We start from the raw sequence: 144,179 nt of genomic DNA on the forward strand, positions 1-144,179 counted from the left end.
CTTTCATGTTTTTTTGTTTTTTGTTTTTTTGTGGGGGAATATTTCGTTATGTATTGATAGGGGTAGTGTCTATCTGTCTGTCTGTCTGTCTGTCTGTCTGTCTGTCTGTCTGTCTGTCTGTCTGTCTGTCTGTCTGTCTGTTTGTTTTTGTGTGTATGATAATAATTCCACTTCATACAGACAATAATATAGCTTATACAGATGAGAAATAATTAAAAATAATAATAATAACACACAGGTAATTGATGTAAAAGTTAAAAGTAAATCACCACAAAAAAAAACATAATAAATAACATATCATTTAAACCCAATACGTTATTAATTCCATACGAAATATTATAACTCAAATGGTTGTATGTGTGTTAGTTGTTATGGTTGTGTTAATGACTTATAGTCCATCTAGCACTGACATAAGGAAACTCAGGAGACTAGATGTTGTGATGCTTTCATTCGTGGGGTTTTAATTGCTACCTTTCCTCGCCACCTCCATACTCCTCTTCCATCCCCTCCCACTCCTGCCCCATCCCTTCCCACCCCTCTCTAAACCATCTCATCTCTCTCTCTCTCTCTCTCTCTCTCTCTCTCTCTTTCCTTGTACTAGTGTTTGGTATTTACGTGAATATAATCAAATACCTTCATTTCCTCCTTCCTACCTCTTCCTCCTGCCTCTCTCTCCTCCTATCCTCCCTTCTATCCCTCTCCTTCCATCAATCTCTCCTCTCCCTGGACCTCCTCTCTAAAGTTACCAGAGAGCAGGACAAAGTTCCTAAAATTAACAATCCTGGGTAGTAATTAGGATCCAGGTCCATGTGAAAGGATCTTGATCTTTTTTGTTATTTGGATCTGAAATAGGTGACGGGTTGGACTGAGAGTTTAGGACTGTTGAGGCAATGTAACTCTCTCTCTCTCTCTCTCTCTCTCTCTCTCTCTCTCTCTCATTTGTTTCATATTGAGAACTTAATCGTTTCCAACGCATCTTTTATAGGAAATCAATTGTCTACTCGTGTATGTAATGTAATGTATGTATGTATGTATGTATGCATGTAATGTATGTATGTGTGTGGGATATAAACATACAGTTCCCTCGTGTTTTGTTTGTGTCAAAGGCGATTAATAAACTATCATCCCACAGGCTCAGGCTTAATCCTACATCAAAATCCCGTATGGTAAAACCTCTCAACAAAATACAAATACGAACATAAATAACAGAAATAAAATAACAAAAACCTAATGTATTTGTTTAAGATTTATTCCCAATTTTTTCCAGAGTATAAATCCTTGAAACATATCACAGTAAATAGATCTATGTAAAGTCATTAAATACCCAATATATTTCAATTATTATTACTAAATTCTAACGTAAATAAAACCACATTAGAAAAATTTTTATATTTCAATTATTATTTCAGAAGTAGAGTTAAAATACCAATGTTTTCTATACATTGGGTCAGATACTCAGGTGACTCGTGCAAACAAGGTAGATTCATTACCTGTATTGTGTACCTGTAAACAGACTTGGTTGTTTACAATACTGGACCACGGTTAATTTTTTTTAGGGGTTAGTTGAAGAATTGGTTTAAGGTATGGTTTATTGTTTATATTTATGGAGAACGTTTTAGGGATTTTTCTTAAGGGTTTAATTTATTTGTTATTTAAGGGGTAACATTTTAGGGGATAATTATATATGTCTTATTATAGGATATAATATACAAAAGCTATAATTTACTATAACACTTCACACCTCAAGACAATATCAATACCATTCCAGCCAGGTGCCCCTTAATTAAATCTCCAGGTACCTGTATTCACCTGTGTGTCCTTAATTACCCCACGTGAAGTCTGATGGTGATTTATCTTTCATTATTCCTCACTGGTGCAAACGAGGGAAAGGAGGAGATTTATCGACGAATTTTTGGGGGAAACTTTGGCCCAGCTAAGAATTTTGCTTTTCTGGGTCGAGATTCCTAAAAGCTCGTGAGTTTGATGTTTTATCTCTCTCGCCACTCCTTCTCATACTTCTTCTTCTCTCCCTTCCCTCCCCCCCTCCCTCCCATCCATTGTCCTCACCAACCCACAACAAATGAAAAAGGAAGGAAATTCTCTCTTTCCATCAAATTGAAATGTTCCCAGAGCCATCTATCACAACCTAACTAAGTCCATCACAAGTTCTGACGGCGAGGATGAAGAAGGCAAGAGTTTACTCCGGCCAAATGTTAATCTGTCTTGATAAAATGCTGGGAGACCTTTACCTAGGTGAGGGGTCAGGGAGGGGAGGGGGAGGAGGGTCAGGGAGAGAGGAGAGATGGAGGGTCAGGGAGGGAGGGAGGGAGGGAGGAGAGAAGGATGGGGAAAAGGAGAGATAAAGGTGGATAAGAGAGGATGTATGAGGGAGGAGGTTGGAGGGAGAGAGAGAGAGAGAGAGAGAGAGAGAGAGAGAGAGAGAGAGAGAGAGAGAGAGAGAGAGAGAGAGAGAGAGAGAGAGAGAGAGAGAGATGTCACTAATATGATAACAGAAAGTGACAAAGACAGCAAAGTGAATATAGTGGATTAAAACTATGTATGTATGTATGTATGTATGTATGTATGTATAATCCACTCATAGACATACAAACATTATACCTTCCCTAAAAAAAAACAAAAATTAAAAAAAATATATATCTAGGGAATTTTTTTTAGTTGAGGGAATTTTTTTTACAGATTCTCGGGAAAATTTTATTACATTCCTGTGTGCTTTGACCAGTTGCTACCACCTAACCTAACCTTACCTAACCTAACCTAACCTAACCTAACCTAACCTTACCTAAATACTGTATAGGTTGTGGATCTCTGCTGCCTCCTTGTTAATTCGTAATGTATATTTAGTTTTCTCTCGTCTGACTTTCATTTGTTTTTCTGCTTAATTTTGTTTGTTGTTATTGTTGTTATTATTATTATTATTATTATTATTATTATTATTATTATTATTATTATTATTATTATTATTATTATTATTATGCAAAATTGACACTAGAATAAAATATGGATGATAGAAACATTCTCTTCTGTCTCATAACAATAGACTAAATATAACAAACAATAAAAACACTGAAACAAAAGACTGTCTACCGCAGCGGCCTTATCAGACAACGTACTAAAAATAAACCTTTTTTTTTTTACCACACAAAAACTATATACATATAAAAACATTTGACAAAGACTTTCCCGGGAACCTTTAGACAAACATACCGACACAACACCATCACCACACCACACCACACCACACCACACCACCACACCACACCACACCACACCACTACCACACCACACCACCACACCACATCACCACCACAACACAGTTACACCATCACAACACGACACGACAAACTAACACAATACCTCTACCAACACAACCACCCAACCACCCAATCACCCAGAGCCCACCAACACAACCACCCAACCACCCAACCACCCAATCACCCAGAGGCCCACCAACACAACCACCCAACCATCCAACCACCCAATCACCCAGAGGCCCACCAACACAACCACCCAACCACCCAACCACCCAGAGGCCCACCAACACAACCAACCCAACCACCCAACCACCCAAACTACCCAGAGGCCCACCAACACAACCACCAACCACCCAACCACCCAACCACCCAGAGGCCCACCAACACAACCACTCAATCCACCCAACCACCCAACCACCCAGAGAGCTTCACCAACACAAAAGAGTTTCAGCAAATACGTGTTGGTTAAAAAAAATAGAACCTTTTCCCTTGGGGCCACTCCAGAAAGGTGTCGTGAGGGCCAACTGATACACACACCTGTTAGTAACTCTTGCTGTAATTGTGTGTATCCAGGAGGAGCACCCCCTTAATGGGAGGGGGGAAGGTAGGAGGCATTTAGGAACTGACGGGGGTGGAGAGGCACAAGGGAGGTGAGGGGCGTTGAGAGAGGTAAGGGAGGTCACGGGGGAGGAAGGGAAGTCGTCAAGGGAACCACTGAGGGGAAAGAAGAGGTATTCAATGGCCCTCAGGGGGAGAAAGGAAGGGATGAAAACGTCGATGGGCGAGAGAGAGAGAGAGGAAGAGGGTGGAAGAGAGAGAGAGATGGGAGGAAGGGTTTATGGAAGAGAGAGAAAGAGAGAAGGTGAGAGAAATGGAAGAGAAATAAAGAGAATATATTGACCTAAAAAGAAACAAAAGGAACAGAAGGTATACAGATATTGACACCGTGGAAAAGATATATAGAACAATAAATCTGGGAAAATTTGATGGAAAAGAGAAAGAGAGATAGAGGAGAGATTTAATAGAAGTAAAAGGTGAATAGGAGGACTACAGAGAAGGTAAGTATCGAACGAATGAGTGAGAGGCACCAACAGGAATAGATTGGAAAAGGGAAAGTGGCAATAGAGAGAGGGTGAAGAATTTCCACAAAAACATAACAGGGAAGGATGATGGTGAATGGGAAATGCTTTATTGGTGTGTGGAGAAAGAAAGAAAGAAAGAAAGAAAGAAAGAAAGAAAGAAAGAAAGAAAGAAAGAGGGAGAGTGAGAGAGAACGGATCATTATGAGGGAGAACTTCTTTGTTTACATCTCACAGTGTCAACAAACGTCGTCAACATGTGTTTCATCCATTCTGTTAAACGTTTTTACGTCCTTTACCCGGGGAAACGTTTGTATTTCCGTGTCACGTGGTCTTGTTTAACGTGTGTGTGTGTGTGTGTGTGTGTGTGTGTCAAAGAACGAAAATTCTCACTTAAGCAAATTCAACCACAACGCTTTCTGGACGGTCTCAAATTTCACCTAACCTAACTTAACCTAAACTATATAATAAAAGCGATCGAAAAAAAAAAGTTTCCCGCATTTTCCGCCAAAAAATATTAAAAGCGACCATTTAAACCAGTCGCAGCGGCCTTTCCCACCAAAAATGCGTTGAGGGAAAATGTTTTGCTCGTCAGCTGATCAGAGCGTGAGTTGCCAGCTCAAGTTTTCGCATATTCAAAACTTTACTGGATCCTGAGATAACGCCTAGCCAACTTCTTCCCTGTCTTTGTTTTTATTTTAGAGCTTATAGTGAAATATTTCTTGAAGGAAGCTCGTGCATTAATCTGAATAAATTATGGATTTTATCAGTTAGGCCTAAGACGAACTTCACCACCACACGGGGGGAATTTGTCAACATTGTAAAATTATTATATGAGTAATTATGATATATAGTAATAACAATAATTCTATCCTGTAATAATATAAGACTTTCCTTAACAACAGACAGTCAAGAGAAGAGAGACATTTTTAACAACATACTTACCTTAAAGACATTCCTAATAAAAGACATACATTAAAACAGAAATTCTTAACAACAGACAGACATAACAACAGACAAAACAACATTATAAAACAGAATCACTACAAACGCCAAATTTTTTCCTCCTGCATTTTTTTTTTTTAGGGGAAACTGAAGAAATTATCACGAGTCGAACCTTTATTTTTTCAGGTAACTTTTTTTTTGGTGGGGGAGAGAAGTTGGAGAGAGAGATATTTGGGTGTAAATGCCGTGAAGACGATAATTAAGACGAAGACTTGGATAACTAGTTTTTTTTTCTTTTTCTTCGGGAGATGAGTTTGTTTCTGTGAGGGGCTGGTGGGGGGAGGAGGGGTAGGGAGAAGGGGAAGGAAGGAGAGGAATTGGTGAAGAAAGGAAGGAATGGTTCAGAGAGAGAGAGAGAGGGGGGAGGGGCGGGGAGGGGGTCCTGAAAGATCACGTTGCCGGCAAAGACTCTGGGGAGAAGATGACATTGGGTGGGGAGGGGAGAAGTGGGGAGGAGACATGTGGGATGGTTGGGAAGGGTGACAAGGGTAGGTGGTCTCCTGTTTCTGTCATCTTTTGTTTCTGTCCATTTGATATTTGTTTTCCCCCCTTCATTGTGATTCTGTTTCTGTCGTCTTATTTCTGTCACTTTCCGTTCTTCTGTTTCTGTCACATATTTAGTTTCTGTCCATCTTTTGGTATTTCTTTTTTAATTAATGTTTATTTGTGTTTTTACCGTAGTCGCCCTTATTATTTTTTCGTTTTCTATGAGTTATCAATTTCTTCGTTTTCTATGTCAGTTAATTCTTTACGTCGTCTAATTTCTGTCAATCCTTTCTTATTGTATATTGTCTGTCTCTGTCTGTCTGTCTGTCTGTCTCGTTTCCTTTGTATTTTCTGTTCTCTTATTTCATCTAGTTTTATTCCTTCTCTTTCTCTCTATCTTTATCTTTGTCTCTTATCTTCTGTAGTTTATCTCTTTATCATTCTTTCTTTAGTATTATTCTTGTGATGTTTTTATTGCCATTCTCTCTGTCTCCATCAGTCAGGAAACTCTCTCTCTCTCTCTCTCTCTCGATGAACATATCCATAAACATCTTTCTCCTTCCCTCCCCTCACCTTCCCTACCTCCCTCCCCTCCCCTCACCTTCCCTACCTCCCTCCCCTCCCCTCACCTTCCCTACCTCCCTCCCCCTCCCTCACCTTCCTCTCACCTTCCTCTTCCCCCTCCCTCTCCCTCTCCATCCTAGGTTTTAGTAGGTTTCTTATCAAAAGTTCTCGAGTGAGTGGAGTTTATCAAAGGTTTCCATGAGGCAGAGAATACAGTTATATCTATGACGTAACCAGCGAGGGTGGCAAGCAGATGAGCCAAATGGGTGGTATGATGGGTGGCATGGTGGGTGGCATGGTGGGTGGTGGTGGTGGGTGGCATGGAGGGTGGCATGGAGGGTGGTATGATGGGTGGCATGGTGGTGGCGAGGAGGGTGATGATGAGGTGGCTAGCAAAGTGACAACTAGAATGAGTAAACACACACACACACACAGACAAACACACACACACACACAGACAAACACACACACACACAGACAAACACACACACACACAGACAAACACACACACACACAGACAAACACACACACACACAAATCATCCAATAACTCAACAAAATCTCACTTCACAGTTCTCATTAAAACAAAAAAACAAAACAAAAACAAAAAAAGGTAAATTAAGCTTCGATTTCTGGAACCAAACCTTTCATCTCAAAACTTATTAAGCTGAGGATTTATTTGATACGAATAAACTCTTCTCAAACTTTTTCCCACCAAGGGGGTCAATTAGTCTTCATTTAAATGCCTTTCTTCCTCTCTCCTACCCCATCCTCTCGCCTCCCCTCCCTCTCTACCTTCCCCTCCTCCTCCCTACCCCCCTCCCTACCCCTCCCTCACACACCCCCGCCGAGAGGAAGTGGATTAAACAATAAAATTAGAACTTTTAAAATATACAGTTTAGTTATTTACTCCAGCCGTCACGAGTTTGCCATTCCTGGAAAGTGGGGGATATTTTTTTTTTCCTTTGGTAGAAGATCAGGAGTTAGTGTTGGAGAAGGTGATAGTGTTGGAGAGGGTGATAGTGTTGGGGAGGGTGATAGTGTTGGAGAGGGTGATAGTGTTGGAGAGGGTGATAGTGTTGGAGAGGGTGATAGTGTTGGAGAGGTGATAGTGTGTGGAGAGGTGATAGTGTTGGAGAGGGTGATAGTGTTGGAGAGGGTGATAGTGTTGGAGAGGGTGATAGTGTTGGAGGGGTGATAGTGTTGGAGAGGGTGATAGGTTGAGAGGGTGATAGTGTTGGAGAGGGTGATAGTGTTGGAGGGGTGATAGTGTTGGAGAGGGTGATAGTGTTGAGAGGGTGATAGTTTTGGAGATAGTGTTGGAGGGTGATAGTGTTGGAGGGTGATAGTGTTGGTGTTGGAGAGGGGTGATTGTGGATGGTGTTGGGTGATAGAGGGGTGATTGTGATGGTGGGGTGATAGTGTTGGAGAGGGTGATAGTGGTGGAGGGGTGATAGTGTTGGAGAGGGTAGTGTCTTTACATTATCCTAAAGGGTCTTCCTACGCCACCTTTTGGATGTGTTCCCAGCTGGTGGAAGAACGCTTTAACAGGTGGTGTAGGTTGAGGTGTAGGTGAAGGTGTAGGTGTGGGTGGGGGCCAACGTAATTACCTGCCAGGAGCCAAGTGTTCCCTGGCGGGCTGTTTGTAGCACCGGCAGGAGAAAAGGTTCGAGGAACACAACTTTGGTGCTGCCTGTTCTCAAGTGTACCTCAGGCAGCGTCCACTCGTTGTGACCTTCGGGACAATGTGTCGATAATGGTGCAGGTTATGTTGATATATAATGGCGCTCAAAGAACATGCAAGTGACGCGTGCATTATTTTGACCTTATGCTATAGTAAAATTCTTCTTGCCTTCAATGAAAGCAAAAACATTATGTGTATAACCTAACCTAACCTATCTGTCTACTTTGATTTTGTCTAATTATCTACTTCTAAAATTACTGAACCGAGTGTAGATAATTTGAGGTGTCATCTCAGGTGTGGGCTCGTTTCCCCCTCCTGGCAATACTCACTCCTGATTGGTCATTTAGCCTCGGCCACCTGGCGGCTTCTGGGTAAAGTCATCTTCACAATCTATCCTCATTGGTTTCATCCCCCGGGCCAAGTGAGGGAGCCAAGATTCTCTCTGGCCCTCATATATTTTCCTGTACCCTGAAAAGTCTAAATTCTCAAAGTTTCGTAAATTAATCCTCGTAAAATCTTAAAATCTCAAAGTCCCAAAATTCTCGTAAAAAAAATAAGTCTCCTCTTTCTCTCATCAAAGAAAACGTAATCACAGGAACTATCTTAAATAACTATATCTAAGGGCCCATCCGTCTCTTCCAGCCCCACTGAACTAACTCAATGGTCTAAGCACAGTGAGTTGGCTTGGGTAGTACCAGTTACTAAGACTCTCTCTCTCTCTCTCTCTCTCTCTCTCCCTTTCGTTGTAATATATGATATAAAAAATGTATTGTATAGAATTTCAAAATTAATTAATTTCTGTATTTATTGTTTTAAAAATTAATGTGTGTGTGTGTGTGTGTGTGTGTGTGTGTGTGTGTGTGTGTGTGTGTGTGTGTGTGTGTGTACAGTATCGTAAAGGTGTTTGTTGGTTTATCCTGAATAAATAAAAAAATAATTGCATCCTAAAACGAATTCACCTGATCACAAGGTTATTAATTTCAGGTCAATTACAGGTAAATTTATAACACCTCCAGGTAAACAGTAACACAAAATCATAACATTACCAAAATTCAATCAATTACAACCAGAAAATATCTCATTGGTGTTTGGGGAAACTGACAGACTCTGAGACGCAACTGACAGGTAAACAGAATTAGAGTTGAGACGTACCGAAGCACCTGTCCCCTGTCTATTACCTGTCACCTGATTACACCAGTCACACGTTTGGTTCACTACGAATCATCAGTGACCTGTGACCTTTAATAGTGTGTTACCTGGCTGGTCACGTATAAGTGGTTATTTGACGACTCAGAAGATCATTGAGCTGGGAGAGAAAGAAAGAAAGAAAGAACGTAAACACCATCACCTCTACCTTCTAATGATGTCCGCCAGGGGGAAGGGGGGGAGGGGTGTCAGGGGGAAGGGGGGGAGGGGTGTCAGGGTGAAGGGGGGGAGGGGGGTCAGTTCCATGTGAAAAATGACCAGAATTATCGACAGGATTCAGGGGAGTATAAATGTGAATCTAGGATCAAGATTCTTTCATTGGTAGATCAATATGGATGTACCGCTTGTGATTCTGGTAGAGTGTTGGAACCATTACCTCTTCTTCTTCTTCCTCCTCCTCCTGCTCCTCCTCTTCCTCCTCCTCCCATCATCCTCTTCCTCCTCCTCCTCCTCCTCCTCATTCGACGAGTTTGTCCGGGAAAATATGGTAGTTGTCTTTTTTTGGTGTTTTTTATGGAAATTGGCTTTGGGGATTTTATTGTTTGATATAACATTTGTCCTCAGTGTGTCAGATTGAAGTGTGATTAATTGTAGATGGGAAACTAACCTCTGTATTGGTTCATGGTGTTGTGTTGTGTTGTTGTGTTGTGTCGTGTTTTTTGTGTGTTGTGCTCTCTCTCTCACTACTCACATATTCCTTCACACCGTCACCATCTCGCTGCCTCCCAGGAGAACTCACGTGACTAGCCATCCAATACCTTAGCTTCTTCACCTCATTATCACCCTGATATAACCTCTCCCCCCCCCCTTGAGAAGCTGCCGTGAAGCCCCAGGTTACGTGAGGCAAAGGTGAAGCTTGATGGTGAATGAGGCAAATTACTCGTGAAGCCTTGTGGTGATTGAGACGAATGATACGTGAAGCCTCATTGGCGGTGTGAGGACGGCCATTGTCCAGTCCACCTGTGCAAGACGTGAGTCACATACCTTAGTTCGTACTGTAAACACTCGTAAGATTTTTCTCTCCTTTTAGCCACAACAGAGATAATCCTCTCTTGTACCCATATCTTGTTTTCTATACCGTAAAAAACTCTATTTAACGAACATGAATATAACGAATATTGTCCGTTATATGAAGGGAATTTTCTTTCTTTACATATAATAAACCTCGATATAAGAGATAAAAATGAATATAACAATATAATATCCCCATAAATTTTGTACCTCAATCTTGCAAAAAATTTAACCTCGAACCTAACAAAAAAATTTCACACTTGTCAGCAGGTCGACCGAGAGAATCGTGTCATCAACGTTTGTTCCAGCTACTGGTTGTAAGTCCAGTCGTGTCCTGTATACGAAGAGGGAGAAGACCAGTGTTTTGTGTAGGAGGTGTATGAGGGGGTGAGGGGGAAGTCTGGGAGGGAGGGTAGGTGGGGGGGTGAGAGGGGGAAAGTTGCAGGTATTGCTCAGGAAACAGAAGATGATGTCAAGCTTTTATAAATGTTATCTTTTGTTTATTATTATTATTATTATTATTATTATTATTATTATTAGTATTATTATTATTATTATTATTATTATTTTAAAACCCCATTGACGATGACGTGACATCTTGAGGAAAATGACTACAGTAAGATGACACTGTGTTCAAAGATTTAAGTCATCGTACTCAGAGGTTAAGTCATCGTACTCAGGGGGTTAATTCGTCGTACTCAGGGGTTAAGTCATCGTACTCAGGTCATCGTACTCAGTTAATTGTCGTACTGGGTTAAGTATCGTACTAGGGGGTTATCATAGTACTCATACTCAGTCAATCCGAGTATAGTTAGACTAAACGTAACACCTGCCGGACGAAGGAGGCGGTGACGGAGGCGTAAATACCTTTGAGAAACACTGCCCAACGTAGTGTATAACCCATATGTATAAATGAACACGCGTTGAATATGAAAGATTTCCTATCTAACTATCGTCACGTCGTTAATGTTAAAGATTCACTCATTATAGCGATAGTTAGAGGTTAGGTTAGGTTAGGTTCTGGTGGTAATTAACAAATAGTCTGACAGTCGGTCCTTATTCATCACGTAGTCATATATAAAGAGCATCTCGTTGTATAAGTGATGGTAGATTTGACTGCCATACTTGCCAAGGGTGTGTAACAGAGGGTCAGTTCATGTCCACAGTGCCAACAGTGCCTAACAGAGACGTAATCGACCTCCCAAGTGGCTAACAGACTGACTGGTGGCAAAGAGGATAAAATTAAATAAAGTACACTTAGGTAAAATAATTTATATATCTCACAGCAATAATAAAAAATAAAAGAAGTTCCCCCATACAGTAGATCCATTTTCTTTTATTGCAACAGAGAAAACGGACATAAACCGTTTCATGAATGAGTTTAAATGGACAACTTAAATAACTTTGAATGAGATTAAATGTTGTAATTAAATGACTTTGAATGAGTTTAAAAGTGTTACAGTAATAGTAAAGAGACCAACTGATTATCACTTCAATTAAATGGCTAATAATAACAATAACAACAATAGGTAAATTAGGAAGACGCACCGAGCACTGATTTTTATTTCGGCAATGTATTTTCCCGGTATTATGTTTAGTTAGGAATCGATTTCCTGCTTTGGTATTTCCCGCGCAAATGACCTATTATGAAGATATCCCCCCCCCCCTCCCTCCCCACCTCCGCCCCATTTACCAACGCTGTTAGCTGTTCAAAGACGCAAAGTGGACAGAACTTTGAAGTAGAGGGAAAATGTGGGGTAAAATAATAAAAATAACAACAAACAAACTCTTGAAAACTTTACCTAATCTTTCTTAACTTGTAAAAAGGTTAAGAATTGCTTTCGAATTTATGGTTCCTTCTTATTTGAACACCGAAAATAACACCACAATCACATACTAAACAGCGAAAATATGAATAATGTAAACTTTTTTATATTTTAAGGATTTTTATAGATTAGGTTAGGTTTTGAAAGGTTTGTTTGGTGTTGTTTTTAGTATTTTACCCCACAGTTTCCCTCTGCTTTAAAGCCCTGTCCACTTTGACCAACCATGATGAATTATCGACGAATTTCGTGTTTAGTCGAGTAATGTTTATTTCTTGAAACTATTGTATTATAATGAATCTAGTGTTGGGACCTTTTGACACAGTTATATTCACCTTATGATGTGACTTTACGACACACGAAACCCTCAAGTGACATAATAAAAGTCCCTTCTTATCATTATATGACACATGAACTTCTTCTTAAGTGTTTGGTCCTTGCGTCACACCACACTCCTCTTGTTGTGCTCTGAGCTTACGACACACCCCAGAGGCTTGGATGGCACAGTATGCTTTATGCCTCGCTGACAAGGTGACAAGGTTCCATTTTGACACATTGCTTTTGATTGTGAGTAAAGTGAATTCTGTTTAATGTGCCGTTGACTGCTACAAAAGACCCCTCCCCTCTCATCCCACTTCTTCCCTCTCCTCCCACTCCACCCACTTCTTCCTCTCCTCCCACTCCTCCCTACTCCACCCTCTTCTCCCACTTCTTCCCACTCCACCCTCTCTTCCCACTTCTTCCCTCTCCTCCCACTCCACCCACTCCTCCCACTCCACCCACTCCTCCCACTCCACCTACTCCTCCCACTCCACCCTCCTATCTAACACGTCCTTGAATTTAACGTGAATATTTACTGTCAACCTAATAACGCCTGACATTCTCAACCTAAATTTCCACCAAGATATATATTCCTTTGTGAAAATTGAAATTGGACTTTGAATTTTTTGCGGGGGTAAAGTACAGAAGTCTACTAGTACCAAAAATTACGTTCCCGGATGAAGGAACGTGGCGCAACAGCTGATGCAATACCCGACACATTTCATATCTGACAATAAGAAGAACATAAGAACATAAGAACATAAGGAGTCTGCAATAGGCCGGTTGGCCTGTGCATGGCAGCTCCTGTCGAGAGTTACTACCACTCTCTATCATCCATGAATCTATCCAGCCTCCTTTTAAAACTTTCCAGCGTTCCAGCACTTACTACAATGACATGAACACCGCTGTATTGATCTCAAATGACATGGAAATTGTACTGTCATTATGTCTCCTCTCATCCGTGTCTCTGTCTGTTTGTTTGTCTGTCTGTCTGTTTGTCTGTCTGTCTGTCTGTTTGTCTGTCTGTCTGTCTGTCTGTTTGTCTGTCTGTCTGTCTGTCTGTCTGTTTGTCTGTCTGTCTGTCTGTCTGTCTGTTTGTCTGTCTGCTCGTCTGTCTGTTTGTCTGTCTGTCTGCTCCTTTCTGTTTGTCTGTCTGTCTGTCTGTCTGCTTGTCTGTTAGTCTGTCTGTCTGTCATTGTCAATACGATAACTCCAACAAAACTGCTATTGGTTCCTCAAAGGCAAGAATTGTTGTGTGTGTGTGTGTGTGTGTGTGTGTGTGTGTGTGTGTGTGTGTGTGTGTGTGTGTGTGTGTGTGTGTGTGTGTGTGTGTGTGTGTGTGTGTGTGTGTGTGTGTGTGTGTGTGTGTGTGTGTGTGTGTGTGTGTGTGTGTGTGTGTGTGTGTGTGTGTGTGTGTGTGTGTGTGTGTGTGTGTGTGTGTGTTTGACAATAAGATCTCAAGTTACCTTAATAGTGTAGTTGTCCAGTGTGGTGCAGTGGAAGAATTTGGAACATACATACATACATACATACATACATACATACATACATACATACATACATACATAGAGAAAAGGACAAGTAAGTAGATAAGCAAATAACCAATATTTTATGATTCATTATACATTCTTTACTTACTTATTTATCATTATAAGTATTTGCTTACCTGTTGGCTTGTTTATTGTCGTTGTTTATCTACCTATTTATTTATTTATGTATTTTATATTAACCCAAAGTACTACAGGAGAAGATGCAGCTGGAGCCTTAAAGAAGATGTATTTAGTTTATGAGAAAAGTGGCCTTGTATGAGAGAGAGAGGGGGGGGAGGAAGGTGACGCTGCTAAAATAACATAATGTTTGTTTGTTTCTTCATGTGTGTTTGTGTGTGTGTGTGTGTGTGTGTGTGTGTGTGTGTGTTGTATACTTTTTTGTATTTGAAGGTAATGTATGACACTGTGAGGTTTGTGGTCTTGTATAATTACTGTGTTTAGATGTCGATATTCGTTTCCTTCTCTTCTTCTCTCTCTCTCTCTCTCTCTCTCACACACAGAACCAGCTGGACTCACAAGGAGGGAAATCCCAGAATGTAGGAGAAAATGGCTTTCTTTTCCTAAAACGTCACCTTGGCTACATCGCTGTTGGCTGGCATATCCTTGACATAGGGTAATATATTTATGTTAATCAAGGTGTTGCTATTGTGTGACTTGTTTCCTGATGAGTATTATCCAGGTTAATGAGTGTTAGTTTAATACACCTGAGGTCTGTCTGTCTGTGTGTCTGTCTATTCAATTATACTGTGGTTACTGTTATATATCTACAGACAGACAGACAGACAGATAGATAGATAGATAGATAGATAGATAGATAGATAGATAGATAGATAGATAGATAAATAGATAGATAGATACGTGGAGTACTTGGGTGTACATCAGAGAATGGTGTTATGAGGTTAGCCAGTGTTAAGTTCCCTTGGTCTCTCATCTTCCCCTGGCCATACATACTATTAATTATCTCAAGGTGGTGGTGGTTGTTTTGGTTGTGGTGGTGGTGGTGGTGGTGGTGGTTGTTCTGGTTGTGGTGGTGGTGGTGGTGGTGGTTGTTCTGGTTGTAGTAGTGGTGGTGGTGGTGGTGGTGGTGGTGGTGGTGGTGGTGGTGGTGGTATGTTCTGGTTGTAGTGGTGGCAAGTGTTGTTGGTAGGTTGTTCTGGTTGTGGTAGTGGTGGTGGTGGTGGTGGTGGTGGTGGTTGCTGTGGTGGTAGTGGTTGTTGTTGTTTTGGTGATGATGGTAGTAGTTATTGCTTTGGTAATAGTGGTTGTTGTTGTGGTGGTGGTGGCGGGTGGTGGGGGGGGTAAGACAGTGTTAACCCTCTCTGTGGTTTCAGAATACCACACACGATCATCTTGTGTAAGTTCTCATCACCACACACTACATAGCACCTCATTTTAGGTTAAGGTTACTCTGAGCGTGTCGCCGTCACCTGGCATCTTCGTGGTGTACATTAATTTAACCTTTTTCTATTTTGTAATTCTTGCTATTCTTATTTTTTCGCCCCTTAGGCCCCGTTGTGGGTCGATGACTTGTGCACGGGTGGGTTTTCTCCCGTAAAAAACAAAAAAACAAAACAAAAACCTGCCTTTACCTGACTCATGTTCCTACACACACACACACACTCTCTCTCTCTCTCTCTCCTCACGTGTCAACACCGCACCAAGTATAGTGTCGAGACCCAAATATAGACGCTGTTTTGTCTAAGAGATGCGGCGGTCACCCACTGTGCGTGTGTGTGTGTGTGTGTGTGTCTGTGTCTGAGGTGGTCATGTCGTGTTTTGTAACAGAGAAAGAAAGAGAAAGCATAAAAAAAATTATTAATCCTCAAGAGACGAGACAAACACTGGGCGGAAGAAGATATCTTCTTCTTGAACTCTCGCATAAATGACCACATGTTAAAAGTATAAATAATATTAAGTAATTCGTATGTCATTCTTCTTACCACTACACTTATAATCTTAAGTAGTAATGAACGAGTGAATGGGGTCATAACCTTTTTTTTTTTAATTGACATCATTGTAGTTGTGAGTTTTTTTTTATGTATTTCCTGTTTGCTTTATCCGGTAGGTTACTGCACGTGTCATAGTGCTTGTTTCCTGTATACTCTACTGGATTTGTTGATTCATTTATTTGTTATTGTTGTTGTTAGTATTATTAATCATTTATTTTCTTTATTTTCAATTTTTTCTATTATTTGATCATTACGGATTTTGTTATTAATTTGATCATTACCAACGAGCCAACGACAAGGAAGAGTCGCGGTATAATATTGGAACTCTTTTGGAACACTATTTCGGTGCTTTAACTTACGTCAATCAATCAGCTCCAGTTATGAGGAGAATTTAATATACAAGAACGTGTTGTCCATTGGGAGGTGAGTGGGAGAGGGAGAGGGAGGAGGGTGAGGGGTGGGGAGGGGTGGGTGAGGGGTGAGGGGTGGGTGGAGGGGTGGGGTGAGGGTGAGTGGGTGGGTGAGGGGTGAGAGGGGTGGGGTGAGGGGTGGGAGGGGTGGGTGGGAGGTGGGTGAGGGTGAGAGGGGTGGGGTGAGGGGGTGGGTAGGGGTGGAGGGGTGGGTGGAGGGGTGAGAGGGGTGGGTGAGGGTGGGGAGGGGTGGGGTGAGGGTGAGAGGGTGGGGTGAGGTGAAGGGGTGAGGGAGGTGGGTAAAGAAGGAATTCAACCCTCAAGGGATTTTCATCAAGATGGTAATGGCGTTGTATGAGGAAGGAAAAAACATCTCTTTATAATGAGGGTGGAGAGAGATCTGGGAATGTGAGGTCCTCCCCTAGACACGTGTCATGGACTCTCCCTAGGCAGGTTATAGTGTTTGTGTGTGTGTGTGTGTGTGTGTGTGTGTGTGTGTGTGTGTGTGTGTGGGGTCTGTCTCCAGCAAAAGTAACCTATGAAATAGATCTCTGTCCACTTTCACTTCTAGCGTGGGTCTAGGAGCACTACCAAGCCATTGGCAACCCACATCGCATTACGACCCACGTCAACACAACCCACGTCAAAAACAACCCACGTCAACACAATCCACGTCAACATAACCCACATCAACACTACCCACGTCAACACGAACCCACGTCACACAACCCACGTCAACACAACCCACGTCAACATAACCCGCGTCAACACAACCCGCGTCTACAATAACCCACGTCAACGTAACCTACATCAACACTACCCACGTCAACACAACCCACGTCACACAACCCGCGTCAACACAACCCGCGTCAACATAACCTGCGTCAACACAACCTGCGTCTACACAACCTGCGTCAACGTAACCCACATCAATACTCACCACGTCAACACAAACTCCACGTCGCACAACCCGCGCCAACCCGCGTCAATGACAACCCACATCAACACACAACCCGCGTCACCAACCCGCGTCAACACAACCCACATCAACACAACCCGCGTCAACACAACCCGCATCAACACAAACCACGTCAACACAACCCACATCAACACAACCCACATCAACACAACCCACATCAACACAACCCACATCAACACAAACCACATCAACACAACCCACATCAACACAACCCACATAAATCATAGGTCATACAGCTAACCCTATTACTAACCATCTCAAAATTAAAAAAAAAATCACACAATTCAAATATTATTTATTCCCTTTCGAGTTCCATTTCTTCAATAGATTTTTTCCCCTTGTGGTATTTAGATATATTTCAATAATTTAACATAGAAATATATCCACGAATGTATAAGCTAACATAACCTAATTTTACTCATTAAGATAACTTGTATAATCTTTCTTCATCTCTATTTACGTAAGAAAGTTCAGGGAATTGGTTCACTGAGCAAATTGTTTTAGTGTGGTGAAGTAGGTTCTTGTGTGCGTGTGTTCTACGCTAGCATCTTCTGGGAATGTTTAAGGGAGTTCATCTTCATCAATGCCTTGTGTAAGTAATGTACCCTAGTGTATTTTCCTAGTATAGTGTCAACGTCCTTTTGAGAGAGAGAGAGGGCGTATATTTTACCATAGTTTAGGAATTAATAGTCCCGTTTTCTTTCTATGGTTGCACGGAAGAGGAAGGAAGCACTCAAAAATTATTATTCTTTGTTTTAAGTATTTCCGTAATGTCTCTCTCTCTGTTCTTGTAATAAATAAGTGTTCAGACATTTCTTCTTCCGTTTTTCTTTTCATATCTTGTGATTCGTGTCATAACCGCTCCAAACAAATGTCTCGTGTTATTGTTTTCCTCTTATTTTTTTACGGTAATTACAGTAATGGTGTCTAATCCTTAATGGAGCCTCATCTTAAATGGATCCTAGTTGTAAATGGAGTCTATTACTTGAGGGAGCCTATTACTTGAGGGAGCCTATTTCTTAATGAAGCCTAGTAATAATGGAACAAGGCCTTAATGAAAGCTAGGGATAACATAAAGATTAGACACCCAGCTTATTGCACCTAAAAATTAATTACCCAAATGTTAACCTAACCCAATCCCCAGATAGCATTAGTTTAATCATCAGGTAAAATAAACTAGCGGTGTTTATCTTCAGCTGTTACGAAACTAATCCTGGTAGACCCCAATTCTAATAGGCCCCAGTCTTAATAGGCCCCAGTCTTAATAGGCCTCAGTCTTAATAGGCCCCAGTCTTAATAGGCCCCAGTCTTAATAGGCCCCAGTCTTAATAGGCCCCAGTCTTAATAGGCCCCAGTCTTACTAGGCCCCCTAACTCAGCCTAACCAACTCATAAGGATGAGGGCTTCTTTCTAATAGACCTTAAAACTATGATTATCTTAGAGCAAATATTTATAATGCCTTTTCTTTTAAATTCAGTAAACTTTTGAACTGCCTTTTTACAGGATAATTTTACTTATCTAATCCACAGAAAAAAAAAGTTTCCTTGAAGCCTGTTGTGTATATGAACCATTGCATCTTGAGGGAACATTGCAACATGGTAGAAGTATAGCACTAGGATAAGTAGGTGTTGCAATATGGACCTAATCCGAATTATTCCAGGTAATATTGTAATTTTTTTTATTCTGGACTCTTGGGAAGGAATATGTTAAAGAGAGTAGAGTCTATATGAAGTTTGATGCTGCTGGTGATGTTCTGTAAAATAAATCGTTGGTTATGTGTATTATGTCGTCACTTGGCAACTGTGTCCGAGGCGTCAACAGCTGAGGAGGAGGAGGATGAAGGAAGGTCGTGGGGTGTGTGTGTGAGTGTGTGGGCCGGGTGGGTTGGTGTGACCGGTCGGTGTACAGTCTTGAATCCGTCAGTGTGTGTTGCACTCTTGTGGTGAGTGGTAGGCTGTTGCTCCCGCACCCGCCACTGTTCTCCTTCACCACTCTTAAGTGTGTGAGCTTTGAGTAAGTGTTAATGGCTGTTGCTACTACTATAATCATTCTCACTGGCTGTTGTTGTGTGAGTTTGTGTAATAGACGTTATCAAAGTTATTTATTAGAAATATCTCAGTTTTACAGATTCTAATTTACTAGATTTAGTTAAGAGTTGAATTAAATACCCGATTGTTTTTTTTTCATAATTAGACGTTAAAACAAGCTGTTGGCAATTTATTAATTTTCACGGAGCGCTGAGTTGACTTGAACTGACGAGCTCACGATAGGTCAGGTCCTTATACGGTATAAGTTATACCAGTTGGTCAGTGGAAGGTGTCAGAGGCTGGTGTTGGTTATGTCAGTGTTACCAAGTTCTACAGAGGTCAGCGGGACAGGGGTGTAGCCAGAATAGCCTGAAGGGTCAGTAGTGGAGATTATATAATAGTTTTTTTCACAGAATTTCGTATTTTGCAGCGCATGAGCTGTATACAGTGGTGTAACAGTGGGAAATTTGCCGATCTGTGTGTGTGTGTTATGTCGCAGTCCTTACGTTTGCATCAATCTCTCTTTCTCTTTAAAATTTCTGAACCCCACGTTACATAGCAGTGAGAGAAGAGTTAAAGTAACAGATAGAAAGCAATATCGACAAACTTTCTTAATGTTTATTTTTATTTCGTGTTATCGCCGCTAAAGGTACAAAAAACATCGTGTTAACTGAAATATTAAATGCGTTATCACCTACCCACAACTCTCTCTCTTCTCGTTCATTGCTTATCAACATCACGTGTTTTGTACCGTGTGTTCCTGTGTGGCGCCGCTGCTCACACCTGTAGGGTCACCGCCGGCAGCCCGTGGATACACAACCCGTCCTGGAGACAAGTGTACCATGCTGAAATGCTGCCGTGAACACGACCACTGAGCTATTTTTTTATTATAAAAAGAAGACGATAAAAAGTAAACAAACCTGACTTAACATTATCAACACTAACTTGAAACTTTTTATACCAAATTTAATTAACTGATCCTTCCCGATCGCCCAAGCGGCTAACGAGCCGATCAGTGGTGAAGAGGATAAAACTAAAGTAAATCTAACTTTATGAAGCGTAACTTAACTTAAACTTGAAAGATTTTGCCATATAGAACCTAATCTTATTCAACCTTACCTGAACTTTACAGAAATATTCATATTACCTCATCGTGGGTAATAGAGACAGTAACGTTAGCATTACTAGACAAAGAGAAATGCCTGGCGATGTTGATCGCTCGTGCTGGCGCATTGCAATTATTATATGGTGTACCACATCCATTGTGCTCCCTTCATTGCGCCATTCAGTACGTGTTTTGAATGCCATTATGTTGTGGCGTTTAATTTACACTGTCGTCTCTTGTCACTTGGGAACATAGACACGTGTTTGGCGCCATTGGAACGCAAGTATTCCTCCGCTCCACAATAAACAGAATACTGATTAATGATTTCATGTGAGGTTGGACTTACGAACGGACCGAAGAAAAACAATCCCATGTCTCCATCAAAACACGTTAAGGACACGATTAAATGAAAATTCTTGACATATATAGCGATTACTCCCCTCACCTGAAGCATATGTGTGAGGAATACTGTGTTACTGCTATTACTATTGTTATCTGTGGCTGGTGTGGTTGTTGTTGTTTGAAGTAGCCATGAACAAGGTGAGGCAGGCGAGGTAACTAAGGGAAGCCAAGTCAGGTGAGCTTCAGATTGACGTCATTGCCACAGGTATTTCCATCAGAAGATTAAGGCCGTTTTCTCTATAGTTTATTTTTGTGTATTTTATTTAACTCTCTCTCTCTCTCTCTCTCTCTCTCTCTCTCTCTCTCTCTCTCTCTCTCTCTCTCTGTCTGGGGGGGGGCATTTTTATGGTAGGAAATATTTGGCGAGAGACGGTCGGACAATCAAACGCTGAGATGACGTAACCAAGTGATCATTGTTGACGTTGTATATGTGTTTATCTTATGTGTACGTACAGTTGTGTGTGTATCTTTACGTACAGGTGGTTGTTTATCTTTACGTACATGTGTTTGTGTATCTTTACGTACAGGTTTGTGTCTTTACGTACAGCTGTGTGTGTTTGCGTGTCTTTACGTACAGTTGTGTGTGTGTGTGTGTGTGTGTGTACAGGTGCATATGTACGTATATAATATGTTCGTACTGTTGTGTGTGTATCTGTATCATTAGACACGGGAGTTGTGCCAGACTTGTGGAAACAGGCAAATGTAGTACCCATATTCAAGAAGGGAGACAGAGCATCAGCGTCAAATTACCGGCCGATCAGTTTGACGTCAGTAGTGGGGAAATTTCTTGAATCAATTATAGCAGATAGCATCCGATCTCATTTAGAGAAAAGCAAATTAATCTACGACTCTCAACATGGGTTTAAAAAGGGAAAATCTTGTCTAACAAATCTGCTGACGTTTTTTAGGAAAGTCTTCGAGGTAGTAGATAATGACGAAAATTACGATGTTATTTACTAAGACTTTGGCAAAGCGTTTGACAGAGTACCGCATCAGTGGCTTCTGAGAAAAGTTAAGGCTCATGGTATCGAGGGGGAAGTTTTGAATTGGATAAAATCATGGCTCACCGATAGAACACAGAGGGTCAGCGTAGATGGTGTTAAATCTGAGTGGGGTTGTGTAACCAGTGGGGTTCCCCATGGGTCAGTACTGGGCCCACTCTTGTTCATAATCTACATAAACGATCTAGATACTGGGATCAGCAGTGATATAAGCAAGTTTGCGGATGATACCAAAATAGGGCGGCAGATTAATTCATGGCAGGATGCAAATGCACTACAGGAGAATTTAAATAAACTGCAGGAGTGGTCAGAAAAATGACAATTGAAATTCAACACCAGCAAGTGCAGCGTACTTAATATTGGAAGAACAAACACTGTCAATGATTACAGCCTTAACAACATCAACCTAGAGAAGTCGACTTGTGAAAGAGACTTAGGGGTACTTGTAAGCCCGGACCTACGACCTAGAAAACAGTGCGTTAATGTTTGAAATAAGGCAAACAGAGTATTTGGTTTATGTCTAGAAATGTAAGTAATAAGAGTGCAGAGGTCTTATTGCAACTATATCTTGCGCTAGTCAGGCCGCACCTCGATTGTGCGGCTCAGTTCTGGTGCCCCTATTATAGAATGGATATCAATTCACTGGAGTCGGTGCAGCGAAGAATGACGAAAATGATTCCGGGACTTAGAAACCTTCCATATCAAGATAGGTTAAAGAAACTAAACTTGCATTCCCTAGAAAGACGAAGAGTGCGGGGAGATATGATAGAAGTATTTAAGTGGGTGAAAGGAATCAATAAAGGAGATATAGATAAAGTTCTTATAATATCCGAGCAGGACAGGACTCGGAGCAACGGATTTAAGTTGGATAAGTTTAGGTTTAGGAGGGAGATAGGAAGAAACTGGTTCACAAATAGGGTGGTGGACGAGTGGAACAAGCTTAGCAACTTTGTAGTAAGTGCTGAAACGCTGGAAAGTTTTAAGAGGAGGCTAGATAGATTCATGGATGATAGAGAGTGGTAGTAACTCTCGACAGGAGCTGCCATGCACAGGCCAACCGGCCTATTGCAGACTCCTTATGTTCTTATGTATAGGTATGTAGGAGCGAACTCGTAACAATGGTTTTATATTAGACAAATTTAGATTTAGGCGCGAAATAGGTAAACATTGGTTTGGAAATAGAGTAGTGGACGAGTGGAACAAGTTACCAAACATCATCATTAACTCGAATACGCTGGGTAGTTTCAAACATAGGTTGGACGGATATATGAGCGATAAGGGGTTGGGTGTAAATGGGACTGTCCTGTATGGGCCAAGAGGCCCGCTGCAGTTTCCTCCATTCGTATGTTCTTATGTTATGCTCGCGAGTGGTTTATATAGGTGTGTATGGGTATATGGATGAGTGTATGCATGAGTATGTAGAAGTATACACGAGTGTATGAGAGAGTATGTATGTCAGAGATCAAGGTGAAGACGTGAACTCCGCCATACACAACCTTCATCAACATCCATAACGTCATGGACAAGGTCACGTAGCTGATACAGTGCCGTGTGTGTACTGTAGGTTCTTGTAACTATGAGAGAGCTGCTATCGATATGAACTGACACAGAATGGTATAGTAATTGTATGTATGTTACATGGTGGGAGAATGGGTGAGAGAAAGAGATTGAGTGAGAGAGAGAGAGAGAGAGAGAGAGAGAGAGAGAGAGAGAGAGAGAGAGAGAGCAATCAAAAACACTTCCTGTAAAAGAATAATATGCCATTGTTTTATTCTTACCTTTGTGTTGTAATTTATATCATTTATTTTGAATGACCTAATTTTAAACGTTAATTACAGTAAGGTGTTGTGAAGGTAATTGTTGTGTTATTAGGAACTTTCTCTGTGTAATTTACCTGTAAATTATCTGTTATTACTATTGTTGTTATTATTATTATCATTATTCTTGCTGTATTATTATTATTATTATTATTATTATTATTATTATCTTGCGTTTCTAGCTCTTAACCAGTCAATTAACCTCACTTTTAACTTAATAATAAGCTTTAAAATATAGGAAAAGATGATTGAATATAGAAAACCTAACCTAACCAGCACTCAGTCTCTCATATTTGATAACAAGGTGTGGTATAGGGAGAAATCATTATATATATATATATAATGATTTTTAAATTTGTTGTTGTTGATATTTTAGGATAAATAAATCACTAACTACATAAATCACGTAATTTTTAGCCTACAGTTATCTTCTAATTTATTAAATCAAGATAAATTTAATGAAGTGAAAACTTAACCTCATCTGACACCCAAACTCACTTAAGTATTGTAGTTTAACTTATGATTATTGATGGTTCAACAAGGGGTTAGGTTAGGTTAGCAATCGGGTGTTTAATTAGCAGGTAAAATAAGGTGGGGTGCCTAATCATCCAAACACCTTTACCTGTACCCGGGATAATTTGGCACCCAGTAAGGACGGGGAAATCCCTAATCTTTAAACCTACTCAGCAGTCACTAAAGGTTACTCGGGTTGACCTAGTTACTGGGCACGGTAGACATCATCGTAAACACAGCCTAGTTATTGCCTATGTCGGGGCAGAGCTGTGTGTTCCTCCTTAATGATGTCGGATATAACCTGAAGACTACTCTCCTCCGTCTCCTTATTCCACTTCATAATTAACCACCCTAATACTAACCTAATCTAACCACATCCCAAGTTTGGTTAGGGTCCCGTCTTTCTTTGGTTGGTTTACATAGCTACCAATTCCCCGGAAGGACGGACGCACCGAGAGAATGTGTCTTTGTGTCTCCTTACTCCCTGGATGATGGGGGAACTATACAGGGTAATCGTGGTTTATTTTTAAGGGGTGATTCTGCGTAGTTTAGGTCAACGTCAGGTAGTTATGTTGGGATGCATGTGCGTGTAGAGGGGGGGGGGCGTGTAGGGCGTTGTTCGTGCCGCTGTACTTCTGCTGTTAATTACAAAGACCCAATTCTGTCATTAGTGTCGACTTTCACTTCTGCAAATTCTTCCTTGAAGTTGATTCGTGATTTGCAAAGTTTGTTTTTTTGTTGTTCACCTGAGATATTGACGAAGCAATGGGTGGTGTAAAACTGTGGTTTATTTTACGCTTGAGTGATCCCAGGTGCGAGTGTATTTAGATCACCTGAAGGATGGGCACCCTAACCTATTTCACGTGATGATTGAACACCCTAACCTAACCTATACAGGGCCCGAGAATATTCAGATGAGAGGTCTTATTACGGCGTACATTGTGGCTAATTGACCATACTGTGAGAGTTACCTGTACGTGTCGAGTGAAATGGCCCCTGGAAATAATTATTGGATTGTTGAGTTCATTCCTAACCAGTTCACTAAGACGCGGCTAACAAGCTTAAGTTGCATCACCTGATTATCTCATTTCACTCGGAGTTTAAACAAACCTAACCTAACCTCTACTATCCTAACCTAACCCAAATTGTACTTTTTATGACCTTGTTGTCCCCAGGTCACTAAGTCATTATCGAACCACAATATCATTACACTCGGACACACTCACATCACCCCCACCCCCTCCCCACACCTGTACTGTTGGCAAGATGTAACTAGGTCAGTGAAAGCATTCCTCTACCTGCTGGGTAATATTAGCTGTTTCTGACCCTTCTTACCTGGGCACACCTGGGTATCACTGGCATCATCATCGTCATCATCATCATCATCATCATCATCATCATCATCATAATAATAATAATAATAATAATAATGATCAAATATAATTACAGTAATAATATATGAAATTAACCTAACCTTCATGTGACTCCCGTTGATTAGGTTAGGTTAAGTTAGATCGGTAATAACACCTGGTTAATTACTCTCAATATTAACTAGAATCATGACCAAATTCTTCATATTTTTTGGTTGTGTTTTGGTTAATATATTGAGTCACTCTGTTTACCTGTTGACGAGGACCTACCTGAAGTATACCTGTGGGGGAATTGATCTTACCTGAGCTCTGTTTACTTCTTCAGTGATTAAGGTGTCTGAGTGTATCTTCGTCTTTATCTTATTCTTCTTTCTTCTTGGTGTTTGTTTTCTTAGTCTTCATTGTATTTTTTTTTATTTCCTGTTTTTTTTTCTTTAGTTTTCTTCTTTTCTTCTACACACACACACAGAGTAAATCACGTGTTTTTGTGAAGTAGGTGAATCCCGGGTTTAGCTTAATAATAAAACACACTCGCTTACACTCGCTAACACACCCATAACACTCGCTTACACTCGCTAACACACCCATAACACTCGCTTACACTCGCTAACACACCCATAACACTCGCTAACACACCCATAACACTCGCTTACACTCGCTAACACACCCTTAACACTCGCTTACACTCGCTAACACACCCATAACACTCGCTTACACTCGCTAACACACCTGGTGATATAAACAATGATGCAACACCTTCCACTGACAATGCTAGGCGGTGGTGTTGCTGTTATTGCAAATCTCCGTAAGGTGTGTTGCAGAAGCTTATGGTAACTGTAACAAGAAAAAAGAAATATTCCGTCAATTGCCACCCAACAGATACAAATAATAATGTTTCTTGGTCATAACTTTATGGGGGTTACGTGACAGACAGACAGAATGTTACTACCACACCTAAATTAATCCAGTCATAAATCTGACATAACAAACGTAATCAAAAACAATTCTAACCTTACCTAATTTAGTTTAGAGATAGTTCAGGTTTTTTTTATCATTATCGTCCTTGGATTAAACAAAATAATGACAGTGATGTTCGTGTTAATATTGCAACATTGTACACGTCTGTTGGTTGACGAGAAGGGGGGGGGTGGGGGAGGGGCTCATCTCCAAGGCTACCATCTTTCACCATCATTATTGTACTGGCTGCGAGGGAAGAATTCGTTATATCTTACTCCTGTACGAATTATTATCATATTTCAAGATCGGAGAAGTATATTAGCGTCCTACTACATGAAATATTGTCTTTGTTTTAGGGTTGAGTTGAGTTTTATTTTACGTATAAGAGTCAAGAGCAGTTGGTAGCCCTGGTAGAATGTTACTACCACCCAACTCGGTAACGTCGATTTTAGAAAGAATATAGAAGCAATATTGAAATAAATCTTGAATTAATTATTATCTTAAAAGTCATTGAAGGTTTTGAAGTGAATTGAACGAAGGAATTAACAGAGAAACTGAGGGAGAAGTGACAGCGATCAACCAGTTTAACTCGTGAAGGACCCGGCATTTAAGGTAACAGACTGGTTAATTAAGGTAAATATTATTCATTTCAAGGACTATACAGTGAAAGTAGATGGTGGTGATACTAGGTGGTAACGATAGTGATAATAAAAGTAATTTGGTGATAGTATTAATGGTAGTGATAGCGACAAACAGAGAGATTCCCACCATGACGTGTCCTGATAAGGGTTACAATCACAGCCACGTTATCAACACTGCAATAATCCCTATCACAAAATTAAGACACCTGAATCACCTCTAACTTAACACCTGAACCTAACCTAACCTTGAAACTAACATAACCTAATAATCTCTCTAATATAAAAAAACCAGTACTGAAATAAATATCAACATTCAATAAATAAACACTTCGATATATTTTTTTTTCACCGATAATAAGAAGTTGGAGAGAAAGAGAGAAATAAACAGGTAAATAGTTAGATAAGACCGCCACGTGAAGCTATACTTAAGACACTTTGGTGGATGGTTCGACCTTAGTGTTGACTCAGCAGTTTGTTGCAAGGTAGTGCTGATGTATGTGTGTGTGTGTGTGTGTGTGTGTGTGTGTGTGTGTGTGTGTGTATCAAGTCTTAGGAGGAATATTTACTAAAATGTGTTATAACGTGACCTGAATAACTAACTCCTGCTGTAAACACAAGAGTGGCACTAAATAGCGTCACGTCTTCTCTCGTAACGACACACCCACACAGAAGGTTATAACACGATCCCTCATTCATAAAACAGATAAGATAATCGCTAAATCCTTTCTCACGGTCACAGGACTTTATGGTGTCAATATTCTTCCATCTATACATTTTCGTTGTTGTTACTAGATTCTCTTTTGTTTGGTGTCACATTTTATCATTATGATCCCTTGGTATTTTGTAAACAAGACTCATGGATTATATTGTGTTTGATTCAGTCTGCAAACAACCAACCATCTTCGTCTGGCCAGCGTGTCTCACAATGGTTGTCAAGCATCAGTAATTACACAGGTTTTTTATGTTTACCCCAAGTCTCTAGGGAAGGGTGTTTGGAATATGGCCCATGGGAGATAATTTGGAGTATGACCATGGGAGACAAGTACTTGGGTCAAGGAGAGGATAGAGGGAAGTTGGGTAAGTTAGGTTAGCGTTAGGGTGTTTCATCATCAGGTGTGAAATAAGCTGGGGTGTCTGATCTTCATGTAAATCATTTGGAAATATTTATAGAACGAAATATCTACTCTTTAATATATATATATAAAGAACATAAGAACATAAGGAGTCTGCAATAGGCTGGTTGGCCTGTGCATTGCAGCCCCTGTCGAGAGTTACTACCACTCTCTATCATCCATGAATCTATCCAGCCTCCTTTTGAAACTTTCCAGCGTTCCAGCACTTACTACAAAGTTGCTAAGCTTGTTCCACTCGTCCACCACCCTATTTGTAAACCAGTTCCTTCCTATCTCCCTCCCTATATATATATATATATATATATATATATATATATATATATATATATATATATATATATATATATATATATATATATATATATATATATATATATATGTGTGTGTGTGTGTGTGTGTGTGTGTTATTATTTATATCTTATGGGTGGATAATATTCATCTTGAGACAACCTGCCAGTGGCGTGTTAAAGTACAAGGTCTTAGTTACAATAGTTAACAAGGCAGAAGGACGGGGAGGCTCGGGGCTAATGTATATTCTTGAGGAGATACGAACCTAAGTATACTTTTTTTAGTTTCTTTTCAATTCTAATCAAATATTTTCGTGTTTTTTTATTCCTGTGTTACGTAATTTGTTATTTCTATTTTGTTATTATTTACCTTCTTTGATATTGAGATAAATATTAAAACCCGATAATAGTAAGTAATAGTAGGATTAAACTGTTGGCGTTTAACTCTGTTGCAAAACAAAATGGGACTGGAGGAAAATATAGAAACTTTGATTAAATTATCAAGTTATTAAAATGTCTAATTTGTTAGTCTGGTGTTAAGATGTGATTATTTCCACACCTTGAGTTTACTTCCTGCTAATGATATCTGGCTACGTGGGAGATTAGATTTTGCTGTGGTTTAAAGTATCATCATCATCATCATCATCACCATCATCATCATCACCATCATCATCATCATCATCATCATCATCATCATCATCATCATCACCACCATCATCGTCATCACCATCATCATCATCATCATCATCATCATCATCATCATCATCATCATCATCACCATCATCATCACTCATCATCTTCATCATCATCATCATCATCACCACCATCATCACCATCATCATCATCACCGTCATCATCACCATCATCATCATCATCACCATCATCATCATCATCATCATCACCATCATCATCATCATCATCATCATCATCATCACCATCATCATCATCATCACCACCATCAATCATCATCATCATCACCATCATCATCATCATCACCATCATCATCATCATCATCATCATCACCACCACCATCATCATCATCATCATCATCATCATCATCCATCATCATCACCATCATCACCATCATCATCATCATCATCACCACCATCATCATCATCACCATCATCACCATCATCACCATCACCATCATCATCATCACCATCACCATCATCACCATCATCATCATCATCATCATCATCAGCTAATTTACACCTCACTCAGTAAAACACAACAACAATAAAATCTCCTCTGGCAGTAAACGTGTTCTGTCTTTTTTACATCTTGGCGCTGAGAATTGCCCAGTGAGCGAGCCTCCAGTTCTCACCTCAATAAATAAACACACATAAGGTTAGATATATTATTCAGCATCCTGTAGGAGTTTAAAGGAAGGATTATGATAATGGTAGGAGTTGAGTAATTAGTTCTGTGGCGTATAAATGCAAGTACAGCTACGGACAAGATTCACTGGGTGTTTTAGCAATATCTGGCATCTACTTGGTGTGTGTGTGTGTGTGTGTGTGTGTGTGTGTGTTTGTTTGTTTGTTTTATGTCTAATGCTGTTTTATTTTGTCTGAACCACACGTTGTAATATTAATTTCTCATACATCTAATATCCCATAGCTTTTTATCTAACTTAACTCTAATCTACCCTAACTTAATCTAACCTGCCAAGTGTCCAGGGAATTATATTCACAACTGTACCTGTATATCTCTCCTAGCCAAAGTTTTAATCAAAGGTTACCTGTTGTTGTAAGTTTTTTTGCATATATTAAAAGACAGGTGGAGTGTATAGTCCTTGGCTCAGCGCCCAGGTAAAGGTATGATGGCATCTTTCGTGAAGCTGTAGGAACTATGACGTCAATGGATCTATGACGTCAATGGATCTATGACGTCAATGGATCTATGATGTCAATGGATCTATGACGTCAATGGATCTATGACGTCAATGGATCTATGACGTCAATGGATCTATGACGTCAATGGATCTATGACGTCAATGGATCTATGACGTCAATGGATCTATGACGTCAATGGATCTATGACGTCAATGGATCTATGACGTCAATGGATCTATGACGTCAATGGAACTATGACGTCAATGGATCTATGACGTCAATGGATCTATGACGTCAATACAAATTACATTATTAAAAAAAATAGTAATTTAATTCCATCTTCACTAAGACATAAAAAAAGGGTATTGGGATTCATGGACAGTGGTTGATTTAGTAGGTAAGGTAATGCAAGGTTAAAGATGAGGGGGCTTACCTGGGATTACCTGTCGTTTCCTGATGACCTTGGACAGAGTAGTTCGTGTGTGTGTGTGACGGGGAGGTAGGTGTTGCTGAGGGATTACCTGTCGTTTCCAGATGACCTTGGACAGATTAGTTCGTGTGTGTGTGTGTAGGTGTTGCTGAGTCGCCTTTTGTGGTGTAATAATCTTCATCTTATTTGCATATCAACTCGCCATTTTAGGGTTGTTACGGGGAGGTGTTAGCCTCTTCTCTCTGGCTCCTCCTCCTCCTCTTATTACCCTTCCTTCTCCTCCCTATGCTGGCTCCTCCTCCTCCTTTACACAACCCTCGCGTGACTCCGTCAATTTTCAATGAATAAATTAAGGGGAACGCAAAGTGTTGGTACGTACTCTCTCTCTCTCTCTCTCTCTCTCTCTCTCTCTCTCTCTCTCTCTCTCTCTCGGGTTGAATGCCACTCTTAAGTAGTAAGATTAACCTAACCAAGGTTACTGTAATACGGGGTTAAGACCAGCTCCTACCAGACCACAACAGCCCCATGACGTCAGGGAAGTCCCCAGAATGCGTCATCTGGGTGGCTACCTCTGATGTCAGGGCGGTACTCATGACATAGTCGTGTTCGTGGATACTGGCATAACATCGTCTGGGGGTGAGAAAGATGACTCATTAAGAAACTACGAGTAAACTGAATAAATTTAAAGGAAAATGAAAGAACGTTGATAATACATAGTGAAGATGATAAAGAAGAATATAGATAAATGAAGGAAAAATGTAAACAAGTAAGATGATGAGATAAGACGTAACTAAAGGGATTTGTAATGTAAATAAGGATAAATGAGAATAACCAGAGAAGACGAGATAAATAGAAATGAAAGAATAAAAGAAAGATAAGGTTATCTTGTTTGAGGTGAAGGATAGTTGGTGTATTATTAAAGACATTATACACACACACTCCTTCCCTCGCCCTTGCCTGTTGGATGTTCAGACGAGACGGGGCTCATTCCCGTTATAAAGTCATAATTGGTACTTATTAGAGCCTCTCTCTCTCTCTCTCTCTCTCTCTCTCTCTCTCTCTCTCTCTCTCACACACACACACACAAAGTACTTTCCGCAGGTAAGGTAAGCAATTACCTGGCTGGTGTATGTTACTCAGTCTAGCTAATGATGTCATCTAACGTCACAGGTAGAAAAACACCTTTGTACTGACGTCATATCTTTTCTTAACCAGCTAGATGATTAAACACACTAATCTAACCTAACCTAACCTAACCATACCTCCCTAATTAGCTTTAAGGTGTTTAATCATCAGGTAAAAAATAAACATGGGTGACTAATCTTCATGTGATCCCCCCCACCTCCACCCTCCCCTCCCCGCAAAGAGGGAGAAAAAAAATAACTCCTCGCTGTATCATATTTCAGGACAGCTGTGTATTCTGGACTATTATTATCTGCACATTGTGAGCGGGTACAGACAGAGAGGCACAGACAGATATAAACAGAGTGACAGATATAGAACAGTGTCGTGTCTTCAACCTATAAATATCACATAGTTGATATATTGTACCACTATAGTACATCACGCTATATAAAGTAGATATATGACACGTATTATTATATGAGACTAAGTTACGCACGTGATACATGACCAGAACCAGTTATTTCCTGGTAGACAATCAGTAAACATTATATATCTTCATGTATCATACTTGAAGGTGATTCTGATGGGTCAAGGGGTTGTTATTGTACTCGGGTCTATAGTACTCAAAGGAATTATTACTGTACTCGAGGTTAAGTAAGTATTTGTACTCAAGAGTATCAAGTTCTTTACAAGTCAGTGTACCAAAGATGCGATAGTCAAAGTTAGGGTACGTAATCATTCCCAATTCAACCATAGGATTAAGGTCAAGCCGGGTCAAGAGGAGGGGGGGATGATAGAATGGGGGTCCAAGCTTAGAGACGGGGGTATAGGATAGGACCCAAGCTTAGAGAGGGGGTATAGGATAGAACCCAAGCTTAGAGGGGTATAGGATAGAACCTAGAGACAATAGGATAGAACCCAAGCTTAGAGACGGGGGTATTGGATAGGACCCAAGCTTAGAGACGGGGGTATAGGATAGGACCCAAGCTTCGAGAGGGGTTATAGGATAAGACCCAAGCTTAGAGATGGGGGAATATGATAGGACCCAAGCTTAGAGACGGGGGTATAGGATAGGACCCAAGCTTAGAGAGGGGAGCCATAGCATACCAGTACAACAGTGTATTATTGCATCAGAATTTCAAGTTAATAAATTAAAACTATTTTTTGCGGTCAAATTATTCACATCGACCACTGACCGTCACATGGGAGAAATAATTATATATTTTTTTCAGGGTTTCTGCTATAATTTTAGGTATGTTATTGACTCTGGTGTGAAAATATGTGATGTATGGTGTCTAATATAATGTTCTGATTTGCGGTGTTATTGATGAGGTAAATGTGGTGATTGCCTGATTTATGTTCATTCCTTCACCATCGATCTTGCTTCTGGCGATGAGGTCACCTGTAGAATTTACTGCAGGATGTCAACACGAAGTAGAGGCAGCGAGCCATTGGTTACAACACCGCCCGGGGTACATTCTTAATCTATCCCTTATTGTGAACTAGTCTTAATGGGCCCCAGTTTATAAAGACTGGGGCCCATTTGACCAACATCAGTACCACCACACCTAAATCCAACCACATGAGGTACTATAGACAGGTGTTGGCTGAGGGACTGTCCTTGATGTTAAAATATCTTAGGATTATTTGCCACTATATAAGAGTTACCCCCAAGGTCTTCAAGGTTCATACGATGGTTCTTTTTCTTGTTGAGGTTGATGTCAGAATACGTCTATTGTTCCTCGTCTATTGTTCCTCGTCTCTCGTTCCTCGTCTCTCGTTCCTCGTCTCTCGTTCCTCGTCTCTCGTGCCTCGTCTCTCGTTCCTCGTCTCTCGTACCTCGTCTCTCGTTCCTCGTCTTTCGTTCCTCGTCTCTCGTACCTCGTCTTTCGTCTCTCTGGCATCATAAACTGTGGTAACATACAGAAGCTGAATATAACAAGACAAGATACGTTCACTCATCCTAATTTATGCGGAAAAGTATTACGGAAATGTCTTTGAGAATCTTTATTGTCAGCAGTGGATTTAGGTGGGGTTGTACTTGGCCTGCTCTACCTCCCCCCCCTCTCCCCCCCTCGACACTTCCCCCCCTTTTTTAACGACTCCTAGTTCTCCTGCCACAAATAAATATATGCTGCTTGTTATCTTGACTTGAACGAGGAAACATAGGGACGGTGTTAAAGTTTCACCATGACATAAAAACAGATAAAAACAAATGAGAATCAGGTTTTTTTGTGGTGTTACCTTGTGTGTATCCAATATTCTTTAGTGATAATTTAATGTTTTTATCTGGTTATATTCACCAGGTGTCTTTATATGAAACCTCCACCTCCCAACAGACTCAGCCACGACGATAACAATAATAATAAACTCGTCCTTGTTCAGCCATCGGGTAAAATAGTTTGCTGTACATTCCGATGGTTGGGATAAGCCTTGAGCGGAATTGCATCCTGTCAAAGGGGGGTGGAACCGTGGGATGACTTACTAGCTATTGGCTGCTAGGAACTAAGAGAACTAGTAAATGTCCTGCTATATTGTACAAGAACTAGTAAATGCCCTGCTATATTGTACCATAGAAGTAAAAAGGCTTGTATATATGGAAGAATTTATACGTATATATAAAGCTAATTAACCTGTAGATTCCCCCTGGTGGTGTGTAGGGGAACTGAGACTCGTTTTGAGGAATAATATCTCGTCTGGTGTGTGTGTGTGTGTGTGTCCGCTCCCTGTTGCTACACTGACCTCTCTCTCTCTCTCATCTTCACTACAGGAGGAACTACCACTAGGATGTGTACACTCAGACCTAGTCGAGTCTGCTGGCGGCATCTGCTGACGACGGTCTTCCTCTACCTGCTCACTCCTGCTACTGCTGGTGAGTCTTCTGCTGCAGGTGACTTAATGAGGTCCCTTTATTTACCGAGGGTGAGGTGGACAGGTGTGGTGGACAGGTAAGGTGGACAGGTGAGGTGGGTCGATATTACAAGACGTCACTACTGCTGTAACCTGTAATTCACCATCGACCTGGAGGAGTAGTGGTGATGGGCTGAGAGTGACTGAACAGAACCGGGGTATGTAAGTGGAGGGGCATGACACAATTACCAGACTCCCACACACACCTCTCTCTCTCTCTCTCTCTCTCTCTCTCTCTCTCTCTCTCTCTCTCTCTCTCTCTCTCTCTCATATCTACATACGACTCTTGTTTTTGTAGTTTTGTTTGAGTGTTATGTTATGTTAGACTGTTATTGAGATTACCTCAATTACCTTGAACTAATTACTTACAAATGCCTTAGAAATTACCTGGTTATCTTTCATACTAATTAATTATCCTGGAAACTGACAAGAAGTAAATTACCTAGGAAGCTACTGTATGTGTCCCTGATGACCTTGTCGTTAATTATTCTGCAGCTCACCTGTCCTAAATGCCGTGCTGCGCTAATATGTCTTGCATGACAGGTGAAAGGTATAATGTTCTTTGATTGCGGGGGGCGGACACTGCATACTCAATGACACAATGCATCCAGGTATCACAAACATACTACACCATTATACGTACATGTATCATAGAACATTATACATATATGTGTTGCAGAAAAGGATACATATTAAGTAGAATAACATAGATATATTTAGGTCTTACAGTGGTTTTACAGTGTTTCAACTGTACCTGGTGTAATTAAGTATCGGTCATTAATTCTGTACTCTGTCAATACCAACCAGTTCATTATGCCTTTTTTCGCCTCACTTCCCCTTGTCTCTCCTCGTCTCACCTCGCCTCACAGTAGTTTTCGTCATCTTCCTTATCCTTCTCCGCCCCAGGCCCGAGTGTGTGTGTGTGTGTGTGTGTGTGTGTGTGTGTGTGTGTGTCATGAACGGGTGAGAGAAAGTTGAGTATTAAGGTAAACCAGAGTTGTTGTGCATTAAATACCTACTCAGTCAAACACACACACACAGAGGTGGGCGACCTTGAGGTACCATTGACCACTAAACACACGGGACAGACACACCAACACATAGTAAACCACCGGGAAATTACCTACCTAAAAAAATATTGTTGTTTTTGCTGGAACTACAAGGACAGGTACAAAACACAAGGTATGGTGGGTGGTGGTGGGGGGGGGGACGAGGGTGACATTCCATCCCGTCAGACACTTCCTTGTGCCCACATCCCTAGTTCCTGTGTACAAGGAACTAGGAGGACAGGACAAAATGTTAATGGTCCTCTCACTTCCTTGTATGAATGTTAATGGTCCTCTCACTTCCTTGTATCGTTCTTAGTTCCTGTACTTCTAGAGGTACAGTGTTATGTTAAGAGGTGTCATTATACATGTTGCCTTGAGTCTGTTTGTCTGTGTCTATATTAGTTTGTTAGTATGTGTATGTGTATTAGTATGTCAGTGTGTTAACTTGTCATGTGTGAGGTTATTAGTATATTGCTGTAATAAGATGGTCGCTGTACTAAGATGGTCTCTGGATAAAGGTATAGGAGGGGAGGGGGTGAGGAGGAAGCAGAACCCCCCCCCCAGGCGCCAACATTTGCACAATGACAAACGCCATTATAGAGGCGACTGAACTCACACACACACACACACACACACACACACACACACACTTTTCATTTGACACGTGTACACTGGTGACCACAGAGAGTCCTTGTGTAAGATCCTATTGTGTTAAGGTTTCCTCACAATTGCCAGCCATTGCCTGCCACCCGTCCCCTGCCACCCACCTGTTTCTCTGCCACCCATTCCTTTACCACCCATCCCCTGTCACCTGTTCCTTTGCCATCTGTTCCTTTACCACCCGTTCCTCTGCCACCCATCCCCTGCCACCCATTCCCTCCCACCCATCTGAACATCTAATCACACGCATCATTTGTGGCCATGAATCGAGAAGTTCTATTGTTTATTGTTTAGAGGAATTTATTTAAAACAAACTAGATTATCAACTTTTTTCAAATATAAATTAACGTGTGGGTTTGTGGTAACACACACACACACACACACACACACACACACACACACACACGCACACGGCTAGAATAGGCGTATTAAGAGGAATATATGAGAGTTTAATGTGTCTGTGTTGATAAATATAGAGATTGTTTTTGTAACGTTATTTTCTGATCAAAGCACCGCGTTTATTTCGGCTGTGGATGGTGTGACGTCAGTCGTTCTTTTGTGCTCTGATCCGTTGTTGACATTTATTACCTCTGCTCTTTTGTTTTTACTTTAGGAAGCACAATAGAATCAAGACGCGAGATACATGTTAAAAAAAATTGTCTATGGGGAAAAGTGTGTTTACTGGGACACACTGGGCGAGTCTAGGGTGAAAAATATGGACGGCAGGGACTAACACTTAGTACTTATAATATCTGATTTCCGTGCCTTATATTGACCAGCTCTGACGTTATATTTAAGGTAGGTGGACTATCGTGTGGGAATTATAAAGAAATAAACTTCAACTCGGTGTGTAAGCGATCGTTTTGGAGAGAATAAACATGGTCGCTTGGGATTAGTAAACAAAACAGAATCCCGCCCAGCGTTCATATTCTCAGAAATTCATACGATAAATATTTATTGTAAAAAAAAATATAACAAAAATAATTAAGCATCGAAATAATTTATTTAAAAAGAACGTCCGAAATATTATCCCGTCAAAATTATACATAGATTCTCATAAGATAAGAATACAATTATTTAACCATATGAGGACGATGTTTTAACCCAATAGTGGACAATATAGTTTAATCCTCTCTCCTCTTCAGATGCTTTAAAAAAAATACACAGCCCTAAGGATATTGACATACTTCCTTGGCGAGACGTGGAGACAGGGGGCTGCTTCGTCATGGTGTGTGTGTGTATGCATCGTCTTGAAGGGGTGTGGGATATAGGGGGTAACTGGGAGGGTATTCTCTCTCTTTCTCTCTCTCTCTCTCTCTCTCTCTCTCTCTTTCTCTCTCTCTCTCTCTCTCTCTCTCTCTCTCTCTCTCTCTTTCTCTCTCTCTTTCGTGGATGCCCCGAGGATTAGGTCGTTGTGGTTTATAAGTTATTGTGAAGGTACCATGACTGGGGAGAAATATGTGTTGTGTAGTGATGGTGGTGATGGTCATGATATTAGTAATGATGATGATGATGATAACGATGATGATGATAATGAGAATGATGATAGTGATGAAATAACCTCATTATATCCAATCAATTTTCAAAACACAAACATTCTGCGTCGTTCTCCTGTATACATCATGAAGTATATAACTCTCTACAGACATACACACACGACCCACTGTAGCCATGTCAACAAAGAATTAATGTAGGTGAATGACTGATGTTGTGGTTAGGTTAGGATGGTTGACAGTGTGTTGATGTCGTGACTAGCCAAATTTTAGTTCTGTGTCTAAAATATCCAATATATTCTTATACCATTTTATCTAATATGTCTTAGTATAATCTTTCTGATATATTTCTTAATTATGAATCTTGGCGCATTTTTCACCAATTTGTTTGAAGATTTTCGTTACTGCGCAGGTTCTAAAAAAATGCGCAGTTCTTAAGGTAGGAGATCAGGGGCGGAAGAGATGTACTTTACGCCTGGTGACGCCAAAACGTTACGTTGTGTACTGGAGTGTTACGGAGACAATGTGTGTGTGTGTGTGTGTGTGTTAGACGAGTGTATTGTTAAATGATCCGCTCGTAAGATCTGGTTGTATTGTAGGTGGATAATGACGCCGGCACCCACTACCTGTGTTGCTGTATAAGGGACACCCACTACCTGTGTTGCTGTATAAGGGACACCCACTACCTGTGTTGTTGTATAAGGGACACCCACTACCTGTGTTGTTGTATAAGGGACACCCACTACCTGTGTTGTTGTATAAGGGACACCCACTACCTGTGTTGCTGTATAAAGGACACCCACTACCTGTATTATTATTGATAGAGATTAATATTATTATTTCTATTATTATTATGAAACCCTAAAACTAAAACAAGAAGACATTTGACACCACAACTCTTAAACCAAGTAAAAAAAACAAGTTTTATTAAGATTGTGAGTTTAGCGAGTTAAGCTAATTATAGGGACGCGTCTTGCAAGTGGCTACGTCATATGACAGACTTATCAGAGTTATATAACTGACATGACATGGGCTATATAACACATGTCAGGGGCTACAGTATGTAGCACATGACATGGGCTATATAACACATGACAGGGGCTATGTAACATATGACAGGGGCTATATATAACTCTGGGGGACAGATGTTATATGGGCCTACATAACACACTATGCCAGGGAGCTACATAACACACACTATGCCAGGGGGCTACATAACACACACTATGCCAGGGGGCTAAATAACACACACTATGCCAGGGGCTACATAACACACACTATACCAGGGGGCTACATAACACACACATGCCAGGGGGCTACATAACACACACATGCCAGGGGGCTACATAACACACACATGCCAGGGGGCTACATAACAGGGGGCTACATAACACACTATGCTACATAACACACACTATACCAGGGGCTACATAACACACATACCAGGGGCTACACATTTTATGCCAGGGGCTACACCAACACACACTATAGCAGGGGCTACATAACACACTATGCCTACATAACACACACACTATGGGGCTACATAACACACACTATGCCAGGGGCCACACACCAACACACACACATGCCAGGGGCTACACACACACATATACAGGGGGCTACATAACACGTACATGCCAGGCACACATAACACACACATGTCAGGGACCAACACACACTATGCCAGGAGGCTACATAACACACACCATCTGAGAGCCACACAACACACTATACCAGGGCTACATAACACACACCTGCCAGACTACATAACACACACTGGAGCCTTATAACACACTATGCCAGGGGGCTACATAACACACTATGCCAGGGGGCTACATAACACACACTATGCCAGGGGGCTACATAACACACACTATGCCAGGAGGCTACATAACACACACATGATAGAGCCTCACAATACCGACGTATCCGCCTAAAAAAACTAATTATACAAAGCATTTATCTCCAACACACTGCCAAATTGAGAGCTCTTGAACACATACACACTCTACAGACTGATGATAATATCACAGTATCACACAGACCATCTACACTGATGAATCTCTTAACACCGCCTGTGGGAGGGCTGGAAGTGCTATTGTTGTGACTCAACCTGACGGTAATATTGAGAAAGGAGTTAGAATTAACAACTGGGCATCCACTCTACAAACTAAATTAGTTGCCATAATCACAACAATAAAATTAATTGAAACCACTCTCACTGACAGTCTCATCATCACTGACTCTCTATCCTCACTACTTGCCCTTGGTACCCTCGACTCAGGTTGTCACGCTCTTGTCTCTGAAGCCAGACACAAATATGCGTGCCTTGTTGACCGTGGTGTCAACTGTTGTGGATCCCCTCTCACATAGGCCTCATAAAACATGACAGAGTTGATGCCCTCGCCAAACTCACGTCTAACAAAGACACCGTTGAATACATTTTGGGTGTGTCAAAAAGAACCCTTAAAACTAAAGTTAGGAAAGAACTTATTGATGAGTTTGACACAAGTTGACTAGTGCAAACAGGCACTAGTCGATCCATCGTTTACCATGATGAGATGTATCAAGTGAAGCATGTTTTTGGAGCAAGTAACAAGATCACTAGATTACAATATGTTGTAACCGCTAGATTAAGGTTAGGATATAAGTACCTTTGGCAGTATGTTCCTCAAGCAGATGTAAACAAAACTAAATGTAAAGTAAGTGGCCAGACATATAGCCACACACTTGAACACTACGTCCTCGACTGTGTGAAAATAGAACCTTTTAGGGACAGGTCCAAGCACACTGTGTGTGAAATGGCACAACACTTCATCTCTAATGGCAAGATAGCCGACATATTAAGATTGTATCCACTTTTTTGCACTTAGCAACCATATCAGTTCTCATGTACAGAACCAAATACGCATTGTGCTTGAATACTTCTCACGTAAATGTGAATAACAAAGTGTGAGGCCAGACATACTGCCTCACACGCCTGTACTCACGCAGTTGTGAATAAGTTACCCTTTATGTATAGAACTAAACAAATAATGTAATTGAAATACTGTGTAACATGCAGTGCCATAATATCCTGACAACGAAGGTTAATTATTATGACCCGTTGTAAACCCTACTCTGTAATCCTTTTGCGCTACCGCTCACAGGATGAGTGTGGGGTGCACAATAAAGTAGCCGCTGTAAGCGGCTAAATCAAATCAAAATCAATTACACAACACACTTGACCAGGGGGCTACATAACACACACATGACAAAGCCTTACATAGCACACTATAGGCCAGGGGGGCTACATAACACACACTATACCAGGGGGCTACATAACACACACATGACAGAGCCTTACACAACATACTAGGCCAGGGGGGGCTACATAACACACACTATACCAGGGGGCTACATAACACACACATGACAGAGCCTTACACAACATACTAGGCCAGGGGACTATATAATGCTATGCCAGGGGGGCTATATAAGACAGACATAATAGAGCCTTACACAACATACTAGGCCAGGGGGGCTACATAACACACTATGCCAGGCGGCTACATAACACACACACATGCCAGGCGGGCTATATAACACACACACATGCCAGGCGGGCTACATAACACACACACATGCCAGGCGGGCTATATAACACACACACATGCCAGGCGGGCTATATAAGACGGACATGATAGAGCCTTACACAACACACGGAGGCAGGAACACGTGGTCAGTATATGTAAGAGCGAGAGAGAGACCCTTGTTACTTTGTCGTGTGTCTTGTGACCATGGAGGTAGGAGGAGGGGGTAGGGGGATGAGGAAGAAGGTTGGGTGAGGGAGAGTAGGGAGGGGTTGAGTGGGGGGAGAGAGTGGGAGGGAAGGTTGGGTGAGGGGAGAGAGGGGTTGGTGGGGAGAGTAGGAGGGAAGGTTGGGTGAGGAGGAGAGGTAGGGGAGGAAGGTTGGGTGAGGGAGAGAGTAGGGAGGAAGGTTGGGTGAGGGGAGAGAGAAGGGATTACAGGGAGAGTGGAGGAAAGGTGGGGGAGGAGGAGAGTTGGGTGAGGAAAGGTTGGGTGAGGGGGAGATGGGAGGGAAGGGAAGGTTAGTGAGGAAGTAGGGAGGAAGGTGGTGAGGGAGGAGGAAGGTTGGGTGAGGGGGAGGGAGGAGGTTGGGTGAGGGAGAGTAGGGAGGGAAAGGAGAGTTGGTGGGAGAAGGTTGGTGAAGAGGGGAAGGTTGGGTGAGGGGGAGAGTAGGGAGGGGAAGGTTGGGTGAGGGGAGAGTAGGGAGGGGAAGGTTGGGTGGAGGGGAGGAAGATGACAGTCAGTGATATAAGAAGGGCGTAAGACACAGCTGTTGAGGGGCGAGGGGGTAGGAAGAAGAAGAGAGGAGAGAGAGAGAGAAGAAGAAAATGAGAGAGATAATTATTATTTGTTATTCTTAAGTTTATTCTATTATCTGCTTCTTTCTCATCTTTCATTCTACTAATAATATATAAGAATCCAGAGTAAAAACACTCACTTCTTTCATTCTCCTTCATTCCTTTGCTTCTTTCACTCTCCCTCACACGTAGAAACCATAGTTATTGAAGCTCAGTAACACCATCATAACATCTAGGTAAACAAACACGTAACATCATCATAGAAAATGGAAACATCACTCGTCCGCGATATGACATAAACTGACGTAAGATTCTCCCGTCTCTGTGTTTGTTGCTCTATGACAAACATCTGCTGGTTTCAATCCTTGGCCTACATAACAGGTATAAGGTGATGTAAGGGTGATTTTAGAAATGGTGTGTGTTACATGTGGAAGGGGAAAAAAGGTTTGGTTTAGTTGCGTTTCCCCTTTTATGGTATCTCCGTTTTCTATTGTTGATTTTTTTTGTCCGTTTTCTGTGGTTGAGTTTTTATTTTTATTTATTTATTGTTATTTTTACGATTTTCCAGTTACCAAATCTCAGTAAATCAAGACCAGTTATTACACATGATTACCAGTTACCAGTTACCAATAAGTTGTATACCTTTCCAGTAACATGTTTCAACCCGTTGCCAAATACACCTTGGTATGAACACCTGTCGAATATTAATGAGCTGATTTAATTAATAATTACACCTGTTCTAGCTACATTTATGCTTTTGTCAGGCTTTTAGTTTCGTTTTTATTTATAGACACACACCAAGACATGACACTTACTAAACAAACAGACAGACAGACAACCAGATTCAGATGGACGAATCAGACACAGAAAGACAGAAAGACCGGTATGGTATAATAACGCGTGAGAGGGGGCAGTAAAAGAAGGGTGTTGTCTCATTAAGTTAACAAGAGCCAATGACAGCCTAGATTGTGCCTATTGTTAGTGTCACGAGTGTCTTTCTTCCCTCCTTCCTTCCCTCTGTCTCTCCTTCCTTCCTTCCTTCTTTCCTCCTTCTATCCTTCCTTTATTTTGTCTCTCCTTCCTTCCTTCCTTTCTTCCCTGTCTTTACTTCCTTCCCTCTTTCTCTCCTTCCATCCCCATTTCTATCCTTCCTTCCTTCCTTCCCTGTCTTTCCTTCCTTCTTTTTGTCTCTCCTTCCTTCCTTCTTTCCTCTTTCTATCCTTCCTTTATTTTGTCTCCCCTTCCTTCTTTCCTTCCTTCCCTGTCTTTCCTTCCTTCCCTCTTTCTCTCCTTCCTTCCCCATTTCTATCCTTCCTTCACTTCATCCATCCCTTCCTTCCTCCTCTGGTCCCTTCATTTCCTCTGATGTTTTGGGAGAAGAGAAGGAAGGAAGGAAGGAGAGACAGAGAGAAGGAAGGAGGAGGAGGAAGGGAGGGAGGTGTAGTTAAAACTAGTATACTTACATGACTCGTAACTTTCGTCACCATCTGTTCGTGTATGGGGTGTCCTCCACGTCACGCTCTGTTTATTGCGTGTGGCGTAGGAACTCAAGTTGTCCATTCACAACTTATTCGTGTCGTCTCGTACAGATGGCTGGAGGGCTTGCCTCATTGTGCGTGCGTGTATGTGTGTGTGAGTGAGTGAGTGACAATTACCTTCAAACCTATAACAACTAAATTACACTTATCACTGCCCAATGCCCCGTATGGTGTAACAATGGTTGGGTGGGTGACTTTACACACACACACATTGGTAAGAAGCTTCTACACCATCCTCGACACCGGCTCCTACTACCACCTGAGATTCCTAGCCCGAGAATTGCTGTTCGACACCACAACCGCATCCAGCCCATACGTGCACGAACTGATCGCTATAAGAACAGCCCAGTCCCAACCATTGTAAAAATTATCAATAACTTGTAATAAACCAGTGTATTCACTCCCAGTAAATACTACTTCTTGCACTGTCACTATGTTGAAATGCACTGTAGTTTGAGCTTTTCCCCATCTAGTTATTATATATCTTATTTGTAATACTTATGTTACTTGTATATTATTTGTAATTCGAAACCCATTCCCCAAATATGTAACTGTATATTTTCAGCCTTCTGGCTGCCAAGCTCTTTTAGTAAACCGTTAATTATTATTATTATTATTATTATTACATTATCTACAACAAACGACAATTCTCTGTACACATAACCACCGTATTTACTCTAACTCGTCTTACTATTTAAAGTTTATATAAGAGAAATATTTTTAACACTACGCAGTATATATTTTGGATCACCTGAAGAATCATCGCCCCAGCTTATTTCACCTAAAGATTAAACCACCCTAAAACTATTTTGGGAGGATGAGGTTAGGTTAGGATATGTTAGGTTAGATTTAGGTGAGGATAGAATAGGTTTAGGTTAGGTTAAGTTAGCAATAAGGTAGTTAATCTTCAGGTGAAATAAGCTGGGGCGATGATTCTTCAGGTGATCCAATAATTTTATACCAAACTAAAAAAAAAATAATACAATCCTATTTTCTTCTTATTTTTCGCAAGGAGGAAAAATTTCACCCTTTTGATTAGATGATTTTTGGGTTAATAACTTTAGTGATCTAGTTATCTTCCACACGTCTAAGATAACAGGAACATAATGGATCTAGTGCACTGTATTTCTTAATAAGGATTGACGTCAGGGAGAGATGGTAATGAGGAACTAGTTATGCAAGTGGAGGCGGAGTAGGGTGCGTGGGTGAATTGGACGGCCAGACCTCGTGTCTGTCTGTCTGGCTGTCTAACGTGCGTACCAAATATCTGAACCATATGGAGTGTCATCTGGTGTTTTTTTTTCTACCCCACACATTGACACCTACCAGAGCCACTGTTTTTTTTTTAAAGGTTATTCCCATCGTGGCCTCCGTGTTCTGTACTTTCGCACTTGTCCCCTAACGTTACCCTAAAAATTCCCTAGCTTTACTGTAAAATTCCCTAACATTAACCTAAAAAAAAAGGCTCACATTGGGGGTCAGGGTCACCTAGTCGACTCACTATAGGTATAATAATACTAAACTCTACTTTATTATGAGTTTCTTAATTAGGATGGTTTCGCGCACACACACACACACACACACACACACACACACACAGTAATAAATGAAAACAAATGTAAAAAAAATAGAATTAAGTCAGAGGTCAAAGGTGATAACTCAGGGGTCAAGAAGATCACCAACAACTACTAGTATTACACCGGTCTATGAAGATGAGACATAATGTGGTAGGTGCGTAGGTCAGCTGAGTCATGTGTGTGTTGTAATAGGGGTGTTAGTCACTCAACTGTGGCGTAGGTATTTAGCAATCTGTCTGTCTGTCTGTCTGGTCTGTGATATGAATAATTAAAACAAGGATTATGTAATTAGCAAAAACGAATGAATATTGATGGAAATAAAACGAAGATATAAATATGACTAGACTAAAAAGAAAGAAATGAATGATAATGAAACAGAATTGTGATGAATGAAGGTTGATGATGATTGAGTAAGAATGAGTAAGAGGAGGAAGAATGTTGGTGGATGTTGAACCAATAAAGTTAACCTTGCATTGAGTGACCATATCCTCGCTGGCTTTAGTACCCTGACAGCACACACACACGCATACATACGTACATACATACATACATACTACCCACGTCTTTAGCTACGCCTTAACCTGTCAATGGTGTATAGAGTGTGTTATTAATACATGTGAAAATATTAGTTCCTCGTTTTTACATTATCTCAAGGGGGAACCTAATGCATGTGAAAATATTGATTCCTCGTGTTTACATTATGCTAAAGGGTGACTCAATAGTTGTAAAAATACTGAATAAATCAAGTCATTTCTCAAAGGATCGTAAGTTTTTTTTTTCTCCTCCTTAACTTGAGAATCCGTGAATCACTTAACCTAACATAATCTAACGCCATGAGTCACTTAAACAACATGACATAATTTCAACTCCACATAGATCAAGATTTACCCCCACACCCCCACACACCCTCCCACCCCCCCCCGACACACAGAATCATTGTGCTAAACTCGTTAACAAAGATAAAAAAAAATAACAATCTTATTTTTTCGGGAGAGGTTTGTGAACATTACGAAACGATGATTGTTTATTATTTGTCCCGATATACGAGTAAGTGTGGGTGTAGTGTGCTTCCTTGTTTGTTGTTTAACCTCCAGCCACTTATGTCATAGTATCCTGTTTATCATTCAACTTTCTCAAGGGGATGAAGTGACCACAGTTAGTAATGATCTTTTTGTCTGATTCATCCTTGTTTTATTTATTTATCAGTGTAGATTAGAGGTTAGTATATAAGTAGATGTAGTTGACAAAAGTAGAGAGATATATAAGTATGTGGTAGAGAGAAAGTACGTAGGTCAATAGATGTGGTAAAAAAGAAAGTGTGTGTGTGTGTGTGTGTGTGTCATAGTTGGTTGGAAAAACAAGGTCAAGGTCACGTGGCTAAGGTCGTATGGTGTGTGACAGTAGGTGGAGAAACTAGGTCAAGGTCACGGTGTCTTGGTGTCATGTTCGCATCTTGTTATGTAAAAATGACAAGTTGTTTTATATCCTTCTCACCACTCACACACTCACGGGGGGGGGGTGGATCATTTGTCACTGTTGATGACAAATGAGGATTAAAGAAAGCACTGTCTCTTCTGCTTCGTTATTCTACTTTCTTCTGCTTATTTTTTCTTTCTCCTCCTACTCTTTCATCTGGTTCTTATCGTCTTCTTTTTTTTCCTCCTGTTTGTCATTTTCTGTTACTTTATACTTTCTTTATTTCTCCCCTTCTCTTTTCTCTCCTCTTTCTTCTTCGGGAAACAGTGTTAGCAAGAGACAAAAGCAGAAATACGAATACAGATAATAATTTTTTTAAGGCACTTCAGTAATATATGAGAGAAAGTGAATCACACAACCGAGACGGGACGCAGATGTTCGGGACGATCTTGTTGACCTTCCGTATAACTAATGTCACCACACACACACACACACACACACACACACACATGTCGAATAAATTAATCTTGCTTGTATATTTTGATATTTGAGTATAAAAGAAAGGTTTTAAGTTGTTCAGTTTAAAAAAAAAAATTACAGAGAATGATAAAACAGATGGTGGTGCCGAGTGGTCTATGCAACACCAGTCAGGGTGGATGGTGGTAGCAGGTGATACGGTGATAGCATAGTTTAATGTTGTTCGTCATTGGGTTCATCATGTGCACTCAAGGAAAGACTCGACGTATTCCACATTATCGTAAAAGACGCCAGGGTGTCCGCCCCCAAGGAAATGATTCCCAAATAAAGATGAATTAAATAAAGATTTGGAAGACCTAACCTAACCTGATGATCTAAAATAGCCAAAACCTGACCAAATAGGACCTGACCTAATCTAACCTTCCTTACTGACACTGAACAATGGCTAGTAAATTGATAAGCGATAGAAATGATAATTAGACTATAGATTTAGCAATAATTTATGTTTATTTCGAGTACTGTAATGCATGTAGCTAATACTAAATAGTCCCTGATATGGTTTGTTTTTATTTAGTTCAGCGGTGAAGACTTCAGTTTGCTGTTGACACTTGAATAACTCATAACAAAGTAACTCAGTCATTGTATATGTATTTATGTTTGGGTAGTATACATGATACTACCTAAGTTAATAGTATTTCACGTAACCAGGGATGTAGTACATAACTCTCTTTATTTTTATATGTTAGTACAGTACTATGAACATGCACTAAAAGACATTATTTCTTAGAGTAGGAATACATTATAACAACACAGCTGTGGTATCCACGTCTGATCTACCAAGTAATGTGAGATGACCTTGGTGCTAGGTCACTTGACAATGCAATGGTTGAGTGAAGATACGTATACGTTTTATGTTGCTTCTTGTTACTGACGAGTTTTTGTCGACATTAGCCAGGAAGAACACTGCCTCACTGGACGTGAAGTGACTTGTCTGGGTATATTCTTTAGACAGTGATAAATATATATATGTGAACTTGTAGCACTTTGCAGGCCACACAACCAAAAACATTTTAAACAAGTAAAACCGAGAATGTTCTTGCATGAGTTAATTTACCACCTCATACTTTTACTTACTTTACTTTTATCCTCTTCACCACTGATCAGCTCGTTAGCCGCTTAGGCGATCGGTCACGTCTGTTACCCTAACATTTTTCTTTCAAGAATTTAAGGTCGTTTAGCATGATTATGATGGTAATAACACAATATTAAACTGATAGAGCAGCCATAATGCCCCGTGTCAACCTTCATTACTGGGAATGAATAAAATAGTACGTGTAGTGTACGTGACGGTATCTGCGGTGAACAGTACATTTGTTGGTGCTAGTCCACGATGTTGTTAAAACGAGGCACGACCCAAGAATTACACTGTTCAAGATGGGAGTCACTGAGGAGGGACGTTATTTGCTCTTGGCATATATCTTATTCAAGAATGTTGACTCATATGCATGAACTGACAAAAAGGTTGGTGAATTTCCATGTGTATTTGTGAAGCTCAGGAAAGGAGATTGGCAACATCTGAAACTGACCCTTTCGATCCATACTTGTTTGTAGCTCAGTCAACTCCATCTGCAGGTGATCAAGTGCCATTATTATATCGATACTGAAGGGCTGCACGAAGGTCAGTTCACCACAACTATAATTTTGACGTTAGCCCATGTAAAAACTTCAACTTTGAATATTTTTACAAAAGTTAACATCGGAATCATTATGCCAGTAATGTATTATGAAACTAATTTTTATCACCAGTGGGATTTGGTATGAAACTAATTTTTATCACCAGTGGGATTTGGTATGAAACTAATTTTTATCACCAGTGGGATATGGCAAGTTGGAAGCTTTCTTAATCTTTGTTGAAACAATTACTATAAGTGAGCTGTGATAAGAATTAGTTGTGTGGTCCAAGCTGATGAAGGCTGCGATCTGGATGACAAACATTATACCCTACTCTGTTGTGGGTCCCACCAAGAAAGGTGTTCCCCACTACAAAGGTGATCTAACCATAATTTTTAGAGGCATTTCTCGTTTACAAATTTTGGTCTTGCAAAAGCCTTCAACTAACTTAGAAAACTCATCTTATTTATATAGGTTACAGCATTCTCCTTATCCACAGAGACGGTGACACAGAGCATGGTGGAGACCTTAGAGACACTGGAGGACCTGTCACACCCCTGTGTGAGGGAGTGCGTCCTGGGCGGCGACTCCCGTGTCTGCCGCTACACCTTCAAGGTACCTCATCATCGTCATCAACTAGTGTGTGTGTTTGTTGACCTGACTCCCTCACCTCTGTTGATAACTATCCTAACTCACTGCTGTTCATCTCCACCCTGACTCCCCTGCTCTAGCAAAGAGATCTTTTTGATCAACCATGGTTAACAAGTCTTCTTACTTATTGATGTACAGTCAGCAAAAAAAAAAATATTCTGCACCTCTAGGTCTGATGGCCTCTGCAACGATCACTGACTGGGGCCATGTTAATTTGGTAAGGTTGGTATTTCTGGTTGTATGATACATTGTATAACCAGTATGATGTATTTTTTATATCTCATATAGTTAATAACAGAGAAATTAACAGCAACAACCCGCATAAATGAATGTTGTTCAGAATTCTTGGTCCGGTGTGTCATATTGTACTGTATAACACCATAAAGGTGCAGAATTTTTTTTGTTGACTGTACATACAGTAACTATACCTGTACACTGTACAGTATGTATATATTTTGTTTGTTCATACAGTATACATACTCACGCTGCATTTAAAATTGTCTAGTTGTCACTATAGGGTAGTTAATGTGTCTGTCACTACCTCCTGTGACCCTCACATACAGTTTACTAAAAGGACACACAAGATCATATTTGGCCTGAGTCACTTGGCACCACACAACTGTTGTGTGGGGTGGCTCAAGGGCTACAGAAGGGGCAAGTGTTGGTGTGGAAACTGTTAAGGCACCACATAAAGATATCTATACAGTACCCTGTTTACAGCTTGAATCTTTTACATCATGGAACTTAATATCTTATCAGTTCACTGTGGACAGTTAAGACATCAGGAGTATTATGTACATTTCCTAATTAATCTGAACACTGTAGCTATTGTATTTGTAACTCATTGAATATTATCTACATCCCACTAAATATATGGCCCTACAGATTTACAGGATGTGGAGGACTTGTTATTCTACTTACAGTACAGTGCAGTTCTGTACAGTATTTTTTTTAAACTACAGTACAGTATTACACTACATTATATTTTGTTTATTATATTTATACTGTATACAATACAGTATACGTATAGCTATTTTAACATTTATGTTGAAATGGCACAAACTGATATTTTATGTTTAGAGAACTATTACAATTTAATGAATTTTAATGTAACTATAGTGTACTGTACAGTACAGCCCCTGACTGTGTTGCAGGTAGAGTGGTACATCACCATGAGCAAGGCCTGTTATGACTGTCCCTTTAACCTGACTGACTGTTCTCGCCCCCACTGCGCTGCCGCTGATGGCTTCGAGAGGCCTCTCATCACTGTGAATCGTAGGCTGCCAGGACCTGCCATGCATGTAAGTGATTCTCTGTGGTGGGCCTTCATTATAAGAAGATCTCCAGGAATGTGTTTTTAGTTATTTTTTTCTTCCTTTCCTAGTTCTGTATGCAAAAAGTTCTGTATAGTAGGCCCTTAGACCACGAGTACAGTACTGTTCATTAATTCTGCACTCTACTGATATTTTCTCCATTTACAAGTACAGTACAGTAGCTCCATTCTGTAGACTATTCAAATATTTCAGTCGATCAGGTTATACAAACTTCCTGACTTGTGATAAATATTGCATATTGAAGCTTGCATATACAGTACATACTGTACTGCAGTATAGGGATAGTTTTGTTGAGTGGATTGTTCACTCTTTATTTTTTTAGGAATGAACTCTGGATTTTGGACACAAGGTTCTTCATACATTTTGAGAAAAATTGCATAAATGCCGAGAAGTATAAAAATTTATTTCATAGCTTGAATGTAACCGCTGTACATACTTCTAAGTTAGTACTGTACATGAGTTCTCCATTCTTGTGAATAAATTTGTTCACGGTGTCTCCCTTCATGTTACAGGTTGCCTACCATACTGTCTCCTCTGTTGATTATATTAGACTTCATGATGAAAACAAAATGTATTTTTTTGTTACTATGAACATGAGAATATTTTACAAAATATGAGTAATTAAAGAATATTATTGATGCTATAATGTACACACAGTGATTGTATAGGGGTGTTTACTACAGGACATATTGTAGAGTCTTCCTGGAGTAATCTACAAATAATTATTATCCAGCTCAAAGACAAATAATTCTTCTACAGTATGACTTTACCATTAAGATAATTATTTATATACATGTATAATATTTCTGTAAATGATTACTACCTTATATTAACTTTATTTTATATGAAGGGAAATACATATGAGGAGATCTATAACACAGAGGGCATCCATACAATTCAGGGTAGCCTGAAGGAGAGTAGCCTTCATACATGTAGTGTAGTGTGATCAGTGATATACAGTACAATACTGAGGTCTTCGTACATATTATTGACTCAAGACAGAGGATGTTCCATACATGGGGAATTCACATACTGTACTGTACTGTATGGATTCAAGTGAAAATAGATATTATGACTTAGGATAGACATGAGGCAACCTAATACCTACAGTACCTTATCACCAGGTGTGTGTTGGGGACGAGGTGGTGGTGGACGTGGTTAATGAGCTGGGCAGTGACTCCACCTCAATACATTGGCATGGCCTCCATCAGTGGGGCACCCAATTCATGGATGGTGTCCCCTTCCTTACCCAGTGTCCCATCACTGCTGGCACCACTTTCAGGTAAAACCCATTACCTCTGTCACGGTCCATTCAATGTACAATGAAAGACAATAGTCGTGTCGTGAATTTTGGTGAAAACATATGCCGAAAGGCTAAACTTTTGGTGAGCTCTGCCTTGTGGTAGGGTATGAGGGCCTCAGCTGCCACCATTTATGAGGGCCTGTGTGTCAGTAACAATCCCTTTTACTCTCATACTTATTACCATTGGTAGCGTGACGAGAGGAGGCTCGTGGGTAGATGAAATGATAGTAACAAGCAATAGGGAAGAAATAACGGTAAATACTGTAGGTAAATAATAGACACAATATACAAATACAAAATTTATTTAAACATTAATATGAAATTAGGAGAAAGAATTTATATGTACCAACAGACGAAATCTAGTACTAGGCCCTCAGGCTCAACATACTCACACCATTACTGGGTGAACATACTCAATAACACTTCCAACCCTACTGGGTGGACATACTCAATGACACTCAACTCTTATAGTCACTTAGCACCATAAAGACCAGGGCAACTGCCACTACAACACTCAGTCGTCAGGAGTGATACTCAAGCAACAGCCATGGGGTCCAGCCACCATGGAGTACTTTCCAACGAACTCTGAAGATCCCAGTGGATTAATCCCACCACACAAATAGCCCTACTGAGTTAGACACTCATCCACCAATGATGGGGGCTGGTAGTGGTGTGTGGCTTGGTGATCTGGGGTCACCTCGCAGGCCTAGCGTTAGGGCCAGACGAGCCAGCTATGGGGGCCATAGGTAGTCTGAAGTGTCTGACGGCCGGGTCTCACGAAGGTAACTGATCCTACTGGACCTCGGACATCTCCCCAGACATAGTGGATACAACATCCACCCTACAGACACGGCCTAGGCTGCGTTAGGGACCTGTATGGATGAAGGGACGGGCACTTACTAACTGTGACAACGACATCACATTTCAGGGGACGTTAAAGACGTAAATATGACTTCACTCAGAGCATATCAACTACGTTACTGTAACACTTGCACAATCAACTATTAATTGGGTCAAATCACTTAAAGAAGGGCGAATTACAACACTGAGTGGAATGGCATACCTGTATGGATGAAGGGACGGGCACTTACTAACGGTAGAAATGCCCGCGGCACCTTCACTCAAAATAGGCCAGGGAGTCCACCTACTTCTATTTCGATGAATTAATTTACTGTACACTCTGACGTTGAAACTGAGACTATGCGCTCAGTTTCATTCCCTACTATTATCCTCACTAACAATGCTCTGACTCAGCTATCAAAAGCAAAATCAAATTGATCACAAAGGGTTGGATGGCAACAGGTCCCAACATACAGCGTCTGCTACGAAATCCGCGGATTATATTCAAAGTTCCCTTAAGACAAAGACGGGGAAACAGAGAAAACGGGGGACGTTTCCACTGGGGGACTCAGAAGGTTTTGTGGACGTTTGAGCGTAATATGAATCCTTAAGGTTTTCAGGTTAGCCGTCATCACGATCATGACAAGGGGGCTCTCATAATGTTTCACGAGTTGTATTTAATCTTCGGACAAAACCGCGACACAACTTTTGTCTTTGATTGTACAGTAATACAGTACAGTATATGAATCTTTCCTCTGGTGTCTTGTCTTCAATATAAATCTGTACCCCTATATAAAAATCTTCATCTTTCATGTTTTACTTCACATTCAGTTGAAAGTACTTTATATACACATAAATTTATACTGTACAAATAATGCTAATGCATGATAAATCCTAAGTTAATGTGTTTCCATGAACAAGCTAGGAATATGATTCAAGTATGGAAGTCTGTCTCACTCAGGGTTAGCTGCATGTGTGGTTTAAATGTTAATATACTTATATTATTATCTCTCTCTCAGTCTATGTGGTTGTCCATACATCTGATAGTTTAATTCCCAGACCATAACATAAAAACCACCTCGATTCTTGTTGACAGTGCGTAACAAAAATGTGACTGACGGCCTAAAGATTCAGTTATTAGTTAAAAAGATTGTTAAAAAATTTCCATATCCATGGCAGTTTAGTAAGGGATATAGGTGACTGAATTCTTGTTGGAAATGTGAAGTGTGTGTGTGTGTGACTTGAAGATAGAAATTCTTATAATAATGATTTTCTATTGAAGTATTCCCAGTGCCAAGATATCCAGCATGACCCAGGATTTCCTACACCAGATAACAGTATTCTTTTCATAATGATTAATTCTGATTTTGCAGCAAAGATGAATGATGCTTAAACATCTCTGTCTTGTCCTCCTCAGATACCACTTCTTGGCAGACCATCCTGGCACTCATTACTGGCACTCTCATTCTGGTAAGTATTCATGTTCACAAGTATGAGTGCACTTAACTAACTCAGATATAATTTGTGTGTTCTCAAGTATTACAGCACTTAACTTACCTATAAAATTTCTAATGTCATAAAGAATTTGAGCACTTAACTCACTCACTTATGGTATGTACTGAAGTATTAGTGTAGAACTCAGTCTGGCAAGTACAGTACTTAACTCCTGAAAGTCTTCCTTAGTTATATCCTTTAGCTCATAGTGCAGTAAAACCCAAGAAAACTCTTCCTGTTATCAGAAATTAATGGCTATAAGTACAGGGTATTTGATGAGAAAATAAAGCCATGGATACTCAAAAACATTGAAGTATAAGCTGTGGTGTGCCTTCCATGGAGCCACTCAGCTAGTACTGTATGTGTTATTCTGTGTGGCCTCACTCTTGTGCTTATGGCCTGAGATGATAACATTGTGCATTGTAACTGTATTGTTTTAATATAAATTAGTCTTTTAATGTGAGTTTGATATCTAAACTTGGGATGGCTGAGTAGGTAACTGCTCCTGGCCAATAAGGGAACAGCTTTCATAACCCAGGATTACTCAGGCTTAATGTAAAGAAAAGTTCATATGTTGAAGCACTCCCATATGACATTTTTTTTATTATTATTATTATTATTATTATTATTGCTGCTGTCATTATTTTTTTTTATTATTTTCTTATCTAACACTCACTTGGATCCTGATATTGCCAGGATTTGAGGCCATAGCATAACCTGTCTGGATTGTTCTCACACAATCCAAAGATAACAAGTCTTGATTCAAGGGAACAAATTGTATTATTTACTGTACCGGAGAATACATATACAGTACTAGCTCACTTCATAATAATTTTACATTTTCTTCACTTTACTCAAGGTCTTCAGAGGACCGATGGAATGTTTGGATCACTAATAATTCGAGAGCCTCGGGAACACGACCCGAACAAACACTTTTATGATGAGGACGACTACAACCACGTCTTTGTCATCACTGATTGGCTTGATGGTCTTGGAATTGACAAGTTCGTCAACCATCATCACACAGAGGTATGTCGTTAGGTCTTGATAATATCAGATTACTATTGTTCTGTGAGTGTTGTCTAATGTTTGAGATTGATTTCTGTTACTGGGAGTATATAATATAATCTTATATTTTCTTATTTTTTATGGGTCAGTTTCATGGAGTATATGATTGTGACATCATGACTTTTGCAACTAATTCATCATAGTTTTCAGTGTAGAGTTTGAGGTAATACTGTTGACTATGAGTACAGTGGGGTATGCTATAACGAACGGATCCTACTACGAATATTCCTATAACGAACGGTTTTACCTATAAAATTGAGATTGCTATAACGAACGAAACTCCTACAACGAACATTATTATATATATATATTTTTTTTTTTTTACTAATTTATTGTTTTTTTATTACAAGTATTAATGATATTCTTTATTTCAGGGGTTTAGATGCATATCTATGCACTTTTTTACAATTTTTACAATTTTATATTATATTTTTCAGTGTTTAGTGGTTGTATTTGGGGGCCTGGAACGGATTAACCCTATAACGAACAAGGTTCTAGAACCAATTAGATTCGTTATAGCATACCCCACTGTACTGTTTAATATATTCATTCATCTCTAGTTAATTACCTCTTTTTGAATTTAATGAGTTGATTTATCTACAGCATGACAACAAACCCTACAATATACTGATCAACGGCCGCGGGAAGTTTGTCAAGTTTGAGAGAGATGGTGTTGAGGTCTACACACCAGTCCAGGAGTACTCTGTCAAACCAGTGAGTAAAGTGTAAAGTCAAGTAGGTCTGGAGGCACTTGTAGGTCTGAAATCCTTATGCTGTGAATTAGAATAGTGTGTGGGTACTGTGCCAAATTCAGATGTTGGTTAGTGTCAATGGCTACTTGTAAATTGGGTACGATGTTTTGATCTGTTGTCAAGTTTTTGCAAGATTGAAAAAAGAAGTATATCCTTGAATGAGTAATTTTATGATTACCTGGTAACTCTTTGGCTATAATATCACACACACACACAGTAAAGATGTTGTGGCTTGAAGATTTCCACATAAGACCAGTTCCTTGTTTGTATTTATATTTTTCCTTACAGCCATTTAATCCGTTAAGTAGAATTTGTTAGCTTGAAAAATCAGAACATTAAATTTACTTGAAGGTAATGCTAAAGTATTCAATATTTTCAGTGATTTTTATAATAATAATAATAATAATAATAATAATAATAATAATAATAATTAACGGTTTATTGAAAAAATTCTGCAGCCCGAAGGCTGGAAATATACATTGGACATAAATGACTTATTACATACACATTGGTGGTTTAACAAAAGCCTTCATTAGAGAAAGGTAAAGGAACATACAGTGAACATACAGATGAATGTAGGTGTTGAACAGCAAACTCGTAGTGGAGTAACTCCCTCCCAGATGGTGTTAGGAGGAACTCACGTGGTGTAGTAGTTCCCTCAGATGGTGTTATGAGGGACCTGGCGTGGTGTAGTAATTCCCTCGCAGATGGTGTTATGAGGGGCCTCACGTGGTGTAGTAATTCCCTCACAGATGGTGTTATGAGGGACCTCACGTGGTGTAGTAATTACCTCACAGATGGTGTTATGAGGGACCTCACGTGGTGTAGTAATTACCTCACAGATGGTGTTATGAGGGGCACGTGGTGTAGTAATTCCCTCACAGATGGTGTTATGAGGGGCCTGACGTGGTGTAGTAATTCCCTCACAGATGGTGTTATGAGGGACCTCACGTGGTGTAGTAATTCCCTCACAGATGGTGTGATGAGGGACTTGACGTGGTGTAGTAATTCCCTCACATATGGTGTTATGAGGGACATGTGGTGTAGTAATTCCCTCACAGATGGTGTTATATGAGTGAGGTTTGGTCTTAGGCCTTCCTATCGTAGACGGATTAACACATCGCTGGTTGTTGTTGGGTCTCACGGGCCGTTATCACTGGGTACCTGGGACCTCACTGTGTGAAGGTTAACTTGGGTATGACTGTTACTGTTGAGTTGTTCTCACTGACTTAAGCACTGTTCACCACTGTTCACCTCTGTTTAACACTGGTTCCGTTCCTTTCCTAAATGAAATTGTAACTTCTGGCGAGAACTTGTTGATATTCCGGTGGGGAGGAGGGTTCAGGGGAGGGGGTTGGTATGGGCCAACTTAACGGTTGACCTGGCTGCTCCAAGAGGAGTGCCAGGTACGTCTTGACCCTTCGGTGGTCAAGGATGTTGTGTTTTTATGTGAGTAAATGAATGTTATCTTGTGTGGTAGTCAGGTTGAATGTACCTAAATGTATAGAACCTACATATGTACTGTACCTCTTATCAGATTACAAAATAATTCTTCAACAGTTTATATAATGATTCCTGATAGTATAGGCTGATGTTTATTGAACACTTTTCACACATATATCTCACTGATTGCCTCATAACAGCTTCGGCGCTACAGGTTCAGAGCTCTGAGTAACAGCATACAGAACTGCCCTATTGTTATCTCTGTTGACAACCACACCCTTGTCCCCATCGCCACTGACGGCATGCCCATCCAGCCCATAGAAGGTGAGTGAGTGTAAGAGGAAGATGGAGTATGAAAGGGATTAAAGAGGAAGATACAAAGGGAGCAGAGTATGAATATGTGAGGTATATATTCTGTCAAACAGGGTATAGGTAAGAGGATGGAAATATATGGGTAACATCCCAGTTTGTCTACTTACCATTGTGACTTCCCTCGAAATGGTTACTAATCCTTTTTTGGGTCTAAGTTAGGTTAGGTGTGTGTGTGTGTGTACCGATGTATATGTCAATGTGTGTGTACAGTACAATGAGGGATGAGTTTAGATGGAAGATAAAGCTTTAAATATAAAGGAAGAGTGAAGAAAGGTATGGAATGACTGTGTAAGGAAAGGTGAAGAAGAGCAGTAAGAGGAGATATGGAAAGAGAATGAGGGATGGTGTATAATTAGCCTGGAGTGTGTTTGTGTGTGTGTGTGTGTGCAATACAGGAGTAACATTTAAGCTAACAAAGCAATATGGCAGTAAATCATATCATACTTGTGTTATTTACTAATTCCTTATATCTACATCATGTGTTGTCTCTCACTCTTCATAGTTATCATTACTCCTTGATGGAATTGTCTCTTTTATCTCTGTCCCAACATTCTATATCTATCACCCTAATCACCCCTCCCATCCCCTTCCCAGTTTCTATATAATTGTCATAGTCAGCTCTTCGAATCCTTTCCACTCATCCATTGTTCATTGATTTAAGTACTCTTATTTTGCCTCCACTCAATCACCCAACACTCATATTCACTCACCCATCACTTGTACTCAGTCACCCAGTATTAGTACTCATTCATCTGTCTCACACCCTCACAGTGGAGTCCCTGACTATTTATGGAGGAGAGAGATGGGACTTTGTGGTGACCACCTCTCAAAGTATTGCCACCTATTGGATAAGGTTCCAGGGAATGCTGGACTGTGACGAGCGCTTCAAGTCTGCCCACCAGGTGACTTAAGTCTTGCCATGTTTTAGAAATAAGTTTGTGGTTTAACTAACATTGTCCATGAGCAAGGATAATGAATAATCTCAGTGAATAAGATGTTGTTTTTTAGTTGTAAGCTGAAGTGGTAAACTCCTGCAAAATATTTCCTTATTGCTAGAAATAATGTTAATACAATATTGTAGTACTTTGTTTCTAACACACACACACACACACACACACACACACACACACACACACACACACATACACATTTGTTTTTTAATTCCTTCCTTTAATGTAATAAACAAAAACCAATGAAAATTAAAACAAAATTATACTGTATATTGGTACCTGAAAGCCAAATTGTTTCCTGTGTATAACTTACAGATTATAAATTAACCAATTAACTTCAATCAGCATCAATATTTTATGAAGTTTCCTGATGAAGACTTACCCTACAGGTGGCAGTGCTGAGGTATGAGGGTTCAGAAGGCTTCCCTAGCAGTCTGGATGATGTCGATTATAACTCCACCATCCGTGAGGGCTTGGTTAGTCTAATGTTAATTTCAGTGTATAAGGCAACACAGAGGTGGGTTAGTTACCATATAGGGTTGGCAGTCCATTGGCCCCAGATTCATATCCTTATTGAGCAATATGTGACTGATATTAGGTGTAAGCCACAGTAGAGTACCAGTGGTATGACTGTATCACCACTGGATTGTCATAAAAACCCACCCAGCTCAAACATTCAGACTTATCTCATTCTATCTGGGATACGTGAGGCCAGACCCACACCCCAGGCTGTCTGAAGGTCAATGGTGTTCTTGGCAAATTAATCTCACTACTGTATTTCCATCTCCCTACCACAACAAACAGTTAAACTCACTACCTCCTCATCAGAAAAAACAATTACAATACAGTATGGTGTTTCCTTACCAAGCAAATATTTAAGCCCCCCTTTTCCCCTGCCACAGCAACTGAACAAGCTGAATGCTGCCCCTGGCGATGGCACCTTCCTGACAGCAGCCGAAATTCGAGGCGTAGAAGTGGGTGAAGATATTTCCCGCACGCCTGACTACACATTCTGGCTGGACTTTGACTTTTACAGCAAGAATAACGACTTTTTCCACCACGAGGATTACTACCCCTTTTTTGGAGGTTGGTGTATTTGTGTTTTTTGTCAAACCTTTATCCTCTTTTGTTACATTCTTTGTCCATGCTTCACTGTACTGTATATGGTAATAATATCAGCTCATTGACTCTCCCGTATATTCCCGTATTTGTCTCCTGTGATGCGATTCTCCTGCATAATATCTCAGTATATCTATTACTTGTTATCCCTCTGCTACTTTTGGTTCAGTTCCTTTACCTGATGTTCCATTTGTTGACACCTGTACCTCTAGATATGTGTAATGCTCTTCTTCCTTCATTCACTTCTCCTGGTCTTTCTTCTCTACTTACTGTTACTCCACTTTGGTTCAAGTTCACTAATAACTTTTCCCTTGTGCTTACTGTATCCAATCAGATAAAGAAATTTCCTTGTGAAGATTTGTGGAGGTATGTTTATTTACTCGTACTTACTGGTGATGATGATGTTGATAAAAGCATTCCCCATTTTGTTTAAAACCAAAGGATATCAAATCTCATTTTTAAAATTTTTGTACATCACCAAAGTAAATTTACTTTCTATGTACAGTACAGTAGTGTTAAAATGAAAAATACAAGTTTTTCGGTTGTTAAATTTAAAAGGGATGTTCCCATATGTGACACAATAAACTCAAAGTGTTTGGGATGTTATCAAAGGAAAAAAATAAAGTTTTTCCTATATGATGTTAAAAAGTAAAATTCCCCTATATCTCCACAGTTAGGAAACCGGTTCGTGTATTCGTGCCGCAGATAAACGAGATCAGCCTTAAGTTGCCGAGTGCTCCACCTCTGTCACAGCCCGAGGACGTTGACTTCAATTCCTTCTGCAATGGCACTGCCAAGAGAAACTGCAAAGGTGACTTCTGCTACTGCCCACACATCCTTAATGTCAAGAGGAACAGTCTAATTGAACTAATCCTGGTTGATGAAGGTGAGTTTGGTCATGAGACAAGGAACTAGATGGGTATTAGTCTAGGTGTTTCGTATGACATTGCCTCTCCATGGGGTGAACGTGAATTTTAGAGCCATATGAGCACTAAATGATCAGTTTTGTGCAATAATAGAACACAGGGAGAAATTGTATACAGTTTTTGGAGAGGGAAATGGTAAATATCATTATGGTAGCTAATAAGGATTATATATACAGTACTGTAATAGTAAATATCACATGCTGTGGAACATCATAATTTACACAGGAACATTTGAACTTGTTTTTTTTTGGGGGGGGGGTGGGGTGTTAGGAGCTACTGACAGTAGAATATTGCAATTTATGAGAAAGACTGAGTGCTGCACAGTACAGTATATAGTAATGATTGGTACTAAAGTCAAACTCCCAACCCTTGAGACATGGGTTCAGTGCCATGACCAGACAAGGTTGATGAGGGGTATTATTATGCTCTTGTTTTGAGCTAACCAACAGTCACTCCAGTACTGTACAGTATCAAAGCCTCAACCAATCCTTTTATGACTTACCACTCACAAAGTGTAGGAGATGGTACTGTAGTGTACTGTACGTATTTGTGTTTAGTTTGTTTTTTAATGTTACTCAACCATAACAGAATTAAAGTAACTCTACTGATGTTATATTTCAGCAATTTATGTTTACCTGGAACTGGTATTTTTTTCACCAGGTGTTGTATACTGGGCAAATCATCCCTTCCACCTGCATGGTCACACCTTTCAAGTGTTAGCCATGGGTCGTCTGGGGGAGAATACCACATTGGGAAAGGTATTCTTGAGAATAATGTCAGTACAGTAGTTTAGTAAATTAAACGTTTTCCAGGAATTCCAGGTAATGCATTTTCAAATATATATATTACTTGGGTTAGATATCTTTAATCTGTTTTTTTATGAGAGAACAACTCCTTCTATTTGATGTTAGTGTTGACTTTCACTACATATATCATATTCTTCCATCAGTGGGCCAAGTTGGTTGGTCTGTATATAAAGGGTGAAAAAGTTTGCTAGTCAAGATATGTAGATGTTATGAATTGATCTTATATGAGCATTAACATTATATCACCTTGATGAAGAGTGGATGGTATATAGCTTATTACATAAAAGGAAACAATGAGTGTTATTTCTTGACAAATTTCGAGGATCCAATTTCTCCATAAGTACAGAATATAGTTTTCACAAACATCCTGACATTTATTATGGGACACAATACTGTACACTACTAGTATTATTACCAACTCTTATTATGAGACCCAATTCAGAGATAAAGGAATGGAGTCAGGCCCAATAGTAATACTACTATAGAGCATATAAGGTACTTACTGATAAGATAAACAAACGAAACCGATAGTAAAGTTTCTGCTTAATGTCACAGGTACAGGAGATGGACGCAGCCGGACTGATCAAGCGTAACTATGACCACCCACCCACCAAAGATACGGTCACTGTCCCAGATGGGGGGTATACCATCATACGGTTCGTCGCTTCCAACCCAGGTAATACATTGGATATCTTCTGATGCTTTGGTTTTATCTTCCCAGTTAGATTGGTGATTAAGTGTGTTCCATATATTCATCCTTTGGTAAAGAATTCATTTGATTCTCTGTATTCAAACTACCCATTCTCCCCACTATACCCTGCAGTTCTTCCCACTGTACCTTGTAAATCTCCCCACTGTACCGAATAATTCTCCCCATCTCCTTACTGTACCCTGTATGATTCTCTCCTTTACCCACAGGTTATTGGTTGTTCCATTGCCACATTAGTTTCCACGTTGAAGTTGGGATGGGTCTGGTGTTCCACGTCGGGGATCAGAGCATGGTTCCCCCAGTGCCCAAAGACTTTCCCAAGTGTGGCCACTGGACTCCAGAACCCGACCCCAACTTCAAGTCCAGTCTCCTCCAGTACCTCAAGGATCTGGATGAGGAAAAAGTGAACGTCAACCTCGACCTCTTGCCCAATGATAACGGCAAGTACCCAGGTCCCAGTTACTCCACACCTACCCAGGGCCCCACACGTCAACGTCCGTCATCCGGGTCAATACCCGACAGTAGCAGTCTATCAGGCCAAAAAAATAATGTTGCATCTTCTTTATATCTTTTCACTTTTGTATTTTTTGTTCTTGTTTTCATGTAATTAATAGCAGATTTGTTAGGGAAGTCATACAAATATTCTAGGTTTGTGGAGAATTAGAATGAGATCTATATATTGCATTAAAAGTCATATGGTATAGTGGCTTTGTTTCTGTGTGTGTGTTTCTTACTCTCTGTCAATTGTAACTTTTGTTATTGTATAAAGTTTCTGCCACTCATATGCCTCTGTGACTTTGAAGAGAGTGTAATTTTGTGGTTGGGGTAATATGTACCGGTAGGAATTGTGATAAAGATTTTTCATATGTAGAAATCAAGATATATATAAAAACGGAAGAAAGCACACATCAGACCTGAAGTGTACTGGTGTTAGATAGGTTATGTTTCGGTTCAGATTTGAGTTGGAATTTGATAATACAATAATAACTTATTAACACACTTTGGAAGAACATTTCATGACTTTGTAATGTGCTTAGATTTTTTTCTCTTTTTTACCCTAATGCCGAAGATGGTTTAATTTTTGATCTCGAGGGGGTTTTTGTTGATCATTAAGAGATCCAAGACCTACAGAACGTGTCAGATATTTTGTGTTGGTGAAGATGTATATAACCATTCAGGAAATGTACTGTATTACATTCCAATTTCTCAGCATCTTTTGATTTAGATGATGAAATACTGTCAAAAATGTTTAAATTTGTCTTAATTTTTCACACTCAACATTGTTGTTTAATAGCTCCTTCTCCTCCTGTAGAGTTGAGCCTTTATATGAGATTGTCTTAACCCCTTCATTAGCTATGTTATGCAGGATAAGCTATAACAGCCATTGGCCAGTACAGTACAGTGAAGATAGTTGATTTTGTTTATGTAATTTATTGTTTTATATACTGTACATATACAGGTATGTATATATACCTGAACCCTCACTAATTTAATATTCACAATTCAATATTTTGGGCTTAATCGATTTTTTTGGTCAATACAGTTGCCCTTAGACAAATTTGTGTTGTTCTCGCAGTCATGCCTCCAAAAGAAACAGTTTTATGATGAAAGTTAAAAATTGATAAGAAATACAGTACAGCAACATGAAATGCATAGATATGTAGTATATGAAGTGTAATATAAAATACAATTGAGGGGTTTACAGTACCCTGTATACATAATCTCCATTTCACAACCATTCTTCACCTGACCACCATGACCAGCCCTCATCACCTCTTCCTTCACCAAACTCATCTCGTTTATTAATGTTAAATTTCACCTCAAAATTGATGCTCGCTATTTGTTGATGCAAGGTTGTTTGGTGAAGCATTATTGGGTCTTCTTCTTTATATTGCTATTATGATTATCATGTACAGTACTGTATTACAATGCTTATTGAGGCATTTATTGAAGTTAGATCATTCAAAGGGTAGTTTTAAGTAGACCAAAACTGGTATCCACGAATTTTGTTATTCATGGGGTTTTCTGAAACCTATCTCTCACAAAATAACAAAGGATACTTGTACTGTACAGTATTTACAGTACATGTATATCATACTGGACTACTGTATATTGTATAACTATATGAGGAGGCTTGAGATGTGTTTTATTATACCGTTATACTTATTTCAATATGGCATAACCTTAACTACATTTCTTTCCTTTAAATTTTGAGATGAATCCAATATGTTGGGATAATTCGATCGACCCAGAGCCCCAATGGTATAAAATTAGTGAGGGTTCAGTATACTTTATATATATACCTGATAAGACCTTGGTTTCATCCTATTCTCCCCTATCTCCCTGGTACTGTCCCTGAGTTTGGGTGCCTTAATTATATGAAGACACGTACAGTGGCTGGTGCATTTTGTGAGATGTGTCGCCTCTGTGTGTGTTTATATTGTATTAAAACTGATGGTGTACAGGAATTATTTATTTTTACACTCAATGAAGGGATCAGGTCTTTGTGGTGAGATCTTGCTTTCCCTTATCATCTTCACCATTGATCAGCCTGGTAGCCACTTGGACAGTAACTGATACTTGTCAACAGTGATCTTCAGCTAACAAGCTGATAAGTGGCAAACAGGATAGTGTAAAGTAAAAGTAAACTACATATATTAATGCTGTTATATTTTATATATTTATTAGACACAAAGAAATCTTAAACATTATTATTCAGAAGTTTAGAAATATAAAAAATAATCATCATATTTCAATATAAATCTTATAATGTTAGTATTTAGCATTTTACATACTGTACATTAAGGTAATATCTGTTTTTGTTTTGTTTTTTTACATATGTATATAAATGTAGTGAAGGAGTTAAGAGAGAAATTTATGTTCAGCTGCATTGCCTCCATGGCTCTAAACATTCCAACCTCAGTAAACACTACCTTTATTTCATTATTTGTGTCGTACTGTATTGTGTGTTTACCAGAGGGATGTGGTGGCTGTGTGGACAGAGTACTTGCCTCTTGTTCTAACATTTGCTGGGATCACTCCTGGGGCATCCTCAGTAGACCCAGCTGTGAATGGGTACCTGGCTTTACAGTTGGAGGGGTGATTGTTGTCTTTTTTTTATGTTTGCTAATATTTTATCCAGATAAGGCTCTGTGTGTACTGTATGTGTGTGTGTGTGTCTGTATATATATATTGATTGTATGTAGAAGTCTGCGTGCTTTATTGGGCTAATGAAATATGTATATATATACAATATATATATATATATATATATATATATATATATATATATATATATATATATATATATACAAAATATATATATATATATATATATATATATATATATATATATATATATATATATATATATATATATATATATATATATCTGTGTGTGTTTATGTGTGCAGAAGAGGTGAATTTCAAAAGGAGAGCTCAATATCCGATTAGCAAAAGTTACTTATCAGTTCAGATCCATCATAGGTTTGGTGGTCAATGACTGCTTGAGCATCACCCACAGCAAGTCAGTGAATGATTGAATGGCCTCAGACCCTTGTGGATGATAGCCATGTGTCTCCTCTTGCTAGCTGAGCATGAGAGATAGTTGCTGAATTGACTTAAAATCAGTTGCTACTTATACTAATTCCTAAGCAGTTTGTTACAGACTTTTAGGGAGAAAAGGGTCATCATGAGGGGGTCTTCTGACCAAGGTGTTTATGTCCTGTAGTCAGTGTTGAGTTGCATAAAAAACTACAAATAATAAAGGAGCTACTGTTCCTTTAGCTTGGGAATCTCAATTAGTGTTACTTTTACTTAGCCCAGAACTGCTTCCTTTATATCTATACTTTGCCCAGCATGGCTTTATGTTATTTTTAACCACCTGTTACCAGTTACCTAATCTCGTACTGATGTCAACTTCCTTAGTCCAGTTTAAGTACCTTTTCTCTGATGTTAACTCACATAGGCCAGTTTGAGTACCATCATACCTAGTCTAGTACTGTTACGACCATGTCATTCCTGTCTCGGTGCTTCTATACACACCAGGTCCCAAACTGTTATTATTACACTTTTCAACAACATGTAGCCTAGTGCTCTATCTAACTTGGGTCATACTGTACTATAGCACACTCTAAGCTTATATCATTATTGTAATATCATCTTAGCATTGTTACATCATTACCCTATCTTGATCCTACTATTTCTACATCGAGGCCACTGTACCCATACTATTTTTTTCTATTGCCACTACTAACTTATTCTTGCTTATAACACTGTTTCTACTACATATACCTCAAGTAAATCTGGCCTAGGTGACCTCGTCTGTTCTTCAATTTAAGAGACGAGACACGGGAAAAAGACAATCATTTTGACCCTTTCTTCCTATGGAGCTGTATGTATGTGTTAAGTTTAATTTTCCCTCATTGTGACATGATTTATTATCTATTGATATGTTGATGAAGTGTTCAACCATTTTTGTTCTTGTCATTTTAAGTTCATATCATTACCTCACTGATTAAGAGCCTGTATTGTATTGAAAGTGTAAAAGATAAACTTGTATATTTTAAATGTTTTGTTAACAGTATCTTAAGAAGACTACTTGTTGAGACTATTTTTTTAATGTTTATCTTAAAAAGGTTCATACAAGAAGAGATTCAGTCACGAGCAACATTCCTGTTGCCTCTTCTGCTGCTCCGCGAACCCCGAGATACAGATTAGTGAACCCAAAGCAATAGATACCGGTGCATTATTCTGTCCATAAATGCTTCGGACTCACTAGTTTATAATCTCGGGGTTCGTGAAGCGGCAGAAGAGGTGACAGGACTAAAAGTACATCTTAGTCCTCTCTTTTATTTATACATATATATTGGATTTACTTTACAAAATCATTCCTGATGCTTATACATATAGATAATTATTGAAGATGTGATAGTATTAATTGTCAATGTGTATAATTAAATATTATAACTCATTAGAGAATGACTGGAGCACCAGACAACCTCACAATACCCCTGTCAACCTAAGGTGTCCTATAAGAGATAAAGTACCATATATGTTACCAAACTCCTTTTGTGAACTGGAATACCAATGTTATTGTGGGTTGTGTTAAATTACCAATAACATGACCTACTATACCAAGACTTAAGAGGGTGGGATAAATTTTGGTCCCCCCCTTCTTAACCCCCGAGTTTTCCATTTCAGGATAACAGCTGTGTTTGTCTATGTACTTCAGTGTTACATTTATTTTATGTAAAGCAGAAATAGATACAGTATTCTCATAAAAAAACTAAAGAAAACATTAAGATGCATAATTTAATTTATTCCTCTAACATTAAGAACAAATTTTCTATAAATATTAATTATAAGTTAGTAATAAAGGCCAAGTACTGTACCAGGTAGTTATAATGTAATAACAGTACTGTACTATACTATACTGTATTGAATTATGCTATTTTTATAGTTGTGTAAAATGTGCATGTAAGGTATATAATTTATATACTGTACAAAGATGTGATTAGTCATTTGTCATTTACTTTATAATACAGTATGCTGTACCTCCAAGACCTATAATTCCTATATTGTACGTATAAATTATTTATTTTATTTTTTATGTTTACTTCCACTGTCTTGTAAACTGGATTGTGTCATTCAGAATATCAATTAATATTTTGAAAGTGCAGTAACACATTTTAAATCAGATTTAATGATACAATGTGCATGTAAAAGTCTTTAAATTATAATATTACAGTTCTTTGTTAAATCAATTTTGTCACTTCACATAAGCCAAAGCTTCAGTGTGAGGTGTTGAGACTACAGTACAGCCTCGTTAACTAACTCCTACCTGACGTGAAGAGGCAACAGTTCCATAAAAGTAATAAGTTATATTGCCCTCCACAATGTACTTGTATCCTCACCATTATGTATTCTTTCATATTCATCACATTTTTTTATAATGTAAATCTTTTACTGTAGTGTGCCTCCATCCCCATTACTGTAGTGTGCCTCCATCACCATTACTGTAGTGTGCCTCCATCCCCATTACTGTAGTGTGCCTCCATCACCATTACTGTAGTGTGCCTCCATCACCATTACTGTAGTGTGTGTGTGCCTCCATCCCCATTACTGTAGTGTGCCTCCATCCCCATTACTGTAGTGCCTCCATCCCCATTACTATAGTGTGTGCCTCCATCACCATTACTGTAGTGTGCCTCCATCACCATTACTGTAGTGTGCCTCCATCACCATTACTGTAGTGTGCCTCCATCCCCATTACTGTAGTGTGCCTCCATCACCATTACTGTAGTGTGCCTCCATCCTGTAGTGTGCCTCCATCCCCATTACTGTAGTGTGCCTCCATCCCCCCATTACTGTAGTGTGCCTCCATCCCCATTACTGTGGTGTGCCTCCATCCCCATTACTGTAGTGTGCCTCCATCCCCATTACTGTAGTGTGCCTCCATCCCCATTACTGTAGTGTGCCTCCATCCCCATTACTGTGGTGTGCCTCCATCCCCTGTAGTGCCTCCATCCTGTATCCCCATTACTGTAGTGTGCCTCCATCCCCATTACTGTAGTGTGCCTCCATCACCATTACTGTAGTGTGCCTCCATCACCATTACTGTAGTGTGCCTCCATCCCCATTACTGTAGTGTGCCTTCATCCCCATTACTGTAGTGTGCCTCCATCACCATTACTGTAGTGTGCCTCCATCACCATTACTGTAGTGTGCCTCCATCACCATTACTGTAGTGTGCCTCCATCACCATTTAAACAGTCCTCCTCCTCTCTCTTAACCCCTTGTGTGTACAGGGTCCCCTCTGAGCTGAACTAAATCGTCCACCATTAGCCAAATATAACATTAAAAGTGGTATTTCCATAGTGAATGGGTTAATAATGCATAATACCTGTACATATCACATGTACTGGTAATTATACACAGTATTAGACCTCAGGCTTTATCTTATTAGTTTTATGCCACTTATTAAACTGTACTTATGTTGCTTTCATTACATGTTAGTTAAAAAAATTCTTGAAAGTATTTCTTATAAATTTATATTCTTACTGTATATATTGTACCTGGTACATTGTTATTAATTAATTTTATTCCAACCTTTTTATTATAAGCTTTACAGTACAAAGTTTGGTGCATAAAATCAAATATCTGGTAATTAAAGTTTGAATTTTTTTTCACAAAGCTCTCTAGCAGGTCGTTCCAAGAGTTCACAACTCTCACTCAAAAATAATTTGCCCTGACAGTTTTCTGATTGTGTTGCTTCTTCAACCTTAAGCTGTGACCTCTAGTGGGGCAGGCATCTGCCAGCTCCAGGTATGAACATTCAACTGAGTAGTGCCCTCTGAGATGTTTATAAACTTTTATTAAGTCACCCCTTGTTCACCTATAGTATAAGCTAGTCTGAAGTATCTCTGTACCCAAGAGAAAATCAGATTTGCTTAGATAACTTAATATTTAAGTCACAGTAAGTTTTTCCCATACAGTACCAGGACCTAGAAGCCACCAGAACTTTTAGATACATAGCCCAGTTAAAACATGACTTAGTTATGCATTGAAGGATTTTTTTTATCTGAAGTGAGGTTCTCCCTTGGCTCTCAAGCCATTGTTTACATGGTATGGCTAGTTGTATTATTAATCTTCCAGTTTATGCAGAATTTCTCCCAACCTGGGTAGGAACCTTAGGACAGTATTACACAACATCTTGGTCCATAAATTACTGATCCTCTGTCACTTGTTCACATGAAATAAAAGAAGATATGTACAGTATCTCAAAAAACTTACTGTCCACATTGTGTAATTTAACATAATTAATGCAATGTGTATTCGACGTAATTAATACGATGTTCGGTTACCAAATGTAGTAGGAGCAGTATGCCACAGAGCAACGCATATCACCCCAACCGGGACATCACACGAGTTGCAGAAGTAGCACTTCGGGAAGTCATCTGACTCATCCTGGCAGACACGTTTTTAAGATGCTGTACCTGTAAAGCTTATAGTATACAGAACTATATACAGTGCTGTATATTACATTATACACAAACATACAGTCTCCAGAATGCATCGACTGGTTCTTACCCTGAACACATTAAATGATGCAGAATTGTAGAGACGACCATTTACACTTTCCTTATATATCCTGTACAAAATGTGCATTAACTAATACAAATGAGGAGTGATGAATAAAATTTTATAAGCATTTAGAGAAGGATATTACTTGGTTGTAGGGTGGCCACTTCCATAACCCCATATAGGAAGACTGCGTGGCGCGATTCTCCAGATCCAACCTGAAGACCATAACCTACAGTAAACAGTTGGGTTCAATATAATTTAAATTCACTGAACCGAGAAAGTGGTTTTTACTTATAGGTTTAAAAATTTAGTTAAAAAGTCGGTAAATCCGTGAAAATTTGGATAATTACCTGACCGACCGCCCAAGTGGCCAACAATTTACAATCTGATCATGGCAAAGCGAGTAAATTAAACTAACAAAATTCTTAAAACATGTACATAATCTTAATTTTATATTTAAATCAGAGAATGATGGCCGTCCGGGACTGGTGTGAGGTGACCCCAACAGACGTCGCTGTTCCTTGGGACCATAATTGTTGTCTAAATACAGGTATGTAACATATCAACCATTATCCAGACTTCCCATACATTATATTCTCTGAAATTTGGGCACTAATTTGATATTTTGAAATAGACACTTATTTTATACTGGAAAAAAACATTTAATGATTATGCTTTATCCCTTTATTCACTTGTCATCTCTGGGCGGCTACTGATTTCAAACTAATTATCGTTTGGTTCGAAAATCCAGTAAATTAGGACTTTTCACTGGAATTAACTGAATAATTAAAACAAATTTACTTATAATGTGATAGTTTTAATAAGTAAACGTTCACCTATATAGAGAAAATATTTTATAGGCTTGTCGACGGTGAATGACGTCATTGTTAGCGACCTGGACGACCAGAGAACAGGCAGGAGTGTTGTTCCCAGCCTGAGGCAAGTTATTGTGTTCAGGGATTCGACCGCTCGGCGCCCGAAGCTGCGTTGTGTTTTTTATATTGAAACAGTTTATTTAGTGATAAAATGAGATTCTCCAGAAACACGGGATATAAGCACCAGAGGTTAAACTTGTTCAATCAACGGCAGAGGACGACTGCATGATGGAGGTAAGTTAATGGTGGTGAATTTCAATGTTGTCTTATGTAAGAGATGGAACCGTGGGATGAACTTATTTAAGTCATTTAGTTGTACAGTTACTCACAAAAGAAAGCCCCCCCCCCCGGGTGAGCGGTCTTGTAACTGGAAGCAGTTCAGTTCTGGACCTCTCACCCAGAGGGTCTGTTTCTTTTATTAGTGACTGCACATTATTTTTCCTCGTATTTATGTCCCGGAGAGTACGTTAATATTAAGGTGTTTGGGCTTTTGTATACCGATAAATTGAGAGGAATTGGTGGCCGCTGATATTCGGTTAACTGTTATTTTGTTGTATTTGTAACATTATAACCACGAACGAAATATGGAAGCATTTTACAATGATATTAATGAATGAAGTCTAAAGTATTTTACGATACGACCGTCACGTATTGAAAGATACAAGTATTTCATGACAGCCAATGTAGCAAGTAATTTACAGTTGTATTTCATATCGGGAATATCAGTAATATTGTATCATTAAACGAGCGAGCAGTGTTGCGTGTCTAACAAGGCTACGAGTTGGGCGGAGTGGGAGGGTGGAATGTGTTGATGTTTTATTTAGTCTCAAAGTTAAATAGATCCCCTCGTTAAAGACAAGAGAATACAACTCACAGGTTTAATTGAGGTAAATCCTATAAAATTCTGCGTACCATCTGTTAGGTACCAAAGTGAATGTTGTGAACTCTAGAGCAGTCAAATGAGTACCGTTATTTGAGGTGCTTCTGTAATATATTTATTTTTATAATTACACTGCCCTAAGTTAACGTTTGTTTCATAATTAAATAATTTTGAGAAAGATAAACAGTGCAGTGTAATGAGTTTCGCGGTGAAGTACTGTATGTGTGATTCAAGCTAATGGTTTCAAAGGAAAATGGGACAGTTGTAGGGGTAACTATGGAGAGGTTCTAGACTCGGCCGTAATGAGACTTTGAGTTATTAATTACCACAGTGTTGTGTTTGTGGATTACCTCCTTTATTGTGTTGTTGACTCAACAAATATGGGAAGAGTCTTATTTGCCTTTATGTAAGACCTTGCTTAGGGCGTCTTGACCAGGTACAGCAGGAATGTGTTGGAGGTCATACCAGTTTATTAGTGTCCGTACGTTTATCTTTTGCCAGAACTTTGATTAAAAAACAAACCATCAGTGTTTAGAATTTATAAATATTTGTTTCCTAGAGTGCACTAAATTAAAGCTTGCTAAACCCCGTGTGTTTGGAGAGGGGGGGATCCGTTAACCAAGTACTTGCCAATAGTGCGTAAGAGACGTGACCGGCCGTCCATGCGCCTAACGAGTCGATCAGAGGTGAAGAGGATAAAAGCAAAACTTATGTATCTATACCAGCCCCAGTGATGGTCGAGTCTGATCTTAATGAACTCACACTCGGTGCCGTCACAACGCTCTCTGGCAAATTGTTCCAAGAGTTCACAATTCTCACTCCGAAAAAGTTTGCCCTGACAGTTTTCTGAACTTGGGCTTCTTCAACCTCATGCTATGACTCCTAGTAGGGCAGGCGACCGCCAGCTCCTGGTATGAACGCTCGATTTAGTGCCTTCTGATATGTTTATAAACTTCTATTAAGTCTGCCCGCCTATAGTTTAAGCTAGGCAACTGCAGGCGTTCTAATATCTCTGGGTAACAGGTTCCGTGGTGGCCTTTGTATAAGGGTGAGCGGTTTATCATTTCTATATCGGCAGTCGGATATTTGTTCTTCCAGTACTCGGTATATCTTGAGTACTTCATCGGAGTATATTTCCGTTATAATATTATATTTCATGGCAGTTAGTCTTTATAGCAACTGTGTTTTGATGGTAAGGAACCTCTGCAAGGACAAAAATACGCTGTAAAATTTATATGTAAAGAAACCACTGTACATTTACTGTTGTTTCTACATAATATCGATATCAGTAACGTACATATACATTAGATTTACGTGGTGTTTTCCAGACCTGGTACAATATTTTATTTTTCTCGCGGAGTATTGGAACAAGTTATGAGCCCACAGTTGGATTTACGGGTGTGTGGTGGAGGTTGGGAAAACACACTCACACCACATTCATTACTTCCCGCCTTCGACTCCCGGTCCATGAGATTATTCTGGTGTGTATAATTGAGAACAAAACTCCCTGAACAGTTAGCGTTATCATGTTATCTGCTTGTGGGTCTTGTGGATTGGTGTTTAGGATAACAGTCGGAAAAACACGTGATATCAACAAAGTCCATCTGAGTTGCAATCTTGTTTTGTCTGTATTCTTTTACCCAACTCTTTACACTTCCTTCATCCTGCTCCTTCCTTCGTTCATTCACTCAGAAGAGAGAGAGAGATGGACCCTGCAGATGCCGTCTTGCTAATACAACACGTGGTGGGTCGACATTCCCGTTCAAGATAATGACTCTCTCTCTCTCTCTCTCTCTCTCTCTCTCCTTTCTTGCACATAAAATAGTAAATAAAAGCCATAAAACTATTATTGGAGTAGTATTAAAGTGCGTGAAATTATTTATTACAGAAAACATGGCTGATAATAATTCTATGGGAGACGAAAGTAATTTGTAATTCACGCCTCTCCATAATTAAAAGCTTTATTTATTTATTTATCTATTTATTTTTATCTATTTATTTATGTATTTTTTATTATTTTTTTAGAATCGTGGTCAATTTAGAAGATAAACATTGGGGATAGTTACGTTTTGAATTTCTGTAATATACATAATTTTCAAGTCCGATAATTTGAGTTTATACCTTAAAAAATCATAAGATAGAATCATACTTTATTTAAATTCCTGTAACAATCATCGCGCGCAAAAAAGAGAACCTATTTTTTTTAAGACATAGTCGACTTTTTGTTTGATTTAGGAATAAACTTAATAATAGTTCTGAAAATAGTGGGTGTGGAGTTAACCTTTTGAGACTGTGTGGAAAAAATACCTCAGTGTGACCAGCCGACTGTGTTAATTTGTATTTTACTGTAATGGGTAATTAAGTTGGTGTAATTTGTAATACTGATTTTGTTTTTGTTTTGTAAAAGAATGTTATTGTTAAGCTGTTCTAAAGACACTACTACTGGGGCCATATTATCGTAAATATAAGGCAGAATCATCGTACTACACACTTGGAGGAGGGAGGGAGGGAGACAGTGAGAGACGCCGGGACAAGCACTGGGCAGACTGGGGCACTATCCTAATGAGATTAAAATGACACCTGCGCGCGCTGAGGAACACGAGGTAAACACAACATCACCTCATGACGCATTTCTGTATTTTACGTCAGTTCTTTATGATAGAAAAAGTTGGCGCCCCTTAATTCCGTCTCATCTAGCCCCTAATTACCGCTTGGGGCTGACGATAATTCAAGTGCAAGCTGACAAAAGTTGAGTGGCTGTTGAGTTCTTGAGTAAGTTTATCCTTGAACCCCAGGTGAGGAGGGGGCTGTGGGGGCTGGTGTGAGGAGTAGAGGACTGGAGGAGGAGGGGACGGGGGCTGACGTGAGGACTGGAGGAGGACGGGACGGGGGCTGACGTGAGGACTGGAGGAGGAGGAGGTGAGGATATAGGTAGGGGAGGGTGTAGGTCTGTCTACAGGTGTTGGGGAGAGAGGGAGGGAGGTAGGGGGTGGGAGTAAGTTGAGGGTGATTTAACACTTGATGGGGAGACAAGATAAGACGAAGGGAGAGTAGAGGGGGGGAGGATAGGTTACTGGTAGCTGTAGGGAATGAATGGGGAGAAGAGATGGGGAGGGGACTCTGGTGTTGGGGGGGAGGGGAAGTTTGCGTAGGAGTGGGGGATGGAGGGGGATTTTTGGGAGGTGGTTCGAATAGGGAGGAAGGAAATGGTGCAGAAAGTTGGGGATTGGAATTGAATTATTATTATTATTATTATTATTATTATTATTATTATTATTATTATTATTATTATTATTATTATTATTATTATTATTATTATTATTATTATTATTATTATTATTATTATTAGATGCCACCCACGCGCTAAATGAGAAGGTGTGACACTTAATTACTGTTTTAGAGATGTGTAATGATGTGTGTGTGTGTGTATGATATCAACGTCAATGGGTCTCTCTCTCTCTCTCTCTCTCTCTCTCTCTCTCTCAAAGTAACGGACGTGTGAAAATTGCTTCTTTTTTACTTAACATTTGATATTATGTTCACTATGATGAGCTATGAACCAAGTCCTTATTTCCGTAAAGCTTAGAGACAGACAGACAGACAGACAGACAGACAGACAGACAGACAGACAGACAGGCAGGCAGACAGGCAGACAGACAGACAGACAGACAGACAGACAGACAGACAGACAGACAGACAGGCAGGCAGAGACAGACAGACAGACAGACAGACAGACAGACAGACAGACAGACAGACAGACAGACAGACAGACAGACAGACAGACAGACAGACAGACAGCAGACAGACAGACAGACAGACAGGCAGGCAGACAGACAGACAGACAGGCAGGCAGGCAGACAGACAGACAGACAGACAGACAGACAGACAGACAGACAGACAGACAGACAGCAACAATTCAACATATTTCTTTACTATCTCATTTTTCTCTCTACTTTAATCAAGATATTTTACCATATTAATAATTTCTGGAATGTGACGAGCTGATGAGTATGGAATGACAGGTACTAACTTTGACGTAAGCTCCAGGTGTGGGGGGGGGGTGGTTAATATACCTGGTCATACCTGGTGGAGTTAACTAATTAGGGATACTCCGTCTAACTCATTTCGTCAGGTTGGGAGGCTAATGGCCTAGGAAAGAAAAATGAATTAAATAGGTCACAGGGTCATAAGGTCACCATGTTTCATTGTTTTGGTCACCTGGAAATGTAGAGGTGTGTGTGTGTGTGTGTGTGCGTGCGCTTGAGCCTTCCGGAATAGTGTTATAAAAATGAGATACGTATAAATTAATACATAGAAGTCAGGTTAATAGGATAGGTGTAATAATTAACTTTCCCGAGACAGAAAAATCTCAATTGTTTATAATAAGCGAAACAAAAGCACATATGAGTCATAGATACGACCATTTATAAACAAAAGAATATTCTAGTAAATAAATAGAAATCTAGATGGTTTATGGGTTTATGTTGAAGAGATGGTATATGGTTTAGCTTCCGGCCGCTTGAGGGAGGTATCGGCCACGTATTACCTGTCGAAGCGGTGATTGATAAGAGGCTAAAGGAAGTTGCAGCTGCAGGTGGTGTTGACTGAGTGACTGTCTACACCTGTTGTCAGCTTAAGTAGAGATTATCACTGTCAGCTGGTGGATGTTGACTACCCTCCCCTTCTATTACCCCTCCCACCCCTTCCCTGCCCATCCCTCATCCCCCACTCTCCCTCCTTCCCCTCCTCACCCCTCCCACCTCACCCCAGCAAAATCTTTTCCCCGTTCCCCCAAAATATCAAACTGTGTAAAGTGCCTCACTATTCTCAGGTATGCAAATCACTTTCATAACAACTTGATTTAACATGTAAGAAGGAATCATTGACCAGGACTCACAGGTAAAAAGGTAAAGTTGACGATGTTGTTTGTGTTACGACGACAAACTTGGTGAATTTCTGTGATTAAAAAATATATCCTAAATGCAATTCTTTTGGTCTGTACTGTGAGAGTATTATTGTGTATGTGTGTGATATTGTTTAGTTTTTTTGCTTTGTTTAATGATTTTTTATTATTTATTATTATTATTATTTATTATTATTATTATTTTTATTATTATTATTATTAGTAGTAGTAGTAGTACCGTAGTAATAGTACCACTGACGCTTACAATATATTACTCAAACTCTCTTCCCTCCAAGAAAAAAACTTCACTACTAAAAGTTTTCAGTCGTAATCTCCGCCATGTTCACCACACAGGGAATATAGGAGTTAGTCTGTCAACTTTCCGATATACTTCACATTTCGCTTCATCCACTGGTTTAGGTATATACGTGGGTTTAAGGCTACGTGGGTTTAAGGCTACGTGGGTTTAGATGCGTGGGCTTAGGTTATAATCGTTACTAGGTCTTTTTAATTTAGCCTAACTTTGCTTAACTTAACCTTGCTTAACCTAACCTAGCCTTGCCTTAGCGGTGGAGGGGGTGGTGGGGGGGTGGTGAAGGGGTGGTGGAGGGGTGGTGAAGGGGTGGTGGAGGGGTGGTGAAGGGGTGGTGAAGGGGTGGTGAAGGGGTGGTGGAGGGGGTTTGAATGATGTGGCGCCACAGTCACCCACACTGTTAAATTATTCTCGTGAGACAATACCCTGGACGCTTGGCTGGGCACCGCTACGCCTGGCGAAGATTTTGCAGGTGATGATGGATTGATAATGATGATGATGATGATGATGATGACGATGCTGATGATGCTGATGGTGGGTTAGTTATGATAACCTAACCTTACCTTACCCAACCTTATCTAACCTAACCTAACCTAACCTAACCTAACCTAACCTAACCTCAAATGTAAAAAAAAAAAATTCTACGTGATCAGATATTTCGCAAAGGGCTTAAATTTGGCGATGGTGGTCAATACAATTCACTAGTCTTTAAATTTAGCGAGGAAGTATTACACATATTGCAACATTGTGTATTGCAGAGTGGTGGCAGGTGTTGCATAGTGTAGTCATAAAACTCAAGGAGGGAGAGATGATAAACTTTATGGTGTGGTGGTGTTGATAGTGTAGTCGTGATGGTGATGATAGTGGTGGTGATAGTGGTGGTGGTGTGATGGTAGTAGTGGTGCTGGTGGTGTGGTGGTGGTGATTGGAGTGTAGTGGTGGTAGTAGTGGTGGTGATGGTAGTGGTAATAATAGTAGTAGTGATGAATGATAATGATGACTAATTATGGTGACAGGTGATGGATAATGAAGGGTATAGTGAATGGTGGTGATAGTGATGAATGATGGTGGGTGATAGTGGTGGTGGTGTGGTGGTGGTGATAGTGATGACAGGTAAAATGAGTCATGGAGTGAAGGGTTAGCACCAGGTGAGTCTGTTTACACCTGGGCGTCATCAGTGGACACAGGCATCATTATCGCTACTCTTCCTGGTAGTGTGGCGATTACCTGCTGAGAGAGAGAGTGAGATAAAGTGTGAAAGTGAGAGAATGAGTGTGGAAGAGAGGGAGTGAGAGAGAGAGAGAGAGAGAGAGAGAGAGAGAGATCCAACATATAAAGGAAATATTATATACAAAATGAATCAAAACAATAACTACGTCACACCTGTTAAAGAAAAGGTAAATCCATCCATCCATCCATCCATCCACCCACCCATCTATCCATCCATCCATCCATCCATCCATCCATCCATCCATCCATCCATCCATCCATCCATCCATCCACCCATCCATCCACCCAGAAGTAGTAGTAAATATTATAACTCTATATAACACAACAAGATCTCATGAGACGAGTTCAATAATAATCGATTTTTTTTTTGTTCACTTCACGGTCCAGTGTTACGACCCCCGTGGACTTTATTGTGGCGCAGAGGGAGACGATAATCAATATTTTAAACCATTATTATAAGTGTTATGGTCCCTTTTGAACTTTATTGTGGCGCAGAGGGATTTTCTAACCTTTGCTATCAACCTTGTCCGTGTTGGGTTGAACGTTTGTCTTTTGTTTCTTGTCGCGATGTTGTGACCTGGAATGACGATGCAAGTTCACTGGGTTCTGTCTTGATGGGGCCCGAGTTTTGGTAGATCCCGGTCTTGATAGGTGTCTCATTAGCCATGTGTCAATTTTAGTGGTTTGGTTAGGTTTGGTTAGGTTTGGTTAGGTTTGGTTAGGTTTGGTTAGATTTGGTTAGGTTTGGTTAGGTTTGGTTAAATTTGGTTAGGTTTGGTTAGATTTGGTTAGGTTTGGTTAGGTTTGGTTAGATTTGGTTAGATTTGGTTAGGTTTGGTTAGATTTGGTTAGATTTGGTTAGATTTGGTTAGATTTGGTTACGTTAACTTAGGGTGCATTAAGACTGGGCCTCATTCTTATTGGTCAGATTATATCTTAAAGGGTTTGATCCCCTAATTCCAGTGATTTGGTCCTATTAGCACTTGGACCTATTGGGATGGGTCCAGTAGGAGTGGAGTCTATTAGGATGGGCCTATTAGGACTGGGGTCTATTAGGACTGGGGCCTATTTGTTCCAGTTACATCTGAATTAAAATAGCCAAGGAAGAGATGTCAAACGGGAACAAGGGAACATTGTAAACATGAACCAGGGAACATTGTAAACACGGTGTGAAACGGGAACATTGTAAACAGGAACCAGGGAACATTATAAACACGGTGTCAAGCAAGAACCAGGGAACATTGTAAACATGAACCAGGGAACATTATAAACACGGTGTCAAGCAAGAACCAGGGAACATTGTAAACATGAACCAGGGAACATTGTAAACATGAACCAGGGAACATTGTAAACAAGAACCAGGGAACATTGTAAACACGGTGTCAGGCAAGAACCAGGGAACATTGTAAACACGGTGTCAAGCAAGAACCAGGGAACATTGTAAACATGAACCAGGGAACATTGTAAACATGAACCAGGGAACATTGTAAACAGGAACCAGGGAACATTGTAAACACGGTGTCAAGCTGTGATGATCCTGCTGTCTAATAACACTGGACGCCCATCATAGGTCATACACAAGGTAAACAAAGTATTATCATCCGTTCCTCTTCTCTTGTCCAGGACTTATCTGATACTAACACACACACACAGGCTGCCAAGGGGGTACTGGAGACTGACACGTGACATGGGGTAGTGTTTATGTCATAGCTGAGATGTGGTAGCTGAGATGTGGTAGCTGAGATGTGGTAGCTGAGATGTGACAGGTGAGATGTGGTAGCTGAGATGTGACAGGTGAGATGTGGTAGCTGAGATGTGGTAGGTGACACATGATACAGTTTTATAACATGTTTGTGATCAGGATGTCAAGTACTGAGAGAAGGAAGGAAGGAAGGAAGGAAGGAAGGAAAGAGAAGAGAGAGAGGTATTGACAGAAGGTAGCATCGGGAGGGAGGGAGGGTGGAGGGAGGGAGAGGGGGGGGGTGTGTAATTTGACCTGATATCATGTTATCAGGACACAGGGGAGGGAAAGAGTCACCTGGATTTATGAACATGATGGCCTCTTATCTATCCCAAGTGCTGAGCTAATACTTGTACACCCTCGATGATTTTTATATTGTTTTTACGTCTTTATTGCTACTACTACTCTTCCTCTTCTCTTTCCTCTCCCGGTTTACCATTTACTTTACTTCTTCCTTCCTTCTGTTCTCCCTCTTCCTTTTCATATTTGTTCAATTTCCTTCCTCCTCTTCCTTTCCTTTGTTACTTATTCTGCTTCTTACTACTCTTCTTTCCTTAGCTACTTTTTCTTGTTCCTGCTGCTTCTTTTCCTCTTTCTTTTCCTTCTCTCTTCGCTACTTTCTCTACTTCCTGCTATCGCTCTGCATCTTTCCTTTGCTACCGGTCACTTAATTGGTCAGTTGGTCAATTTACGAGAACTTGGTCAACACTTACTGAGAAACCTAACTTAAGAATGAATGTAGAGGAAGTGGAGAGAGAGAGAGAGAGAGAGAGAGAGAGAGAGAGAGAGAGGAGGAAAGAGAGGGATGATGGAGGAAAGGAAACGAGAGAGAAAGGAAAAAGAGAGGGAGAGGAGAGAGAGAGGATGGAGGAAGGGAAGAGAGAGGAGGGTGGAGGAAGGGAAGAGAGAGGAGGATAGAGGAAGGGGAAGAGAGAGAGAGAAAGGCTCGAGAAAAGGAAGAGAAAGAGAGAAGGATGGAAGGAAGGAAGGAAGGAAGGAAAAAGTAAGGGAAGGAAGAAATAGTCATATATTTTACCCAAATTTAATAGTATAGAACCAGAAAGAAAATTACGAGATAAGAGTTTGTTGACTGTTCTTCAGAAGAGTTCGCTGACGGCACAAGATTTGAGGAGGAGTTCCAATAATGCGATCGTGGGAGTGTGGTCATAGGTTGTGTCAAGAGGCGAGGACACTGGTAAGGGTCTGTGAGTTAGAGTAACCCAGTTTGGTCCTGACCTGACTTGACCTTACCTTGTTTGGCTTCTAACCTAACTCAAGTGTGGGTAGATGAAAGGGGTTTAGATACGTCTCTCTCTCTCTCTCTCTCTCTCTCAATCCAATCACAACTTTACAATGTTAACTTAGGGAATCAGAGAATTAAACTCAAGCCCTCAACCCCTTGGACACACAACACTCAAGTGACAACACAACACTCAAGCAGGACCTGTTGCGTTTCATCTTGCAACACCGTGATGAGTTCTTGTAGCACTGTCTTGGATTCTTCTCCCATCCACCACCACCTCCCCCATCCTACAACACCTCCCCCTCCTCCACCATTTCCCCCTCCTCCACCACGTCTCCCCTCCTCCACCACGTCCCCCCTCCTCCACCACCCCACAGTCCCCAGAGAGAGGCGTGGGTGGGGGGCATGAACTCAGAGGTCCCTCAACAAAGCAGCCTAGTGGGGCGCCCCAGAGTGTCTTAAAACAGCTGTGTCTGACAGAGAACGGTGGGAGGGAAGGTGGTGGTGGTGAGGTGGTGTTGGAGAAGGTGGTCAGGTGTTGGAGGGAGGTAATGTGGGAGGGAGGTAAGATGGTGGAGAAGGAGGAGGTAAGGTGGTGGTGGAAGAAGATGGGAGGAAGGTGATCGAGGAGGGAGGGAGTAAGGAAGATGTGTGTGTGTGTGTGTGTGTGACAGGTTACCTGGGGAGGAGTAAAGGTTATGTGGGTTACTGATACAGTTTTTGCAACACGTAGGGACGCTTGCACATAGGTGGGATTGATGGAAGGAGAGAGGAAGAAAGAGGGAGGAGAAGAACAGGAGGAGGAGAATGAGGAGAAGAAGAAGAAGAGAGAGGAGGAAGAGGAATAGGAGGTGGAAAGTAACAAGGATATTCACCCAGGAGAAATTTTGACTTTCTATGTATATACTATATACTGTTGTGCAGTCTGGCGGATGTGCCTTGGGCGGGGGAGCTAAAGTTGACTCTCTCTCTCTCTCTCTCTCTCTCTCTCTCTCTCTCTCTCTCTCTCAACCACTAAACTGCTGTAGGCTATAAGGACACAGGGTTGTAGTTCGGCGCGTTAAGACTACACCTACACCACTACCACCGCCACGCCCTCTCCGTGTAGTTCTTAGGGCAGGTGAGGTGACGATGTGTTCAGGTGTACGCAGACATACTCATTTAAGGATTATTGAACTCTTGACCTTTTGACACCCATATCCACAAGGGGAGTTTATTGCTACAAGGGGAATCGTGTTTGGTTCAGGTAAAAAGTTGACACACACACACACACACATAATACAATACATCTGAGTATAGGTATATGTGTGTGTGTGTGTGTATTTTGTGTGTGTATATATCTTTTCCATGTGTGTTTGTGTACGTGTATCAATGCGTGTTATTTCCTTTATTTACTTATTCGTGTAAATATAAAACATCAGGTATTGGTTTTATGAATATAGATCACACTGATACTTGAGTGAGAATTCAGGAGGGCCTCACCGTCTGCGCCTCTCCCAGGATAGGTAACAACGGCGGCAGATTTTTCAATTTGTAGTGTCGATGGCTGGAAGTTGGGGCCCTGATTACACCCTTAAGGTCATTCCTACACTTTTGGGAATTGAGGAAGACCTTATCGCTCCTACCTTGTCATACATACATACATACATACATACATACATACATACATACATACATACATACATACATACATACATACATACATACATACATACACATACACACACACACCATCATAATAACTTGCAGTCAGAAAACAGAAAAGTCTCCAACTACGCGTACAGCACAGGTAATCAGTGTCACGTCACCTTCAGTATTAGATATGATTATACCTATAGTCATCGTTAACAGGCGTAGAAAATACCAGTGTAGTAGAGAACATTGTTATTATTATTATTATTGTTATTATTACACTATCATAACTCTGTGAGAATTAGAGTGTAGCGTAGTGGGTGGTCAGGTCAGGTGGCAGGTCAGGTCAGGTCAGTCACCCCCTTACCTGCTGATTTACCTACTGACTTAACCTCTAACCCCACCCTCCCCCCTCCCCCTCAACCCCCTTAAAAAAAATAAGACGTATTAAAGTGCCCCGTCTGCCTGTTTGTCTCTCTGTCTGTCTGTCTGTCTGTCTGTCTGTCTGTCTGTCTGTCTGTCTGTCTGTCTATATATCTCTGTATCTCTCTGTCTATCCGTCTTTCTGTTTCTCTTGTTTACTTGTGTTGTATTTTTACTCTGTATCTTTCTCGCGTTTAGAAAATTCTTAGTTCACATCAGAAAGTTTGTAAAGTTTGTGAGTTGACTTTATCACTTTACACAGTTTGTATACTTCTGCTTTGTTTTCATTTTTATTCCCCGCCACCAAGAGTTAGAGGAGATTTAATTGTGATGCTGTCTGTCTGTCTGTCTGTCTGTCTGATAGTCTGTCTGTCTTACCTGTTTGTCGTTTCTGTTATTTTTGTTTGTCTGTCCTTTTATGTCTGTCTACATTTTACTGGTAGACAGACAGACAGACAGACAGACAGACAGACAGACAGACAGACAGGCAGACAGAAAAGGAAAAGTGAAACAATAATATGCAAACAAAAATTCTGTCGTTCTGAAATTCTTGTGCAAGTAAATATTTTGATTACACTCTAGGGAGGTGCTAATTCATGTCGGATTATACTGAATTTCAAAGTTATGATCTTTGACCTTTGACCTTTCAAAATGTTCTGGGTCTTAGAGGTTGTTAGTGTGAATATATAGATCAAGTTGAAATCCTGTATCACTCTGTTTAAAATTATCCTACTGACATATTTACAACCCGGATATTAATCTTGAACTTTGACCCACCCCTGGCCTTTGACATCTGACCTCCAAAACATCCCAGGTCTTAGAGATTGCTAGTGTGAACATCCAAGTCAAGTTTAAACACCGTAAGACTCACAGTTATATAAGCAAACACACACACTACACACACACACACACACACACACACACACACACACACACACGAATCAACACAGTATCAGGTAAAGAGAAGAGTATCTGTAAACATAATCAGTGCTGTGTGACTTCAGCTCCTCTTCTCTCTTCTCGTGACTGTTGAGTACATCAGGAGGGTTTATCAGCCACGGGGAGGAGGTCTTTGTTGACGGTGATCTCAAGGCTGACGAAGAGGAGAGAGGAGTCTGTTGTTGTGGCGGGAGAGTCTTGGAAAAACCAGGGGTGTTGAGGGTAAGTGGTGGGAACTACTGATGGTGTGTGTGTGTGTGGGAGGAGGGGACGGCACTAGGATTGTTGTGGATAGAAGTGGATAGGAAGAATAAGGAAATATAACACAGGTGGATAAGGTTGAAGAGCTTGGTGTCTGGTATAAGAAGGGAATTGTGAGAGAGAGGGAGAGTTGGTTAAAGTGAAGGAGGAGGAGGAAGAGAAATTGAAGAGAAATGAGTTTTATATTTGTTACTGTATTCTTTTATTATTAGTTGGTCTTGTTGTGGTAATGTTCTATATATCTCGGAATTAGGAAGAATGTATTTATATATCTCGGAATTAGGAAGAATCTGTTTATCTCGGAATTAAGAAGAATGTATTTGTTTATCTCGGAATTAGGAATAATCTGTTTATCTTTATCATTTATTCTGTATTTTGTAGTTATCATTATTATCTCAAGTTATGGGGTCGAAGCCATTACCAGCCTCTCCTACAGAAGCTTTTAATGTTGTAGATGTAATGAGATTTTCCGGCTTAAGACGCTGCCCCCTTAACATTTTTTGCCAATCAACGGAGGCAGATTAAGAACACCACCCAAGTCTCTGTTATGACGCCACGCCGCCCCTGTAGCTAGTTCTCCGTCAGTGAGTGAGTGAGAGAGAGAGAGAGAAAGTCAATCAGTAAAGGAGTGAAGAAATAAAAGAACTTCCTCACCAACAAAACAAAAGCAGTTCTCAGATTGTAGATCGTTCTTCTCTCACCCCCCCCCCCTTGTTGCATGCGTCAGTGAACGTAATGTTGAACGTCACGTAAAGGACTAAAGTTATATACATAAAGTGATTAGAGGATAGCAAGGTATATTTCCCAAGCTAGATACGCGTTTGCATTATATAGGCAGTCACCTTGAGAGTCTATATACCATTGACTAAGTAACCTTTTCGACTATATCATCATTGTGTAATATATACCAGAGTTAACATGGAGATACGAGACTAAATATATACCAGAATTAACATGGAGATACGAGACTAAATACATACTGGCATTAAGTGGAAGATACGAGCCTAAAAAAATCCTTATTTACATCATTATTTTCACTTTATTTTCCCTCTCGCTTCATCTTATCTTTTAATATGTTCTTGGGGATATAAAACACCTTAGAATTCCCGATAAGATTATTTACAAAATTATACAAGAAAGTTTTATTTTTTTATTTTTACTGACGTCATGTTGTATCGCCCCTGAACTGAGGTTAATGGTAAAAAAATAATGCAAAAAGTATTTCATATTTTTTGTAAGCGTCTTGATTCGATTATATATAAGGTATAATTATGGTTTTTAAGGTTTATATAATTATGATGTGGTATAATTATTTAGTTTTCTCAGTTTTAGAAGTGGTGTTGATAGAAGTGCTTATAATTGATTATATTTTGGTAGAAATTAATAATAACAATAACAATAACAATAATAATAATAATAATAATGATAATAATAATAATAATAATAATAATAATAATAATAATAATAATTCACTTTTGTCCTTATAGGGGAAGACACCACAGATACACTCAATTTTGAACACGCACACACACTCACACACCCACCGCCCACAAACTCCGCTAATTAGGTTCTGCACGACAAAAACACTTGACATTTGGTGAATATTTTCCTGTGTCCATGAGGCAGCACCAGCAGCCAATTATTATACATTATTCATGAGATATAAACCGGCCATTATATATTAGTCAGGAAGCACGAACTAGTCATTGTGCATAATAATGAAGGAATTTTATTTTTCACTTGGGTAGTAACAACACTAATTAATTATTATATAAATTTACGCTTTGGTGGATTTTTGTAGGGGTAGTGTGGATATAGTACACTGCGGGAGGGAGTCAATGTGCTAGGTACTGTACTCGATTGTGAATTTGTCTTGTGTCTGATTATTATTCTCGTGTACCGGGGGGGGGGGAGAGGAGGGTATTGTAAACTGTGTGTGTGTGTGTGTATGCAGTCAGTCAGTCTTTTACAGTTAGTCTTTGTCATTCGGTCAGTCAGTTTACCAGTCAGTTCGTCTTTGTCAATCGAATAGTCAGTCTTTGTCATTCGGTCAGTTAAGTCCGTCAATATTTCTCAGTCAGCCGGTCAGTCTTTCTCAGTCAGTAATCCAGTCAGCCACTCAACCAGTCCACACACGTGGCATAGATGACATGCTCACCCAGTAATCCTATGATTGTGACGTTACCTGTTCAATTGTCTCAGGTAACACTCCTTATTAAAGGTTATAACCACCTAGATAATGACTCATTACGTCAGCTATTATTTAACATATAAGGTCAAAGGTTAAGGTCAAGGTTCCCTAACCCCCCCCCCCCACATTGTGCCCTAGACTTGTTGTATTCAGGTGTTATTTAAGGCTTTATTTATTATTAACAGGTAGATTTGAAAAATACAGGTGTGTAGCTTTTCGTTCGTAATTAAAAGCAGATTTTGTTTTTGTATCAAGTTTTGTTTTATTATTATTATTAGATTTAAAGTAAACACGGGGTTATTATTCTTTTGTTATTTACTTTTATTGTTGTTTTACTATGTTATTCCTCTACTACGACAAGGTCCCCATCCTAACCTAACCTAACTTAAACACCCATATGATAATTCCCTATTTATACCTAAGGAACATATTTTAGTAGGTAATTAAGCAAGGGATTTTATTTAATAAGGTCCAAAATCCCTACAAAATAGTATTACAGTAAGTTAGGATGATATTATATGTGTTTTTGGGTAGTAGGCAGCTACCAAACAGGGAGGTACTACTGCCTGGGAAGATATTGGAAGCATAATGTGTTGTCTAATGGTAGACCCTGCTGCCATATGGCATCACTAAAATTGTGACCAAGTCCCAGGTTGCTGATCTGACTTTTTGCCTCATTTGCACACAATTGCTACTAAAGATAAACAATAACAAGAGATGAGTTTTGTGACAGCCCACCGTCATATTTTGCGTGGTGGCCTTCGACTCAGCTGGGGAGGGGTGACCAACTGCGTGTGAAGTGCTTGTAGTTTACGGATTGTCTTGTCCGGGAGGGAGGGAGGGAGGGAGGGAGGGGTGAAATGACAGGTCTCGTCGGGTTATTACTGATGGAAGGATTTTTTTTTATATACTGTAATTTGTAAACCACTCGCGAAACTTTATACTCACTCGATAGGTAACACACACACACACACACACACACACACACACACACACACACACATACATGTTATCTCTCTCATGATTGGGTGATATAAAGTAAACATAAACAATGCTGATGAGACTGTTAATGAGATAGAGGTGTACAGGTGTTGCCTTTGATTATTATTCACGTTTGATACATGTCTCAGTGTAACCTAACCTAACCTAACCTAACCAGACTAAACTAGGTTAGATCAGGCCAGTTTACGTTAGGTCAAGTCATGTTAGGTTAGGTCAGGCCAGGTTAGGTTAGACCAGGCCAGGTTAGGTTAGGTTGGGTCAGGTTAGGCCAAGTCAGATTAGGTCCAGGTATTACTAAACATCTCACAAGTTTCACTGAATAATTCTTCATTAGAAATAATTCCTGATTACCTGTTTATTTCACCTTCCTTCTCTCCTCCTTCCTCCCACCTTCCCTTCCCTTCCCTATCCTCTTTTCCTCTTTCCCCTCTTCCTCTTCTCCTCTTTCCCCCCTTCCTCTTCTCCTCTCCTCTCCTTCCTCTAGAGAGTGGAGGTTCAATCAACCTTCCTAAAAGACATGGTCTCGACTCTCCCCCCCCCTCCCACACAAAACAACGTCTTGATGTCCTGTAATACAATTAATCTTTGAGTCTTGAGGCCACGGTTGAGTCTTGTGGCCAAGGTTGAGTCTTGTGGCCACGGTTGAGTCTTGTGGCCACGGTTGAGTCTTGTGGCCACGGTTGTAATCATCAAGACCATTTACGGGCAGGAACAGACCGGCCCCCCAGAGTCACCCTCATGCAGGACCTCTAGTTCTGGAGACCGAATTTATCTGTGGGTTTAGGTTAGGTTAGGTTGGTTAGGTTAGGTTAGGTTAGGTTTGGTAAGTTGTGAAGTTGGATAGGTTGTAAGAATAGGTTTGGTTTGGTTTGGTGTGATTATTAGGATAGGTTAGGTTAAGAAAAAGATTAGTTTAAGTTAGGTTAGGTTAAGTTAGGCTACTATACGTTAAGATAGATTAGATTAGGTTAAAAAAATATAATATTCAAGATACACAAAGCTCCGTTAAGATAGGTCATGATGGGTCAAGTCAGCCTTCTGGTTCAATAGAGCGTCAAGTCTAGCAGTTAACCTGGACAATTGTCGTCTTGATGGCGTGAAAATAGGATGAGGGAGGGAATTGGTTGAGAGACTTGTGGAGGAGGAGGTGGTGGTCGTCTTACCCTGTGACCTGAGGGGGGGGGGAGGATAGTGACCTGTGGTAGGGTGGTGACCTAAGGTGTGGGGGGGTAGGGTGGGTGACCTGGGATAAGATGATAAGGTTAGGGTAAGTTAAGTTAGGTAATATGGTAGTTTTAAGTTAGGTTAGGTTAAACTAGGTAAAATTATCTTAGCATAGGTTAGGATAAACTATAGGTTAGGATAAACTAGGTTAGATTATATCTCGGCTTAAGTTAAGAAATATTTTAGTTTTAGGCATCTGGAAGAATATAATCAATTCACCAATATTTCTTACACTATGGTGGCAGGAAAAACATCGTCTGAATCAAGGGTTATAGTCGACCGTTGTGCAGTATTGATTTTAACAATTATCGTTATCAGTCATTGGATTATTGAGCTTCATAAAACTGGTTAATTATTCGATAATTTAAATTGAGCTGCGCATGGGGAGGTGGAAGTGTGTGTGTGTGTGTGTGTGTGTGTGTGTGTGTGTGTGTGTGTGTGTGTGTGTGTGTGTTGTCATTAAAGGAATAACAAACGACATTCTTACCAACCACCACATTCACACTACACTCCGTCTCTCTCGGTCTCTGTTCTGGTATTCTCTCACAGCATCGGGAAACTGCTTTAATCCTTACGACAAACTTTTTTACCTTCATTTATTCTAACCATAATTTATGTTCCATTCTGTTTGTTGTCTCTGGTTCGCTCGTGTGTGTGTGTGTGTGTGTGTGTGTGTGTGTGTGTGTGTGTGTGTGTGTGTGTGTGTGTGTGTGTGTGTGTGTGTGTGTGTGTGTGTGTGTGTGTGTGTGCGTTTATCTCCCACTTTCATCATTATGGACGTGTCCTTACTCACAGATTCAACACAGGCAGCCACATTATATTTGATCTAATATCTCTTACCAGCCTCCGTACAATATCTCAGCTACTTCGTATGTGGCGGAAGACTTGTGAATGTTAACTTATTATATCAATTACAGGTACCACTTTCTCCTTCGTCAGGTACAGTCAATAAAATATCCTGACGAGGGGTTTTGATCTATTATAATCTGAGCACTACGACTCCTGTTGTCTCGGTAGAGTTGGGAAAATTCTTCTTCGTCTGTTGGGTCATATTGTTTAACGTAAGATTGTAAAGGTATTTTTTTTATTGTGTTTTTACGTTCAGCTCACACCCTCAACGTATATAGGATGTCCCAGAAAATCTCCCTGCCTCCTTTCTTCCCTCCCTGCCTCCTTCCTTCCCTCCCTGCCTCCTTCCTTCCCTCCCTGCCTCCTTCCATACCTCCCTGCCTCCTTCCTTCCCTCCCTGCCTCCTTCCTTCCCTCCCTGCCTCCTTCCATACCTCCCTGTCTGCCAGCCTGCTCCCTGAGACGCTGTGAGTCCGAGGGAAGCTGGCGGGGATCATTTTTCTGAGACATCTTATGTATACAGTACCTCATGTTTATCCTCTAGTGTTGGGTTAAGGAATATCTACAGTATGTCAGGTTATAATGCCATTAGTAATAAACTGCTCTCTCTCTCTCTCTCGACATAAATTTATCTTCCTACAACTTTTCTACAACAATGAACAAATTTTACAACCGATCTGATTATCTGATTTAAACACGTGATCCGATGTCCATAAAAAGGTGAATTTCTCTGAATTTATCAACTTAATTCATCAATATCAATGACTTGTGTACTAACCAAACCTAACCAAACCTAACCTAACCTAACCTAACCTAACCTGACCTGACCTAACCTAACCTAACCTAACCTTACCTAGAATACTCGTTTAATAATAACTTCTCTAGTCGTTGAAGTGAAGTTATATATATAACATCAACACAACCTATCAACAGTATCTATGATACTGTATCTCTCTTTCCTTTCCCTTATCAGTAAAACAAAATATTATCTGTTTCCTCTGCGTATTGGTCAACCTCGAGGCCTTCAATAACCTGACACAAAGTTCAAGTCTGATGTGTGTGTGTGTGTCTGTCTGTCTGTCTGTCTGTCTGTCTGTCTGTCTGTCTGTCTGTCTGTGGCGACCTGTGGTGTAATGGGCAGCATGCTCGCCTCGCAAGTGAGTGGACCCGGTTTCGATCCCGGGCAGGGTGAAACTATGGGCAAGTTTCTTTACGTCATTTGCCTCTGTCTACCCAGCAGTAATTGGGAACCTGGATGTTAATCGATTTGTGGATTGTATTCCGGGGTAATAGTTAGCCAGTGCAGTTGGCGAGTTGTCCGGTCTTCTCGGACTATTCCTTAACACAGGATAAAGTTGCTCGTTATCTCAGGGTGTGGTTGTTGTGTTGGCGACAATTATGTATGTATGTATGTATATTCCACCGACTCAGACTGGACGCTATGAGTGACTTCTAAACGCTCTCATGTACTGTATAATATATATATATATAGAGCAACTCCCAGTCTTCATTTCTCAAACAATAGTGTATATTAACTAGTATTGAAGGTGCAAAAGCGTCACAACTCGACACTTTCCGCCCTGTGTGTGTGTGTGTGTGTGTGTGTGACGTAAGAGATAAAAGGTTACATTGATTACGGCTCGGGGTAAGGATGGATTGATAGATAAGATACTAAAGTTGATATGTTTGGTGACGAAGGATAAGATGGATAAACAGAGAGACACGAGGAAAGAATAGACAGAGTAGTAACACTAGTTGATGTGTACCTGTAATGTTAACCTCTTAAACTATCAAGTATTAATTATGCTCATCCAACACACACACACTCTCCTTCCGTACATATCTGACCTGTGATTACCTGAACTACTGACTGTAACAATGCATACTAATGATCATCTTAATTTGCATAAACTAGGTTGGTCATTGGACGATTGAGGAGCAGTTTACAAAAGTTGGTTTACAATACAACAAATTTATCGCAGGAATGAATTGAGGTCTTTTTTGTTTGTTTAATTAGTTGGATCATTTACCTGTGTGTCTGTGTGTGTGTGTGTGTGTGTGTTTTTACTGTTCACTGAGTACAGGTAAATTAGGTCTTGTGTGTGTGTGTCTGTTTTTCTCTGTGTGTGTGTGTGTGTGTGTGTGTGTGTGTGTGTGTGTGTGTGTGTGTGTGTGTGTGTGTGTGTGTGTGTGTGTGTGTGTGTGTGTGTGTGTGTGTGTGCTTCAGCGGGTACAAACACGACAAAACATCCACAGTTTTATTATTACCAAGCAAATGTTATTCTTTGGGTAAATTCCACTTGGCTTTTTTCGTGGTATGTGCCTGGGTGGGTGGTCGGTGGGTGGTGTTGGTCGGTGGGTGGGTGGGTGGTGGTCGGTGTTTACAAATAATTAATAAGTTCCTGTTACTGTTTACACCAAGTGGACGAAAACCGCGAAAAAAATTGGGTGTTTGTTTTAGAGACAATGACTTGTAATTAATAAGACTTTTAGGTGATTAATAATACTTTTAGATAATTAATAAGATTTATAGGTAATTAATAAGACCTTTATGTAATTAATAAGACTTTTAGGTAATTATTAAGACCTTTAGGTGATTAATAATACTTTAAGGTAAGTAATAAGACTTATGTAATTAATAAGACTTTAAGATAGGAAATTCTCTGAGTTAACGAATACGGATTAATATTTAACTTACGATAATTAATTCCCCTCGATTATATTAGTTTCATGTAGAGAATCTCTTTAGGAATTAGTACAGGAAAGTCGATATATAGTTACATGCCCCTAATAATTTACCACAACTAATTAAAAATTTAATTACTGTAACAACTAAAAAATTTAAACTTATGCATTATTGAGTAAACTTTTTTTTGTGTTATGTAAAATATTTATTCATTTGTTTTTACTCATTATAACAAAAGCTTAACAAAAGTAAATTACGTTTGAACAAGGCATTTCTGTAACCCTGGTATAATTTACGTACCTGTCCCAATTAGCCCAACGTTCAATTTCAGGAAACGAACGATTTTTTTATTTATTTTTAATGAATATGTAATTGTTGGTTTGTATTTTCGTGTAGGAATTAAGTTTTGTTACCTATGTATCCACTGATCACCTGAAGATTAATTAACCTTGTTTATTTCACCTGGGGGGTTGGGTTGGGTTGGGTTGGGTTAGGTTAGAATATGATATTAGTTCACCTTACTATTGAAGTTAGTATGGCTAGATGGGTTTTTTTTACAGGTAATTTAGGTATGTCTGGGTAATACAGGTAAAGTAGGCGTAACTAGACATTTTTTCAGGTTAATTAAGGATAACTAGTCATTTGTTCAGGTAAGATAAGCTTGACTAGACATTTAGGTTAATTAGGAGTGACTAGACATATTTATAGTCGATTTCGTGATGGTTAGACATAGTTTGTTATATATGGCTCGTCTAGACACCTCTGAAATAGAAGCAGCAGCGCACTTGAAGACTTGTATAGATTAATTAAGTCAGGTACACACACATCAGAGTCAGGTGTGTGTGTGTGTGTGTGTGTACGTCCTTATGGTGGTGAGGTTGACACATGGTGTACTCTCCTTCATTCTATCACTTGGTGTGTCTTACCTCCCTCCCCTAGTGTACCCTCCTTCCCTCCCTACCTCCATCACCCAGTCGTCATCACCTCACATCTAAATGACTTGCCCTCACCATCATGGGAAATCAATGCCACGAGTGTCACATTATATTGAGCATTGATTGACGGGTAAATTCATTTCCCAGCGTCAGTGAAATAACCAAAGAAGAAATAAAAAGAGTACAAGGTTCCAGGTCGTGTCTCAGTCCCTCACGCTACAGCTGTATTTCATGTATAATAAATCATGCAGGTGTAATAACTAGTGCGCGTGATGATCCCTGGTTATACAGATAGACTTACGATAAGCGCTTAACGATAGCCGTCCCCGCAAGCCTTACCCACCTGCTGAAACTTCTCTCCCACTATATCAATCTCGCTCGCCGATTGGTCACTTTCTGCTTGATGTAGCTCATAGGCGCCTAACGTGATTGGCTGATACTTGCCCCTCTTCTCTAGGGCGAGGCGGGGATTGGTGGAGAGGGAGGGTGACGTCAACCGCTGGAAGGTAAGGGGGCAGGGGAGACCCGACGCGGCATGGTTGAGCCAGTTGCTGGAAGTGTTGAGTTGAGCGCCACCCACCGTAGCTGTCACACATAGCTACACCCGCTCTCCCAGAATCTCCCCCCGTGCATCTCAGTTCTTCTCCCCTTCACTCTCACACACACATACACTCACTGCTGCTGCACTCCACCACAACTCCAACAATCTCCATCACATTTCTTCGTCCTCAACAGCCAAACTCAACCAATAAGGTAAATGAAATGGTGTAAAGTTTCCCTTACTCAAAAAAAAGTTTCTTGTCAATATTGAGTTGATCTTTTGTGTGTGTGTGTGTACTTTTTATTGTTTTCGTAGATGTAGTACAGTATTAGTTAGTTCGTGTGTAGTTTCGTGTTTATATCAAAGTTTTAAAAGTTTTTGTGTGTTCGTATAGGCTGACGCTCGACATAACAAGCAGTTAGTTATTCACTACCATAGATAACTACGTTTTGTTATTGTTATTCATTTCTGTAAAACTTTTACTCGTTGTGTGTTTGTTAGGGCAGAAACTTTACAATAAACATGTAATATTTTTTTCCACAACTTTTAAAACTCATATTACTGGTGTTTGTTTTTTGTACATTGTGTTTTTATAAAGTTTTCAAAGTTTTTTTTTATTCAATGGTTCAATACAGACTTATGTGTTTATTGTCGTGTGTTTGTCAAGTTAGAGAATGACATTTCAACTTTGTTTTGGATAGATAGATGAATGAAATAATAGATAGAATAAAGAATAGATGGATAGATGAGTGAAGGGATAAATAGACAGATGAAGCAATGGATAGATATATAAATTCCTTTTGATAATTCAGTCATTTATCCTCACCAAACTTTTTTTAGACGGTGGATAATAATTCCATATAATTCTCTAAGTGATAATTTCTTCGTTCATTCTATCAAAGTTATGAATAATTCTCTAACACGATAATTACCTCAAGTAGTCGATTATTTGTTATAATTGATGAAATAATTGCTCACTGGTACCATTAATAGAATTGTCCTTGGAACTTCGATTATAACTTTCTGGTTGATAATTAATTGAAGTTAATTATTTGTTCTTCAGTTAATGTGTAAATAATTCTGTCATAATTCCCTCGATAATTTCTATAGTGGGATGAATAATTTATTTTGATAGTAATTGAATTGTGTTTCTGCCACGTGGGTATGGTGTCACGTTTCATAGATTGATTGAGATCGTCAGCAGTCAGCCCAGGGTGTCAGTTTTGTGGGTCTGACGTTATATATGGCTGATAGGTTGAGAATGTCAGCCCAGGGTGTCAGCCATATGGATCTCATAATACGACAGACAAATTTAAATATACTGACTACGTATCCCCTCAGGTTTAAATATATATTATCCACTTAATATACCATAAACATAAGTTAAGCCTTATTTTAGATCATTTTCTGACCAAGGGATAAATTTGGGAGGGTGTGTAAACGGCTGGTGGGTTGGTGGGCAGGTGGGCTGGTGGGCAGGTAGGTTGGTGGGCTGGTGGAGGTATTTAAGTGCGCTCGTGTATAAGTCATGGCTGAGTGGGTGCTGTGAACTACGTGTATACTGTACCGTAGATTTTAGGTTAGGTTAGGTTGACGGTGTGTGATGCGTCTCTCTCTCTCTCTCTCTCTCTCGCTTTCTCTCTCTCTCTTTTCCTTCTTTCTTTTTTTCTCTTTTCTTTTTCTTTCAATTTATTTCCTTCTATTTTTTCTTCTTTCTCTTTTTCATTCTTTCGTTCTTTATCTCTCTCTTTTCTCTCTTCCTTTATCTCTCTCTCTCTCTCACTATTTATTTATGCCTAACATTATCCCATTTTATGTTTCATCCTTTACATACAGTATATTGCTCAGATTTTGTCTCACTTGATGTCTCGATATCCTTTTTTTATGTCTCAGATTATCCTCTCAACAGCGTTTATGGCTCAGATTAATCCCTTAACTCATTTATGCCTCAGATTAATCCCTTAACTCATTTATGCCTCAGATTAATCTCTCAACTCATTTATGGCTCCAATTGACCCCCTTAACTCCTAATTTATGGCTCAGATTTAATTCCTCAGCTCCTATATGGCTCAGATTTTGTCTCACCCCGTGGTTGGCTCTCATCACCTGTTATACGCCTTACCTAATAACTCCTACCGATTACAACACGAAAATAATGGTGGAAGGAGAAAAATATCTAATAAGCAATTAATCGTCAGTAGTGGGCTGTAAAAATGTACTTTGCCAAGATACTAATGTTAGGTACGGGAGTTAATTTGCCCTGGTTTCAATTTTTCGCTGTTTTTAATTTGGTTTTATTTATTTTGTTGAAGCTGGAGTGATTTACGTAATAGTGAAAGGATTAAAACGAAATATGCAGACGTAGGTGTTTGTGTTGTTAAAATGTTCCTTGTGTTGATCGTATATTTTTTTGATGTAATAGTGAAAGGTTAATGGAATACAGAGTTGGATTTTGAAATTCTTAAAAATTTTGGTAGTTTTGAATCGATTTTTTTTCGAACTGGAGTGATTACGTAAAGGTAAAAATATAAAAAAAAGTTACAGAATTACAGTTGTAGTTTTGTAATTTTCTCCAAGATTCATATAATGGATTTTGTACTCTAGTGACTGATGATATAAGGGCGTATTTAATTAACCCTATATAAGAAATAATACAAATATGGCTACAGAACTACGCCGAGACTGTAGTATAGTTTGATACGTTTTCCGAGTTAATGGACAAAATTAACGTTAATGGTCTCAGAGAACACATTCATGGCGGGTTAATTAGCATTCGTCTTGGTAAAAGTTAATATATGGTTAACCAGGTAATTGTATGACCTACTTATTTAATTCTCGTGATTGTAAGTTAATTGTATGACCTACTTATATAATTCTCGTGATTGTAAGTTAATTGTATGACCTACTTATATAATTCTGGTGATTGTAAGTTAGTTAAATGTGATTCACTTATAATTTTTTAGGTATATTTGTTCTTGTTATATAAGTGCTGTTGTTTTGATGGTGATTTTATGTATTGGGGTAAAAGTAAATAATGTGAGCGTTATAATTTTTTTTTAATATTGTTTAGATAAAAAAAAAAGACGACGCTACACTTAAGCTTTTCCCACGCTTGATTTTTTTCTTGATAAGGTTAAGTTTTTTGTCAAGTGTTTTCATTAATCTTCAGAAATAATATTGTTAAATGTGGACACTTTATGAAACACAAATTTAACCACCACCACCAACCACCACCAACCACAACAACCACCACCACCAAGATACGTGACATCCCAAAGACAAAATATTAACTCTCAGTATTTGTCTTCTATATAATTTCCCCGCAACAAAATATATAATAAAAGTTTGTTATAAAAGTATATTGCAAAGGTTTAGTTGACCATCGGCTCCTACACAAACACCCGTCCCTAGGAAACATACTTCCTTGTGTTGGTGATGGTGGTGGTGGTGGTGGTGACGGTGGTGGTGGTGACGGTGGTGGTGACTTGGTACTGTGGTGGCGGTGATCTGGTACTGTGGTGGTGGTGTGGTATTGTGGTGGTAGTGTTGATATAATACAATGGTGATAGCAATGGATTAACTTGAACAGACAGTCAAGAGAGAGATAGACAGCTAGAGTGAGAGAGAGTGAGAGAACTAGAGTGAGACAAAGAGAGAGAACCATATTGAGAGCGAGAGAGAGAGAGAGATTCACACATTCCTCATCTTCTCTCCTCCACTCATAATATCAACAAAACAACAATAACTACATAACTTAATAAAGTAACTTAACTACTTACAAACTACTTTTTCTTCTATTTATTCAACAAGTAGTAAAGTAGTTCTGTAGTATAAGTAATAGAGGAAGTGTTAAGTGTCCATTGGAATCTCACATGATTGACTGTCAATTACTTATTTTATTTTACTTAATGCCACGTTGTAAGTAGTTGTAAGTGACGCCATCTATATATCGTGTTACTTATCCAGGTAAAATTGTATGTAATAAGTACTTTCACATCTGCTACTTTCCATTACTTAACCAGGTAACACTTAAATTATTGTAAGTACCGCCGGGTATGTGTAAAGTATTGTATTGTCGTATGTACTTTCTACCCACCTACTTGCATGTACTTTTATTAAGAATGTCGTGGAAGTACGGAAGACCATCGTACTTTTATTATTGTCGATATTTTGGGGGATTTTAATTCCATAAAAAAATAATATAAAATAATATAAATTAATAAAAAATAAGAAAAAATAAACACAAAAAAATAAACAATAATTCAAATAAAATAAAATACGAGAACCACAAATAATAGAATAAATAATAAATAAAATAAATCAATAAAACAAAAAGACCTAAACAAGAATAACAAACAATAAACAGACTTACGTAAAGAAAATGAATGAAAAAAAAAATTGAAAATGAGAAGAAAAAAATGTATTTCAGAATCTCGGTCTCCAGAAGGTGAAGTCATTTTAGAGAGAGAGAAAAAGGAAAAACAAATTAATGTTGACAGGTTATGTGAGGGGGAGCGAGATGACCCCGGGGCCTGGGAGACTGGCCGTGGGTCAAAATTGGGCCCCAGTCTTAACCATTAGGATTAACTCCCTTAGGATTAGGACCCCTTAGGATTGGGATTCATTAGGTTAGTGGGCCCTTGGAATTAGGGTTCATTAGGTTTTTGGGCCCTTAGAATTGGGGGCTCCATTAGATTCGTAGATCCTTAAAATTTGAAGCCCAGAAGGATTGAGGTTCCATTAGAATTTTGGAGGACCCTTAAAATTGGACCCCATTAGAAGAGGACTTTACTGTTAATGGCCAAATTGGAGACCATTTAACCAATCACTAGGGAGAGCGAGGTAGGGATACTTAATGGGGACACGAACTCTAATGAGGGAGAGAAAATGGGTGGAAAAGGAAGATGAGAGAGAGAGGTGGAAAAGGAGGAATGAAGAGGAGAAAAAGGGAGAAGACTTATGTTCGTGAGAGAAGGAGATGGAAGGGAGGCGAGGAGAGAAGGAGGTGTACGGAGAAGGAGATATGGAGGGAGGGGGGAGGAAGATAGGAGCAGAGGGAGATGGAGGAAAACAGAGAAATATGAAGAGTACTGGAGGAGATGTAAGGGAGGCTCCAAGGTACTGTACTGTGGTACTTTCCTCCCCTCCCTCCCCTGTCATGGCCGTCAGTCACCTGGTAGTAGTAATAATCATTCCTCTGGACGAAGTGAACGATCAGTAACTCGACCCTAGAAACGTGATCAATTAGCTAGACGTCAACAAGTATCAGCAGTCAGTAGCTTGGAGGGAAGGTGACCGAGTTACCCTTCCTCGCGGAGTAATGCATGAGTTTGTTTACATGTGAACGACGTCGCTCCTTGGGTCAAATGGGTGATGATCAGTGTAAAATATAACTAAATTTAACCCTTTCTAAACACAGGTATCTCATAACCCCAGCGCTATTGTGTGTTAATGTAAAGGAACGTCAACTACAGTAATGTTTCCTCCCGGCACTGACCAACACAACACTCCTTAGCACTACTTTACCTCACATATACTTCAGGCCAAAGTTTTTATCACGGAGAGAACTTTGGAAATATATTATGGGAGTTTGTAGGACGCTCTTGCTGACTGGCTGGTGAGAGGAGGGTCAGTCTAGCACCAGCCAGCGTCAGGGATTACTGTAATTTACGATACTTGGTGAAATTACAAAAAAAAAAAAAACATACGGTATATAAAAGGGGAGAAAATTAAAACTTACATAAAAATCCTGATATTACAGATACGTACACAAGCAGACAGACACAAACACAAGGTAAATAATCACACAGAACATCATCCAGTCATATAAAGATACGAGTAAAAGAAACACATTAATTAATATAAACTAAAATAGCAACGACCTTCATACACACCAACAAAATGTAACCAACAGCTGAATTCCAACAAATGTATGCTAAGGTGTAATCATGAACGCTATAAAAAAAACAATAAAAAATCCTTTACATTCGAATGGTATAACTACAACACCACCTATGAGTAAACAATGAAATGAGTGACTCGTTTTGGCATTTCGGGACGTCAGGTGTGTACAAGGACTTATGTTCGTGATATATTTTTTCCACACCTTATGCACTAATTAGCTACCTGTACAACGATTAGTTACCTTCACTAATTAAATGAAAGATATTTAATCATTTCACCTTGATTAACTAGAAGACATATTTCACACCTTATGTACAAATTAGCTACCTGTGTGATTAGTTACCTTTACAAACATCATCATTACCTGGTGGTCGAGTGTGTGAGGTCGACGTCGAGAAGTTTTCAGTTGTTTATCAAAATCCCTTATGTCTATCGTGGTTTTATTTGAGGGAAAAAACAGTGAAATGTTATCGTCCTCTGTTTGTTATCTTAAAACCACACCCACCCTACCTACCCACCCAACCCACCCCACCAACCCACCTACCCAACCCACCCCACCCACCCACCCACCCACCTCACAAGACGCCGTTTATATATAGTTTTTCACCTCATTATTAAAGTCACGTCCGATCTGTGTGTGTGTGTGTGTGTGTGTGTGTTTGTTGTGGTCTACCAAAAGAAGTGGAGAATGAGGATATTTATACGACAGTTAGGTAACGTGTGAGAGAGAGTGAGAGGGAGTGAGTGAGAGAGAAGGAGAGTGAGTGAGAGAGAAGGGAGAGAGAGGAGGGAGAGAGAAGGAGAGTGAGAGGGTGGGAGGGGAGGGGTGAGAGGAGAGGAGGGAGGAGAGAGAAGGAGAGGAGAGGTGAGGAGAGAGGAGAGGAGGAGAGAGAAGGAGAGTGAGTGGGGAGAGAGAAGGAGAGTGCAGAGGGTGGGAGAGAGAGAAGGGAGGAGGGAGAGGGGAGTGAGTGAGAGAGAAGGAGAGGAGGGAGAGAGAAGGAGAGGAGAGGGGTGTGGAGGAGAGAGAAGGAGGAGAGGGTGTGAGTGAGGAGAGAAGGGAGAGGAGAGGAGGAGGAGAGAGGAGAGGAGAGGGGAGGAGTGAGAGAGAAGGAGAGGAGAGGGAGGAGGAGAGAAGGAGAGGAGGGGAGTGGGTGGAGAGAGAAGGAGAGGGAGAGGCGAGTGAGAGAGAAGGAGAGAGGAGAGGGAGGAGTGAGAGAGAAGGAGGGGTGGAGAGGGAGGAGTGAGAGAGTGGAGTGGTAGAGAAGGAGGTGGGGGAGAGGGAGGAGGAGAGAGAAGGAGAGTGGAGAGGGAGTGGGGTGAGAGAGAAGGAGAGGAGAGGGAGGGGGTGAGAGAGAAGGAGAGTGAAAGGGGGTGTGGGGAGTGAGAGAGAAGGAGAGGAGAGGGGAGGGGTGAGAGAGTGGGAGAGGGAGGAGGAGAGGGAGTGGGGTGAGAGAGGAGAGGGAGGGAGGAGAGAAGGAGAGGAGAGGGAGTGGGGAGGCAGAGAGGAGAGTGAGGGAGGAGTGGAGAGAGAAGGAGAAAGGAGGGAGGAGTGGATAAGAGAGACAGAGGGAGGGTGAATGAGGGCTGAGGTTGGGTGGGGTGGGGCAGGAGATGGGGTGGGGCAGGAGGGGGGGGCGGTTTACTTGGACCATTACTGCCAACCCTTCTTGTAATGGGGTGAAGGTTCGTGTGTTTGTAATGCTTCCTGGTAATGTAAATTATATCCTAACTTCCGTGTGTTGGAATGTTAAGAGGAAGGAGAGGGAGAGGAGGAGGGGTAAGGGAGAAGGGAGAGGGAGGGAGGTAGATAGAGAAGGAGTGAGGGAAGAAGATAAAGGAGATAGAGAAGAAGAAAGGGATTGTGTCTGTCTGTCTGTATTTTTCTCTCGTATATCGTTATTGTAGAGTTATTTTAGTTTTCTTCCCGGGTATTTGGTTTTTCAAGAGTATTTAGTTGTATTTAGTTTTTTCCCGAGTATTTAGTTTTTTCAAGAGTATTTAGTTTTTTCCGAGTATTTAGTTTTTTCCCGTTTTTTTTTAGTTTTTTCCCGTTTTTTTTAGTTTTTTCCCGAGTATAATAATAATCCCAGCTCACTCATCACTCACTATTAACTCTTATAACCTCGACCTTTACTAAAAAAAAAAAAGTTTCAGGGATAAGACTAAAAAAAAAGTTCCTAAAAAAGTTTTGTCTTGGATTGAAAATAAAATTCACCAGTTTTATATTTTTTTTGCGAGTTATATTATTTTGTTTTATTGTTTTTAATGATTGTTGTTTAGTTTATTTAGTTTTTTGTTATGTAGGGTTAAGTGAGATAGATTTTAAGGGAGGGGGTATGAAGGGATAGGTGAGGAAGGAGAGAAGAGGAAGGGAGAGAAGGAAGGAAGGGAGGGGGGAAGGTCAGGTCGATAGCACGATACCTGTGGACCTTAGACAGACAGACAGACAGACAGACAGATATTCAGGCAAGGTATAATCTGGCCATAGTGTTCTTGCTGCCTGAGCTGGTATCACTGACCGGGGAGAGAGATAAACTTGGGAGTTGGTATTACTGACAAAATATTCTGATATTATGGTGGAGGGGGGGAGAGGAAAGGGGAGGGGTGTGGGGAGAGAAGGGGAAGGGGTAGGAGGGAGGAGAGGAAAGGGGAGGGGTGGGAGGGAGGGAGAGGAAGGGAGGGGTGGGAGGGAGGAGGAGAAAGGGGAGGTGGAGGGAGGAGAGGGAAGGGGAGGGGTAGGGAGGGGAGGAGAGGAAGGGGAGGGGTGTGGAGGGAGAGAGGGAAGGGGAAGGGGTGGAGGGAGGGAGAGGAAAGGGGGAGGGGTAGTGGAGGGAGGAGAGGAAGGGGGAAGGGTGTGGAGGGAGGAGAGGAAAGGGGAGGGGTGTGGAGGGAGGAGAGGAAGGGGGAGGGGGTAGATGGTAGGAATGGTTGACTTCTTCATATATAACATTTGGAGTCGAGGGAGACGGTATGAAAATAGTGAAAGAATTTTTTTTACGACGGTAGTGTGTGTGTGTGTGTGTGTGTGTGTGTGTGTGTCAGGATAAGTGGCGGGTCTCACATTCGTCTCTAGAGAAGTTAAGAGGAAATGAGAGGGAGGGCGCACACACACACACACACACACACACACACACACACAGGTATGTACTTAGTAGGATAGGTACTGTACTAAATATATAGTTGGGACAAACAAAGGAAGATGAATGAGTTTTGTGTTAAGTGGAACCCCTCCCTCTCTCCCTCCCTCTTTCCTTCCTTCCTTTCTTCACTCCCTCCTTCCCTTCTTCCTTTTTTACCTCCCTTCTTCCTTCCTTTCTTCCCTTCCTCCCTCCCTCCCTCCCTCCCTCCCTCCCTCCCTCCTTTCTTCCCTCTCTCCCTCCTTCCTTCCTTCCTTCCTTACCTCCCTCCTTCAATCCCTCCTTCCATCCTTCCTTCTATTCATCTCACTCTTTCATTCTTGCTCCCTCCTTCCCCTTACCTCCCTCCACATCATGCCAGAAACAATAAGATGATGGATAGGAAGAAGGGTAGGAAGGATAGGAGAGAGGGAGAGAAAAGTGAGAGGGAAACACAATCTATTCTTGGCCACTGAAACACAGGTAAACACAGGTATATATAAATAATTAAGGTGTTAACTCCCCTCTCCCAGGTAATGATGTTATGATTCTACCTTTTAATATGATAACTAAGATCTTTAACCTCCTATATAGTTGAGTACATAAGATAATCGTAAACAATTGAGTACATTTTAAGACGTGAGGGAAAGAATGCTGAGTACGATATTTAGTATAGTAATGCGTATATTACTTATATGAAATGGTGACTTGATGATGGGGGGGTGTTGAGTACTTGTGGGGCCTGAGTACTTATAGAGCCTGAGTACTTGTGGGGATTGAATACTGGTTAGATTAGGTTAGATTTGCGTTTGGTTAGGTTAGATTAGATTAATTTGCGGTGGTGTTAAGATAGGTTAGGTTAGGTTCGCGTTAGGGTGGTTAAAAGAGGGATAGAGAATAAGAGAAGACAAAGACAGAGAGATAGAGAAAAAAAATGGTGAAGGGTAATGAGGAGAGACAAGAGAGAGTTGTATGGGAAGGGGAGAGAGAGAGAGAGAGAGAGGGAGAGAGAGAGAGAGAGAGTTAAGGAACGAGAAGGAGACGGAACTGACATAATAATAAGAAATAATGGAGAAGAAAGAGGTAGAAAGTGATAATCTAGGAGAGACAGACAGACAGAGAAACAGACAGGCAGACAGAGAAACAGACAGACAGACACAGAGAATTGTCTTTACTAACCAAGAAACCAGTAGTACCCACCTTCCCGTGTTACAGAACTAAGACCAGGTGTGTGTGTACTAAGACCAGGTGTGTGTGTACTAAGACCAGGTGTGTGTGTACTAAGACAGGTGTGTGTGTACTAAGACCAGGTGTGTGTGTACTAAGACCAGGTGTGTGTGTACTAAGACCAGGTGTGCGTGCGTTATTACCACCTGAGTCTGGGCAGGTAAGTGTTGTGGCAGGTGTCAATAATGCAAAGGTGTGTTAGCGTGTAGGTATGTGGAAGCGGCTGACTCTTTACTCCCTTCCTTCCTTCCTTCATTCCTTTCCTTCCTTTCTTTCCTTCCTTCCTATTCCTCTCTTCTTCCCTCCTTTCCTTTCCTTCTTCCGTCCTTCCTTATCCTTTCCTTTCTTCCCTCTTTCGATCTCTTTTTCCCCTTCCTTTCCTTCTCTCTTCCCTTCCTTCACTCCTTCATATTTTTCATTCTTCACCCTTCCTTCCTTCCCTTCCTCCATCTCATATTCCTTCATTTTCTCCCTTTTTCTCCTTCCTTTCTTTCCTCCTTCCCTTACTTTCTCCCCTATTCCTTTATTCTTTCCTTCTTCTCTCTCTCCTTCCCTACCCCTCCCATTACATTATGTCGTCTACAATTAAAAAAAATTAAGTAAAATGACTAAATAGATAAATAATTAGAGACAATGTAAACAATAACAAAAGCTTTCATGTTCACGTCATCAGGAGATAATTTACTGTATGACACAAAAACAATATTTAAAAATAAGTGGGACATTGTATTTTCTTTTTTTTTCTTTTGTTTTTGTTTCTTCAATGGCTGTTGTTGGTTCAGTTTCATAGTCGTCTGATTATGCTAATTACGTTTGTGTTAGGGACATTTTCCTACATTTGGTAAATACGGTTTATGTAACAGTGAAAAAAAAAAACGTAAATACGGGTCATATAATAGTTATTTTTTTTTTATGTATTGTTGACATTAGTGGAGGGAGTTGTCTCTTGTATAAATTGTGTAAAAAAAATCATTCGATGTATTTTTTTTTTTAGTTTTATTTAATTTATTTACAAGAATCCGTGGTTAGAGGTTATGGTGGCTCCTTAACTAGCGTGGTTGAGCCGTGGTTAGAGGTTATGGTGGCTCGTTAACTAGCGTGGTTGGTCTGTTTGTCAATTGGTTGTAAAGGTGTTTTAATATTTTGGTTACGTTAGGTTAGACGAGGTTAAGTTAAGTTAGGTTAGGCAAGGTTATGTTAACTTAAGTGGTTGTTTAAAAGACACAGGAAGGATATTAGGTAATTATGTATGTTAATGAGGTGGGAAGGTCGTTAGGAAGTTTCTCAAGACTTACACTGAGGAAATGTTTTATGATCTAGTCTTGAGGAGGAGGGAGTGAGTACGTGAGAGAGAGAGAGAGAGAGAGAGAGAAATACGGAAGATAAACAAATAAAAAAGAAATACAGAAGAGACAGCAAGATAATTACAAGAGATGGAGACAATAAAGAGGAATACAGAAGAGAAAGAGAAGAGATAAAAAGAGAAAGTGAAATATAAAAGGTAAAGAAAGAGAATACAGAAGAGTTAAAGAGAATACAGAATAAATATAGAAAGAGAATGAAATACAAAAGAAAGATAAATACAATCTAGTGAGTGTGTGTGCGTGCGTGTGTGCGTGTGTGCGCCTGTGTATATACGTACCTGTGAATCTACCTGTGTGTGTGTGTGTACCTGTGAATCTACCTGCGTGTGTCTACCTGTGTGTGTCTACCTGTGTGTGTGTGTGTGTGTGTGTGTGTGTGTATGTGTATATACGTACCTGTGAATCTACCTGTGTGTGTCTACCTGTGTGTGTGTGTGTGTGTGTGTGTACCTGTGAATCTACCTGTGTGTGTCTATGTGTGTGTGTGTGTGTACCTGTGAATCTACCTGCGTGTGTCTACCTGTGTTTGTGTGAGTTACCGCTACACCTGTGCCATACCCATGAAATCTAACATCAACAAGCAGGTAGTGATCGTGGGTCCAGTTTATAGGCCCATCTCCTTCAGGTACCAAGGTTAATCATGTTCCCGTATCTTACCTTTTACACCGACCCATTAGGTAGGTGATGGTCTTGTTTTTCCTCAATTTGTCCTTTAATAGATTGTTTATATTGTCCTCCCTCAATTGTTGTCCTCTGTGAAGGAAGCAAGTCTGTCCGCATCTGTTTTTTTACGAGGGTAGGGTAGGTAGGGTAGGTTAGGTTAGGTTAGGTTAGGTTAGGTAGGGTAGGTTAGGGTAGGTTAGGTTAGGGTAGGGTAGGTTAGAGTAGGTAGGGTAGGTTAGGTAGAGTAGGTAGGGCAGGGTAGGGTAGGTTAGGTGTGGTTGAAGGCTGATTGTAAGGGATGGTGGTGGTGGTGGTGTCAGTAAAGTTTCTTAATTAACCTGTAGAGTTAATATGGTAGGTTAAGTAAATAGATAAATTAAGTAGGGAGGGAGTGTATGTGTGTGTGTGTGTGAGTGTGTCTGTGTCTTTATGCATGTGTGTCTGTGTGGTATTTCACGTAATCGCAATACCCCTTGAGTACTGTGGTTTAGTCTGTTGAATTAGATAACCCTTTGAGTACAATGTGTTGACCCCTTGAGTACGATGAGTTGACCCCTTGAGTACGATGAGTTGACCCCTTGAGTACGATGAGTTGACCCCTTGAGTACGATGAGTTGACCCCTTGAGTACGATGTGTTGACCCCTTGAGTACGATAACCCTTGGCGTACAGTACAATAAATTAGTCCACTGAGTACAATAACCCCCAGATTACGATTAATGAGCTTCGTGAGTGCAGTAGCTTAATCCTGTGAGAGCGAGGTGTTAAACCCTTTGAATACAATATCTTCATTCTCTAGAGTTCAATTTCCTCTTGTACTCCCAGAGGCCGAGTCATCGTCCTCAAAACGGAGAGGACAAAAACACCCAAGGGGTTCTTTTTTCCTCCTGCCTGATTAATGTGTGTGTGTTTGTCCGGGTGTGTGTGTGTGTGTGTGTGTGTGTGTGTGTGTTCCTCGGTCCCCTTGAGGTTGCCTACACACAGTACACAAAGACCGAAGGATTAAGTTTTTATAAGTCAATTAAGTCAGGTACTGTAGTATATATGAAGGTGTTACGTATATGCAAATTAGAGTGCACAGGTATGTTAATAATGCGAGAATAATGTCAGGTAAATATGTTTGTTTATAGGTTATTGTTTTGAAAGCTTTTACAGATGGTTGCCACAGCTGTCAATGCATATGTCCGTCTGTCTATCCGTTTGTCCGTGCAGTAATCCGTTCGTTCATCCGGGAAGTGTATCAGTGGTTCGTGGATTCGTAGAGACACCTTCAGCATCCACGATACACTACTACTAAGATGGCGGACTTAATGATACCTGAATTGTGCTGAGACTCTACTGTAGATAGAGGCGTTCTTCTTGTCCTTAGCTACAGAGGAAGTAAATGATGTCTTGCGTGTCTTGTGAGGGTCCGAGGAAGGGAGGGATGGGACCTGACCTGACCTCCTTCATAACGATTTCTTAATTGCGTGGACTTAACAGCTCAATTACGATGGTTTAATCTTGAGCATAATGACTGACCGCCTGCTGATGAGGAAGTGACTCTTGGTGATTAGGTGTATTTTATGTACAGGTGTGTGGTGTAGTTCCTTCAGTCTGCTCACCTGGTCCAGTGAGGGAGGTACACGCATACACATTCCCGCACTCACACACTCATACGGATGCTCGCACGCATACTCATACACGGACTTATTCACCCATCTACGCACTCACTCACCTGCACGAACTTACGCACCTGTACGCACTTACCACGCACCTGTACGCACTTACCACGCACCTGTACGCACTTACCACGCACCTGTACGGACTCACTCATTCAAGCACTGACACTCACACACCTCGGAGAAAACCCACAGTCAGACATTATCTTGCCTGTGGTCATATTCAACTATTCTCATTTTTTGTCTTGCGATTTAGTGGAAAAATACAACATTCAGCTTATTTTTACCTCCTCTATCGGAACAGTGTATAACGAAATCCACCTCCGTCACATCTTTCATCCAAACCTGCATTAATATATTACTAAATTAGCTGTGTGAGTCTTTTATTTAAGCGAGCATCTTGGTGATAAGGTAAAGGATATTTTTTTCGTGTTATTCTCTGTCATGTCACCTACCCAACTGTCCTGACCACCGAAGAAATATTAAAATAATGTTTTTTTTTGTAGTAATCGAGAATTTCTTTACTTTGAAGTTAATTTGCATATAGACTTTTGTTAAGATAATGTTTATTTTTATCCCCTCCCATCCCTCCCCTCCCATCCCTCCCCCCTCCCCTCCTCCCCCCCTCCCTCGATTTAGATGGTGAGATATATCAATCAGTGTGTCTGTCAGTGTCAAATTAAATGATGTCTTAATTTAAATGAGTAGAAATGTATCTGAACTGTATTGAATTAATCTAACCTAACCTAATCTAACCTAACCTATAATCTAACCTAACCTATAATCTAACCTAACCTATAATCTAACCTAACCTATAATCTAACCTAACCTATAATCTAACCTAACCTATAATCTAACCTAACCTATAATCTAACCTAACCTATAATCTAACCTAACCTAACCTAATCTAACCTAACCTAACATAACATTAGGAAGGAGACGCTTGAGTTGAAGGGATTTCGTGTCATGTTTTATTCAGTTTGGTGACGAAATTTTGACGAATGGAAATTGGGTGATAAAGGTTCTCTCTCTCACACACACACACACAAACACACACACACACACATAACTACACACACATATCATTGCTAACAATTGTGTGCTTTGATGCTTGTGGTGTTTGTGTTTGTGGTGAATCATACCCGTTAATGTTATCCCACCAGGTGTTTGACGGCGCAGCACCACAAAGGTAAACACATCCTCCTCCTTCTCCTCTTCCTACTCCTCCTCCTCCTCCTCCTCCTCCTCCTCCTCCTCCTCCTCCTCCTCCTCCTCCTCCTCCTCCTCCTCCTCCTCCTCCTCTCCCTCCAGCCCCTCCAGTTAGTCATGGTATTTCCTGTACAGTGTTCCTGGGTTAACAGGTACGAGGGGCGTTACCTGTCTGGTTCACGATGTTTACCTGTTCGTGTATTTTTGACACCTAAATGCATGTCTTTATCTTGTCACATGATGTGTGTCGTGCGTGCGTGTCAGAGTGTGTGGGGGGGTGTGTCTGCTGTGCTTCGTGTGTGCGTTAGGGTGTGTGTGTGTGTGTGTGTGACAATTATACGCGCCTAGAAACACACACACACACACACACACACACCTGAGCCACCCACCTCGCTATCTTAACACTGTTTGTTTGTTTGTTTTGTTCATTACCTTTATTTACCTTACGAAAACACCTGATTAATGCACCTCTTAATTACCTCCACCTGAAGAGTTTAAACAATGGAGAATTATTTTTTTTTTTAGAATGGATGAAGAAGAGATATAAAGAAATAAAGAAAGAAAGAAAGAAAGAAAGAAAGAAAGAAAGAAAGAAAATAGTGTAAAAAAAAATCCCAAGCATTATTTTTTTTCCTAACTGGTTCTAAGTAAAGGTATTTAATTAAGGTAAAGTCTCAGTGTAAATTTTAACCACCAACCAATTTTATTTTATTTTTCACTAAATGAACGTGGTTGTAAATGGTGTTCTTAACTGGTACCGAGTGTAAGTACCTAGTTAGTGTCTTTTTTAACTGGTACCGAGTCGTCACCGTCATTATTATTATCATTTTATGGGTCATTTTCTACGCTTCCATGAGTTAGTCGCGTGAAGGTGTAAATTTATCTGTCATTAAGGGGAAAAAATTAACTTAATGTATGTTTTGAGAATCCATTTTCGTGTTTTAGTTTAAGTCAGATAGAGAGATACATTCCTACACCCCTTCCCCCTTCCTTCTCTTCTTCCCCTTCTTCCCCCTTCTCTCACCTTCTTCTTCCCTTCCTTTCCCATATCTCCTTCCTCACCCTTTCCCCTCCTTCTACCCTTCCCTCCGCCTCCTCTCCTACCCAACCCCTCCCCTCCCTCCCCCCCATCCCTCCCCCAAATTCCAAGAAAAAACTCAAATCTACGAATCTTTGAGACTCCATCTTCGTGTGGTAGCTTAAGGCAGCGACGATCTGATATATATCCTAGTTACGAGAAAATACTGAACTCACGAATGTTTTTATAGAGTCGCGACCTTTTGTGCAAGAACGTGAAAAGAATGAACTTTGACCTGGGGTGTGGGGGGGTAAGTGAGAGGGGTCGGGGTGGCTCTGAGTGGGATGAGAGGGGTTTTTATTTATTTTTTCCTTTCCATTATATTATATCCTGTCTCTATCCCCTGAGGTTCAACTACCACGTGAAACTGAATTATCACCAGCTCTCCACCACCACCACCCCCACCCCCTCCTCCCCACCAAAAAGTATATATGTAAAAGTATGAATAGTTTTAAATATTGACGAATGAAATGAGTAAAAAAAAAAAAGTTAGGTATTGTGTTTACATTGGTTTGAGGTGATGGCAGTCGCTTGGGCCGTAGTAAGAGTTTGTTGGGAAGAAATTTATTTATTTATTTTATTTCTATGTTTTTCATTGCTTCTTGGGGATGGATTTTTATTATTATTTTTATTTGATTTTTATGACTTTTTTTTTATTATTTTTTTTTCTGTGGTTGAATAAGTAGATGGATGTTATGTTAAAGAATAGGGAGAGAAGGGAAGATAATAGGGAAAAAAAGGATATAAGACGTAAGGTAGATAGGGAAAGAATGAGATAAATAGGAGAGAAATAACCATAGATATAGAGAATGGGGGAAATAGGATAATGAGAATAATAGAAAATAAATGCGGTTAGAGAGATTAAAAGTCATAAAACACACACACACACACATACACACACACACATACACACACACACACACACACACACACACACACACACACACACACACACACACACACACACACACACACACACACACACACACACACACACATACACACACACACACACACACACACACACACACACACACATCTATCACTCATGTTGGTTTTAATATTTACACAACAACACAAATCAACCAAAACTCTGACTTGTTAGTTATAATGAGTCAGTTTTTTTTTTTTGGTATATTGTGTATTATTTAATAGGCTGTGTTTGATGGGATAAATTGTGGTGGACATTGCTTAATAACCCTGACAGCTGGAGCACTTTGAACTAAATCATAACAACAACAACATCGACAAGTACACCTAAATCACAACAAAAACAACATCTAAATAACAACAACAGCAGCATCGACAACATCAACAACAACAACATCGATAACAACTAAAAAATGTTACAAATAAAACTTAAAAATCGTACAACTAAATAAATAAACTTCAACAACAACAACAGCTGTACTGACCTTGTAGTGACGTGTATAATACCTGTTTTAACCCCCCTTTTTTACGATGATTTAACCCTTGTGTCCTTAACTTCAATAGGTGATGAAGGTAACCCTAGTTAATAAAAGTATCTACTCACATCTTAGCTTTTGTTATTGGCTTTTGTTGATCCGTTTTACCTTGAATATTACTGAGATAAGACTTTTTTTTTCTTTTTTTTTAGCTTTTATTTCTGCCTCAGGAAAAAACAATAGCAGGGATTTTGTTCATTTGTGTTTACTTAAGTCTTAATTCAGCTTTTATTTACAGACGTCTACCCTCCTCTCCCCAACCCTCGCCCCCCCCCCCCAAAAAAAAAATCTAAGATCCATTATGTGAAGAGTCTCATTTTTTAGCAAGATATAGAGTCTGGAACACTTTTGGTAGCCTGAGTGGGATAGTGTTAGAGTCTAAGGTGCTGCTTTTGGTAGCCTGGTGGGAGTAGTGTTAGAGTCTGGAACACTTTTGGTAGCAGCCTGGTGGGGTGGGTGTTAGAGTCTGGAACACTTTTGGTAGCCTGAGTGGGGTAGTGTTAGAGTCTGGAACACTTTTGGTAGCCTGAGTGGGGTAGTGTTAGAGTCTGGAACACTTTTGGTAGCCTGGGGGGTGTGCTGGAACTTGTGCCTGGGGGTAGTGTTAGAGTCTGGAACACTTTGGAGCCTGGGGTGTTTGAGTTGGAAATTTGGTGCCTGGTGGGGTGTAGAGTTGGAATTTGGGGTTTGTGGTGTGGTTGTTTGTGGTGGGTGTTTGGTAGCCTGAGTGGGGTAGTGTTAGAGTCTCTGGAACACTTTTGGTTGCCTGGGTGAGGTAGTGTTAGAGTCTGGAACACTTTTTTGGTTGCCTGAGTGGGGTAGTGTTAGAGTCTGGAACAGGTAGCCTGAGGGGGTAGTTTGGAGTCTGGAACACTTTTGAGAGTAGCCTGAGTGGAGTAGTGTTAGAGTCTGAAACACTTTTGGTAGCCTGAGTGGTGTGTTAGAGTCTGGAACACTTTTGGTAGCCTAGGTGGGGTAGTGTTAGAGTCTGGAACACTTTTGGTAGCCTGAGTGGGGTAGTGTTAGAGTCTGGAACACTTTTGGTAGCCATAATGTTCATAATTCTCCCAGATTTTGTTTTCCATTTCAAACACAAATATTTACGATACATTATTTCCACTTGTCAGCAATAAAATACAAAGCTAAAGGGAGGAATAAAGCTAGACTCAGGGATAAAGCTAGAATGAGGGAGGAATATCGAGTGTGTATAATTAGTATGAGGACTTAGTGTGTTACGTCACTCTGTTTAGTATGTGAGTGATGGAAGTGTGTTGTAGAGAATGAAAGACAGGCAGGAGGTTGACATGGCATTGGGTAGGGAGGGGGGTTGGAGGGGGAGAGTAAGAAAGAGGGTGACGAAGGTATTAAGGAAGAGGTAGGAGGGAGGGAGGAAGGAGAAGGCTGTAGTGTGTGGTGCTTCGTGTCGTAATTGACTCCAACCCTTGACTTGACTCATTACAATTCCTACTCCTCACGACGGCCATGTTGTTATTACTGTGCCCCCACCCTTGTGAACATGACACCATAACGGGAACAAGAGCGTGGTGAGATGGTGTGTGTGTGGGGGTGTGGTGATGACGTGTGACGAATATATGGAACAGAATGGGTTAAATTAGTGTGGCTTAATGGATACCTCAAATCCTTTATTAATTTGTATATATAATTACTTATCCGTAAAATTTATATAAAAAAATAAGAATAAATTGTTTTTTAGCGTAAAATTGGTTTGAAAATTGGCGGGAAAAAATCTATTGCGTAATTGGCTCCCGGACGTGACATCATCAGAGGACTCGCAGGTACACCAATTTATAAAGATGTAGAATAACTCAACTAACTACTAGACCAACTTCAGCGTAATTACTGGTAGACAAAAAACTTTATAACTTAATACAATGTAAATTTATGTGGGAATTAAGCTGTGTATTACAACTTTAAAGTAATAATTTTATGAAAGCAGACTCTAGTAGCCTGTAACACGCACCACTCTGACGAACAAGGAGCTACTGACCCCCTCCCGCCAGAGTACACCTTTGTATAGCAACCTAGTTTTATAGGTCTTGATAGGTCTTGTTTTTTTTAATGAAGTTTTAATTATTGTCTGTGATTCATCAACATTTATGTAATTAGTTATTCTTAATTTAGGCTATTTAATTACATTTCCATTTAGCAATTAGATTGAAATTATATCACTGTCAGTGAGTCATTTTAATTGCATGTGTAAATATACACAAGTAAGAGGTCAAATCTGCTGCCATTCTCCTCCTCCTCAACGCCACAACACAAAATTCCCGGAGGCGCAGCCACAAAACTTTCCTCCTTGAAGTAACTTTTCGCCTCCCTCAAGAAGTAACTTTTCGCCTTCCTGAAAAAAACATTTCTCCTCCATGAAAAAGTAACTTTTTGCCTCCATAGAGTAACATTTATTCCTCTCTTGATCTTACAAGCATCAACACATAACACCTCCCCGTCACGATAAATAAATAATATATAAACACTTTCAAGGTGTAAACATCGTGAGTTGTAAATTTAATAAACAAACGGCATTTTTTTTTTTATCTACATGATCCCTATCCAAGCATCCAATGACGTCACGCCATCATGGGATTTTGCTATGTTTACGAATAGTTAGTTTATAGTCCCTTCTTATGCAATTGAAGGTCACGAAAGGTCACAAATACACGGACACTATTTCTTAGAACTTAATTAAGACAAATATAATGACGTGAAGAATGAGTTTAGATAAATATGTTATTAGGTAGTTAACAATGGGTGATAGATCGCGTTAATAGGAGGTTAATAATAATGTAACGTGATTTATAATAGGGGGGGGGGAAGGGGTGGTGATTGAGTGGGAATGGTGGTGAGTGGTGGTAATTGTGAAGTGTGGTAATTTTGAGGTGCTGGTTGGATGGGGATAGTGGTGGGGAATGGTGGTAGTTGTTGTGGTTCAGATAAATGATGGTAGTGGGGAGTAAGTTGAGATTGTGGTAGTTTTAATGGTAAAGAGGAATGGTGGTAGAAGTCAGTAATAGTGGTAGAAGAGGTCAATCGATGGTGGTTGTGAGTGGTATTGTGGTAGTAAAGGTCATCTCTATATGCCTAGTCTCGTCTGTAATCAGTACACACACACACACATACACACACACACACACACACACACACACACAAGGTGGCCTAAATTATGATAAATCTTACCTACTCTCACCCCTTACCTCCTTACCCCTTCCCCCCCTCCCCTACCCATCCAAAAGACCCTTGTAATCAATATACTCCAACCCTCCCCACTTCTACCCTTCACTCTCTCCCTCCCCCTCTCCCCCTCCCCCTCCCCTCCCCCCTTCCCCTTGCTGTGATGAGTTAGTTAGAAATTTTACATCGAACGTCAAAAAATTTAAATAACACAAAAATACATTTGTAATTGCCGATAGTGTGTGTGTGTATGTCTGTCCATCTCATCATTACAGTAATTGACTACACACACACACACACACACACACACACACACACACGCACGCACGCACACACACACACACACACACACACACACACACTCCAATAAATTTATAATAAGAAATGATAACTAAATATACATTGTAATATGAAAATTAATTAATTATTATATTGTAGGAATAAATATGACATTTCGACGAATATTGTAAATTCATATTAGGTAAATAACTTAGTCGGGTAATATTAGGTTTTGAAAATTCACAAACTTTCAAATAATTTCTCTTTAAGGTAATGTTTTTTTTTTTAAGTATGTATAACAGTCATGATGTATAGAGCTATTGATGAGGCTATTTTTAAGTCAGTGTTGCTAGTTTTCTATTTGTTTTTATTATTTTTTATGGTTTATAGGCTTTGCGAACTCAGCTTGCGTCCCGAAGTGAACCTAGTAAGCTAAAACAGACAGATAGACAAACACAATATACGATGAAGATAATTATCCAATATCTCCCCCAACACAAAATAATTTAAACATGACACCAAAAAAAATGACCTAAATCAAACAAAACATTGAAGGGTTGTTAACACTAGACCCATTCAGGAACTCATTAAACACTACAATACCACATCACTATGTAAACAAATACCTCAACTAAATGAATATGTATTAAAATGTTTGTGTATGTATGAATCTATAGTATACATAACAATGATATGTTTATCGGTATGATCCTTACAAATGGTGGGCTGATTATTGTTATTGACTGGATGGTAATTGAGGAGTAATATTTGACAGGTTTCAGTGGCAGAGTACTTGTTTGTGTGAGTACTTGTTTGTGTGAGTACTTGTTTGTGTGAGTACTTGTTTGTGTGAGTACTTGTTTGTGTGAGTACTTGTTTGTGTGAGTACTTGTTTGTGTGAGTACTTGTTTGAGGGGAGAGTAATTATATCACCTGGAAATACATGAAATCATTAAATGCACCTTAATACTCTCTCTCTCTCTCTCTCTCTCTCTCTCTCTCTCTATATGGTGGTACAGTTCTGGCACATGTAGATATGTGTTCGGTTCTCAGAGTAAATATTGGTAGTATGCGCTCTTCGTCACGCTGGCCTTCACCATTATGTCGTATCCGGCCACCCTGCCCAGTCCGGATACTGTCGGATTCACTCGGTACCGGTCGTTTACATGCTTGGGGAAACCGTGTTCTTTTGTACCTCTCTCTCTCTCTCTCTCTCTCTCTCTCAGTCACTATCATTACTACCCTTACTGCTACTACCACAACCCCTTAACCGCTACAACCACCCTTTAACCACTACCTTTACCATCCCTACCACCATTACCACCACCCTAACCACCCCTATCACTTTTATAACCACTACTACTACCACCCCACCCACTACTACCACCCCACCCACTACTACCACCCCACCCACTACTACCACTACTACCACGCCACCCACTACTACCACTACTACTACCACCCCACCCACCACTACCACTACTTTTTTTTTAACGTGGCCTCCAACCTCCCCCAATAGCCACACCTTCGCCGCCATTTTATTACTACTACTACTACTACTACTACTACTACTACTACTACTACTACTACTACTACCTAACCTAACAACCATCAATACATTACGACAACTCTAAAGTCAATCGTAAAACAAAACAAAAAAAATACCTTAAGTATGAAAATAAACTAACGACATTTTCACAGGTTTAAATGATACGATAATTTTGTTTTGTGAGGGACAGACGTAATATTTACCTTAGGTGGGTCTTAGTCTGGGGTCCTTAAAGGTAGGTGTCTGAGATTAGGTTTCTAGGTGAGGGTGTCGAGTAAATAGTTTTCTTTAGGTTACTTTCAAGGTGTTTTTGTTTTGCGTGGGTTTTTAGATAGGTTCCTTAGGTGGGTAGATTAGGTGTTTACGTGGGTGTTGAGTAGATGGGTGGTTCTTTAGATGACACGATAGAGAGAGAGAGAGAGAGAGAGAGAGAGAGAGAAGAGAAATGTGGGTGACAGACAGAGGGGGAAAGGGGGAGTGAGAAAGATGAGAAAGAGAGATAAATGTGAGAAAGAGACACACACACACACACGGTGAATGAGTGAGTAAAGCCGATTGCTTTGTCATTTTCCAAGCATGATATTCTATTGAGGTAGGAGAATGATGTGTGTGTGTGTGTGTGTGTGTGTGTGTGTCACGAACAGCAACACAATGACGTATACCTTTGTAACACCTGTGGCACAACACCTTTGGCACAACACCCTTACACCACCACCTCCACAACACACCCTCCACAACACACTCTCCACAACACACCCTCCACAACACACCCTCCACAACACACCCTCCACAACACACCCTCCACAACACACTTACGCAACACACGTGAAATTCATAGCCACTTTCAACAATGACGATAATTTGTTTTATATAAAGTTGGCGAAAAACAACAACACTTCCTCCACCCCTCCCTCCAACCCTCCCACCCACCACCACTGAGGATGGAACCGAGTGTGGTGGTGGCGGCCGACAGGTGTGGCGAGGAGACTTGTACCTGTCACACACCTGTCACTCTCACTTCTGCCGCTGTCAAATCTGTGCGGTTATGACAGACGCCTGTGTATGTTTAAGGGGGGGGTGAGGAGGTGAATAGAGTGTTGATGTGGGTGTATGTTCGTTAGTGGGTTAATGAGTGTGTATGTATGTATGTATGTATGTATGTATGTATGTATCATTTATAACACATACAGGTGACGTCATTATCAGAAGGGGGGGAAGGAATCAGCACTTACCTCACCTGATACATTGTGGGTCACCTCCTGTTAACTCTACCTCAGTTTCTCAATTAATTCACGGCGGGTGTTGGTCCTGGGGAGGAGGAGGGGGGGGAGGGGGAGGAGGAGGAGGGGCCGGGTGGGGAGGAGGAGGAGGAGGCCGGTGGGGAGGGGAGGAGGCTGGGGGGTGAAGAGATACTGAGCAACAGATGAGGTGACAGGCGCCTCACCCTGTCCTCCCCCTCACCTGTCCTCACTTGTCCTCACCTCACCTGTCCTTCCCCCACCTGTCCTCACTTGTCCTCACCCTCACCTGTCCTTCCCCTCACCTGTCCTCACTCTTCCACTCCCTCACCTGTCCCCTTCACCTGTCCCCCCCTTCACCTGCCCTTCACCTGTCCCCTCTTCACCTGCCCCTCTTCACCTGCCCCCTCCTTCACCTGTCCTCCCTCACCTTCACCTGTCTGCTGCCCCTCCTTCACCTGTCCTCCTTCACCTGCCCTCACCTGTCCTCCCCTTCACCTGCCCCCTTCACCTGTCTTTTCTAAATTAGTATAAAATTGGAATAAGTATGATGATGAACTGCATAAAAGTCACAACTCAACGGTGTGTTATTTTGTATATATTGTTTATGTTGACTATACGATGTTTGTGTACGTGTGTGTGTAGTATGGTTCTCTCTCTCTCTCTCTGACACGGTAAACTACATTATGAATAGTTTGCATGGCCTAAGTGGATTAATGATCTTGTTCCTTGATAATAGCGAGTCAGTAAGGCTTGGTGTGTGTGTGTGTGTGTGTGTGTGTGTTTCCATGTCATTAGATCAACACAATTTCCATATGCATTATTTTCCTATAGTAATTGTAAAGAAAAAATTAAAAATATACCAATATACTGTAGCCTGAGAGAGAGAGAGAGAGAGAGAGAGAGAGAGAGAGAGAGAGAGAGAGAGAGAGAGAGAGAGAGAGAGAGAGAGAGAGAGACTGACTATCCTCATTCCCTGGTAACCAAACCTAACCTAACTTGACATAACCTAACCTAACTTACCCTGGCCTGATTTGATCTAACCTTACTTAACTTGACCTAACTTAACCGAACTTGACCTAATCAGACCTCAACTCGTTAATAATAATAATAAAGTCTCCATCACTGTTTGTATATTTCTACTCATTCTCTTAACATTTACTTGTGACTTTCTACACTGGTCTTCCATCCCTCGCACCTGTAGAAAGTGTTCGTAGAGTTGATACCTGGAGCTAATTACTATACTTTCAGGTGTAAAAGTAGAGTAGACAGGTCAATTACTTTCAGGTATAAGCTTTTAAAGGTGTTTGTTGACTATATACCTGGAGCAAATTACTTTCAGGTGTAAAAAGGTGTTTATTGAGTCGAGATACCTGGGGCAAATTACTTTCAGGTGTAAAAAGGTGTTTGAGATACCTGGAGTCAGTTGTTTCCAGGTGTAATAATAACATTGCAGAATATATCTCAGTAGTTAAGATATAGAAAGGCGTTAAAGTTTCGTTTCTGTAACCAGCCAATTTCACGGTTACCTTGGCATTATGACAACTTTTAAAGCTGCCGGTGTTATTCCTGCCTTGCCTTGCCTTGCCTGCCCCGTCCCACCCCGTCCCGTTCCAGTCCATCGCCCATTTTCCGTCCCGTCCCGCCCCACCCATTCCACCCCGTCCCGTCCTATTTCGCTCCTCCCTTTTTCAGCCTCGTATCAACTCACCCCTCCCCGCCCCACCCTAGTCCCGCCCGGTCCACTCTAGTCCCGCCCTGCCCTGACCCACTCCACCCTGCTCCACTGCCGCCCCCCTGGTATGTGGGTGAAGCTGCTGTTAGGATGAATGTTGAGGTGTTCACTGACATCCTGCTGTGTGTGTGTTCCTATATCTCCAAATGAGACCACAGGTCGTATATTTTGAAGAGGAGAAGAGGTGTAATACAGGACCTCCCTTTCCTTTCCTTTCCTCCCTCCTTTTCTTCCTCCTCATCTCCTCTTTCACCTCCCTCCACATCCCCCAGCAGGTAGTGAAGCTGCTAGAGAGGTCCCCGGTATGAGATGCTTCACGCTGCCCACGATAATGAGGACACGAGGAGGTTGGCCCAGACCATCCTCCTGACGCGGCCACGCCAGCTAACTGTGAATGACCATCAGTATCCTGGGTCCTCCGTTATCTTAGCCAGGGTGTAGGAGTGATGCAGGTGTAGATTGTGTAATGGTGCAGGTGTAGTGTGTGTAATGGTGCAGGTGTAGTAATACGAGTAATAATGGAACCGTAATTATACCATGAACAAACTGAAGATCGTAAGATACTTTATAAAACTACTTCCTGCACCTTTTCCAGATCTCATTAACACAGCCACATTACTCATACAGAATTAAAGAATTACTATCATTTCGGTAATTAAGACACGTGAATATTCTTAGTTGACCCCCATTAATAAAGGTCAATAGGTCGTAGGAGAGGCGGGATGGATAGTTCTTATGATTATTTCGTGTATTTATTATTTTCGGAGAGTTACCCATCGATCATCTAAGCCCGTTTTCTACCAGGGGGGACTATGGAAGATGCGAGTCTATCAGTGTGTTTGTAGTTGAGAAGACACGGTGGTGACTCTGTATACGACAATGTTACTCTACAAAAATTAAACTCATTTTAGTTTAGGCGAGTGAGATGTAAATACAAAAGTTGATGTTGTCTTTTGTAGAGGGGAATAGGATGGAACAGGAGGGTAGAAATTCGTGTAGGTATTGTGGTGTGTTTATACATAGAGAGAGGGAGGGACGGAGGGTGACATGGATGGAGGGAGAGTGAGAGGAATGGAGGGAGGGAGGGAGGGTGACATGGATGGAGGGAGAGTGAGAGAGGAATGGAGGGAGGGAGGGAGGGGTGACAGTAGGGTGACATGAGGGAGGAGGGTGACATGGATGGAGAGAGGAGAGAATGGAGGGAGGGAGAGGGAGGGGACATGGATGGAGGGAGAGGAGAAATGGAGGGGACATGAGGAGGGAGAGGAGATGAATGGGAGGGAGGGAGGGAGGGTGACATGGAGGGGGGAGGAGGGGAGATGGATGGAGGGAGAGGAGAAGAATGGAGGGGAGGGAGGGAGGGTGACATGGATGAGGGAGAGTGAGAGGAATGGAGGGAGGGAGGGGGGTGACATGGATGGAGGGAGAGGAGAGGAATGGAGGAGGGAGGGAGGGTGACATGGATGGAGAGAGAGGAGAGAATGGAGGGAGGGGAGGAGGGTGACATGGATGGAGGGAGAGGAGAGGAATGGAGGGGAGGGAGGAGGGATGGAGGGAGGGGTGGAGGGTGACATGGATGGAGAGTGAGAGGAATGGAGGGAGGGAGGGAGGGGGAGGGTGACATGGATGGAGGGAGAGGAGAAGAATGGAGGGAGGGAGGGAGGGTGACATGGATGGAGGGAGAGTGAGAGGAATGGAGGGAGGGGGAGGGAGGGGACATGGATGGAGGGGAGGAGAGAGGAATGGAGGGGAGGGGGAGGAGGGAGGATGGATGGATGGAGAGGAGAGGAATGGGAGGGAGGGAGGTGACATGGTGAGGATGGGGAGGAGGGTGACAGGATGAGGAATGGAGGGAGGGAGGAGGAGGGTGACATGGATGGAGGGAGAGTGAGAGGAATGGAGGGAGGGAGGAGGGGTGACATGGAGGGAGGGAGGAGGGTGACATGGATGGAGAGAGAGAGAGGAATGGAGGGAGGAGGGAGGTGACATGGATGGAGAGGAATGGGAGGGAGGGAGGGAGGTGATGGATGGAGAGGAATGGAGGGAGGGAGGGAGGGGATGGACAGTGGATGGAGGGAGAGTGAGAGGAATGGAGGGGGAGGGAGGGAGGAGACATGGATGGAGGGAGAGGAGAGGAATGGAGGGGGAGGGAGGGTGACATGGAGGAGGGTGACATGAGAGAGAGGAGAGGAATGGAGGGAGGGAGGGAGGTGACATGGATGGAGAGGGAGATGAGGAGGAGGGAGGGAGGGGAGGGAGGGTGACATGGATGGAGGGGAGAGGAGAAGAATGGAGGGAGGGAGGGAGGGTGACATGGATGGAGGGAGAGGAGAGGAATGGGAGGGAGGGAGGGAGGGTGACATGGATGGAGGGGAGAGGAGAGGAATGGAGGGAGGGAGGGAGGGTGACATGGATGATGGAGGGAGAGGAGAGGAATGGGAGGGAGGGAGGGAGGGTGACATGGATGGAGGGAGAGTGAGAGGAATGGAGGGAGGGAGGGAGGGTGACATGGATGGAGGGAGAGTGAGAGGAATGGAGGGAGGGAGTGAGGGAAAACCGGAAAAAAATTAAATGGTGAAAAAGGGGAAATGGGGAGAGTCAGTAAAAGTTCATGTGTTGGGGAGACTGAGAGAGAGAGACGGAGAAAAAGCGAAACACACAGAGATAGTAGAACAAAATGAACGAAAATAAGAAAAATGAGAGACAGACAGACAGACAGAGAGACAGACAGACAGAAAGAACCTCTCCACCGTCGTCGTCTCTTCAAGTCATCTCACCTGTTGGGAGTTAAAGTAATTTAACTGAGATTCCCCAAGTGAACACTCTAGACGCTTACCTTGGCGACCTCACACACACACACACACACCACACACACACACCACACACACACCACACACACACACACCACACACACACACACACACACACCACACACACACACACCACACACACACACACACACATTTTATTAGTCACACTTAGTTACACATACTGTAGTTTAATTCTTTGAGTCCTGAAGGGTTAAATCATCATCAAAGGGTTAAATCATCGTCCTCAAAATTATCTTAAATAAATCTTAAGACAACTAAAATTTATACATCATTAATCATACAACAGAGAGAAAGAGACACTGTATAATTTATTTGTATGTTTGTGTTGTATTGTATATTATTTTAATGTTTGTTTTTTCTTTTAATTCCAGGTATGACAAGTTCCTCAATCTACCTGTTCGATAACCAGACTATAAGTAAGTAGCATAATAAGTCTTATATTTTACCTGGGAAAGAGAAAAGGAAAAAATATTCATAAACATTCATATCTTAGTACGTGAGAATGTTTATATACACATACAAGACGAAAAGAATGTTTATATACATACTCAAGACATTATGAGGCTTGAAAGACTCCTCATCAAGAAGTCATATTATAAATGTCTGCAGTTGAGTCTTTATTCCTTTCAGTGGGTCATGGCAGGATGAGTCTTCTTCTAATACTCCCTAGTCTGTCGCTTGTGTTATGAGGGCCCTCGCTACGCCCTCCCTACGCCCTCTCTTAAGTCCTCGCTAATTCAACCCCATCTCTCGCTAAGTGTTTAACCTTTTAGTGGGCCGGAGAGGAAACCATGAAGGCCTGTAAAGAATTAAGTCTCTTTTGGGAGTTAAGTGAAGCGTATTTATTCTCTCTCTCTCTCTCTCTCTCTCTGCAGTTATCAGCCTTCAAGGTTGTAAATATTTGTCTTCAGTTTTACACTATAATACCGATTCATCATCTCGGAGGTCAAAGGAAGTCGGTAATGATTGATTGTGTGTGTGTGTGTGTGTGTGTGTGTGTGTGTGTCTGTGTGTGTGTCTGTGTGTGTGTGTGGTGGTAAATATTGAGGTAGGTGAGTCGAAATGCGGATTTTTAGCGAGAGGGAGAGAGAGAGAGAAATTCACTTGTTCACTCACTCACTCACTCAAATTTAGATATATCAGAACACGTTAGAATACAAATTGAAGGGTTTTTTTTTCATTTGGGAGATAAAAACAAATATATCTTCTTCTCTGTTGTCCATTTAAATTATTGTACAGTATTTCCAGGCTCACCAAACAACACAATGAGACACCCCCCTCACTCACCACCACCCCCCCCTATCACTAGCAACTCTACGGACTTGGCGCACCCTCATTCAACTACTCGCCCACCTCACCACCCACCCACCCACCTCATCACCCACCTACCCACCCACCTACCCACCCCAAACATCTAAATACCCAAACATATACCAGAATATGTTTTTTGGTGTGTGTGTTTTTTTACCTGTACTGATCCAAAGGTCATATATTTGCATACTAATTTAGTAGGTTACGTAAAGTTATTATGCCGTTTAGGTTGTCAATTCTATCCAAGGGTTAAAGTTGTGACTCGAGTGGTAAATGGTTAGGTTAGGTTTTGGGGGGTTAATGTTTTTGGAGTGAATATTTATCATCTGTTTATTTATTTTATTTTATTTATTTATTCATTTATTTGGGTCAGGGTAGTTAGTTTATTCCTCACTATTTATGTCTTAAGTCGTTAAGTAATGATATAAAATTGAATATAAATCAAAATTAATTAAATTTTAGTGAGTAATAGATGAAAGAAACACTTAAATAAACCTAATAAAAATATTCAAAGATTCAAATATTACGCCATTGAGGAGATTATTGACGTAAACAGACGTAAATTAGTTCAGTATATGAATCAAAAGCTGCGCCTAAACCTTAAATATTTATGCAATTAGTAAAGTTAATCTGAATTATAAGGTGGGGAGGGGGAAGGTCTCAAATATTTAAGCAATTAGTGAGAGAGATTGGGAGAGAGACACACACACCTGTACACACACACCTGCATATACACACCTGCCGGGGGTTAAAGAGCGAGTTTGGAGTGTCTCTTTCATGGTGAGGTGGGGGAGGAAGGGGAGGGGTGTGGGGTGGGGTGGAAGGGGTGGGAGGGGGAAGGGGTGGGGGAGGCAGGAAGGAGGGGTGTTCTCCTTCCCTTCCATCATCATCATCATCACACTAACATATCAGGATTGGTTAAAGAGGGGGTGGCACTCTCCTCCCTCCCTCTAGTGCCACCTCTAACATGCCAGGGGCCAGGAGATGATAGGCTGAGAGGAGGAGGAGGAGGGAGGTAAGAGTGCCAAATGCCAGTAATGAGGGACAGGTGTCTTAAGAGGTAATAAATTAATAAAGGTAAGAGGGGAAGGTAAACAGGGGAGGGGAGGGTGGGTTAGGAGAGTAGGGGTAGAGGGGTGGGGGTTAGAGTAGGGGTAGTAGAGGGGCAAAGTAAGGGGTAGGAGGTTAATGTGTGGAGGGAGGGAGAGGATGTGGTAAATAAAGGGCGATAAGGGCTAATGTTTGGTAGGTAAGGTATATAGGTTAGGCGGGGGGGGGACAAGGGAGGGGTTAAGGGAGGGGTTAAGGGAGGGGTTAAGGGAGGATAAAACTAGACGTGAAAATATTTTACGGTAAACAAACAAAAAAATTGGATTAAAAGAGTTTGTTTACGTATCACTGACTGAATTAAGTGATTGAGTTACTGTCGATTAGATTAATTATGAGAGCTAATTAATTGAGTTTATGTTAATATGATTGTTGTATTAATTTAGGTATGAATGGACTTTAAATGTACTGTGTGTTTATCTTATTAAAGTTCAGGTTAAATTGATTGAAAAATGCTGAGTAAATGTTGTGAGTTCGGGGGTATTTGATGACGGGGTGAACTGACTAACATGGCCCAGGGCACACACACACACACACACACACACACACACACACACACACACACACGCTCAAACTCACTCTCACATTCTCTCTCTCTCTCTCTCTCTCTTCTCTTCACATACACACCACTTCCTCCATAGTCTCCTCTCCCTCCCTCCCTCCACTAGTATTTACAGAGGGAACAAGTACTGGTGGTGGCAGGAAATGGTAGTAGTGGTGGTAGGTGGTGGCAGGTGGTAGTGGTGGTAATATCAGGACAGGTGATGTTGACTCTCACACTGTAACATTCCCTTATTGCTTTAGACCTCACCCCCCCCGGGATAAAGAGCAAAACCCACGTGTATGCGGGCATCCTCCATGTCCGTATTCGCATATATTAACGACCGTATATGAGAGAGAGAGAGAGAGAGAGAGAGAGAGAGAGAGAGAGAGAGAGAGAGAGAGAGAGAGAGAGAGAGATATTCGTCAGTCTTCCATCTCAGTGCTCGAAAATAAGTGCCTCCATTGATATCTGCCTTACTCAACTACATGCTTTGTTTATTATTATTATTGGTGTGTAGTGGTGGTAGTAGTGGTGGTAGTAGTGGTGGTAGTGGTGGTAGTAGTGGTGGTGTAGTAGTAGTAGTGGTGGTGGTGGTGGTAGTGGCGGTGGTAGTAGTAGTAGTGGTGGTGGTAGTGTTGGTGGTGGTAGTAGTGGTGGTAGTAGTAGTAGTAGTGGTGGTGGTGGTAAGAGTAGTAGTGACATTATTATTATTATTATTATTATTATTATAGAAATATTTTGAGAATTTAAGGTCCAAGTGAAAGAGTTTGGTATAGAAGAAGGCAAGAAGAGGCGGTGGTTGAGTGGTTATTTGCACCACGTTAGTAATTTAATGGTCCTTGGTTCGACTCTTGTACTATTTAGTGTTTCAGTATGAGGAAGATATGATAGTAATAGTAGTTTGGCGTGTGGGTTAGTGCTAGTAGTAAAAACAAATCCCTGACTAGCTAGTAGGGCAGTCTAGTTGGAAAAGTTGAATTATATCCCGGCCAACCTGTCGCAAAAACCCTCGACTGGCTGTGTGTGTGTGTGTGTTTGTGTGTGTGTGTGTGTGTGTGTGTGTGTGTGTGTGTGTGTGTGCGTGTGTATGAAAGAGACAGACAGCCATCACCACTATTACAGCATCATGACTAACACAACATATAATTTTTTAACTCATTCTACTTTTGTAATTTCCCACACAGACTCTTGCGTCACCTGAAATATCAATAGGTAGTTGAAAATCATATAGAAACTGTTTATATAAAAAAAATCAATCCCCGGCTTAAATAAAATAATAAAAAAATAAATTAAAAAATGCAATGGATTCTCTTTGCTGCGTTTCTATTTACGAAAGAATGAAAACAAAAGATATGGGATTTTTCTTTGTATATGACAGAGCTCTCAACCCAAGTGGGATTTGTGGTGTCGATTGGGAGTTGCGTCGCTTGAGAAGAGTCCAGGTAATACCCTTCCCCCCCCTCCCCCTTCGCCCCCTCTCCTCCTCCCCTTCAGGTAAGCGGCCCTATGCTGGGTTTCTCTCCTACACCAGTTTTGTAATCTGCATTAAATTTCAGTGCCAGTGTTGTGTGTGTGTGTGTGTGTCGAGGCGGTGGTGATGGCAGGGCGGGATTATGAGCGCTCTGGGGGTGATAGTGGTAGTAGTGGTGGTAGGTAGTGATAGATATATACACTAGTGGTTGGTGGACATGAATATGATTATAATCTAGGATCCACACACACACACACATGTTAGGTACATGTGTGTGTGTGTGTGTGTGTGTGTGTGTGTGTATTTGTAACACTTCCTAATCATCTGTATAAGCTTGGTGAATCAGAACACACACACAGATACACACACACTCTTAGCCCGATAATAAGATAGTGAATGTAATTTTGCCGGGAACGAGACGCACCCTGTATAACTTGAGGATATCGGTTTGTTGTGGTGGTGGTAGTGCTTTCCTCTCGCTTTCCTCTCACTCACTCGTCTTGCATCACCCTCTCTCCCCTTTCATCCCCCCCCCCTCTCTCTCTCTCTCTACCTCTCCCTCCCTCTTTTCTCCACCTTAATACGAAAGAGGAAGAGGAGGTTCCCTGTAGAGATGTTCACTTGATGGGTACTGTGAGGTCCTCTTGAACGACCCAGAGATGAATTCAAGGATGTCATCGTTTTCGTCTCTCTCTCTCTCTCTCTCTCTCTCTCTCTCTCTCTCTCTCTCTCTGATTGTTATTGTTATTTGTTTTTATAATTTGTTATTTTTATTGTTATTGTTGTTATTACTACTACTACTACTACTACTACTACTACTACTACTACTATTACTAAGACACCTCCAATAACACTCCGCCAGGACAGGTGAGCGTGGTGCTGGAGAGAGGAGAGAAAAAGCTTTAACATATAAAAATAAATTCTACAGAGTTCCAACGATAAGAAAATTCCCCTTTCCAATATTTCCCCAATTTTAGGCCCGTGCCAACACCCTAATTTTTTTCAGAGAGGCATAATTTTATTTTTTTACGAGCGATGGGTAGAATTTGAATGTATCTTAATACCACCTGAATGTAGATGATATTGGTACATTGTATTGGTCTTTGAACGATAAATGATGAAATGTGAATGATAGTATAGTAGTTCCCCCTTAGAAAGAAAACGATTAAGGAAAAAAGAAAATCCTTAGTTGTATGAGCTGTGGGTGTGGGGGTGTGTGGGGGTGTGGGTGTATGATGTAGTGTATTTTGTGTATTATATATGTGGTGTGATGTGTATTTATATGTCTGGGATGTGTCCGAGATTAAATGGGTTTGTGTAATAGGGTTTATGGTTATGGGGGAGAGAAATATTAATGAGTTTTTGTGAGTTTTTTTATGTTTTCGTTCGTTTATATTTTCTCTCTCTCTCTCTCTCTCTCTCTCTCTCTCTCTCTCTCTCTCTCTCTCTCTCTCTCTCCCCCCTCACTCTCTCTCTCTCCCCTCACTCTAGGCATCAGTCAGGCATAACTTCATTAATAATAACGAGATGTTCCGATAAGAAAAAAAAGAAAAGATTTTATTTACTGATTTTTTTTTGTATTCATCTTTATTTTTCTTCCCAGAGTAAACAATTAGATCTTGTTATTGTTGATCTTTTGTGTGTGTGTGTGTGTGTGTGTGTGTGTGTGAATAGATGAATGCATTAATAGTAGTTTCATTATACTCTCCCCTGAAGTTGGATTAATGTATACATGTATGAAATAATGTATATGGATGGATACTCATCTTTGTATAATAAACTAACTCGAGTTATTGGGACATGTGTATTACGTCCACAGGTATGTATAGGATTCATCCATGTCCCTGCCATACATACATACATACATACATACATACATACACCCATACACACAGGTTAAGTTGTTATGGAAGACACCGTGGGCTCAAACTTCCACTTACTTCAGCATAACTTAGTTGGTTCCTGTCAGGTGAGGAAAACATCTTGGTTGTAGTGTGAGTTTGGTGGTCCTGGAGGAGTTAGGAAGGAGGAGTGAGAAGATGGGAGGAGTAGAGGGGAGAGGGAAGACATGAATAATTGAAAGAAAGAGAATGGGAGAAAGAGAGAAAGAGAGAGAGGAGATGAAATGAACACACAACACACACACACACACACACACACACACAACAATAACAACGTACTACTGTTTTAGATGAGTTTGACAATTAAAAAGATAAGATTTCGTCAATACTGGAGGGAGAGAATCTTGGAAGTCGTCACTATTGTACGAATCAACATTGAGAGTAATAGTTGTTGCTGCTCTTATTACTGAATAGAAAGGTCTCGTGTGTGTGTGTGTGTGTGTGTGTGTGTGTGTGTGTGTGTGTGTGTGTGTCAACAATATTGGATCTTGGAATAAGGTGAATGACATTAGGTCGTCCAGTGTAAATGTGACCTGAATGTGAGGCGAATATTCAGTGAGCAGACTCGACGCACTCAAACTCTCAGCACACGCACTCACACACTCAGCACACGCACTCACACACTCGCACGGGAGAAGATAGTAAGGAGAGTAAATGTAAAGGGAGAGGGAGGTAGTAGTGTACGGATGAGAGGGACGGTGAGAGGGAGGAGAGAGAGGGAGAATCCAGAGATGTATGTATATTTGAATGAGTGTAAGTGTGTGTATGTGTCTGTGTGTGTGTATAGTTCAGTATGTATGTATGTAAACTCAGACAAAGGCTTTAATGGCTTATTCATGGTGGACTTTCTCTGCTACTGTCACCCCCTCCCCTTCTCTCACCCCTCCCCTCCTTCTCTCACCCCCCTCCCCTTCTCATCCCCCCCCCCTCTACTTTCACCTCCCAACCTTCTCTCTTGTGCCTCACCCTCCCCCACCCCCCCCTTACTTTCACTTCCCTCCCTCCTCTCTCTCACCTCCTTCCCCCTCCCCTTCTCCCCCCCCCTCCTGCCCCCCACCTTCCCCCCCCTTCTCCCACACCCTCTGTCAGTATCACTCTTGTACCCCACCTCAGTCAACTCTCTGAATAACTACGATCTTGACTGACTGACTGACTTTGTTGGCTGACTCACACACACACACACACACACACACACACACCTCGTTAAGATAAATCCATTGTTTTCGTTCACTTTACTGTTGGGTCGTGACATAGTTGGCTAAGTATTCTGTTTGGCTGCCTCTATTTTATTTAGTTATTATTATTTACACTTAATCACATACAATCGAGGTTAGTTAGTGGGATAGTTTGATCGTTACACTTAAAAGTTTATGGATTTTGTAGTTTTTTATATATATTTTAACCCGGAGTTAGTACCGAGGGGTATTTTTAGATCCAGATATTTTTGTGAATCTTCTCATGCGTAAATGGCAACACTGATGCTCTTTTGTAAATATTTCTTATATACTTTTATATACTATTTAATATACTTTTAATATACATTTTTGTTTAATATACTCGTCATCTAATCTGATTTTCGTCATTCGTCATCTGGTCTCGTCCATAGACACAGGGGCCCGAGGGGAAGTAGTTTGAGTCGATCTTTCTGAGTGAATAATTAGCTTTTGACTTGAGATTCCCTTTGCTGGTATGTGTGGGTGGCAGGGGGAGGACGGGGAGGAGTTTCATGGTGTGAAGAATGAACAATAATAATTACAGTAATTTAATGGTCATTAGAATACACACACACACACACACACACACACACACACACACACACACACACTTAAGAACTAGATACAGTAACTAAAGTTTTCGGAGTGTAGGTGTAGATGAGAAGGAGGGGGAAGAGGAGGAGGAGGAGGAGGAGGAGGAGGAGGAGGAGGAGGAGGTGATAATTATGATTTGACAAGGGAGAAAGATATAGAGGAAGACAGGTGAGGAAAGGGGAGGATATGGAAGAGGACAGGTGAGAAGGGTAGGTAGGTGTGGGATAAGTGGTGTGGCTGATGAACTTAACACCTGCCTCTCACTTTCTTTATCTCTCATTTAACTCTCTCTCTCTCTCTCTCTCTCTCTCGGAGTGTGTATGTGTGGGTGGTACGTGATACCCGACTCACTTGTGGTACCTGACACTTGATTTACCTGTACAACTAATTAAGATAAACACAGATTATCATTAAAAATAACTAATGACCTTAAATACGATACAGAAATTACCTTAAAATGTAATTAATTACCTTATTGGGGGAAGGGTTAAAGTTGAGGTTTATATTTACAGCTAATTGATAAAGGTCAACTGGAGGTAACTGTTATGGATAAAAGTAATGTATTCTTACCTTATCCTCAGTTGGTTTAGTGTGAGAGGGTTAGGTTAGGTTAGGTTAGGTTAGAGGGTCAGTGTAGGTAGATATTCTGCATGTGGACCGCGTTCTACCCAGGTGAAAGAAGAAGAAAAAAAAATTGAGAAAAAATAATTGAACTCGTGAACGTGACACAGTGGCGGCGTATGACCTGCCCGGGGAACGAGTTGGTCCCAATTTAAAGGGGAGAATTCTCTTTGGTGTTCTGAAGGGGGGAAGTGGGTAGGGATGGAGAGAGGGAGGGGTTAGGGGTATGTAGGAGGGGGGAGGGAGGGGGGAAGGGGGGGGGGTTGTCATGGTTAAGTAAGGTTGATTCTGAATGCTGTGAGAGGCGGCAGTTTAGTAATTGGTTAATTGATCAGTGTAGTATAGATCATTCACCTGAGGTATTCATACACCTGTGTCCTGAAGTGTGTATTGCTTCATATACACAACGTTACATCTTTATTCTGTATTGTATTGGTAATTTAATCTCTCTTAGAAATAACATCCTTGAATTTGAAAATAAAACTATAAATTGGATTGTATTTTTAGGTTTAAATACAATTGTGGGAATAAAATTCATGCAACAAGATTTCTGTAGCGTATGCGGAGTGACTGACATCCTTCCTACCCTGGTCAACACAATGGGATGACACTATTACATTATTTAAACACATTTGGTGACTTCGCTGACTAGTTTCATAATTTACTTGTCAATATACACGTTAATTGTGAAGAGAATAAATCGATTTGTTCTATTTATTTGTAACTTTTGAAATAATTAATATATATGTGGAGTTTCGTATAAATAATTTGGTCTTAAATCGCTCATATACTCAACTTGGGATAAAAGACATAAATAATAAACAAAAAATAACACCTATGACCCTTATTTCCAAATGTAGTTAAGTTCGTATGTTTACTAATGCCTAATCAGAGGAGAAGTATTTTTTTATCTCTATCTAAAGTTAACTCTGAGGTATAATGGGAAATCAGATAAGCAAATGAAAATCGTTATCAGTGGAAAATAAAAAAAGGAAGCGTTTATATATAGTCTTAAGAAATGGGTGAAAAGTATGATGTTTTTATTAACACTGTGATATAAAGCTCTATTAGGTGATGATGGCTGTAGTGGTGAGCCTAGTTAGTACCCAAATAACTTTACCTAAACGTAGAGTTATTGAATAGAAAGTAAAGTCAGTAGATAACAATGATAACTTCTTTAGTCCAGACTTGTTTTAATCACGAACTAAACCCGTATCATACCTTTAATCCAGACTTGTTTTAACGAGGAACTAAACCCGTATCATACCTTTAATCCAGACTTGTTTTAACGAGGAACTAAACCCGTATCATACCTTTAATCCAGGCTTGTTTTAACCACGAACTAAACCCGTATCATACCTTTAATCCAGACTTGTTTTAACCCTGAACCATACCTGTATCGTTCAGTAGGTTGTCAACACAGGTTAATGAGTCGAGATGTTACCTGGGCATTAGACATAACACAACCAATGGGTACTTGAGTCTGATGATTACGAGCCAATTTGCCTTCCTGGTAAACTGGTATTCGCTACAATTCGGCATCACACTCACTCATTCACTCACGACCGATCGGCCATTGTATGCAGTGTCGTTTTCTGTTTTGGTCAATATTAGCGGTGCAGTCTTACCTGGTGGTGTTTTGGGGATTTTTTTTTCTTCTTATGATAATGTTTAGGGAATTTTTATGGTTGTGTCTAGGGATTTTTTTCCTTTTATGACAGTGTTTAGGGAATTTTTATAGCAAATTTTGGGGATTTTTTCTCCTAATATGACAACATTTACGAAGCAACAAAATATATAAATGAGTTAAAATTACAACATCTCTTATAAAACCTTAAGACATTATATAACAAACGTATTCTTGGCATTACACTCTGTATTTAGGAGGGAATTATTATAATACCCAATTCTCGGACATGTTAACTACTACACTGGCTAAAATGGTAATAGGCATTAGTGAGGATTTTCTTAAGGTGTTACTGTAATTGGCTGTACCTGTTGTTGTTGTTGTTGTTGTTGTTGTTTTTACAGATACAACCAATTACAGTAAAACTTTATGTATTTGGATAGTATGTTTATAAATGAGATATAATGTGTAATATAATCGCCAGACAGGTAAGTTATGTACCTGTCTAAAATCTTGTTTGTAATTAGTTACGTTTTAACACTTAAGGTAATTATATAAACCGGATGTAATTTGGTTGTAGGTATTACTTGTTGAAGCTGAGAGGACGCCATTAGCATAAACCTGACAACTAAAGCTTATTGGCGCCGCCCACACACTCGTTCATCCTAGTGGGCGGCTGTACAGTAATGTTGGCGCTGAGTGTAATGGTCAGGTGTGAAGTTATAGGAGCTCTCTCTCTCTCTCTCTCTCTCTCTCTCTCTCAAGGTGGTGTATTTGTCTGCATTAGAGAGAGAAATAGAGAGAAAAGGAAACAGAAAGAGAGACATAGAGAGAGAGAGAGAGAGAGAGAGGGTGGCTGAGTGGTGCGTGTGTGTGTGTGTGGTGAGGCGGTCCACACGCCCATAGCTTAATTATTCCATACACGCCTCTTTCCTACGCCCTTCCCCAACCACTCCACACTCCTTTCTCGCTAACTCCCCTATTCCTACTCCCAACTCCCCACGGGAAAGAGAGGTAGGTGGAAGGGGGGAGGATATCGATATGGCTCAAAAGGGAAAGGAGAATTTGATTTGCCTTAATGCTTGCTAGAAGACGAAAAGGAAATAGGTGGGCTTCTCTGATTTCTTCCGGCGAATATACTGTAGTGCAAATTTACCTTCACCTTGTAAGCAACATTTTATAACGGGAGCAAAAATCTCTCAGAATTTTTACCTGAACTGCAAGTGTGTGCTAATCAGTGTGAGGTGTGAAGGCATCTTGTTGTGTATACCTGACAAACATGTGACTCCAACCAGGTGATAATTATTTGTTGTTGTTGGGGGGGTAGATGAATCTGACTTAAGGCTTTGATAATATAATCCAGCTTATTTTAAACTGATCTGACTTCAAGCTGTTATAGTATTACCCTTCGAATATAACATTTAAAGCTTTGATAATATAACTCATGGAGGCTTAATACAGCACATAACAAAGGCTAATGTATATCAAAGGTACTACTCCACTCCTGCCCAACATCCAAGCTGAACCCAGATTTTCTTGAAGCTTAAGAACCCCAGATTTCAGATTTTCTTTCCTAAAATAGACTTAGCTCACAGGGCCACGATGATTTTAATTTGTGAAGAAAAATCGTCTTATCTCTTGCTTGGAACCCCTCCTCTCCCCCTCTCCCCCCCCCCCTCCCCTCCTCCTCTCACCTTCACCTCTCCCCACCGCCACCTCCATCCTAACTCTCTTCTTCCTTCCTTCATTCCTTCCTTCCTTCTTTCCCTTCTCCTCTCCCTCTCCCCAAACAGGTAAATACATCACAAAATTAAAAAATTCATCCACTTTGCACACCTGTTGATCACCCTGCGTGTGTGTGTGTGTGTGTGTGGCTAATGGTGAAATATAAAAGTTATTCCCTCAATAAATTATTTTCTTTTCGCAGTATTTGTTTAAGGGAGAACTTGTTTAATATACTAGTGTTTATACTCGCCCTGGAGAACTAATAATATTTTCAGTACTAAGTTATTGTCTATTTCAACTCGATTTCAATGCTGTACGAGAGTTTGGGACAATGCTCAGGTGTCAACAGTACAAGCTGCCTGACGTACGATGGAATTTTTATTAGATTTTTTAATTATGAACCTTTTATTGTAACGACGATTATTACTGAAAGATTTGTGAGTTTATATCTTTACTTACATATTCGTTAAGATCTTTCAGTCAGTATTAAATCATCTATCTGTATAAATATCAGCTTTCATCTGTCCACTGAACCCTGAAAACAAGATAAAGTAATAAAAAAATGCAATATCGTTCCAAATAATTCCTCAAATGGTATAATTAATTGTTTATTTACTCACCAATTCGAATATTTTTTCACCTCAATCGAAAAAATATATGAAATCTAGTGATAAAAACAATGCGGTTTGGGCCATCACGCGGGAAATTAGACGTTTTGATAAATGAAGTGAGCGGCAAACAACGAGAACAAAAGAGCATCATGAGAGTAACAAAAGAGCATCATGAGAGTAACAAAAGAGCATCGCTAGAGTAGGATTTATGACGTTTATGTGTTTGGAATCTGATTTTTAAAGGCACTGAATAATATCTCTTCCTGCGGTTCATGTGTGTGTGTGTGTGTCTGGGAGTGTGTTAGAGTGCGTTTGGTGAGTCTATGATATATTTTAATCTTGTTTATGTGTGTATGTTTGTAAGTAATGCAGGAATTATGTGTTTAGGGATAATTAGTATAAATATGAACATACATACAACAGGAATCGTATACATGACCCCACACACACACACACACACACTTTCTTACAATACAACACACTTAAGATAATTCTGAGCCTTATGTAATATTCAACTACTCGGAACATGTTATTGAATTTCCCAGTAATATCACAAACAACAGGACTTTTCTTCTGCTTACATTACTGTTTGTCTCAAGGTGGAACTTGGACGAAAATGCGACCTGAATCGTCTCTGTGTGCGTCTCTGTGTGTCTGTGTGTGTTTGTCTGTCTGTCTGTCTGTCTGTCTGTCTGTCTGTCTGTCTGTCTGTCTGTCTTTTAGTGATTCAAGTTTGGCAATAGAGTCTGATTATGTTAGAGACTTTACATTCTTGCCTTCACCTGTTGAGTTGATTAGGTGTTATAATTCCCAGGTGTGTTTCAGAAGGGTCTACCTGGTGTAGTAATTAAGAGGTACCTGGTGTACTAATGAGGGGGGGTACCTGGTCGTAATGAAGAAGGAAAAGGGGGTGGGTAAGGGTGGAACTCAGGGAAAGGGGTTGGTGGGGGTGAGGTAACGTAGATTAAGGGTGGATAAGGGGGAAGAGGTTAGGGGGATACGTGAATGATCGAGGGGACGTGGATGATAAAGGGGGGATTGATGGGGGGGTGAGGTAGGTCGGGGGGGGGGAGAAAAAGGTTATCACGCCCATGTTGTCTGTCTAAATATGACCACGCCCGTCTTGTTTGCTCAACCCCCCCCACTCACCCCCGCAAAAAAAGGCTACCTGCAACTATTTAATTGATGGGGCAATAACATGGAGTTATTTAATTGGCGGAGGGAAACTTATAGAACAGTGTAATTGAAGAAAATACACAGACGCACACGCACATGGACACGCACACGCACGCACACACACACACACACACACACACACACACACACACACACACACACTGCAGCAAGAGAGAGATATATTTCATCATGTGATTTTACCTGTGTTTGCTTACAATTAATTAAGACAGGTGTAATGGAGTGCAAATTGGGTTTGAGCGAATAAGACATTTAGCTTAGCCAGCCTATGTCTTGATGGGGTCTTTGAAGGAGATTAATTGGGATTACAGGTAAGATAAAGAGGAGGATTATTGAAGGGGATTTATATGTAATTATTTAAGCCTTAAGGGGATTTATTTGGTATTATTTAAGCCTTAAGGGGATTTATATATAATTATATCACAAGATCATTATTTTCCCCCGACTTAATTAATGACAAAGGGAAACACAAAGTTATAACACCGTAGAATTTAATATATATTTTCTTTGATAGTTATAGATCGTGTGTGTTTCCACTTACCTGGCCAGAGACAACACCTCATTATACACCTGTCGGGCCCCTAGTTAATGTGCTGTACTTTTGGCGTGGGCCCCTTAGTCCTAATGGGCCCCAAGTTTAGGTATGTGTAGGGGTTTAGTGTTAATGGTCCTCCTCCCCTCCTCCTCCTCCTCCTTCTCCTCCTCCTCCTGACAGGTTGGGTGTTGGCCTGAAGGGAAGATTTATGGAGGCCTCAGTGACATCTCCTGACGAAGGGCTCAGTGCTTGTGCTTCCCCAGACGCAGAAGGTGCTCAAGGATGACATTATTTGATGCTACTCGAGTATATTGTCTCCTTGTCCGTAATTTCTCGTTCGTGGTTTCATTCGTGTGTTCTTTCGTCCGTGATTTCTTTCATTCGTGTTATATCGTGACCTCTCGTTAGTGTCCTTTCGTTCGTTCGTTTTTTGCTTCCGTAGGTTGGTATTTGTTTGTTTCGTAATATTTGCTCTTCATCTCCTTCTCTCTCCTTCCCCCCCACTCGGTATTTAGGACAAATTTATAACACTCCTTAATGAGTTTGTAAATGTTTCTTGAGTGTTTGTGTTATGTTTTTTTTTTATTCTGCTGATATATGACAACACATATATCTGTTATGGCAGTTAAAAGAGAATGAATACAGCGAACGGGGGAGAGAGAGGAGAATGAGAGTGAGGAAGGAGGAATGAGAGAGAGAGAGAGAGAGAGAGAGAGAGAGAGAGAGAGAGAGAGAGAGGAATGAGAGAGAGAGAGAGAGGAGGAATGAGAGAGAGAGAGGAAGGAGGAATGAGAGAGAGAGAGAGAGAGAGAGAGAGAGAGAGAGAGAGAGAGAGAGAGAGAGAGAGAGAGAGAGAGAGAGAGTTTGTCGTGTGTGTGTGTAAGCGACAAGTTAGCTGTAATCAGAAGTTTGTAAAATCAGTTTAGTCAACAATTTTCGTCTCATGTGTTTCCCGCCACTGGGGACAAATGATGCCCTTGAATGGCTGACCTGACAAGATGGTTCCTACCTGATGATTGTAGTCATAGGTGTTATGGTAGGGGGTGCGGGAGGAGACGGGGGGAAGTGCGGGAGGGGGGGAGAAAGGTGCGGGAGGAAGAATGGTGTTAAAGGAGACAAGTAATAACGTAGTGTGTGTGTGTGTGTGTGTGTGTGTGTGTGTGTGTGTGTGTGTGTGTGTGTGTGTTTGTACAGAAGCCCAAGACCCAGAATTAAACGTGATTAGGTATGTGTAGCTCAGTCATAAACACGCACATACACACACATACATACACACACACACACACACACACTGTACAATACAATTTCTAACTAAAGGCGTAAACCACATCGTAAATAAAGGCTTTATTAATATCAGCAACAATAAAAGAGGAAAAACGAAAACAAATGGACCCCAGTCAATATAGACCCCAGTTAATATAGACCCCAGTCAATATAGACCCCAGTCCTAGTAGGTTCCAGTTCCAGTAGGCCCCAGTCCATATAGGCCCCAATCTTACTAGGCCCCAGTCTATATGTCCAATTGGGCCCCAGTCCCGGGAGGCCCCAGTCTTACTAGGGCCCAACCCTATTAGACCCCATTCACCCTAGACCCATATGACCAGACACAGGTAAGCAGTAATTAATAGTCATAAACAAGAGTAAATCACAGACAAGGTATAATGACCCATTAACTGGTGCTGTCTGACTCTTAACTACCTGAGACCCAATTACCTAGTTATGGTGCACCTGTGTAATTAACTCACGCGATACTCAAGGGAGAGGGGAGTGTGTGTGTGAGGGGAGGTGAGGGTAAGGGAGTGAGGGGAGACTGTGTGTAATGGGAGAGGTATTGGAAGGGGAAGGTAGGGAGGAGGGGAAAGGGGAAGAGAGGAAGGGGGGAAGAGGTAGAATGAAGGGGGAAATGTGTGAAGGGAGAGAGAGAGAGAGAGATGAAGGGTAGGTCTAGGAAGGGAAAGAAAGGGGAGAGTACAATAGAAATGGAAAATTAAGAAGAAAGAAGAAATGACAGGGAAAGAGACTAGGGGAGGGAGAGAGAAGAGAGAAAGAGGAAAGAAAGTAACAAGAATAAAAAAGGAGAGGGGAGTGAATGGTGAGAGAAAGAAAAGGAGGAGAAAAAAGAGAGAGAGACAAAGAATAGAAGAGTGAACCATATCAATAAGTCTCGTTGGGTCTCGTGTGTTTAGGGTACAGAGTTATGGCCTCGTGGAGTTTGTTATGGCGCGGTAAGGGATCTCCACCTCGTTTACCCGTTGACCTTATTGCGCCATTATGAGACCATCTTGTGGCAGACACCTGTTAAGTTTTAAAGGCGTTGGTTATTGTTTCAATGGGAGGTAAATGGCGCAGGACTTTTGATGAATAAAAGGAAATAAGGAGGAATAATGAGATAAGAAGATAGAATAGGAGAGGGAGAAAGAATAACAGAGAATAACAGATACACAGACAGACAGAGACAGGAGAAGGGTGGTGAGGCGGGGATAAATAGGTAACAAACATTCAATCAGTGACACAAAACAGGTGTGTTGTCTCTCGCTACACCTGCACGACGACGCTGTGTACAGGTGTGTTGATCCTGTTGATGCACACACACACACACGCACACACACACACATACACACATACATACATTCATACATGTGTGCACCTTCATTACCACTAGTGTATGCGTGTGTGTTGACTCTGACAAAGGTGTACACGGAGACAGACACACACACACACACACACTATCACTTTCATGTGTTTGTGTGCGTATGTGTATTTGTGTGTGTGTTAACCATGGTAGCGTGTATACAGAGAGAGAGACACACACACACACACGCCACCCACTCATGTGTGTTGATAGAGCAGTGTCTGTGTGTTTGTTTGTTTCTGTTAGCGCACACACACACACACACACACATACACGCACACACACACACACTCACTCACTCACTCACACACACTCACTCACTCACACACACACACTCACTCACTCACTCACTCACTCACTCACTCACTCACTCACTCACATAAAAAATTAAGTACCCCCTCCTACACCACTACTTTAGATCAAATTATAAACATATACTTAGACCTACAGCTCATAACCCCTGTATAAATTTTGTATCAGTTCGGGACAAAATACAGACATTGCTGTTTTAGTTTACATAAATTATAATAAGTCTGTAAAGAAACTCGTTGGCTTATGACTGTGATTAAAAAAAGTGTATGAATCTGTATGACTTAATTAACAAACGAAAGAGTTAGTTTATGTATAGTGAAAGGAATTAACTTAATAATTATATAAAAAGTGATATAATTTTATAATTACGATACCTATAATTAATTTATTTTTATATAACTATTAACATATACTAAAATATGTATGTTATATAATTTTCATATACTGTGAAAACTCTATATATCGGAATGTATTGAGAAGAAAGTCCGTTATATCGAGGGTCCGTTAAATGTGAAACTTACATATAACGAACTACATTGGGAAATCCGTTATATCGAGGGTCCGTTAAATGTGAAACTTACATATAACGAACTACATTGGGAAATCCGTTATATCGAGGGTCCGTTAAATGTGAAACTTACATATAACGAACTACATTGGGAAATCCGTTATATCGAGGGTCCGGTATATATAGAGAGAAGTCCATTATATAGACTTAAACTTTACTGTCAAAGGTCATTATCAGAGTTCGAGGTCATAGGTACTAATAACTCTTGATGATACTTGACCTAAACAAGGTATACAAGATGACCTTCAAACCTCTATGTCATAGGTCAGGTTCAGAGAGCTTAAGATTGCGTGTCACATTAGGCAAAGTTGTATTATGTAACGTGGAATACAGGTACAGAGATAAATTACAGGTAGAGAAACTTAAGTGGAGTAACAACACACACACACACACACACACGCACACGCACACACACACACGCACACACACACACACACCACCTGGGTACACCTGTAATACTGAATATAAACACAACACGTAAGACCTAAAAATATTACTTTGTTTAAACAGAAAAATGCAAAACCTCTGTACTTTTTATGCCCCACCGACCGTAAGCTGAGGAATATAGTGATCTTACCTTGTCGGTCTGTCTGTCATGCTAATTAGTAAGGCGATAAATAACACGTATTTAATAAGCCTATATAACTAATTAATTCCATGGTGTAATTAGTGGTCACAGCCTTAATTAAGTTAGTAGATAATTATTGCTAGGCTTAAGTATATAGTGACCTGATTTAAGAGGAGATCACGGTGTAGTTTATAGAATGACCCGAGATATTACTGATAAGTGGTTAATGTTTGACCCCCAATGACTGTACCGAGGTATAAGTCAAGAGAAAAGGTCAAAGGTTAAACTGGGAGGGATGGGAAGGGGGGGGCTTGTTACATTTCCCTTCATATATGCAAATTCTTTCTGGTCCAAATATATACATCTCTTGACTGTAAATTAAAAATAATAAAAGAAAAATAATTGAGGAGAAAAATGTATATTGGACAGGGAATCGTAGGTGGTGTGGGGGGGGGGTGAAGGTATTAAAAATGTATATATATTTATTTGAAAATATTCATAGAAAGTTAAATTTATATAGAATGAAATTGAACACTACCTAAGGGGAGTTTGTCTTCAGATATTCTTTTTTTTTTCGTATTCATTTTTTTTTTCGCGTTTTCCATTATTTTTTAATCCATTAGATCTTGACCTGGGCTTAACCCCTCTTGGTAGAAATGGAATTGTTTTTATATAGCTATTTTGGGAGAGGGGGGGTGGATTAGGATTTATATTTTAACCATCCACCCACAATCCAACCCACCCACACACCCACACACACACACCCACCCCACAACGACCATCTGAGTTCACCCACCTCAGCGTTACTCCTGAGTGTTGTTGCAGAAGATACGAGCGAGGAAAGGAAAGAAGTTTTATCAGTGATTGTCTTAAGTAGAGTAACTCAATGGTGTGTGTGTGTGTGTGTGTGTGTGTGTGTGTGTGTGTGTGTGTGTGTGTGTGTGTGTGTGTGTGTGTGTGTGTGTGCCACTCTGCCTTCCTCTCTTCTCTGTTCTTCCACTCCATATTTTTTTTGTCTTCTCCACTTACCTCTTTCTTCATCCTCCTCTTTCTTCCTGTTCTTTGATTCATCTTCTCTTCTTTCCCCTCCTTCTCTTCCCCTCCCTCTCTTCCTCTACCTCTACCTTTCCTCCCTATCTCCCTATACACAACACCCCTCTCTATTTCAATCGTCCTGTTTCTCTCCCTGTCTCTAACTAACGTGGGGAAATAAAGAAAGTTTTAGGGGGGGAAATAAAGACATTCTAGGGGAAACAACTCCTACATGCAGTTAATTGAATCAAGGAAGCAGAGGAGGAGAGAGAGGTGTGAGAGGAGGAAAGAGAGTGGTGAGAGAGGTGTGAGAGGGGGAGGTGTGTGAGCTCTGTTACACCGGACTCGTGTATAACATTTTTTTAATTAAAGGAAATAGGGTTTTATTATGAGGCTTATGTAGGTATCCTGTGGTGTTGGTAATACTGTGAAGATGTTGTTGTCTCTCTCTCTCTCTCTCTCTCTCTCTCTCTGTCTCTCTGTCTCTCTGTCTACGTCACAGCAGGCAGTCATTAGTTGGATAATACGGTGAGCATATTCTGACATAGGCAGGTTTGGGGTGCCACTTCAGGCCCCACCCCCACCCCCACCCAATCCCCAACCCCATCCCCAACCCCCAACCCCTGCATCCCCAGTCCCCCAACCCCCACCCCACCCCAATCCTCAATCCCCACCCCCACCCACCCCAATCCTAACCCCTATCCCCACCCCCAACTTCAACTCCCCATCCCCAATCTCAACCCCACCCCTGGACCCCAATCTCTGCACCCCCACCCCACCCCAGAACCAACCCCACCCCAACCCCAGAACCCCCAACCCCAACCCCAATCCCAACCCCACCCCATCCCCCAACCCCAACCCCAACCCAACCCCAACCCCAACCCAACCCCAACCCCAACCCCATCCCCGACCCCAATCAACCCCACCCCCAACCCCCACCCCAACTCATCCCCATCCAACCCCAACCCATCCCCAACCCCAATCCCCAACCCAACCCCCAACCCACCCCAACCTAACTCTGTCCCACAACCCCATCCCAACCCCAATCCCATCCCCCAACCTAACCCCATCCCATCCTCATCCCAACCCCCAATTCCATCCTGCACCCCACCCCCAAACTCAATCTCATCCCCAACTTCAACTTTTCTGCACTCTCAACTTACCCTAATTCCCAAATCTCAATTCCCAATTTCTACCCTCATCTTCACTCCCCAATTCTACTCCCCATCTCTACCCTCACTCCCAT

At 40.7% G+C, this 144,179-nt stretch overlaps 1 protein-coding gene and 1 long non-coding RNA gene across 2 annotated transcripts; both read left to right on the plus strand.

Annotated features, from left to right (window-relative positions):
* Positions 1-19,219: 19,219 nt before the first annotated feature.
* LOC121868016 (laccase-1-like) lies at positions 19,220-65,368 on the plus strand. The gene is made up of 16 exons (XM_042368254.1): positions 19,220-19,351; positions 34,752-34,853; positions 49,639-49,754; positions 50,945-51,091; positions 52,249-52,406; positions 54,685-54,737; positions 55,621-55,790; positions 56,433-56,543; positions 58,225-58,348; positions 59,168-59,298; positions 59,736-59,822; positions 60,249-60,432; positions 61,139-61,351; positions 62,052-62,149; positions 62,753-62,873; positions 63,116-65,368. The coding sequence occupies exons 2-16, from the start codon at positions 34,769-34,771 to the stop codon at positions 63,511-63,513; spliced, it is 2,196 nt and encodes a 731-aa protein (XP_042224188.1). The 5' UTR covers positions 19,220-19,351; positions 34,752-34,768; the 3' UTR covers positions 63,514-65,368.
* Positions 65,369-66,262: 894 nt separating this feature from the next.
* On the plus strand, positions 66,263-68,209 carry LOC121868017. The gene is made up of 2 exons (XR_006089283.1): positions 66,263-66,903; positions 66,954-68,209. It is a non-coding gene; the product is annotated as an uncharacterized LOC121868017 (long non-coding RNA).
* The last annotated feature ends 75,970 nt before the right edge of the window (positions 68,210-144,179 follow it).

The sequence above is a fragment of the Homarus americanus genome, unplaced genomic scaffold (assembly GCF_018991925.1).
Source record: "Homarus americanus isolate GMGI-L3 unplaced genomic scaffold, GMGI_Hamer_2.0 scaffold37032, whole genome shotgun sequence".
NCBI lineage: Eukaryota > Metazoa > Arthropoda > Malacostraca > Decapoda > Nephropidae > Homarus > Homarus americanus.

What these genes read in the sequence shown, in the direction of transcription:
- LOC121868016 (XM_042368254.1), top strand. Translation starts at nt 34,769, where the DNA reads ATGTGTACACTCAGACCTAGTCGAGTCTGCTGGCGGCATCTGCTGACG. An exon ending in ACTGCTGGCACCACTTTCAG is followed by an intron (nt 52,407 to 54,684) that starts GTAAAACCCATT and finishes TGTCCTCCTCAG; the next exon opens with ATACCACTTCTTGGCAGACC. An exon ending in GTTCGTCGCTTCCAACCCAG is followed by an intron (nt 62,874 to 63,115) that starts GTAATACATTGG and finishes CTTTACCCACAG; the next exon opens with GTTATTGGTTGTTCCATTGC.